The sequence below is a fragment of the Dermacentor andersoni genome, chromosome 4 (assembly GCF_023375885.2).
Source record: "Dermacentor andersoni chromosome 4, qqDerAnde1_hic_scaffold, whole genome shotgun sequence".
Classification (NCBI taxonomy): Eukaryota; Metazoa; Arthropoda; class Arachnida; order Ixodida; family Ixodidae; genus Dermacentor; species Dermacentor andersoni.
This window is the reverse complement of record NC_092817.1, coordinates 51,800,549-51,935,269: the sequence shown is the minus strand read 5'-3', so window position 1 is coordinate 51,935,269 and position 134,721 is coordinate 51,800,549. Positions and strand designations below refer to the sequence as shown.

Below are 134,721 nucleotides of genomic sequence, written 5' to 3'. Positions count from 1 at the left end.
CTCAGCATTGAACTTAAACTCGAAACAATATTAATGGGCGTTCTTACTATAGATGCTTACCCAGACAACCTAGAATGTACGCGTTTTGAGGAAACTTTTTAATCCTACGGGTGTTCAAATGTCATCAACGTGCCTACTCGCATTACACCTACAACCCAGACAACCCTTGACCTCTGTGTGACGAGTTTTTCTACTGAATATGTAAGAGCAGGAATCCTGATGTGCGATCTTAGTGATCCCTTCCCTATATACTGTCTGCTACCTCATAAACAGCCATCCAAAGTATGTCCTGAAAGCTTAAATACAGTTTATTCAGAACAAAATGTTAAGAAATTTGTTGAATTTATCTCTGGTTATCGGTGAGACGAAGTGACTGCGGAAACTGATGTAAACATTGCTTACAATGTTTTTATATCAACCTTCGCGTTCTTGTACAACGGACGTTTTCCACTTAAGAAGTTTAAAAAACACAAAAAGAAGCTATAAAGCCTTGGATATCTCGTGACCTCTATAACAGGATAAAATGTCGTAACAAGCTCTTCCAAATTTTTCTGAGGAGCAGAAGCGAAGATGACTTTTGGTTTCCCGATAAGATGAAGCCAGCGGGTGACTGTCATTCATAAAAGTGACCCAGTTAACGACATAAATAACTACAGGCTAACTACGTTCCTATCTAGAATACCTACGTTCTTTCTGTCTTCACGAAAATTGCTAAGCATGTAATTAATAGAAGACTTTGCGAGTTTCTAAACACGTATAAAATAATCACTCAGGAGCAATATGGTTTCTGCAAGACTAAATCTTCAGAAACCGCTTTACTTGAAATAAAAGAACAAATCCTTGACAACATAGAAAAGCGAACGCTAACTCTAGGTATCTTTCTCGATTTTAGGAAGGCCTTAGATTGCGTGCAACATGATGTCCTTTGAAAAAGCTACCTTTTTATGGAATTCGTGGTGTCGTATTATCCTTAATAAAAAGCTGTCTCCACATCTAGAACACAGTGTACAACAATAAATGGAACTAGTTCCAAAATGCAGCACATTAAGTACGGGATGCCGCAAGGATCCGTCTTAGGGACTGTTTTATTTTTACTGTATATTATAGATATTGTAAATATTCAAGGCTATTCCAATACTATATTATGCGTGGATGACACTAACGTGTTCTTTTCAGGAAGAGAAATAGGAAATCTTTTTGAGCAAGCTAACATCTGGTTACAGCGACCAAGCTTGTGGCAGAATGCAAATAAACTCCCTTAAACATAACTAAAACTAAGTATCTATAGTGTTTAAATCGAAAGGAACAATAATCCGCCCTCAGCTACAACTCCAATTTCAGAAGGTCAACATCGAACAGGCACCAACAGCCAGATTTTGAGGAATTATATTCCATGAAGATATGTCCTGGTCACCGCACGTAGATGTTCTCAGAAACAATATTGCTCGTGCTGTAGGTGTGCTAAACAGGTTGCGATATTTGCTACCGATAAATGTGAAGCACAATATTTACAACGCGCTTATACATTCTCGATTAACTCATTGTTTCCTGCTTTGGTCAACCACTACACAAACTAACTTAATTCAAAGACTCCAAAACCGCCCACTGCGCGCAATAGGTAACTTAGGACGTACTGATACCACTTAACCACACTATAACAAATATAAAATATTAACAGCATCAAAACTTCACACTTACAAATTATTCCTCGAAATTTCACGACAATTCTGGGAAGACAAATGTTCATTCCAAAGCAAATACCATGGCAGAACGACAAGGTATAAACTCAGTAAGAGTCTTATAGGAAAACCACGTTGTAGAACAAAATACGGAGATCAAGAACTAGCAGTCCAATTTCCTAACCTTCTAAACGACTAGCCTTTGGTATTGGACCTGCTAAATTCTGGAATTTGAAAGCAAAGCTTTAAGAAGACGGTGAAAGAATTGTTACTATCCGAAGACTAATAGAAATGTTCAACTACAAGTAAAAAAAAATTCCGTACATGTTTTTGTTTTTGTGCTTCTAGTGCTTAGAAAACTGTGTAAAATTTAACCTTTTCTCTTTCTTTTTACCTGAATTGTGTACACAAGTATTGGGAAATGTCTACTACTTTATTTCATGTGTGCTCTCCTGAAAGCCTGCCACTGCCATTTTGCTGCCAATGTACCGGTGGCATGGACTAGTCAGGCAAAGTTTTGCCTTTAACCGTGTCCCCTAAGACAACCTGTGCATTGTCTTTAATAAATGAATAAAGAAAGAAAGAAAGCAGTTCAGCAGGACGTAACTCAAGCATACGTAAAACATGCTCGTCGCTCAGTGGGAACCTGGGCGTGAAAGTGGATGAGGCCATTGAAATGTTGGCAAACCGCGAAGAGATTATAGCTAAGCCTGCTGATAAAGGAAGGGGCAGTGGCCGTGATGCATACATGTAAACATCTGAATTTCTGACGCTCGGGGTCATCATAATGACAACATTTTTCACAAGGCGCCTTAGCTAGGACGCGGTGAAATAGCATTGTTAAAGAGATTGGCAGGGCTCGCAGAAGAAAACAAAATCGCTGACTCTACATTGCCTACATTAATTCCACGTAGTCCTGATGGTAGGTTCTAGCATTTAAAAGCAATCATAAACGCAGTAATCCTGCTAGACCCCTCGTGTCAGTAATACGTGCATTGACGGAGAACCTCGAACGCCACGTCTATATCCTCGTATGTGCAATTTCTCCCATGTTTCCATCGCACCTTAAGGACACAAACCATGTTTTAAATAATATCATCAATCTGGACGTCCCTCATGTGTCTCTTCCGGCGACACTTGAGGTTTCCTGGCTTTATCGAATATTCCACGCCCTTATGGCATCCGGGCTGTCCTGCAGGCATATAATGAATGAGTTTGACAAAACAATTGATTTCATCACATTGGTCGTTAGGTTAGTCCTTGGACTGAACTGCTAAGTTCAAAGGCCAATGTTATGCTGAGTGGCAGTTCTATGGGCACTAGAATAAGCCTCAGCTAAGCAAATATTTTCGCGACTATTAGACAAGCTTCTTGTGAGCTGGTATCTGAAGCCCTCTTAGTGCAAACGTTTCACCAATATTTTTCTCATCCGTTGCCATGGTAAATCAGAGCTTCATTTTTTCATTGCGAATTTCATTGATGTCCATCCAACCACAACAATCCGGACGGGGAAAAGGAGTTAAAGTCTGTTGGACATTCGCTATCAGAAAGAGGGACTTAGTTATCCTCGTGTAACAAAACGCGGTTATTCTTTCGGCTAGGGCTTATTGTTTACCCGAACTTTGTAGGATTATTCTTGAGTAGCTGTGGGCTTTAAAAATTGTAAGGGTGTACACACCTAAGCGGTGCCGAGCGCACACTGGTGACCTTTGTGGTTGGCTTGCCGGGCTGCTGGACTGAGGCAGAAATGTGCGCACACTACCAACTGGAGAGTGTGATAACGCACAATCACTCTAGCCACGAGCACTCACTGGCACAATACAAGCGAAGCTTTGCACTGCTTTTGGTGGATGATCAGCACCTCGGAGCGGAAGAAAATAAATCCGGTTGTCTTGGGACACATAAATGTAGTTCGCGCAAATCTACATGAAGCAAGACGTTTTCCGCACGTAGCTCTTGCACTTCATATTGTCAGAGTACCGAGGTGCAGGGCCATCGACTGGATGATGAGACTGCTGAGATTTTGTATAAGGCGCACAACCTCCCTGAGTTGTGACGACATAGTCAATATAGTCGATATCTGATTGAAGCCGCGCTGCCGAAGGATCACGCTACCTCACGCACCGGACCCATTTGTAGCTGCTGGAGCCAGAGAACATCAAAAAAGTAGCTATTCAGACTGAATTCTCAAACCACAGCATTCACACTCTACGGGACAGCATGTCCCAGTCCCCTCAAACATCCGCACCTTACTCGCCATAGCGCCCATACCGCGAAATATGCATCCAGAGAATCATAATGGTCGCCGGGATGAAAGTGTTGGAAACCTTCGGAAACTCCTCAACGCCCAACCAGAGGGCACCATCTATTATAGCGGCGCTGCCCACTATGCTCTTGCGATCAGAAACAAAGACAGACAAGTGTCGGTGGTGGCGTACGATCAGGGTAATATCGTCACCTCGTGTAGCGCCCAAACCGAGGCTACGCTCACAGGGGAGACGTTGGTCATAGCACTCGCCATCAACCACATCGTCAGTCACATGAAAAGATCACCAAAACACGATCACATCATCATTACAGACTCCCAAGACGCATGTCGAGCCTACCTCAGGGGTCATATACCTCAGGAAGCCGATCGCGCTCTCACCAGCACGCGTAAGCTCCCCGCCATTCCAGATCCCTCAATACCACGCATCAGGCTGATTTGGACCACTGCTCATTCCTCACTGTCGGGCAATGACCGCGCTCGTGCGGCTGCCCGAGAGCTAACCTGCCGGGCACCTGGCAGTGAGGCGAGCAACCCATACCAAGCTTCCCAGAATTTTCCCAACACATACCGTGACGCTCTAGACTTTTACAGACTAGGGCGCTTGCGATATCACCCTTCACCCAAATCCTTCTCGCGGACTGAAGCCGTGTCCCTGAGACGGCTTCAAACCAACTCATATCCGAACCTGTTCCTTCTCAACAAGTTCTCCCCAACCTTATATCCCACCACCTGCCCAGACTGCGGTGCACCACCTACGACGCTCCACGTCACGATTGAGTGCCAACAACTACCAAAGGAATCCCCCCAACGCAGTGGGAGGCGATCCTGTGTCGCTCCGATCCTCAGGTCTGGCTGGCCCTGATACGACGAGCACGAGCGGTAGCGACAGCCATTGGGGCCCTGGACTGAGGGCACCAACCGCATAAATCCTTTCACTTGATAATAAAGTTTCTTCTCTCTCTCAAAACCCTAGCAGCGAAATTCAACTTTGCACAACGGGCAAGGTAGAAACTGGTGTCGGCCACGGATAGGCTAGCAGCAGCGCGCACACACACACACGCGTCCGCCTTGCTACGTATCTCGAAAAATTGACGCCGCATGGCGCTGCATTTCTTCAAGCGTGTAAAAGATAACTACGTCACAGTTAACGAGATGCACACTTTATGAAAGGATGTTTCTGAGCGCACTGTGACACTTTAGTCGAGCAGCCTTCTCTAATTGCAGTCATTCTTCTTGTGGGTGGGCAAGCGGGGCAACTGGTTGTTTACGTGGGCCGATCCCGGTTAAAGTGCACTCTAAAAATATGCCCCACAGAGTGACTGGATATATGTCAATGGGGCGCCTGGGGATGTGCACCGGTTATGTGCACTGGGTATGTGTAATGGCGTCACTGGGTATGCGCCACTGGGTACGTAGGGACTGGTTTTAGTTCACCTTCGATCTTATGACTTGCCTCTACAAATATTCTGTCTTATTTCTCATAAATGTAAACATTACAACATATAACATTTACATAACTGTTCGATGCGCAACATTTGCATTATGCACCGCATTTACATTATTTACATTGAATTACAGCCGTTTTATACAAATCAGGAAGCCTTCGCGTTACGCAGACGTCAACTACAGTTGAATCTGGCGAATTCTTTTGTAAATACAAGTTATGTCCGAGAAATGAATAATAAAAGCTACCGTATCCATACGTCTCAGCTACAATTGGCCGTATAAGCACAGTAATGGGAATTCTGGATTTCTAAAGACATATTTATGATAAGTCTACCTTGATACCCCCTCACAAATAAAATATATCCTTTCAAAAAGAATGGTTGAGATTACTTTTACAGGCCTGTTCAAGTAATGTTATGTGGAAACAGTTGACAACAAGACCCAGCACTTTAATTTTCAACTATTCCATTTTTCTTTTTTCAAATCTGAATTATCACGTTGAACGTTTAATTGAATCGTTCCACGTCTTCCCAATTACCAGTCCGCTCTAATATAAGATGACTCAAATTGCAGGTAAAAACGATTCAAATCACACAGGCATGCGTGTGTGTGTGTGTGTGGCAATAAAACTGCCGCCAGCAAGCATTCTACGCGGTACCTAACAAACGTACGTTCAATTGTTACGAAACCTTACTGGGGACCTATTCTGTAAGTACTAAGAATAAAGTGAATTCCATATTTGTGATATCTCAGCGCTACTTAAAGTATTACTTAGCGCTAAAGGCAGAGTGAAATACCTTTCTCTCTCTCTCGCCCTCTCTCTCATACTAGCGGGTTGTCATGAGCACTTAGAGCAATATAGACTGAGTCGACTCTATCCGAAGAGAAATACGCACTCAAAAGGCAAAGCGAATAAACTTACTGAGCCACGATGTGACAAAATAATACACATAACCAAAACATATTATTCAATGCCACTTAACGCATTGAAACAACCTCAACATCGCAAGCAATTCGGCCGGCTCGGCAGCACATCCATGATGAAGTGCAATCCTCCAAAAAGTCAGCGAATAAATAAATAAATAATAATAATAATAATAATAATAATCAAAGGTGTAAATATAACTTATTTACCGTGCCCAGGAACAACCCCGACCTCTAAGTGCTGGCGCATACATACATTTAGAAAAAATGGCAGGGGAGTATAAGTAAGAAAAGAACAATGAATAAAAATAACAAACTTGAACAAAAGAGTGCACATATAAAAGGCGCAAGGTGAATACAAAAGAAAAAAGAGGAGAAGGGCAGTTGAACGATATGTGAAACTATGACACAACAACGCAAAGCTCGGGAAAGAACAACGACAGCGAATTATGAAAAATATCATCATGAAAATAAGCGTTATAAAGACGTTGTATTCGGTGGACGGTTGAGTGTTGGGGATGACAGGCAGGAACACGAAGATGTCTATGTTCTGTATGTTCTTGAGCGGAATACGAAACATGATACTACTGAGGAGTTCCGGGCAGGTGAGAATACCGTGAAGGAGTGGGAAAAGAAACACAAGGTCAGCGAAATTACGTCGGTAGCGAAGTAAAGGCAATGTTACGTCTCGACACCACCAAGGCGTTAATTAGACGTTTTCCACGAGGCACCCATCCATCAACGCCTATCCAGACGTCGACGCAGCGCGGACACCGACAGTTGACGGGTCCACAAAAGGCCACTACCCCCACCACCACCTGAAAGCCTGAACTAATGATGAAGGGGGCCAACATAATATGCTACCGAAGAACGACGGCGACCCTGGATTCGCAGGTTGCTATCCTGCCACATATTCGTACCATTGGGCTTCGGAGGCAGGGTTACTGCGGAGCGTTGCGGTGGCATGGGCGTGGTATCGCAACAGATTCGACGATTATGATTTGCTACTAGACAGTCTTCAGATTCCCTAGTCGACTCGCCTATAGCGGATACTTTTCGTGCAGCAGGACAGAGGGTCCTGATGTGAGCGCGGATGTTAAACTTGCTCCCGCATGGAGTGGGCTTCAGTAACTGGAGCCATGTAAATAAACAAACAAACCCCTTTCCCTCCATTCCTACTGCTGGACGTACTCGTCGATGGGCATGGTGGATTCCTTGCCCTAACGCCACCCTAAGCCGCAACAGCAATCACAATAATCCAAAAGTGCTAGAACAAGCTCCATCGTCCATAGCAAAGCGGTGATGTATGTGCTTAGAAACTTTTTCTGGACCCGATCTATAATGTCACTGTAGACAGATGCGTTTCCAGTTGAGGAAGGCAGATTGTTGTGTACAACTCGCGGAGCGATGTATGAGAATTGAATTCCCTCGATAGTCTGCAAACAGAGCCAGGAGATCGCATACCCGGCATTGCAAAGCGTTTAGTGTGAGCTGAAAAGTGTAATGTTGTATCAAAAAAGTACAATGCGATCATTGATCTCACAGACGTTACACAATGGTACAGGATCTACAGAATAAGAAAAAAAGCCATGATTGCGGTTTTTCCTGTGGAAGTCATGATTTCGGTTTTAGCAGCATTCACGGCGAGGTTATTATCTCTGCACCATTTAGAAAAAGAAAGCAGGTCCGACTGCAGGGTGCGACAATCATCAACAGTATGAATTTCATTTAAAATCTTGATGTCATCGTCATATAGAAGTAATGAAGAATTCCGAATATCAGAAAGAGCGTCATTAATAAATTTTTTTAAAAAGGAGTGGTCCTCATACTGATCCTTGCGGGACGCCGCTAGTTGCCATGTAAAAAGAAGACGTTGGGCGATTGGCGTTAACATAACATGATCTATCAAGAAGATAACTGCGCTAGAGATTGACAACTGAAGAGTCAACACCAAAGTGCGTAAGCTTGATCAAAAGCAGTGAGTGGCTGACCAGATAAAAACCTTTGTTGAGGTCACAGTAAATGGTGTCACCTTGCCCCCTTTATAGCACCGGCGCGGAGATTTGCGTCATGAAACTTGCGAGATTTTAGATTGTGGAGCGGCCGATGAGAAATTCATGCTGATTCAGAATCAAGGAGTTTTTCGCAGTAAACGATACGTTGTGAACAGCAAGCTCAAGAATCTTAGACGTGGCACAGAGAATTGAAATGGGTTGATAAATGCAGACATCGGTTTTACAGCCAGACTTAAATACAGCAAAAACACGAGCAGTTTTCCAAATGCGAGGAAAAGGGGAAGTATTAAGAGAATTATTAAATACAGGTGTCAATACTGGGGCAAGTATACTGCCTTACGGTTTTAGTATTGCGGAGGAGATGCCGTCAGGGCCACATGATAGGGAAGGCTTCAAGCGCTGAAGGCATTCGATCGCTGATGAGCATTTCGTCAAGCAACACAGCACTAGATGTAGGAACCTTCGTGCGCTGCTGACTGACACGAGCGCTGAAACCTCAAGCCTTATATTAGGATGAGAAATGGGCAGCAAAAGAGTCCGCGACTACTTAGACTTCTGGTACTTAAGAGTCAAGCAGCCGAAAACACCACGTTTACTAGAGCGCTTGCCGATACACTTGCAAAATTCCGCCGACCGGTCGAAGGCGCTCTTTTCCAATCATGCAATATATGTGGCGTGATCCCGCTTATAAAAAAGCCGGAATGAAGAACAACCACAACAACAACAACAACAACAACAATAATAATAATAATAATAGTAGTAGTAATAATAATAATAATAATAATAATAATAATAATAATAATAATAATAATAGTTTTAGTGCAACATTTCTTTCAATTCACCATCTCCTATTTGCCGAAAAACAAGTCTCTCTAGAATTCGCCTCTGCGAATCTCCGAGGCGCAATTAAGTTCTTTAACCTCCGAAGGATGGCGACACCATGGCAGTGCACAACCGTGTTTTCTCTATTCAGCGAGATGTGGCGCTGCAGTTTCATCAGGATCTTGAACAATGCGCTCAATGAATCGGAGTGTATCCACACTTGAAACGCTGAATATAAAAAGTGACTGTTAACAGCCTAAAATTACGTATAGGAAATGAAATAATTGAAGAGTTCCATTTGTTTCACACAAGTCCCGTTTACAACAGCCAGGCCTGCGCATCTTATGAAATTTGAGTCCTCCGGTGCTTCGCGCATGTAATGCAACGGGGCGCGTTTGTATGCAAGCGTGCGTGCGTGTTGATTTAATATATTGTTAGAGCATTGCATTGCGTTCGTATTGGTATCAAAGGGCCGTATCTAAGCCTGACTCACACACACACAGATCAGCTCAGTACACGATCGTTCTTGCGTTAGCTGGGTTCGTACGCACTGAAATGCAACTTGCACGACCGCAGACCGAACCCGAGACGTCTCGCTCAGCAGCAAAAAACCATATCCACATCGTGGCAGCGGGCGCGTGCATGCGTGCGTGCGTGTGTGTGTGTGTTTGTATGTGTGTGACACAGCTAGGTTTCGTCCGATCATCATCATCCTATTAACGACCGCTGAAGTACGTTCGTAAGTGGCAGAATTTTAGCCCTTGCAGCACTTCCGCTGTCGTTTTGCACATCGTATGTATAAGTCGAGATTCTCTTAGAACACGCTCAAAGAACAATCGCAATAGTTGCAGAGGTTGTTGTAGCATACAGACGATCGATCCTGACACGTATATAAATTCGCGATCGAACCAACTCCGCGCCAACAGGATATCGATGAATTAAGAACGCTGAGAGCAGAAACGCAACACCAGACGGTAGTCAAGGTGGTGCTAAGTAGTGCTCGACGTAGTCTGGATGTGGCACCAGTGTAAAAGAAGTTTAGCAGAGACTGTAATGGCGAAGTGAAACGCAGCATAATTAATAGCAAACAAGACACCGTGTTTATCTACAAGGGAAGAAAACAGGTTGATTGCGTCAAAGCACAAATAATGAGATTCAAAATAAACCTGTCGCCCAGACGTGTAGCATAGCCTTTTCTTACAAGGTATCCACAGAACTCCAGCCAGGAGGAGGAGAAAATGAAAGGAAGGAAAGGTAGGGAGTTCTGGTTTGCAACCCTACACGGGGAAAGGTGTTTAAAGGATGAAAAGAAAGAAAAGAGAAGGGACGAAGGTATTATCAGTGCGAATACGTCCGGCTGGCCATCACTTCAGGCGCACAATCAGTCACTGCATGAGCCCAGTTGATTTCATGAACCCTAGCAACACCCGTTTCGCTTTGTAAGCCTGCAACGCGTGCGGCCATGGTCCAAGAATTTTAGTCTCTGAAAATGGTCTATAGGTTCGTGCATTTCTTGGCATGTGCTGCAAAACTGTTTTTCTGCATGCTTGAGTTGCGTGCCATGCCAAGGGCGTGTCGACCAACAGGTCGAGCGTTACGACCCAGCGAGTATCACGGGCCGGTTCATCGTTATATATAGAGATAGATATGAAGGGATAGGGTGCTATTTTTATGCTTCCCTACAGAGAGCACGGCTCAGTACCTCTGGGAGAAGGGCATAGGGGAAGAAAAGAGAGGAAGAGAGATGGTTGTGTACGTAAAGGCAGGTTGCACAAGGGCGCGAGCAAGCGTGTCAGAGCGACACTATAGCCCGGTCTCTTCAAGGTGCTCTATCAAGCACCAGAAGGCACGAGACTCATGATGTGCTGCGAATAGACGGCTCTGTGTGGAGTCTGATGGGAGGCTGAGGTGGCGAAGCGTCTTGCAAAGGCGGGAACGCTCAGCATTGAAGGCTGGGCAGGTGCAGAGTAGGTGGTCGAGAATGTAATCTTCATGGCACTTGCCATAAGCTGGAGAGAATCGAGGCCCGTTCCTTGCAGAAGAGGCGAGCAGCAGTCCACACGCTGCCGGTACGCAGATTTAGCAGAATGGTCCGCTCTTGACTTGAGAGTGGCTTTTCCAGCAGCAGGCAGGGGGTTTACCGATGGCTACTCATGGGTCTGGGTGAATTTAAACCATAATAAGCTTCAGCAGGGTATGTTTGGTGTAGTCTGATGCTACCATAGCAGGTGAAAGGGCGTCGCTGCACTGCGCGCCGCCTTCGCCAGTGTATATGCATCCTCGTTGCCGGCAATCCCTACTTGTGAAGGCAGCCAGTAGAGGTACACAGACAACCCACTGGCCCGATGAGCCAGGTGTTTCCTACGCAGCATGGCTGTGTTGAAGAAAGTTTTGTCCGGTCGGAGGAGTTAGAAACGGGCTACGAGTGAGAAACATGACGCCTGCGGGGCGTTAAGGAAGGTCTTTTTCAAGGGCATCTGCCACGAGATGAAGGCCCGCAAACTCGGCAACTGCGGAGGTCTCCGGGAATGGGAGTTGACATTGCAAGGAGCAGTGTAGGGATGGGGCTACATATTCTGCAGCCTTTGATGCGGATTCAGGTAGAACTGTGCCATCTTAATAGATGTGGACATGCACCCGGAGCTGCTTCTGGTGTTTCTGTGGTGTTTCTGCTTCTGGTGTTAGGCTGTGGCTAGCTGGAGGTCACAGACCGGAGACCACTCCTTAATCAGTCCTTCGAGAGAAATACTCAAATTCAGCGGCTTCTTGTGTGGTATTGGTTGTAGGACGGAACGAGATGGCTCATCTCTGATTATGTACGCATACAGCTTGCTCATACTGTCCATCCGCGAGGACAGACAACTTCGTAGGTGAACGACTAGGGCCTCTCCATCAGATGCATGGGGCAGTCTGTGGTTGAGCCCCCTCTGTAGGAGGTTGCGCCCCCTCTGTAGGAGAAAGGAAAGAAGGACGTGGGTATACCAAGGATCATCCTTGACTTTCCGATGTTGCAGCTCTAGCTGGTGAAGCCTCGTTCGTGACAGGCCCATTAGTGGAAGGATGTAACGGATCTGACGTGACCGCCGCGTTGTATAGTCGGCGGGCACACCTCGTTGCACATCTTTGGCCTCACAGAAGAAGCTTGCTTATCGCTCTTGAGACTTTGTTCACCTGGAAGAGGATAGGCGGGAACCAATGTGAGGCGATGGTCAATTCGAAGACCAAGGTACGTGGCCGTCTGCTGCCATGGAGGTCTCTAGTGGCTAAGGGATAACTGGCGGGTGGTCCTGCGTGCTGCCGCCCTCGGGGCTGATGGAGTTGAACAAAACCACCACTGAGTTTAGCGCGTTCTGCAGCAATTTTCTGACACCAGGGAAGCTTCTCAGGGCTCTAACAGTGCAACATTGTCAGCATACACAGAGCACTGTACGAGAAATCCTTTGGCGTAAGGGGTGACCATCGAGACCTGAGTCAGCGCCAGATTAAATAAGAATGGGCTCAGTGCCGAACCTTAAGGTACGCCGACTGTAACATCCGAGCCATACGCAGAGTTCGCTGTCGTTCAGGAAGCTGGACAAAAAACCTGCGTAGGCTGCCGGACACAACGAGGCGGTCCACGGCTGCCTTAATAATTGGGTTGGGCAGGCTGCCAAAAATTCCCAGAACGTCCAGCAGAGTGAGGACAGCCACCTCACCGTTGTGTCTAGCTTACTCCAGGATGGAAACGGACGTTAGCAATTGAATCAGCCGTGTAATGCCGCCATCGGGGTCTGGTCTGTCCATTCGTATGGAAAGTCAAGGCAGCAGAAATCCACTCAAGGTAGGTCAGTACAACGGCCTCCATTACCTTGAAGGCAGCAGATGTTAGGGATATCGGGCTTTAGGATGAGAGAACTTTTGCAGGGTCTCCAGGTTTCAGCATCGTGACGGCCATTGCCGTGAGTCAGGATTCTGAAAACTGGTCTCCCAAACCGTGTTCATAAACTCCAACATACGGTGCTTCTCCGGGTCCTCCAGATTGCGCAGCATTTAGAAGACGATCAGCGCAGCCGAAGCTACGGAGAACTGTGGAGGCACCTTCTGTGGTCCCGACGGGATTGTCTGCAGCTAACTCCTTGCCGCGCTCGAAGCGCTCCCACATTCCATGAGCCCGCCATTATGTCGTGCCGGCCGTCGACCTCGTAGATGACATGTGGGAGTATAGATACCCTGAAGTTAGAGTATGGCGTCCTAAGGGCAAAGGGTCGGTCTCACCCCCCCCCCCCCCCTATTGATGCGATATGTCAATGGCGGGTGGAGGCACCTCACGAAGGGAATTTCAAGCCATGAACCCTCTTGTTAGGGAGAACTTTGCACGGAGTCTAACCTGAAAGAAGCTCAGAGTCTCCACGCTACGATGCACATACTGGAAATGTACCCCTTTATATCTCTACTCTGCTATAGAGCTAAAATTCCGGCTAGTTGGTGATTCATATATAACCGTCAAAAGGAAGCGCGTAGCAAACAAAGGACGAAAGGAGAAGACACATACACAGCGCTTAGCTCTCCTGTTTCCCCAGCTTGGCCTGGTCTCCTCATTACTGAGGGGAACTTTGACCCTGACCCAGAACCACGATACCTTAGTGTATAGAAAGGAAGAGAACTTTCCGCATAAGTGCTGGGATATATATATATATATGCCAGCACTATGCATGTATAGATACATAAAGTCATATCATAAGAAGCCCACAAACAATGACACCAAGGACAGCATAGGAGAAATTATCTGCAGTTCTTTATTGAACTAAATGATAAATAAAATGGAAATGAATGTTGGGTTCGTATCCGCCACCTACGGCCAGTTGTTTTGTCATCCACTTTCAACTGAATTTGTTGTGCGTGTCGACGTGCATAACCCCCCCCACACAAACACACGCATATATATATATATATATATATATATATATATATATATATATATATATATTTAGAGAGCGAGAGAAAGAGGGGAAACATGGTGTGTCTATTATTGTTAGTAACGACCATATATTATATATATATATATATATATATATATATATATATATATATATATATATATATATATATATATTATTTTACATTGCGACCAATTTATGCGCCTTCCATTTGCATCTGTAGATATCGCCATCCCGCGTAACTCTTCGTCATTTGTTCAGATCGTGATCAGCGCATGTCGTGTCTTCCTCGCCGCCATAGCTCGAAGTCGGCGAGAATGAAGCGGTTTCTTGTGTGCTTTTGTTATGGTTTCGTAAAAGGCGTGTAAAAGCACCCCTTTCCCCTAATCAAGAGTGGTAGTTCTCATGTGCTATAGCAGCAAGCGTTAGAAATAACAGTGGTAACACTGTTAATAACAGTGTTACCACAGTGTTACAGGTAATAACTGGTAATAACACATCAAAAAAGAAAAACCAACAAGCAGCTTGCGAGATGAACCGGCCCTTAACTGGCAGTGCTTTTGTGCAGATACTACCAGTCAAATTTCTTCGAAGCTTGGGCTAAGCTACATTACTGTCTATTGTAGGCCTTAGCACTAGCATACACAACATAGCACATCAACTTTCTGAGAACTTTCTTTAGTGCAGCTTTAGCGGCAACAACGCTTTGTTCAAGCAGCGCGTTTACGCAAAGCAGATGTACACATTACGCGACGCCCGCTGGAGACTACACATATACTGAGAGCGACCGCGTGCTATACGGTGCTTCGCCGCGAATGACTTCGTTGTCCCCACTTGTATGGCCTCTCATTCGTCAACTGCGTTCGTCATTTATTTATTCCTGCAGATCTTCGAAGAAACGTTTTGCAAAAGCTAAATGAAGTTTAGAAGGCCAAACAATTGTGAAAAGACGGTAACTTATACGGAACCAGCAGACGAAACAGCGGGCACGGAACACCATCCGCGAATGTATAGTTTCCTCACCCTGCACGCGTTAAATATTGCTGTGAAGCCCACTTTAGGAAAGTGATGCAGTGTGGCAGAGCCGAATGCAATGGCGCCTACCACCAGCGATGGCAGCAGCGCCGCAATAGAGAAACCATATAGCATGCAGCACGTCCGTCGGGGTAAGTGCGTGGCGCGGTCGCCGGGAGGACGTGCAAGCTGCAGTTGCGGTGGCAAGAAGAGCAGGCCCAAGTAGGCGGTCATCGCGGCCATGCTGCTACAGGCAGGCAGGTAGCAGTAATGGCGGCGGTTCGCTGCCCTCGCCCGCTGCGCCGAGAAGGAAATCAGGATCGCGCGCGCGCGCGCCCGTCTTGCGGCGGCATTCAGGGAGGGGGGCACAGCGGTAGGGGGGGTGGCCGGATCGGCCTGATAGAAGAGTGCACGCCCATACTGGCGCTCCCATTGGCTGCCAAAGAAGCCGCTGCTGCAACTTAGACGCCTCGCGGCTGGTGTGTTGCCGGACCGCGCCCAGTGCACGCGCTGCTTGCTCCTCGCCCCCAGGAGCGCGACCGCCGCTGCCGCCTTGCCTCTCCAAAGCCAGCAGCGTCGCGTCGGCAACGACGACCACCGGCACTTTCCCCCCCATTCAACAGGAAAGAGCGCGCGCGGGCGCGCAACGTTACCGTCCTCGAGCGTAACGTCTCCGAGGCGTCGGTCAGCGGCTGAAACGCCGTCTGCTGCTGCCGCCCCCGTCGCCGCGGGATGGACGCCGCGCGTCCATGAGCACCAACGACACTCGCCGCGCGACGATCGCGGTGGACTTCTTTGCGCACGTGCTCCGCGTGATCAGCCTACTCCCCCTCTCCCTCCTCCTCTCGTGATTGTAACGCCGACATTTTCGTCACCTTCTCAACCAGCACTGCAAAGAACCTCACTACCGTCACGACCTTCCCTGTTGACAAAAGGCTGCCGTGCCTTCTAGCCTGTTGAACAGTGAAAGACCTGCTACCGTTTGTGCTGCGGAACTGCCGTTGTTGTCATTGAGTAAGAACGCACCTTGCGAAGGAGTGCTGCTGCTGCTTGTCACACAGGTGGCACCGTTTCGTGCTTGGGAAACTGGTGGCCCTGTCCATTTGCGGCTGCGGTGCTCTGCTCAAGTACAGCGATCAGCACAGTGACGTGACGTTGGATTTCGCGTGGCGAACGTGAAGGACTGTGTGCGTCGCGTTTCAAGGACGTCCACCAGCTATGCTGGACCGCTGTGGATTTCAGCTTGCACCAGGGATGAATAACTTCGTTGCTCCCGTGCTTCCAAGGGTGAGTGCCTCCATATTCTCTCCTTCGATGCCGTACTTAATGCCTAATGCTCAATGTCTTGCTTCTGTACTTAATGTTTCAGCAGCTGAGGTGAAATCAACATGTGATTTCAGTAATATGCCATTTATCGGTATGTATCTAACGACAAAGATACAAATTCAAAACAACGTTTTCCCGCGACGCTAAAGGAATAAAGAATTTATCCAAAGATGGTAAACCATTAGCAAACAACAACGACACTGATCGAGACATAATCAACAAAATACGAACATCATTCATTGGCAGCTGCGAGTTCCAGCGTCATATGTACGTCTCGGAGAACCCTAGAATATTAAAACTTGGTATTGAACTGACAGCTAATAAAACGTTTAGAACGTTTCCCGAAGCCAGTGACGCTGTACTGGTAACTCAAATCCCTTTGCACAGTAATATCCTGTCACTTTACTTGTAATCACAGAGAGAGCTAAATTTTCAAGGCACGCTTTGCAACCAAAATATGCTAGCTGTTTCCCGACATCGATCACCGTAAGATCAGGCACGCACTACTGCTTCCCAATTTCTTCTTCGTTGTCTGCGTTCGTCATCAGTGAGAGAAGCTAAAGATGGCCATTCAGATTGTCACTGAATATGTTTTCGCTATTTCCTCGTTGTTATGCTCGAGAACCGCAGCACAAGCTATCGAAGAAAAATGAGCTCTCATTTGCGATACTAACGTTGCACACTCGTTTCCGAATGATATTGTTGAGGATACACTGAAGCTCACGCCGCACCGTCAAGAATTTAGTTATATGAACAGAAATGAACTCAGCAACTTTTGATTGGATACCATCATGTCAAGCGCACTTTGAAGATGAATGCTTCCTTTAAATATAACAAAAAAGCATTCTTTTAAAATTTTCCAATGTAACCAACTGCTTCGCATCGATGCTTATTGAAATTCAACATTTCACTGACGCAGTCTTGCAATCCAGTATACAATTCTGCTTGCGTAGCGTCTGTACAAACACTTTTCACATGCAGCCAAGTTAACGTCCATGCGCTATGTTATCATGGCCTTGTGCGCAATAATGCACAGCGCACACTATCTGCTGCACTATTGTACAATACACTCACTGAAAAAGTATTTTAAGAGATTGGAGGACGGTGCATCAGCCTCATGAATATACTACTTGCACGTCCGAAAAAGTACATCGCGAGAACGAGCACCGATCTATATTAATTAAAAGCTGGCGCAGATACCTAAAATATAAACTGGAAATTCATATGCCAGCTTACTCGGTTCTCAATTTTAGTAGATCCTGAGAAAATAACTGAGTTCTCTAACACAACATATTTCCGTTAATATGTACGGGTTTCCTGAATAAGGCCTGAACGAACGTAAACAAATGACGTGATGCTTTTATGCAGCTTGCTGAAATGCGAGCTGTTTTTTTACGCGTTATTTCGTTGGTCTTAAGTTGTACTGTATGCTTATTCTCCGGGTGTGAACTGGGTGCTTGTCCCTCTGCTGACTCGCTCTGCCAATTGTCTCCAATATGCCACCGAATCCCAATGTCGTTACATTACGTGAAATTTGTGAGCAGGTCTCGGTTGTATGCATACCAAAGTCGCTAAATCTGCCCGTAGGTAAAATAATTTACTGCACCAGTGCTGGCACTCGAGAGATTCCTTCATGCATGTTGTACCAAGAAACACGTGAACACTTTTCGCAATTCACTGTGAGTCACTGTTACTTCCTCTGAAACGCGATCACCTTGAACTAAGCGAATTTCTGCACGGCGCATAAAATGGCCTTGATTGGAAAGCAAACTTGCAGAGACCTACTACTCCTTTCTTGGCGTAAAACATGTTTAAGCAGGTTTAAGTCTCAACCCCTTGTGGTTGGCTTAAGGGGCTTAAAGCTCCCATCACAAGGAACAAGCTTCCGACGGCTTTTCGGCGTCGCCGGCGCCGTCAAGAACAATGCGACACTGGGGGCCGTAGCGCCGGCGTCTGTATAGTTGTATAAAAAGTGACCGTTTTGGTGGTTGTTGGAAGAAGGAAAGGAAAGGGAGAATCTAATGGCCGCACCGGTACGTGAATGACATTTGGCGGTCAACAAAAGTTGGGAGCCTGCAAATTTCTAGAATTTCACTTCTAGCCGTTGTTCAGAGAGATAGAGAGGGGAGGGGGGGGGGGGGCACTGTATAGAGATGAAGAGATGGAGAACATAGCGCCTCTTTCTCTCTGAATAATCTCGGAACAATGGCTAGAAGTGAAATCCCAGAAATTTGTAGGCTCCCCACATTTGTTTACCTTCAAGTGTGGAGGCGTTTTTGATATGGACAAACCACTTGCCCTCGCCTCCATTAGTCTCCCAGGCGAGTACGCAGATATATAGTCCCTAGGTGGGTATACAGATCGGCAGAGGAGAGAGGAAAAACCTTTATTTACGAGGTGGCTCGGCTGCTGAAGCTTTTTTGCCCGGAAATGATAGAGAGCTTTATGCTAGGGTGCCCAAGCGTTGAACGACTCAAACCATTGGAAGAGGAAAAGAACGTAAAGCGAGCACGAAAGAGCGCAAATGACCCACAATGGGGTTGCCGCCCCCAACGGTTGTGTGTAGTTTTGGCACCCTATTCTAAAACACTAACAGTCGCCTTTCCTACAATCAGACGCTAGCTGACGGCGATACTAACGCGGCACACCAGGTTGTATTAACTGAGCCCTTCGCTACTACTCCGACCTCCACCCGGGCTTCACCGATGTGAGGCATCGCTTCTGAACCGGCTTTGGTTGGGAGTGGCTTTGACGAAGGCGTGCACTACTTTGATTGGAATGACCGACAGTTCTACATGCGACGTCTGCGGCGTGGAAGAGAACATCGAACGTTTATTGTGCCACTGTCATCGATTTCAGTCGAAAAGACAAATATTATCTATCGCATTGCGACGACTGGACGATCGGCCGTTGTCTGTGCCAGTGCTACTTGAAGACCGTCCCCATCGCTCGTCAACCCACAAACCTATGAAGGCACTTTTGTCTTTCTTGAGGGCGAATGGCCTATGTGAACGGCTTTGACTCGCTCAGGCCCTACGCGTGCGTGCGCGAGCTCACCGCGGCTTTCCTCCCCCTCCCCTCCCTCTCTCTATCTTATCTATCTATACCCTCTTTCCGTTCCCGCAGAGTAGGGTAGCAAACCAGACAAATTTCTGGTTAACATCCTTGCCTTCTCTCTTTATTTCCTCCTCCCTCTTCCTTCCTGCGCGGACAACTCATCAAAAGCTTGTTCCTCGTGGCTGACCTGTGAAAAGAGTGTTTGCTTACCAACTGCGACAAACTTTGAGGAGCGACGACTTTGGCACCGCTTGCCTGCATGCTTCGCGTGAGCTTCGCGAATTCCTTGTTTGGACACACCCATAGAATGAGCTGAAAATTTACTTTCAAGGACTTCAGAGGGACCTATTTATTCAAGCGACCCTCTCCACTCTGTATGTTGCATCCATATAGAAAGGTCTGCGGTGAGTTGAGGGTTTTAGCATTCGTATATACCCAGCATAGGTTTGTAAAGCTAGCCAGTTTTCGGGATTCCTGTGGTTGAAACGCTACCGAGCGCTTCTTGCGATACTCCCCATGTCTTACAAATACCGTCTCCGGTAATCGACATTTTTCCCGAGTGCATTCAGCACGAAATACATTGTTTTGGTTCGGCTACGCACCATCGTGAAGGTACACACGTAGCATTACTTTCTGCAACCAATGCCGGATCCCACCAGCTCCGACAAAGAGAGGCATCAAAAACGGCGGGACTAAAAATTTTAGTCTCATAAATACGAAAAGAAAAAAAAGGCAGGGAGCGAACACTTATACGACCAATAAGCTTTCCGCCACCTAGAACGTGCTGGGAAGTGGCGCACAGAAGCAAGCAAGCGCCGCCCACTGTGAGCGATGCAGGTGCGCGCCTCCTGGTTTACCTTGGGGCTTGGAACGCGCACCCAGCGGTTGATCGCCATGCTGCGAGTGTTTCAGCGGTCGCTTCAAGGATTAGTTTTGTGCGGGCACGAAAAGAACCAACAAGAGAGACGTCTGGGGCTTCTGGGCGTAAGGAATGACCGGCATGCCAGCCACCGTGTTACTCCTGCGCCGCTACCGCGCACTTCTCCCTCATCATTCGACGCCTTTGCAGGTGCACGCCATCCGTTCGGGCGTCGAAGACCGGGATTCCCCGTTTCTGAGGCAAAGGCAGTAGACAAAAAGAGCTCGAACAGAAAGAGATATGCCGCATACAAGCGTGTTTATGATATCGTTTACCGTCGGCGCTTACTGGGAGCAGTGGCAACAGAGCGTGGGGATGGCATGCGAACGGAAGGGCGGAATCGTTACGCATAACCGTTGCTCTTCTCTGGATGTCTGCTCTGGTAAAACCATTGGCATTAAAATGTACTAAACAGTATACCTAAAGTTTGCTTGTTAAGTTAACGATGTATTACGTCAGTCGCTCCAAACTACAGTAAATAGAATGATTAGCAACTAATTTCCCAGCACAACTATGAAGAATAATGTATATTGAGTATCTACATAAAGCATACCTCGGGACATTGGTTGCATACCGGAGCGCCAACCATGGACATTCACCATACAAACACTAACAGTACAACGTATATATCCGCTTGTTAGTTTCATTATGTGTTTATTCACTGACATCTTCAGTGTCACTTGATATAATTCAGCATGCTATTTGGTACCTTTTCATTGGCAAGTACGACAGAAGAAACAAACCAGTTGCCAGATGGTCGGTAACCTTGTTGCAGTGCAGAATTTACAACAACAAAAAAGTAGGCCGCGAAAATTTTTCAAAATGTGCACCTCATAGCTCTATGTCGATTTTTATAGGTTGTAAGCACTTAATGTGAAGTTTTCTAATGCCATGCCGTGCTAATTACTTTAATGTTGAAGCAGCGTTGAAGAGAGCCCACAACATTGAACACGTCAGACACGTCAACAAGGTGATCAGTGAAACAGACTTCAACGCTAGAGGTTCGGTAAAAGTTTATAACGAGGTCCAGGTTACGAAACACTACACGAAATCTCGATCGGAAAACCACGCTAAATAAGTTAATGCGCTGAACCGCGCGTCTGTCACCTCACATTTATCAACAAATCTGCTCGCTGTTTAATCTTGATGCTGCTTGTTGTGCACGAAACGATAACTATACACACTTGCAACGGAACGCGTAACGAGACACATTACAACAAGATTAAAATTAAGGCGATTAACCCGCAGCGAGCTGCCCTCTTAAACCACAATGCTTTGGATTCTCTAAGGGACGCTTCCGTGGACTCTAATCTCATTGTTGCAGCGAGAGCCATTTTGGCGTGCGATAAATATTTTATTGAATAACTGCCTAATTTCCCTCTGTGCATTTACGTTTCTACATCGTCTGTTACGGCAGGTGTACGGGCTGTAATTCCTAAGCCTCCAATTCGGATGCTCTAGATGTTTGTGCTTGTTACTTATATATGTTACTTATGCGTGTTTCTCATATGATGCATCCCCAATTTGCATCACTCCTTTCGTATGCCAGACTTAAGGCTGCGCGAGCAACTCCGTCATTCGCTAAAAAGAGTGCCTCTCTTTCTCTCTCTATCTAAATGTGTGCATTACGTCGCAGATTTTCTTTAATGTGCATCTGTCGAATTTTTCGGCCTCCGACACTGCAAGACTCCAAGTTTCGTGCTGCCATAGTATTGACAGAGCGCTATACATAAAGCGCAAGTTCCTATCTAGTGAATTTCATGATATTTCTGGTCACAAACGTCAGCTGCAGTTTGCTCTAGTAGAGTTTATAGTATACTGCTGATTTACTTCATTTCTTCCTTTCTTTATTTCTTCTTCTTGCGCGCTCGAGCGATTTATTATCGAGGAAAACGGCGATTCAAGGCTAAGCTTCGCTTTCCCAGTTTCTCTATAGCGCCAAAACTAATCAACTTCTCCACAAGTTTACGGCATCTACAATCTGCCCCTGCTGCGCACTTGCAACAAAAAAAGAAAGAGACAGAGTATAGGATAGAAAAGAATACATGATATACGTATAATGCATCTTCAGGACGACGTGCTGCGCGTTTATGCTGAACGCACAGTCACTGTGCTCTTTCGCAGCAAATAAGCTCGCGGTGTTGCAATGTACATTTGGCTCCTCGAAGACTTACCCAAGCACAGGCAAACGATTATTCACAGCGGGGTGTCGATGACAAGGCATGCATATGCATACTGTGTCGCGTATGCATATCGCGTCCGCAGTTTCTCCATACTCCCGATTGCAAAAGTTCCCGATGGGGAACCTGCTGATGCTACCACGTGCGTCCTTCAGAAGCCGTAAGCTATTCCAGCTGTTACCTCAATAAAGCGCACCGCCTGAAGAAAGAAGGTGTCGTATTTATCAATATCTGTCAGAAGGATTTCTCAATCAAGATTTCTTGTTTAAATCGCCTGTGGTAGATAGCACAGTTCTTCTGTAGTTTAGTTACCTGGAGAGGCAGGCATTATTTGTTCGAGAAGAAGTGGTAAGGCATAACGAGCTAGTTTGCAGATTTTCACTAATTAGCTTTGTAATTATTTCTGTTAGTGAATGTATCGTAATTTACGACTGCTAGCCGGTGAGTCCACAAATCGTACCCACTTAGAACGTATTCAGAGTGTCACACGGCAGCTTCAATATATGCGTTCTCAAGGCGTACGACTAAATGCATTGCTCTTTATTGCGATAGCAATTATACGGAATCTCCAGACAAACTTCGGCCGTCGCCGTGATGTTTCGCATATATCTATGTATATGTATGATATATGTTTGTCTATGCCGCATATGCAAGGTTGATGTTATACTGTTAAACCGCCAAAGTTGCTCGAACAAGGCCCTAAATTCTTGACTGAGTTATTCCTGAGAATTTCCGAGAATTTCAACGCGCGGCAAAAGGTAATGAAACATTTCATTGGTGACACATTCCTTTTATCTCCAATATTCTCAGATTATTAAGTGAGAGACAGATAAGAAAGGGGAAAGGCGGGGAGGTTCACCAGATGGGTAGATCCGGTATGCTACCCTACGCTGGAGAGAGGTGGGAGGGGGAGGTAAAGTGATCGCAAAGTAGAGATAAAGAAAGAAAGGAGCCTAGGCATACAATCACAGTCAAATACTGTCACCGCATACCGTCACCACATAGCACAGTAGCACTTGTAGCACTATAAGCATCTGTTCAGGCTATAGCCGCTTGTCCAATTCTGTTGCCAGATTATTAAAGTGCGCCAAACAATATTAGGGCTCACAATATTAAAGTTATGTATCTTCACTGGCACAGCTCTTTACGGGCAGAGCAGTGGCGCCTGTGCGATGTCATTACAGGCCCTACACGTGTCCACGCCAGAAATTTTCGCGCGCCCACTTGTGTCGCATCCACTTATAGTATGAACGCCGTCCGAAGACCGCAAGCGTAACGCTAAAACTTTCTCTCGCTGCCTTTTTGTTAATTTATTTTTTCGTCCTAGATTCACAACATGGCGTTCTGGATAAAAGGTAATAGAACTTCGATGTCACTTTGAAGTCAACTTCGTTGGCACGCAGCTAAAAACCAGCGCTTGTTTCGAAAGTCGTTCCAAGTGGGCCTACCTTGAGAACTTACTGGTTTAATTCCGCAAATTTAAATATTTGGCCTAAATTATTTAGCAACATATTGGAAATTATTATGCTTTTTAATTTCCTGGGTCAAGTAATGTTCGCTTCTTCGAGCATTCCAGCTCAAGGATTAGAACATTGCTATCTGCCACAGGTGATTTTCTTTTTAATTCAGTGAACTAAAAAAACAAGGACAGTCCGTATATATATATATATATATATATATATATATATAGAGAGAGAGAGAGAGAGAGAGATTTAAATACTAAGAAAGGCAGAGCGGTCGCCCTGAGGTACTTTCCTCTAGCCAGTTACTCTATTCTGCGGAAACATGGAAAAAAAAGAGGGAGACGATGCTTGGCGATGACGACAGAGCGAAGCTATACAGGTAAAACACATAAAGTGGAAGTCCAGCGTAGAGTACCCAGGCCAGTAAGATACGAAAGTTTTCACAATGACTTGCCCATGCTTGCACGGTTAAGAACTTGATACAATTTGGCTACTATATCATGCCACTGGTATCGAGTTGTCATTCTAAGAACTTCTTCATGTTTACATTAAAGCTCCTCCTGGTTGGTGGAGACGTGTGTATGCAGGGGCATTAGTTTATGCAAGCGACACCTGTAGCGCTCGCCCCCCCCCCCAACACACACACACACCATGGGTATTATTACAACGCCGTGTCCAGTTCTTATGCATTCCAAGCAAAACAGAAATCTACGGTGCATTATAAGCGAGAAATAGACCACTTGTAGATTACCTATTTCCTTCGCTTACATATTAACATAGATTGTGGCATAAATGAACTCTGCCAGCTGTCCATGTAAAACTTTTCAACTTTTTCTTTTTCTCAACTGAAGTAACACTGCAATTATTTGTCGTGGAAGGTTTATGTTTGCATACAAGTTCACGACGCAGCTGTACGTTCGTATGCTTTCACAAATGAAAGCCTGACTAAATACCAATTGCACTGTCTACGAGCAGGCATATATCACTTCGTATGACGGGACTCGCTTTCATTAGTAAGTACAAGTAATTTTCCGTGTGTTGTCCTTGGTGTCTTTGTTGGCTTCTAATGATATGATTAATAAATATCGGGCCCCTCCGTTAACCCCCTTTCTTCTCGTTCATTACATAACGAGAGTCTCGAATCCGGAACATTGATGCCTTCAGGTAGCACGTGTGGGTTTATTGACCAGTTGCCTTCACCCAAAAAGATCACGTACTCGTGACGCCTGCGGCAGAAAGGATGTTCCACATCCGCCGCCAAGGTTTGTCAGTGGTGGCGCTGGATAACACTCCCAGGGTTAGTTCTAGTAGTAAAACATAAATAACTCAGAAAATGAATGGGAAGACGGCGCCACGGTAGCTCCATTGGTAGAGCAACGCACGCGTAATGAGAGGACGTGGGATCGTTCCCCACCTGCGGCAAGTCTTTTTAGCCACTTTCAATTCCATTAGTTTATAATTTCCTTACTTCAATTAGATAGTAGAAGTAATTTCCCCTGTGTTGTCCTTGGTGTCTTTGTTGGCTTCTTATGATATGATTAATAAAAATCGGGCCCCTCGGTTAACCCCCTATCTTCTAGTTCGTGACCCGCTATGACATATGAGCATGCGCATGTTGCCATCATAATGGGCTCTACTTCTGGCCGCACCAACTTTCTGCCCTTTCTTCCCGCATAATGTGAACGCATGCGATTCGCGTTGATTATCTCTCACACGCTCACGTTTGGCTTCAGCTCTATGGGCCTGTAAAGCGCCACATCCGCAAGCAGGTTTACCAATCTGGTAGGAAGATACACCGGCATTTATTACAGGTTTTGCCTACATTAAATTTCTCCTGTGTGGTTACGTTGGATAAGCCATCACTTGATCCTTGAAGCTTTTGTTACGATTTCGTATAAGCGTTCAAGTTCAATACGCCCGCTTCACTCTCTCAATGTGTGATCGACACATATTAAAAGGCGTCACCGCGCCGCGCCTCCTGTGGTAGTTACCCGAAGGTGCTGTGACTCAACAGCTATACATGATTTTGCGTCTGCAAATGACACGTCTGGCAGAGTAGTATAATTACCGGTACATAATACCGGTTTATACTCGCCTGCAGACATATCACACGCACCCACAACCACCCGCATCGCCTTCTCACCCCCCCCCCCCTCGTGGACCCTTCTCCGCATTCTCCCTCCACATTATTAAATAAAGCAGCTGTAGGCTGCTTTATTTAATAAGTTTGATACGCCAGATTACAAACGCTAATCGCTGTACCACTTCAACTCAACCAGCAAAATTTTGATATACAAGCAACATGGCTTCCATAATATCCTTTTCGTAGCTATACGTAGCTTCGCTTCCCATTCTTTCTTTTTCATTTTTGAAGCCGCGTGCGCTCAAGCAGGCGGACATGGCCTATTGTTTGAAAAAAAGAGGTCCCGCACCTTTACACGCTGTCTGTTCCGTTGTTCCCACGTACAACCGCAAAAAGAAGTGTGCCTCCAGGCAACAGGCGGTGACCTTTTCATTTCCTTTCTGTTCACCTCGCGTGCAACGCGATAAGGCCGCCCGGTCTGCTGTGCCCGAAACCAAACAGCGCGAACACCCTATGTGGTTTCCCCGGAGTCTGAAGGAAAGACATTTCGACATCTGGCGCTGCCGTCGACAGCAGATGACGTTTGGCTTCTGGTTGCGCAGTTCAGCTCGCCAAGGAACATCGCATCATGAGAGCAGAGGGTCAGGAGCCCCCACAATGGCGCGTCCTCCGTGTGGGCTTCGAAAACAAGAACATGACGATGCAAATGCAGAGTACGTTCTCGCTCACTCTGCGGTCTTTACACTACTTTCTTTTTTCTTTTTCTATAAACGAGAGAGAGAGAGAGAGAGATAGAGACAGACAGACAGAGAGAGAGAGAGAGAGGAGAAAGAATAACATCGTGTGTGCAGTGGCAACGCGTATTCTAAGGTTCATTGACCTCAGATTTAGTCGAGGCAGTGAATGGAGCAGGCATTAATGGGCAAAATATATTCTGCAAAACACACCCACTAAACGCAACACACTGAACCGTCTTATTGCGACTCACCTTTTCCGCACGTCCTTTAATAATAATAACGTCAAGAATGATGACAATAATAATAAGATGGTAGTGTGTCTTGCACTGAGCGGTTATCGGGTGTGGAGGCCATAACGAACCGTTTACGTCATTCTACGTGATCTTTCCTGTTGTCGATGTTTTGAACTCGTGACGAGAGATTATGGAAGCTAGCCTTCTTAAAAAGAAAAGGCTACACACGTGTCAGCCAACCGTCGCTTGGTCTGAGAGATGGTGAATATAGCCCGCTGCAAAAATCTGGTGTCGTAACCCGACGAATTTCAGGCGTCTGCGCAAGTGCGCGCACATGTGTGCTAAACTAACGGTGGCTATACTTTTTTTCGTGGTTTCATAATAAATTTGAGATTGAAGTCAACGCTTGTCCTGTCTGTTCTTTTCGTCTGTCCTCGTTCTTCGGCGCACTGTAGTTATTTCATCATGTCTTACGAACTCGCTCAAGCTTCCGTGGTTTTACAGAAGCAATGACTTGGCGTTGAAATACGTGGCGGCGTGGGGTAACGTATGAATAGAAATAGAGAGATATGCTCTTTATTTAAATGCAGAGAGGTTTCCCGGCGTATCCACCTTCGTGACACTCGGCAAGGGGACCGCAGAGGGTAGAGAAGGACAACTGTTTGAACCATTAAGTGATAAAATCTTCTAGTGATCACTCCATATTAGCAGCGTACGTATACAAAGCCGCATTGTGTTTGTCACCGCCCGCCATGACCTCTGTTGGCAAAAGATTCCGGATCATGTAGCGAGCCTTCTGCGGCGCTCATGGCGCTCTGCGTAGCACTCAATTTCTCTTTTTACAAAGTGTTGTATACGAGCATGTACTTGCAAATATGTGTGAAACGAAGTGCAAATGCCCCTTGGCAACATTGAGACTCTCATATGCCATCAAGATCGTGGGGTTGTCAAATGTCTCGAAACCAGCAACGTGCACAAATCCTTCTAAATACTTTACCACACACACGCAGCTTGTACAAATCCCGGCTACACCGGTTCAATAACAAGCTGATAAGACGAAAATAAAGATTAGAAATAACAACAAAAACAAAACGAGAAACAGCAACGACGACGACGTTTCATGCCCCACATACCTTAATAAAAATGTTGACAGACATTTATAGAAAGTGCAAGAAAATCGTTTGCACGTAGTTGTATGTATATATACAAGTCGTAAATACGACATCCATAAGCGCAACGCAACTTCAAGTTCTATGTGTGGTGCAAACATACGCATAGTACATATAAAATAAAATTGTGAACGCGGTTCCGATAAAAGGTCACTGTATGGCGATAATGTTTGTGACCTCCGAATTGATACTCTATTTGATCTTCAAGAACACCATATCTCAAGTTCAACCTAAAATCCCTTTGACCTTGACGAAAAGTGACTAGAAAGAGCCAGATTACAGTGAAAATTGTACGACATTTGCATACAGAATCACGGCGACAATGTGAAACACTCGAAAATGCAGTTATCGCGACAACCATAACACATTCGCAATACAATCTACAATCAAACGACATTCGTAAGACACGCATACCATAATGACAACACATTTATAAAACACTTAAAGAGGCACTCATAACGACAAATACAAGACCATATCAGAAATCTCAAGTGAAACGACAATCACATCTGCTAGCACAGCGACAATTAATTGCGTGCCGTTTAACGAACGATTCGGTTAAACATAGATTCCGACTTCTGCTTTGGACTTCCACAAATTTTGTTTTGTTTTGTTTTGTTCTCGGGTTTTGGTTTTTAGGGCTGGCAGTGTTACCCTGTCCAGCAATAGTAGTTATACAATCACACGCCGGGCGCCCAGTGCAAAACGCACTACAGACGACGCCTCCCTGAGGTGAAAAACAAATCTGTTTCCTGGAAGTATTTCTGTGCCCCACAAAAATTATTTTCCGAGCTTTCATTATAATGATCTATACCTGATGCAACTCTACGTTTTTTTTTTAACACTAACCGCTGTCGCACACACTTACAGACGTCGCTGAATGGCATCCACACTGGCGACAAAGATAGACTTTGGTTTATCCCGAAGTAACGCCGCATATCTGAGCCAAGTTGGCAGTAAGGACCGCAAGTAATTATTGAACTGTGGTGGAGTATCCTAACCTTTACTCCAAAAAATTACAATTTCAGCATGATTTACGGCGCGAAAGCGTGTGCGAGAAGCACGGCGATGACATGCTTGATCGCTAGTTGGTGTGCACGTCAGCTAGCGAGAACATGGACAAAGACACAGTGAGGAAACAACTGCACGCCTTCCTGTTCGCGTTATACTAATCCACGGATCTCGCCCGTTTCATTATATTCTACAGTCCGCGGTTCTCTATAGATAAGGTTAACTAATAATGTCTAACTCAAGAGGATGAACGCAGCATGCATTGTGACCGTGGCTGTGACAGCGATTAACGGTATACGGTAATAGACACATTGGGTGCACAGGCCCTGGTAGCCGGCGAGAAGGCATAAGCAGCCGTTATCACGGTCGACTTTCTTTTCACCGCTCATCCTTCTCGCAGTGTGTGATACACTCAAAGTCAGTGTCGTTCTTACGTGGTCGCGCGAACTTTGATAATGAAGGGACCTGCGCTTCATGCTGGTCCCTTCTACAACAAACTCAGTGCAGCTTTGTATACGTACGTTGCTAATATGGAATGATCACTAGACGATTATCTTACGTGATGGTTCAAACAGCACTAAAATAAAGAAAGGGAGATTAAGTTTAATAGTTTTGATCACACGCATGTTCGCAATTTCACATCAGTACCTACATATTGTTTTATGCGTGTTCTGCGCATATATATCCCAGTCGGACCCTTGCCTTTATGAGTTATGATTTATAAATGAAATCAGCGCCAAAAACATCACTCATAGACCGCAAATGACACCAAAGAAAGAAACCATTGCATTTAAGCATCGCTAATAGGTGAAAAAAATTTAATAATTGTGAAGCGGGCGCAATTGTCAGGCATGCGCAGTGCCTTTGGCGAAGGGTATCCAGTGCTCATTTCAAGAACGTAAAACCAACGTTTCAAATCCCAATCCTTTTTTTTTTTTAAATCCCAATCTCGAAGGAACCTTTTGTCATTGATCATTTACAATTTTTACTAATATTACATCCGTTATCAGGGTCGGCCAGCGCCTCTTTCGACAAACTGTTCTTGCGGATACGAACTTGTTTGTGAACACGGATTCGGAACCAGATCGTCCGCGATGTGGCGACGAATCCCTGGAAAACAGTTGCTTCGCGTTGCGCGCCGCGAAAGAGTGAGAGATCAAGACCGGACACGGTGTCGGGTCAAGACGGCTTATAGCATCACGCACGCTCTCGTTGCACTATAGCGGCCCTCATTATAGGACCCATCTATCGGGCAACAGTGAAGCCACACGCTTCCTTCCCTTTTCTTTTTTTTAGCACAAGCCGATACATTGACGTGCCAGTGAACGATAAGACAGCGGAATCATGCTTAGCGAGGGGAGTTTCTCGCCGCACAAGGGGGCGTTTCTAATCCATCCATCCATCTCGGCGCGGCGCCGCGTACCTAATGATCCCGCGAATGCGCACTGTGACCGCAGGGTAAGACCGCGCGAGAAATCCTCATGGGTTCACCGCACGCGACAGCTCCGGGGCAAACCACGCCCCGAGTGTCCTTCTCTTCGCTGCTTCGCGTATATAATTGGCGGTCCGCATGCTCCCGATCGCAGCCTCCAACACTGAGGATCCGGGAGTCGGGGTGCATTCGTCAGTTTGCGGTATCGTTGACGCACCGCGCCGCAATGCGTCCGATTGCGGTGGATGAGACGGCTTTTCTTTTTTCTTCTTTTTCTTGAGCAATTAAGATTTTTCCCGATAACTGGGCCGTTCGCGTGAGCCAATGCGCAGCACGCGCCTTCCCCGCCTCGGCGCAATCTCGCAGAATTCCTACACGGCGTACACGCGGCCCGTGTAGAGGTGCATTCGTCGCATAACGTTGTGCTGTCGTTTGCGCACGGTGATCTAAAGCGGTTCTGCGCTCTACAAACTCTGTATATATGGTGACGGCATGCGAGGCAATGCTACAAACACTGCGACGCGTGTGACTCGAACAAGGTTGGTACACTTCATTCGCTAAGTGTAAGCAAGTGAAAGTATCCTTACTACGTATCTACTTACTATCTGCTTTATATATCCTCTCCCCGAGCCTCAATTCCCGTGTTTTGTACTCCTACTCCCCCACGTCCCTCAGCTGGCCGTCAGGGTTCAGGGTCCAGCCTTATATAAATTGTACATACACTTACTGAAGAAGGCCGTGCAAGCTTATATTGCGCTTTCTGCGATCTACCGGCCTTTGCGAAAGCCTTTAACTGGAACGCCTTTTGTGTGTGCGTGTTTTTTTAGCGTTTTCCTCTCTGTCATCTTTCTGCCCCTATCTCCCATCCCCAGTGTAGGGTAGCAAACCGGAGACTGATATCTGGTTAACCTCCCTGCCTTTCCTCATCTCTCTCTCTCTCTCTCTCTCTCTACTTGTCCGGAAGTTAACTCCATTTTCGAGTGTTCTCTGCCAGCCCAAAACGAGTGCACCTGAGCACACGGTAGCGTACTCCGTTGGCGGGCGTATACGTAAATCGAGTTAAGTATACCGGAGAAGTCACTATGCAGTCCAATGAGTTTCCTGTGTTTCCAGCCTATACGAACGCGCGTCTCCTTCTCTAACGCCGCCGTGGCTGCGCATGGCTGTTCGATCGGCCGATCGCACACGCAACCCGCTCACTGTGTCATGGTGGTAATCTGCGGTGGATGCAAAGTCTGCGCGAGCCAAGATGGCTCGCCGCTTCACGTGCGTAGTCTTCCCGCGCGCCTTGCGTTGAAGGTCGCGTAATCTCAAGTTTCGCATACGCGTTCTAGAAAGAGGCCACACAAGGCATCCACCCTCTGTTTGTGCACATCACGCCAGCGTTGTGATAGCGGACGTTCGTGGTCATCGAATGAGATCCCTTCATTCGTTCCTGTGTGCGCGTGACGCCATGCTTGTTAATTTAATTAGTCGAATATTTAGTGCAGTTTATGGGGCCGATAAAAACTACATACCTTACTTCGTGTAACTGTTCAATAATTTGCTGTCACTATCAATGCTTCGCCTTTAGGGCGAAACTGCAACTTTCTTTTTCCTTGTCGCATTTTCGCTGTAAAGAACACGAATTTTATCCAAAAGAAAAATATTATTTTCAGTTCAGTTTACTAACAAACAATAAAGAAAGAAAATGAAAAGAATTAAGTAAACGCAACTGCTGTGGCGTTTCTGGTGAGGCACCTAAATTAGGTGGATTGTTTCGCTCCACAACATGTAGAGCAGAAAGCTGTCGTATGTGGCTTTCTGGTGGAGACCCTGTATACAAATGATATATAACCAAATTTGTCAAGTTGGAACATAGCTGCAATTGGGCTTTTGTTTATGTTGGTAAAAAAATATGGGCTCACTACGCGGCTACTTTCATCAGGCTTTGTTAATATGATCAAAACACCTACTCAAGTAACGGTGTCCACTTGGTCTGCTCTAGACTTGCTAATTACAAACTGCGAAACTGCAATTCGTGACGCTGATACATTAGCATGGGAAATTAGCTACCATTGTCCGATCTTTATGTGTTATGATGCTCCGGGGAAAACTGGAAAACGTCAGTGCGACTCAGTTACTGTTCAGTGTATCTCAGATGATGCTTTAGAGGCTTTCAAATCTAATATCTCTTCGAAAGATTTGTCTTGCGTATATGAAAAAAGGAAATGTGGATGACACATATTTCAAATTTCTGTAGACATTTACGAACATCGACATGAACCATTTTCCTTTTAAAGCTTTTAGACCACTCAGAAAGATAAAAAAAACCGTGGGTAATATTTTCACACAAAAGCGAAATAAATCGCAAAAATTAGCTTTTTCACACTTTCTTAAAGACAAGATGCCCTAATGCGCTGAAGAAGTTTAAAGAAGTTAGAAATAAGCTCAATTCGGAACTACGGTGAGCTAAGCAGACTTATTACGAAAATATTTTTGGTAACATTTCGAACAGACTCCTCTGCAGCATGGAATGCAGTAAATAAAGTTTTAGGCCATGAAAGGAAAAAAGTGTCTCCCGAAGAAATAACGCACGAGAACAGAGTGTATACTGGGGATGCTCTGGCATAATTTTGAATGAGCGTTTCATTGGCAATAACACTACTGCTACAAGTCCCCATCTCGGCGATGACTTGGCCAATATCTGCTCCCAAAGTGTGTCCTTCATTTCACAGACGAAGTTGAAATTTATAGGCCTTCCATGTCTCTGAAGAATACGAGAGCACTAGATATCGACAACCTCCAAATTAGGCCAATCAAAATAATACTTGAATACATAGTACCGGTACTTGCATGCGTATCTGATTTGTCTATAGAATTAGGTGAATTCCCAGATGCAATGAAAAGATTAAGACTGTATGTTGTATATGAAGGCGGAGACAAAAACGTGCCTAAAAATTAACGACCGATATTGACCATACCTCTCTTTGCTATAAAGCCTTTGAACAAATTTTGCATTATCGGCTCAACTTTTTTCATAGGATACAGGTTTTTTTCAGAATCACAACATGGTTTTTGTAAGGGGCGATCAATGGAATCAGCATTATTAGAAGTTAAAGAGCACGTACTAATAAACATCCAAAAGAAACTATTATGACCTTATTCATAGACTTTAGCATTGCAAGGCGTTTGATTCACTTGACCATAAAATTTTAGCACATAAGTTATCGATCTTTGGAATGCGGGGTAAACCTTTATCTTTAATTAGATCTTACATTTCCAGCAGAAGTCAGTATCTATGTATCGACATGCACAAATCATCCTTACTAACAATAACAATAGGCGTACCGCAAGGAAGAGTACTGGGACCACTTCTGTTTAATGTTTAAATAAATAGCATAATTAACATTGATACCACAGTAAAGTTCATTATATATGCAGATGATTGCACCGTGCTTCTTTCTCGTCCTGACGCGACCAAACTGGCAGTTGACTGTAATCATATATACTTAACAAGCTTGTCAGCTGGTCTTCATCAAACTCGGTTAAAATGATTCCTTCAAAAACAAAAGTTACGGTTTTTCGGGTCAGAAACAAGGCTTTGGGGTTAGAGCTCGTCATTAGATGTGGAAATGATGACATTGAAATAGTTGAGGAACACACTTTACTCGACGTAACACTATCTTCGAACCTTACATGGGATTCACACATTTTAAATCTATGTAAAAATCTTGCGTCCGTCATTGGCACGATGTCGCGTTGTCGTGCGCTTCCTTTAAATATCAAAATAAAAATATATTATGCACTGTTTGGTTCTCAAATTAATTATTGTAGTTCGGTCCGGCTAACACAGGGCAGCGTATTATCGCCGCTATTGTTTAACGCGGTACTCGCCGCGCTTCCAAGTCGTTTGCCTCGAGACACTGACTTCCCTGTGAGCATAGCTGTCTACGCAGATGACATTGCTCTGTGGATAAGCGGCCCTTCGCACCTTGGTCCGCGGCTTCGTGCAAGCTTGCAAAGAGCTCTCAACGGTACTTCGGAGTACTTGGGTGAAGTTGGCCTGCTCATATCACCTGCTAAGTCGGCTGCAATAGCATATCACCCTAAACAACGCGCTCGTCGAACAATGAGCCGACTGTATCTTGGCGAAACGCCTATAAACTGGGTGCGTCAACACCGTTACTTGGGGTTAATTGTGGATGATCGCATCTCTTGGCGTCCTGCTGTTAAATCTGTACGACGCAAATCACACTCCCTTCTTAAGTATGTGGCCGCCTTGACTGCTCGTGGTGCTGGTTGCGACCAAACAACGGCTCTTCAGGTGTACCAGTCATCTGTACTTTCAGGCATGCTGTACGCATTACCAATTTTGAACATACCACCTAGTTTGATGGCCCAACTGGAGCGAGATCATCGCATTGCCCTTCGACTAATGCTTGGATTACCTCGTGAGGCGCAATCTATTGCATTACTTACTGAAGCGCATCAGTTACCTCTGAGGCTGCAAGCAGATCAGAGAGCTCTATATCATATTGAGCGTCTGCACCGCACATCGAATGGTCAATCGCTCCTTGATCGTCTGATTCACCGCCCATTATCTCGCATGGGAAAAATGGCGGCATTATTTATGGGTATCACTACCATTTCTGAACATGCTGCTTCAGATACGTCTCCGCCTCCAAAAGGTATCACGAAACACGTATTCCCCATTTTCCTCACAATCCCTGACATGCACAAAAAGTCTGATACGGCTGTTTCGGCAATATTCCAATTGGCTCAGTCTCACTTGTTCGAAAAGTTTCCAGATTATCTTCAAGTTTTCACAGATGCATCTGTACACAACGACGGTCAAGGCGCCTCTGCAGCTTTTTACTGCCCTTCAACTCAACTACGACGTATCTTTCAAATACCTCATCCAACTTCGTCAACAACTGCGGAACTAGCAGCGATTAATGTTGCACTGAAATACGTGCAAGAGGAGTTAATTACATCGAAGGTTGTCATCTTTACGGACTCCCGTGCTGCCCTTAGCAGGTTACAACACAGTGAGCTTGATTGTCCACTTGTGCGCAGCATTAATGACTCTGCGAGCAAAATTACATCACGTGGGGTATCTCTCGTTGCTCAATAGATACCTTCACACGTAGGAATCGCCGGAAATGAAGAGGCTGATCGGCTCGCTTCAAGTTGCGTTCATAACAACTGTGACTGCCCAGAAATTGTGTGCAAGCTTGATGACGCTCGTCTGCTGATTCGTCGCCACCTACTCAAGCAGCATCCAGAACAGCGCGTCGCAAATGGAACGTTCCCGCCCCGTGTTCGTGGTCGAGGCTTGCCTCGTCGCGCTAGAGCACAACTGCTCAAGCTGAGGGTTGGTTGCGTGAACGTGCACGAACGCTTATACAGACAAGGGCGTGCGGAAAGTCCATTGTGTACGTCTTGTGGCTGCTACGAGACACTTCAGCACCTTATATTTGAGTGTCCCGCTTTCAATGCGCAGCGCATGTCGCTAGTGAGAAACTATCATCTCCTTGGCCTGCGGTGTGCGACACTCGAGGAATGTTTATACCCCAGTGGCTGTGCATCTAAACGTGGTCAGGCCCATCGCGCCCTACTAACCTTTATAGAACTAACTAACTTAGGTTCACGTTTGTAGCACGAACATTCCAAGATTCTGTAGTAGCGTGACCTTCAGTGACCGACTCTACTGTTTGTGATCAGTACTGTACCCTAACGCTTCTTCCTGTTGCAGTGTTCTACTTTGGTCTTTAGATTTGTCCTGTTGCTCTCCTTTCCTCTTTCCTTTTTCCTGCCCTCCCTCCTATCTTCCATTTCTGTGTTGCTGTCACCTCCCTTCAGAGGAGTAGGCAGGCGTTGTGCCCCTTCCGGTGGCAGTTGCCAGCCTGCTCCTCGCTTTCCCTTTCCTGATACCTGTGTATATGTGTATATGTGTTCAAAACAAATAATAATAATAATAACAACAACTAAAACGAACATAAAGAAAGTTCAACTATTGCAAAAAAAAAAGTTATACGTCAGATTTCAAACCTTGAATATCGTGCATCTAGTGTGAGCGCTTTTCAAAACTTCATCAAAAATTAAATTATTGGGTTTTACGTGCCAAAGCCACTTTCTGATTATGAGGCACGCCGTAGTGGGGGACTCCTGAAATTTGGACTACCTGCATGGGGTTCTTTAACCTGCACCTAAATCTAAGTACACGGGTGTTTTCGCATTTCACCCCCGTCGATATGCGGCCGCCATGGCCGGGATTCGATCCCGCGACCTCGTGCTAAGCAGCCCAACACCATAGCCACTAAGTAACCACGGCGGGTAAAACTTCATCATAATTCGCATAAAAATCATGTATGACTATCGTGTACTGGCGTCTTTTTATCATTCAAATAAAATATTTAGGCAGTTCTTAGAAACAACGGCGACCTCATGTGTACACAGGCCTGTGTTAAATACACGCAGCACTGACATGCGGTTTGTCCCAAGCTATTGCACAGATTACAAACTACAAATGCTACAACACAATCTTCCTTTACTTCTGAACAAATACAAAGAAACTCAATACATGTCGGAATCTCAGTTGCGAGCTTTTTTGTTTTAAAGTGTACTTCGTTGCATCGATACATATACATATACATATATATTTAATCTTATTTCTGTTTCTTGTGCACGGATGTTGCATTATTATTATTATTCTCATATTTTCATTCCATATTTTTTTATTTGTTGGCTTTCTTTTATCAACATGTATTCTTAAATAAATTTCCACTTCAGGGATTCTTGTTAAGCATCTTGTTTTTGCCGTTTCACTGTGTCTGCCTTGTAACGACCACCTGGGCCTCTGTTGTCAAGCTGTCTACACCACTTTTAGCCCAGGTAGCCATCCAGTGCTATCGGGTAAATAAACTGAATTTGATTGATTGATTGATTGATTGATTGATTGATTGATTGATTGATTGATTGATTGATTGATTGATTGATTGATTGATTGATTGATTGATTGATTGATTGATTGATTGATTGATTGATTGATTGATTGATTGATTGACCATGATCCCTGCAAAATAATTCGAGCGACTGCAAATTACTAGGATACGTTTCGACAAGTAGCTGCTTGTGACAATATCGGTCGTAAATTGATCGAAAGGTAAGAGGCAGCCCGCGTTAGCGCGTGCTCATAAGCAGGCTGGCTATCTCCAATTGCTTCCTCCTTTCGGACGTACTGCTGAGTTCTTTCAAATAAATGTTTTACGCCGAATTTTTCCGCGCAACACTAGCCCTAATTATCTTTATCGCTGTTGCAATGACGCTTGAGTGTGGAATAATATCAGAATTTGTTTGTATAAAGGCAGAACGGTCGGACCAAGCTTGCGCGTTCTAGCCTGCTACTCTGCGCACGGGAAGAGGGGAACAAAATAGAGATGGAGGAAGATGATGACGGTGACAAGAATACGGGTGTGGGGATGCTAGTCGTCAACAAAGCAGCACTTAACGACTTGAAGCTATAGTCCTTGTGTCGTAGCATGACAATTGTAGCATGACCCATGTACAGTCATTGTAATATACCTCGGGCTTCATTCTGGTGAGTTCATTTGGGACATGGTCCCAAAATGATGTCCTCCGAGAATGACACGGGGTGGATGTTTGCCAGAGAAGACAACTGAAAAGGCGTTTTACCACTGAGGGAACTGAAGGCTCTTCAATTACGCGCCAAATAATGCGTTGTAGCGCAGTGCGGTGAAATGTCTGCCGTGCGTTGCAACCGTCGGGAAGAGGGCGAGAGAGAGGGAGACAGGGAAAGAAGAACCGGGAAATTCAGACTAGCCATATTGCTGGCATGTTTTTCCACATGTTCAGGGAGAAAGATGCAACAGCAGAAAACAAATAGTGAACACAGATGTAGAAGCGCTGGGCATATACTTAAAAACAATAAAACTTCTTCAGTGGATACAAAGGAATCAAGGACATTCGGAGGAGGTGGTTCACTCCTTAGACACAGATTGTTTTCCTTTAACGAATGCTGCCTTCTTATAGCATTATAGTCTGTTTACCTTATTGATGTATATTGCTCTAAATAACATTGCTCTGTTTACTATATAGGTGTACAAGGATATATGTTCGATATGCTTGTCCTTATTGGCTATGTTCTTTTTCTCCTACCTAACACCTTTATGGCAATGTAGGTATGCTGTAAATAAATAAATAAAATAAAATACATGAAATTATGCTCCATAAGAACATCTAGTTTAGGGATCCCTTACACACACCCCACGACAGTTTTGGAATCCCGGCCACTTTATCAATATACCCAATACAGTCGACTACCGTTAATTTGACTCTTGCAGCGGGCCTGCAAAATTCAGTCTATTTATCAGAAAGGTCGAATAAGCAAACGGCAACAAAATGGAGGAATACAAATATTATTTATTGCTTAAAGTAATCCGTGATCTATTTTTGTTTCTTTCTCTCGAAGCGGCGACTCGACCAGCATGAGTCCAAAAGAGCCGATATGTTTTAAACCTGCTTCAGCGTGACACATGAAACAAGCGGGTACGAATGACTTCACGGGCGGAACGAGCACCGGCCACTAAAAGATAAAAATAAATAAGGAAAGAAAACAGCTTCATGCCTAAGGAAGTAGTAGTATCGTATGGAGAAATTCTTGTGCTTTCAAGCTTTCGGTCACCGCTGCTGCGAATGACGGGGCACCTGTGATGGTCGAATTAACCGAAGTGGTACACTTTTGAGTTCGAACTAAACGAGTTTCTTATGGCAGCGTGTGAATTTTTTCCAAACTTTTTAGTTCATTCGAATTAAGCAAAAGATCGGATTAACCGAGGTTTAATTAACGGTAGTCGACTGTGTATTCAGTGCAGGATTCGAAATTTGTCATGGGCTTGCCTTTCTATAAAGTCATTGTCATTGCAGCGCATCTCCAGACACCAGGTTTCCTCAGAACTTATACTTTCTGATAAAGCCTGAAATTTCGCAAGTCGGCAGTGGTCTGAGCACCTACACGAAAGTTCCTGTGTCTGTCGCTTTTTTTTTTTATTTATTTGCTAGGTACAGGGCGTGTTGCAAGCAGACAGGATGCGAACCTTCTGAAAGGAAAACTGATTGTATGTGCCGTACTGAGGATGCGAGACAACAGAAAAAAACTGGTGAAAAGAAAGAAATCACCCCAATGCAGGCCTGCCGCTCAAGCGATAAGACGTCGGTTATATGATATCCTCTTTTCGAAGTCCCGCACACGGTCGGCACCCTATCGCCAAATACAGGATGACGCCTATACCACCTGGCAGTCGCATCTCCTTGTTGACGATTTCTTAAAACAGCAGCTCTGCATTTTTTTGGTTTTTCATTTTGCGCTGTCGACGCGTGGCAGCCTTTCGCGAACGCGCGTAATTCGCCACGCTTGGTTGGCCACCCGATTCCTGGCCAGGTGATCGCTGGTAGCTACGCTGCGCCGTTAATCGCGGTCCAACTGAACCTTATGAAACAGTTCCTGTACAGTCTAAAAAGATGTTGCACATCCCACGCACTGTGGGAGTCGACGTTATGCGAAGCATTTTGCAGGTAGTTGGTTATCACGCTCGTTTGGGCCTCTGCAAAGTGGACCTGTACTCATAAATAACTCGGCGCTCTTTTCGATATGATGTCCGTTTGTAGCCTCTTTCACGCCAACTTGTGCAACTGGCTATATGTGCCACTGGGTATGTTCCCGAATAGATAACTTGGGTCATTCAGTACGTGCACCTATAGGCATGTGACACTATAGGTGTGTGAACACTCTCGGCCGATCCTCCAGAATGGGCATGTGCCACTGCAGTGTACGCCCGGATAGAGAAACGCAGCAAGAGGTAATGAGCGAAGGAGTCGGCATGAAACGCATACGAATGTGGAGAAGGAAGGGAACTGAACAGAATGGGATCATAGCGTGCATTGAGCGAGAAGTGTTGGGCAGGTGAACACGATGTCGGTACCAGGAGACTGAAGAAGTCGGCTTCACAGAAGTGAAGAATTTGGCGATACGATGTATGCATGGGTACATTGTTTCAGTGCTAATCGCATTAAAGTCGATACTCGTCCTTAAAATTGATATTCAGCGGGCATATTTTATGTAGTTGTAGAAATGTCACTCCAACAAAGCTCGACCTAGCTTTCTCTTTGGTGTTTCTGTATATGCCATCTAAAGCAGCGCATAGCTGCCCCGGCCACAACGATGACAAGATGAATGAGAACGCGCGACGACGGCGATTGTGAGGACAAGTTCAACGACGAACAACCACGACGCCGGCACGACGTCTCGCGAGTCATCAGCTTGGGATCAAACACAGGGCGCGGAAACGTCCTTTATATTTGATGGTAAAACTGATGATGGTCGACATGATGACTGTCACAGATATACCACGAAAGTTGTAGCACAGAATTCACTGTTCGTAGGGCATACGAAGCAATCGTTAGAGCAGCCTGCATACAGTAAGTATATGGGTCTTCTCTGTTTTCTTTTTCCGGAGATCTCACTGCCTGAGCGCAGGTCATAAACACACCTCTCACGACAGCAAATCGCAGATCAGTTACATAAAACGCTGTCAAGTAAATCCCAGAGCAAGTTTCTTCAGTGTTATATATATAGCTTGTTTTCCGCGAGGAATTTCGCAGGTGACAGCGCTTCTCCTACGAGAACTACACACAAAAGAGCGAGGAGCCCAGGTGAGGGATGCAGCCACAATAAGGGGAGTTTCTTTCCCATTGTTCCCGTTCATGCACTGTTCGTCACCTGATATCGAAGTGGGCTTGATTCGATGGAAGCCCCGAAGCGCCAAAGTGAGCATCCCAACAGGGAGGCACGGCGCCTTCCCTGGAGGCCGTTGTTGGCGTCTCACCTTTTGTTCCCACCCGGCCGCAACATGGCATGCGCGCGCATGAACGGGGTTTAATTTTATATTTGAAAAAAAAAAAAGACAAGAAAAGAACGCAGGCGGGCCACCAATGCCTCGCGCGCGCGATCGACACAAAGACCCGCCAAGCGTGAAACTGCACCGCCTCTGTTCGAACCAAATGAAGCGTGAAAAAACACACGCCCCTCGACACCACCCGTGCCACCATGCAAGCCTGCCCACACTAGCCACCCTGCAAGCGTTCTCGGTATACAATGCTCGCCGCCAAAGGAGCAGCCAGCGTCAGAAGAGACAAAACTTTCTACTACTAGGTTTAGACTAGCACACGCGGAAACACAAGTGTATATAGCGCGCATTCTGAATATCCTAAGGCATTATTCTCTTCCTTCTTTGCTTCTATTTTTTTCTCGTCTCTTTCTCTCTCTCCCCCTCTTGTTCGTCTTTTTTCTTTACATTTTCTCAATCAATCGACACGCAGGCGCTGGTCGAATTTCTTTTATTTTGTGCCCATTCTCGCCTAGCCCTTCGATCTACCGACCGAGGGAAATGCTATCCCCATTTCCCCATTTTTCGCCTGGAGGGAGGAAACAATCGGGCACGGCGACAGACCTGTACGCCACAGAGTGGTTGTCAGACGCAACGCTATACATATAGGCAGCCCTTTCAACGAGCAAGGGGCGGTGTGTTAGGAGAATTGTATCGCCAATAGACTTCGCCCGGTCGGTCAAGTTTCCCGACTTTGCTGGCATCGACAATGGGCTTTGATCAATTTTCGTTGTTTTTTTTTCTCGACTCTTTCTTCCCTTTTTCTTTTCGTTCTAAATCGACTTACACTTCCCGAACTTCGCCGGTCTCGTGTCCACGCCACAAAAGAAGCATTAGCGGTCTTTTGTGATTAGGTCAGTTTTATTACCCGGCTGGTTGCTCATGCAGAATGTCACAATGAACGTGGAAAGAAGAGTAATGTCCGCAAGAATAGTAGACCATTCAGCGAACAGCTCTCGCATTCGATCTACTGTATTCCTGAAAAAAAGAAAAGAAGGAAGGAAGGCAGCGGAAACCCAATAAGGCTTAGCCGACCTCCATTATTAAAGTCTTAGCCGGCAATCGTTATTTAGGAGGAGGAAAATATATATATATATATATATACATATATTTTTATATACCCGGAGTTAGGCTCGGAAATTTGTCTATATCGCAACGGTCTGCAGTGTAAACAACGCTTGTGTTCCCATGTTGCCACTCGTCGCTTAAACCAAATTTAAACAAAGGTTTTTCTTCGTAAGTGTTCGTTTATTGGCCGTCTGCCTTTGTTGACAAAATGACCTACATCAAGATTTGCTCGGTATGTGCTATTTCTTAGCAATAGCTCTAGCATAAGAACATTTTTAGGGTAATGGGGCCAGGTTCGCAAACGATTTACAGTCACGTAGGTTTATCTACATGTACAGAAGAGTCACGGTCTTCCTGACGTTCCGGTGCTCGACTGATGACCAGTCTCGTGAAAACTTAATTATTAAGGAATCGATATTAAACACCAATGCCCCTATCCACAAAAAAAAAAAAATAGTTTTCTAACATAAGAGCAATCCGCCCTTGGCCATCACCGTGACGTCCGTCTCAACGTCATGCCTATCCTTATCATGAGCGGCGGTCTCCCGAGAGCCAGCCGATGAGGATATGGTCAGGAGTGGTCTTACGCAAGTGAGGTTTCGTTAACACATAGCAACCCAACCTTCTTAGATTTCGTGGTTATTGACTTTCTGTGGTTAGCGCAATGACAGCAGAACGAGGCATAAAGTTGACAGAACAATCATGAGCCAGCCTACCATTAAAAGGCTACAGAGCACATATAGTTGTCTAAATTATGAGTACTTACGCAAATATTATTGCATCGAGAAGTGGTCAAGATTACTCCTTGAGTACTGTGTTCGTGCGTGAATTGGGAGAAACCAAAATACGACAAATATAAGAAGCGGTCACGAGGGCGGCAACCAGAAATGGGAGCGTGTCCGTTTCCCACCTGTACAGTACCCTCTACTTTTTTTTTCCGCCTGTCCGCCGATATGACAGCAACCCAAAAATCACTGTCATCGCGCGTCTATTCAGTCACACCTCCGGCGACGAGAGGCATTGCGCAATATTGCGTAATGGACAGCGAGCGTCAAAGACACGCATTTTTGTAAATCTTTCTTTCCGTGATCTTATACTGCACGAGCCCTTATGCAACGTTCTAAGACGAGTCCGTTCACATGGAGGCCATCCATCGCCTTCATCTCTCAGAGTCAGAAGGACGTTAGTTGACTGCATGACATACCGCGCGACAGAAAAATCAGATTATCCATACCTGATGCGAGCGCTGATATCTGTTCTGCCTTTGAGAAGATCTTGAGATTTGAGAAGGTGGGAGTGGACAGGACCATTGGTCATCGGGTCCGGTAACGCAACACGAGTGAAGCGGTCGCCGCAGCAGCCATTCATTTCAAAAGACGTACCGGTGTCGCCCGAAGCACGCGCCTGGCGATGTTATCGACGCTGGTCACAAAGAGACGCTGAAGTCTGGACACTTCGTGAGTGCTTCTGGAAATGCCTATTCGCACTCGACGCAAATCGAACGCCGTCGTAACAGGCTGCTCCCATTGTGTCCCGCTGAATTGATGCAAAGCCAGCTGCGGATTGAAAGACGTTCGGAATAATGCACTGCTTCTTAAGGACTTTTGAAGTTTTCTCTCCATTTGGCGTCGTCTTCAAGAACGCTACTACGCCATTCGCCTGATGCGTTGCATACAATGACTGCTTTCGTCGAGCAGTTTGCTCGTCGAAGTATACTGTTAAGAGTTGTCCCCACATTGAACGCAACTCAGCGATGAAATTAATAGAAATGAACTCTTTCTTGGCCATAGGTTTCGCGAAAGTGTAAGAAGTGAAAGCCGTTTGAACTTCATTGAGAAAAATTTACATTACCTTTTCGCGTACGCATGATTATTGTCTGAGCCAACCGCGTTACATTTTTTGGAATCCTATAGATGTAGCCAATAGTGAGGTTGCTATCCAGTTCTGCATTCATTCATTCATTCATTCAAATAACTTTATTGAGTGCCCTGCGATTTGGTTGGGTGGGCCTGGACCCCAACTATGTTTCGGTCAAGCGTTGTTGGCCCTCGGCGGCTTCCCCCCTTCCCCGTGCAGTGCTGTTGAGGTGTCCTCCTGTGAGAGACAGTTACGGCGCTGCACTCATCCCTTCCGTTTCCTTTTCTAAAATCACTTCACACACGCTTCCTCGACTCGCTGGACGGCCCAGAGTTGGTGCTGCAGGTCCGAGCTGAGCAACGCATTGTTTTTCCGGTTTTGTTGTCACTATGGTACGTTTCACTGATGTTCCTGCGGGCGATCACATATTTTACCTTCCGCTGTCTTGTCAAACACCAGAAATAAAAGAAACAAAAGTGCAAAGCTGCTGTTTCATTTCAAATGTGTTCGCGTTGCGCCCTTCAGGACGTTATATGTCAGTGAGAACGTGGGCTGACTCCCTCTTCTTTCTCTCGCTCTCCTTTACTAAAACTTGAGTACAGAAAGCTTTAAGTCAGAGACATGGGCGAGGTCCGCACACAATGACTCCTCGCATTCTTCCCCAATTTCTTTCGCTTACATTTCCACGCTCCGCAAGGATGCGCACGTATGCGCAAGCTATACCTTTCCATTTCTTTTTCCTCTCTCATTCTCTATACCCAACCGGCAAGCTAGGAGCAACCGTCGGTTGCCTCTGTGAATCCCACTAAGAACTGTTCCACGAGCGCGCCAGGATGAACGCGCTACAGAAATTCTTCGCAAGAAAAAAATAATAAATCAAGAAACGGGCCAGTTCTCGAGGAGGCACTATAGATGGCAGTAGGCCGACCGTGCGTGAGGCCCAGAAAGAGAGCGTTGAAAAAGACTCCGGTCCGAGGAGCGAGCAAGAAAGGACGCGGACCCGTGGCGGCCGAGGGAAAGAAAGAAGCGTTGAAACGTTTATACGCCGGGAACAACGGGCGTCGGCTCCAAAACAAATCGACTATACTCCTCCTGCCCGGCAAAGAGTGCGCGCAGCTCATGGAGAGAGAGAGAGATTGAGTGAGCATCTTCCTCAGTAAACAACAAAGCATCAGCCGCCAGAGCCTTGGACTGGCAGCGCATGGCCTGCTGCTTCGCTTGCACAGATCTTCGCGAAGGGTCCGCAAGCCGCTGCCGGACTCCCTTCGGGGTTCTCCTATGCATGGCGAAGAGTGTCGCGTACAGCGGCAGGTATGACGGCGAGGAAAAGGAGAGGAGAAAGAGGAAGGGAGAAACAAGATTTAGATTTCCTTCCAGAGCCGGGGGTCCGTCCCGCGCCTCGGCGGCAAGCGCAACCTCGGGCGAGGCTTGCGTGTGGAACGGTTATTAGGGAAGACCGGGCCGCGCGCACGCGGGCACACAATGGCTAGCTGGCCAAACAATGCGCGGCTATATGGGTCCCTGGGAAACGGTGACGCGACTCTGAAAAGCGGGAAGAAAGGAGGGACTAAAGAAAGAAAGGGGGCTGGGAGAAATGTGGGGCCGTACAGGACGAAAGGAGAGTAGAGAGGAGATCAAAAGCACCAAACCGACAACGATGCAAATAAAAATAAACAAACAGCGAAATGCAGGGAAGAACGTGTGGGCAGCCTCCAACTCCTCTTTTGGGAGATAAAGGTCGAGAAAGAGGGACTCGCATCGTCGGCGTCCTCTCTTCCGGCGATAAATCCAGCGGGCCATCTTCGTATAGAGGCCCACGACCGTTCAGTTCTCATCATTTCTTTTCGTTCCTTCTGCTAAACTCTATCTAGAGACGTGGAGGACCACGCAGACCGGCTCATCTTCTTCTCGACGACGTCTGCGCGCAAAAAGCAGACGATTTCTTTGTCGGGAGATTAGGGCAGCGAGGAAAAAAAGGGAAGAAGGGCACCTTCCTTCTCACTCCCGCAGTCGCTCTCAGAATGGCTGGCGGGAGAGAAGATGGCACCGTTTCCTTCACCGCCTTCGCAGTCGGTGGAAAAGCACGCGCGCGCGAGGAGCGCGAAAAGTGAAACTCAAATATTGGCCCGACAACACAACTATAGCGCAGCAGCATGCAGAAGACCGAGACGGAGCAAGGTCACGATCAGCGCATTGCGTTTCGAAATTTATGACTGCCGCATGAAGCCCGAGCCGGGCGATGATCAGCCTTCAAGCGAGCCCATGCGGTTTTCTTTCAAGCCATGCCCCCGAAACGGAAGCTTTCGTTTGCTTTCGGCGCGTTAAGCGCGTTCCTCCCCACGGCGCCTGCCTTCACCCTGCGAGCTGAACCAAAAATCCTGAGCGGCGGTGGTAGACGGTTCTGGCGCGCACTGTTGACTGGATGCGTAGCACCCCGCCGGCACGGCGAACAATTTGTCAGCGCCAATGGACCGGACGGATCTGGGTTTACGACGGCGGAACCACCTTCGTCGCCGCCGCACGCACGGCGTCCCTCTTCAAACAGGGCACTTTGTGCGGGAAATAATGTTTAAAGCCGCAAGACCCGCGAGTGTTTGCCGCAGCGGTTCCTCTGAGCGCGTGAGATGGTATACACCGAAGGGGATGACAGGTATATGGGAACTCCTTCCTGGAGTCACCACGGTGGAGACACAGGGTCGCGTGTTTTCGCGGTTTGGCGAGACCCATTCGTTGCGCGCGGAGCGCGTGTTGGTCCCGTGACGGGGCATCTGCGCGTACTTTTAGGGAGACGGTAACTCACGCTTAGCGACGGTCAATTGCGCTCCTAAAGAGCGTGCGTATAAACGTCGTCTGTGCGCGGACTCCATCTGTTCAACGGGCATTGGCGAACTCCCGACGTGCGTATACACATGCGCTCCCGCAAGGCGACTGCGTTTCGTCGCCTTCCGCAAATTGACGACCGACCAAACGAACGCTTCCCCTGGAAGTCCTGGCCATTCGTATAGTATAGCGTAACGTTCAGTAGGCTGAAGGCGAGAAGCATGAGATTATACTTTAATCAGCATATGGTGAGAGCAACGATGGATGAGAAACGATATGAAAACGAAAAGCAATTTTGATGATAATCGAAGCCACTGGTGTCTGTTGATTCACTCTTATTTCTTCATCATCATCATCATCATTAGCCTGGTTACGTCCACTGCATGGCAAAGGCCTCTCCCATACTTCTCCAACTGCTCCGGTCATGTACTAATTGTGGCCATGTTGTCGCTGCAAACTTCTTAATCTCATCCACCCACCTAACTTTCTGCCGTCCCCTGCTACGCTTCCCTTCCCTTGGAATCCAGTCCGTAACCCTTAATGACCATCGGTTATCTTCCCTCCTCATTACATGTCCTGTCCATGCCCATTTCTTTTTCTTGATTTCAACTAAGATATCATTAACTCGCGTTTGTTCCCTCACCCAATCTGCTCTTTTCTTATCCCTTAACGTTACACCTATCATTCTTCTTTCCATAGCTCGTTGTGTCGTTCTCAATTTCTGTAGAACCCTTGTCGTAAGCCTCCAGGTTCCTGCCCCGTACGTGAGTACTGGTAAGACACAGCTGTTATATACTTTTCTCTTGAGGGATAATGGCAACCTACTGTTCATGACCTGAGAATACCTGCCAAACGCACCCCAGCCCATTTTTATTCTTCTGATTATTTCAGTCTCATGACCCGGATCCGCAGTCCCTACCTGTCCTAAGTAGATGTATTCCCTTACCACTTCCAGTGCCTCGCTACCTATCCTAAACTGCTGTTCTCTTCCGAGACTGTTAAACATTACTTTAGTTTTCTGCAGATTAAATTTAGACCCACCCTTCGGCTTTGCCTCTCCAGGTCAGCGAGCATGCATTACAATTGGTCCCCTGAGTTACTAAGCAAGGCAATATCATCAGCAAATCGCAAGTTACTAAGGTATTCTCCAGTAACTCTTATCCCCAATTCTTCCCAATCCAGGTCTCTGAATACCTCCTGTAAACACGCTGTGAGAGATTGTATTGAAGAGATTGTATTGCATTGGAGAGAATGTATCTCCCTGCATGACGCCTTTCTTTATTGGGATTTTGTTGCTTTCTTTATGGAAGACAACGGTGGCTGTGGAGCCGCCATAGATATCTTTCAGTATTTTTACATACGGCTCGTCTACACCATTATTCCGCAATGCCTCCATGATTGCTGAGGTTTCGACTGAATCAAACGCTTTCTCGTAATCAATGAAAGCTATATATAAGGGTTGGTTTAATTCTGCACCGTTCTCTATCACCTGATTGATAGTGTGAATATGGTCTGTTGTTGAGTAGCCTTTACGGAATCCTGCCTGGTCCTTTGGCTGACGGAAGTCTAAGGTGTTCCTGATTCTATTTGCAATTACCTTAGTAAATACTTTGTAGGCAACGGACAGTAAGCTGATCGGTCTATAATTTTTCAAGTCTTTGGCGTCCCCTTTCTTATGGATTAGGATTATGTTAGCGTTTTTCCAAGATTCCGGTACGCTCGAAGTCATGAGGCATTGCGTATACAGGGTGGCCAGTTTTTCTAGAAAAATCTTATTTCTTGTGTGGGGTTTAATATATCTGTTTTTTATATTATCATTATTTTCTAGGTAAGGAGGTGTAGGGCCTGCAGTGAGAGAGGGAAAGATATAGAGCGGGTCTTTAGTGAAAGCTGGAGGGATTTGCCTGGTGTCTCGCCTAGCGTACAACTCAGGTTGAAAGCCATGAAGTATAATATAACATGCAGAACACACCACACAATATATACAGCCTGGTCCATCTAAAGCCGTACAGTGTCTTTGACGTTATAGTGATGTCCAGGCAAGTGGAAAGTGTTTTCTTAATAAAGGGTGAGAGGTTCTGGAGGCGATGCTCAATGACCAAAGTTTTTCACACGGCTCAAAGCGTGATCCATCACATATGTGCAGTGTGGTTATTACGGAGGACCTGTGGAATCTGATGCGGCTGGCGAAAGCAAATTAGTCGATGCAATGTGCTTTGCAGTCGCGTTGCACCAAGATAACAGTGGCCACTCTGACCAGTGATATCTTATATAAGAACTTTGTGCTTGCAACGGTTGGACCACGCGCACGATCACTCTGGTCACCCAGGACCCCGACCTGCGGAATTCGCACATTGGGTCGGAAGTACGAAAAAGCCCGTACTGCTGCTTCGAGCCGGTCCGGATAGCATCACGACAGAACGAACAAAATCGGGCTCGTCAATCATAGAGAAAAATGCGGCTCCTTCAGAAATAGTTGCTGGATGCTTAACCAGGCAGTACATTCGGGGGAGACATTGCCCACTATGCCTCAGTGAGAGGAGAAGCCACTACAGTACAACATTGCGCAACATACCAAATTCATCAGTACGCAAACTATTTTTGTCGGCAATAGAAACGGCAGACTTCCGTTAGGAAATTTTATTATTTCTTTACATATACAGATTCTTGTTAGCACATGTAACGTGTAAGCAGTGGGGAAGGGGATATATAGACCGAAAGCTCAAACGCAAAGTGTTCTCAGCTCCCTGAAGGGTCTTTTTCGGGTTCCCTCTGAAGCAAAACAATAACAGTGCGGGGAAGAGTGCGAGCTTGACGCGGTCGGCACGTATTTCATTTTGGGCGTCACGCTGAGCGCAAGATGAACGTCTCCGGCCGTTCCAGAAGTCGAAGCCGTGTATGCGACGTGCTGCGAAGGCGTCGTTGCGTGTTGAATGCGCGCATGCCATGGGGCGCTCATCGCCGTCGTGGGTGGGCCACGAGCTCAGGCCGACGCGCTGCGCTGTTTTGTTCATCCGCCGTCTCAATTAGAGCCGCCTGACCGAGAAGTGTGTGTGTGCAACCGAGAGATAAACGCGAGGACGTCGACAAAGCGCGTCCTCCGTGCTCAGCGAATAACGTATCGGTTCGTCGAGCATATGTATGTTGCTTCTCGGCATATGTATATCCGTATGTTGAGACGCAACAGGGTGGCGGCTAAAAAATACTAATTTCGGAAGCGCGTCGGGATATAAATTTACGCGCGTGTGTGCTTTACCGCTCACAACATCGGACAAGTGGCCGATCGTGACGGCAACGTCATCGTTTCGCATGCTTCGGCACCGCCACATCTTGAAGTCGTATACTCTACGTATAACAAGAAGTAAGCGCACACCTCAGTGCGAATTGTCGTAACACGCTTTAGAAACTTTACTGTGCATAGTAAGAATAAAACGAGCGGGCAGTTCTAATTGGAAAACCCGTTTCTGTGCTGTCCTGCAAGGCACGACGTACCACGAGCGAATTTCGTATTAAAGACATTCGCAGCGTCCTATGTCCTATAAGGTTTTTCGTAGATCTCGTTCCCTACGAGCGTACATCGCCGAAGTGCGTATAAGTTCCTTGGCATCTAAACTTTGTCATTATACATATATCTACTTGAGCATTTTTTATCACCTTACACTATTTGATATTAAACCTTAGACCCCTAAGCCGCTCACCTGACTCGGAAATTTTGTTCCGGGCAGCAGAACCAGTATTCTAGACGACCTTGGTAAGCACCCCGATCGGAACTTCGGATCACCAACCAAAAATAAAACGAGACGAGAGCAGACATGTCGCAAGCGAGCAAAGTGAAAGCAAATGGTATGATGTGATCCCATAGATCTTTTCTCAGAACTCATACATACACCCCAACGCAAATAAATTTAGAAACAGAAAACTACTATACAACTGCTGCGATGAACAACTGCCGCGATGAGCGCGGCAACGGAGACCGACCAACTCGTGCGCGAAACAATCGCCGCAGTGGGACGTCCCGTATAGAGCGGCGGCTCTCTCGAGATTCCGGCCCCCGCAGGCGCTTGTCACACGGCGTTTGGTCAAATCGATCGTGGCACCGTTTCGCCGTGGAGCGTGGGATGCCACCACGCAGGCAGCGGTAGTGGCGAGCGACGGTAGAGTGGACGGTTTGGTTGGTTGGGTGCACGCAGCGACGCGAGCTGCGTGCCGATTGCCCCCGTGAGCCACCTCCGCCGAAGCATCGGCGGCACCAATGGCGAACCGCGTAGTCGGCGGCGGATTTCAGAAATGCGCATCGCATTATTACGCCAGGCCCGACGGTCGGTCGATCGTTCGCGTTGCGGCGGGCAGCCAGAGCCGAGCCGAGAGCGGTGCGTGTGTATACACACACGTGTATATATATGCGCGGCAGGTACATACGTACACGGGGCTCCTCCTGTCCGAGGAAGCCAGAGCTCTTCTCTCTCTCCTTCTCTTACACCTGCACGCACAGACGCACGCACCAAGCCGAGCGCGAGTAATCTCCCTTGTCAGGGCGACATGGGATCCATTTAGGACCTTCCCAATTAGCATAACGAGTCTGGCGGCGAGAGGCTTGCGTTCGTTCGGCCGTCCGGGTCTGGCTAGCCTGCTGCCATCGGACAGTCGCTGCTGCTGCTGCTGCTTGCTGCTGGCTCTTGTCGGCTGCAGCGCTGGAAACTTTGCGGGACTCCCGAAGGCAGGAGGTGGCATTACGCCTGTTGCCGCTGCCTGCCTCTGCTGCTTCTCGGCCAAACTGGTTCTTGCGTTGTCCCTAATTGCCGTCCTTTTTTGGGTGTCTTTTTGTTTGAGCAACAACCCCCCCCCCCACCTTCTCCTTCTCGCAGCGGGGCGTCTCGAACGAAAATTGAAAGCCCCAGCTCGCGGCTTAGCGATCGGTCTTGTGTGAAGCTGCTTATAAAGCTGCGCTTGTGGTCGCTGCTGCTGCTTCTGCTGTCGCCGTTGCCGTTGCTGCAGTTGGCGTTCGGGACCGTGAAGAAAAGACCCTGGCTCGACGGCTGGGCGGTCATTTTCCCCCTTTTTGAGCACGAACGGCTAGGTGCGTGCGCGTGTCGATTTCCTTTTATCTCCGGCGCTTATCTCCTCGAGTCCGTAACCTCTTTGCACTCGAAAGAATATACTTCGAACACGCGGTGCGTGAGTGTGCGCGCGCGCCCTCTCTGCTGTAGACTTCCCGGGGCGTTGGTCTTGTCGTGCGGTAAGTCGAGCGCGGCGCTCGAATGTATCACGCGAAGATCACGCAGTCAGTCATGTGTTTATAGAGCGCGAGGCCGTGGCCGCTTTCGGTGTTTGCCCCGTGCGCGTTTATCCTCATACTTGCTTTGCGTTTGTTTACTGGCAGCTACCCAGAACAAAGAGCGCGAAAGAAGTCCAGAAGTCATTTCGGACTAAGTAATGACCACCTGCTGCCAGTTCATGAGGAACCTCTGGCGTTGTTTAGCACTATATACCGGGATAACACTTATTGAACGAAATCCGTACATGGCTTTCGCTAGGAACGTAATCATCACATTTATCTGCGCCAATTCATCACATTTCGCCACAACAATGATCCCCTATATCTAAGCGGCTCGGTAAGACTAGGTGCCTTATTCTGTAATGATCTCATTTCATTTTCTATTCGTTTCGATTCTCGTTCTTGTTGACCTCCCTGCCTTTCCTATCCTTGCTTTTTTCTCTCTCTCTCGATTCTCGTTAATGGCTCTGACACAATAACATTTTATTCGCCTTTACCCTGTCGCGCCCTATAGTATGAATCCGCGTAAGCCAACCGACTTTCAAAAACTTGCAGGACGCTTAAGCTTCGCCTTTTAATAGTGCAACGCGATAGCATTCAAAGATTCCCGACTCCTCCTCACGCTTCTCAGTAACTGCAGCTTATGGGAGCGTAATGTTTACCGGTAAATGCCGGCGGCGAACGCTATGCACGAAGGAGATCCGATATTTCAGTCCGAGAAGATTCAACACAAAAGGCACGCGCAGTCGGTGCTTTGTTTCACGACATTTGTTTGTGGGCTCTCATTCTTAAAATTCCGAGGAATAACTTTGTCAAGAATATAAGTCAAGGTATGAGGAACTTTGGCGATAGTGTGGCGATAAATATCAACCAACTCGCGCCATTTCACGCCCCTTACTGCTACAGTAAGGGGCGTGATAATCATAATCATCATAATCACTCTTACCATAATAGCCACTCCTACCTCTGTCTTACAAGCTATCTATAGAAATCCCAAGCTAAGATGGAGGCTGGCAGATAGAAACACATTGTGGGATGAAGCTTCGTGATCAGATGTTCAAGATACCTCAGGCAGGCTGGCCGATATAGGTGAACCTATCCTTGCCAAAGGCGGCCACCGGAGATGACAAGCACCCGTTCTTCCAAATTTGTCGCATTATGCATTCCGTAATTCAAAGCATTATTACTAATCCTTTCCACGCTACCTCCTTTCCTTATATCATACCACACACTGCATCCCCTTATATACGACTATCACCAGCGTGTTTACCAGCATGCCCACCACAGTGGCCATGGCTTCCCCGTATTGACACCATAATTTTCACTACGCTCACAATGGTTTACATTACCCGTTATGATTTTCAGCAACCGCTCTGCTGTTTCTTTTTTCGTTAAAAAGGTTCAAGTTAAAATATTTTTTATTAGCTCCTTTTCTACCCGCACCAGCAACTTGCTGGCGGGATGTATATGAAGAATAGAGTGCTAGCGCACAAGCCACTCAAGAAAGTGCTGTGAAACTGTACAGCTAAGGCTATACTACACTGCTTGGACCTGAATCTGGTTCTTTGGGACACCTTATGCAAGGTCTACTGAAGTGCAGTTTGCAGCAGGAGCTGCTACTGAAATACGCGAGCGGCACCGATAGTCACCATATCACAGCGTTGGTGCACCCATCATTAAGTGCATTAAGTGTATATAACGAGCAGCACGCACTCATATTTTTCCTTGATTTCATTGCATATTTCGGACAATTATTATAGCAGCTCTTGGTGTATAAGGGTCACACTCGAAAATTTCAACCGAAAATGTCGCTGCGGCAAAAATGTCTGATGCCTGGTATCGGAGGAAGTGTTTCTTTCTTTCTTTTTTTTTTTTTTTTTTTCAACGAGGACGTGAAGTATTAGGAGTGCTCTGCAGATAAGTTGTCACGTGGAATCTCAGTGCGCGGCCGACCATGGATTATCACCTTATTGTCTGAATCCAGCTTTATTTGGGCTTTGGCGCCGTTTCTCTCTTAGTACGCTTGGTCGACAGCGGCATAATGTACGTGACTTCTTGACCATGGCACTTGCAGTGGGCGCAACAGATTTATTTCTGCACGAATTGGCAAGAACATCTAAATGCTAAAGGTGCCGTATATTGGATGCGAGCTTTTTGAGCACGAACATTTGTTCGTGCTCGAAAGAGCTCGAAAATACTCGAAAATCATACTGGGTATAGTGTAAACCACTGTGCACGTAGTGAAAATTGTGGTGTCGATGCTAACCTGGCTACAGGCTAGCTTCGCCAGAAGTTTAGATTTTGCGCTACGAGAAGATGAATGATTTATAGGACCTTTGTTAACAGTGACTGTTTCAACTCCGGCTGAGCAGCTCAATAGGCCTCTATCATAACATTACTCAGGTTGGGTAAGAAAATTATCCCAACTATACGTACTGAAATATCCGTATCAATTGTTCCCTGAAGGGTCATGCGGGCATTGCATAGGAGTGATCCAAAAATTCAGCAGATAGACTTGAGTCTGCTTACGTGTTGGAAGGCGAAAGCATTAAAATCGCTTAGGTGAAATGTTTTCGATTGATGTTTGGCCACAGGCTGGAAACATTCGGACCATTTTGCTGCAGAACGATGAATTTTATTTTATGCATAATGGTAGGTCTGTCATGACTTTGTCGTTCTCTTTTGTGTTCCCTTGCTTCGTCCTCTGAGGTGCGCTTCCGTGTGCGATCACATTTCGCTGTTGCCGCCCAGGTAGACGCTTCGGAGTGCATCGCAGTAGGCACATCACCGATGAAATTCGAAAAGCCAGTGACACGTGAGAGGCAGTGATGGAGGCAGTGACATGACGTGTGCGGTGAGGCAAGCACCAGGCGCAACCTTAATCGAGCATAACAATGGAGTTACCGTGGCGTCGGGGAAGCGCGTACTCGTATCGTACCCCGGAGGCCCGGGTTCCATTCCACCCAGACCTAAATTTACATATTTTGTCTTCGAAGGCATTAATTTATGCTGTTTACAGAAACCTACCTGACAAATTCGACGTCAATCAGAGCATGTTTGACATGTTTTTACTCCTCGTTCCGTCGGCCACTTACGGTACTGTCCTTCACTCACGCCGCCGCCGACAACGCCAGATTTTCGTGTAATGGGGCATATAATGCTTTCGCAATAATAACCCGGATGCACCGCATGTCATATAGCAAGGCGTGGCATATACATATACCTAAATATATACGGCGACTTGCGCTCACAGGACGCCAACACCGGCGCTGACGCCGACACAGGATTTTCTGCGGCATGGGGCCCTTAGCGCTATAGCGTTAATGTTGCTGGTACTGTGTCCGGCAAGGTGCAGCTTAAAAATGCGAAAACAGATAGAGAGAGATAACAAAAAGGGAGAGAGGTTAACCGGAGTAAGCCTACGACTGGCTACCTTACACTAGAGGAAGTGGACAGGTTAGAAAAGATGAGGAAGAAAAAGAAGATGCGAAAAGAATCCGCCCGCACAAACACTATGAAGGCAACGGATAACGATTGCGGTCTTCATACAGCCCCAATGCTTGTAAAAAAACACACTCACACACCGTTGTTCTTGAACCAACTCGGGCTGACATTGGTTAAGACCATGGGTCTAAGGATTCTACTTTCCGTAAGGAGACGGCCGTCAAGTTTGTCGAACGTGGCGCCCAGCGCTGTTCTTTGTGAGAGAAGAGACGAAAGAATCACAAGAAAAAAGCAGGGGGGTTAAACAGAACAAAAATCCGATTTGCTACCCTACTCAGGAAAGTGAGGAAGAGGACGTGTCCCGAACGGCACAGCTACAACCGCTGCAAGGGCGCCTACAGGAGCAGAAGCATCAGAGAGAGAGAGAGAAAATATTTAATGGCAGAGAGGTGGAGAGGTCGGCCTGAGTGAAGTGCCTCTAGCTTGTTACTCCACGCTGGGGATGGGGTGAATATGACGAGAACAGCACGACATACTGTTTCTCTGCAACGCGTACGTGTAGGCCTCACAGCACAGCACAGTCGCCGTCGCGGGCAGAATGGGAAGTTACTGCAGTATAGCTAGGAGAGTGTCTATAACTTCCATAATTTTTGCCGCTGTTAGCGCGACTAGCGCATTTAAACGAGACAGTAGCAGCTGCAGGGCCTCGATTATTTGTCGCAGCATAGCTTTGATGACAGAGTCCGATGGTGATATCTGAGTGCACAGTCCTTGCTCGCGCTGACAGGCCGTTTGTGCGGCGGCAAGCGTGGCCATGCACTCGATTCCACGTTTGCGCGGCTGTCTTGGAGTAACAGTCTGGAGAAATCTATTGATGCCGATTCAACAACCTTCTGATGGACATGCGGAATTGGAGCCAGGGAGCTCTGGTTCTGACCCACAACTTGTCCATGCCGACGACGCGATCGTCTCCTCGGGTGTTGCACTAACGCTGCCGCCTCCTTGTGGGACATAGTTGTCCTGCTCATTTGGTTTAGCATTTTTATATCTTTTTTCCGTTCAGGACAATCCTTGGAATTGGCTTCGTGGGGTCCATCCAAATTCGAGCACTTAATTTCTTTTACTGTGCATGAAGATACGTCATGGCTGCCGGCAAAGCGGAGGCATGCCGTCTGGCCTGTGCAGAAGGCGCTGGCATGGCCTAGCTTTAGGCACTTGTGACATTGCAGTGGTCCGGACACGTAAGGACACAACGGGTGTCACGTAGCCCACCTTGACATGATCAGGTAACGTGTCTCCCTCGAAAAGAAGCTTGACTCTCGCCGAGCGACCGAAGCGGTGAAAATCGATGACCTCCACTGTTGAAGACAGAAGCCTTTGTAGCTCTTCGTCGCAGGATGTTAATCACCACATTGGAAATAACACATGCCCTAGTGCGACCACTGTGCACGACAAACGACCGGACTTCTATGTGTCCTATAGTATGCGCACGGTTTTAAATTTTTCTAGAGCGGCCTGCGTCGCTCTTCCACTGTGACTACCTTTTTATTGGTGTTGAAACGCACTTCGTTAATTCCTTTCGGAGCAACATTACCAAAGTTTAGGTGCTAAGAATATGTCTGTGTACAGAATTTAAATTCCTACAGACGTCGAGAGGCACAAAATCAATCCTGTAAGTCGGCGTATAGGCGGTCCGCTGGGGCCCTGCTCACTCACGTCTTCGGTTGTCTTGCGGTATTTTCTCTTCAGTCGCTTGCCCTCCACGACGGTGTAGTCGTTGTCGGATTTCATTGGCTCGCTGTTGGAAAAACAGGAACCGGATATCTTCATGTCCCCTCCCCCTCCCCACCGTGGCAAGCCTTACACTATATCCCTGCGGGATGCACTGCGAGAGGCGTACTCGACACAAGTGATGGCACGCCTCTGACGACTTCTCCAAGAAACACAATTAAGCCTCCACTATAGCAAAACTATGGCAGAAAGGGAAGAAGTTATGCTTGCTCAGATCACTTTGTCTTCGTCTTCCTTTTTCAGGAGCTCCAGAAGTGCAGAGTATAGTATGGGGCTAAAACAAAGCTGACTGTGTTGACGAGCTTATCAACTGAAGACAATGCTTGTCGATTGAGGCTACCACTATTCGGAGTTATCCACAATATTTGCCGATAAAGACGTCTGACGCAGAAGCAAGTACATCACCATGCCCCGTGCCTACCATAATGTAATCTTGTAAAATATAAGTACCTGCATTCAATCTGTAAAACACAATATTAGGATACCTACGTGCTTCCTTTCTCCATTCTGAAAACCTTTCGTAACAATACACTAATGAAATAAAGAAATGTGAAATACAAAAATAAGTCTCGTACAGAAAGCCCACAAGTCTGACAGCTCTTTATCCTCTTTAGAACCCGCAATTAGAATATAGCCTTTCGGGTATTAACACCACGATCATTATTAGTTTGCAATAAGATTCTGTCAATGCACAACAGGTTTGGGTAAATGGAGAGAGAAACGGGGTAGTAGGGGTGCGCAACACCAGGGTTATGCTTCAGGGCTAAATCAGTCTTTAGAAGCTCGACATTTAACGAGCTTTTTCCCTTGCCCGTTTGCTGGCTCGTTCGTTCATTCATTCATTCATTCTTTCATTCATTCATTCATTCATTCATTCACTGAAATTCTGAAAGTTTAACATAAATAAGGTTTACAATTACAAAGTACACACTTTTAGGACCCAACAAATTTGTTAAAGGGCCCTACCGATTGTTATTAAGGAAAAAGCTTCTATGGCAACTGCCATCTTATACTGCGAAATCACATAAAACATAAATAGTTGAAATAAGCAAAACAACAAAATACAGTAGTAAGGAAAATTTCACACATGAGCTATAAATTTTTTCTAAGAATTTTCTTTTTACACCATCAAAAACATCTGCAAAGGAACAGAAAAGGTGAGGATGTGTGCAAGAATGCGCAGTGCTATGCATTGTCAATAAGTGAGTGCTTTAATTTTTCAAGAAATGTATACTATGTTCTTAGAGTGGTTAGGTCACTATCAAGCCTATTCCAAACTGAGGTGCCTGTAAACTGCAGTCTAGAACGACCGTAATTAGTATTTACCTTTGGCAATAAGAAACAACAGCGAGATGCATTCCCAACAATGCGAAGTGAGGGGCGAAGCGAGACTGTTGTCAAGGCTACTTTTTCATTAACTATCTGGTGCATGACGGAGGCGATGTTGTATGTTGTCAAATCTTAATTGTTGAGAATGTTCAGGGTTTTAAATAAATCTTCACTCATAATGTGCGTATTGCGGGTCGCTAAAACGCGATGACCTCTTTATCACTCACTCACTCACTCACCCACCCACCCACCCACTCACTCACTCACTCACTCACTCACTCACTCACTCACTCACTCACTCACCCACCCACCTACCCACTCACTCCCTCATAACGGCCTCACAACCATGATTGTCACCTTCGCGTGTGTTCATTGTGCTTTACGTCAAAGCAGGTGTCTGGATCTTGAATGAACGGTTGTGACTTATTCAGATCGTCTTGTTCAGAAACGACCGCGAGTCATGGATCACAGCACTGTCATGGTTTATCAGCAGTGGAGGTAACGGTACGTCGCTGTCAGATGAAACAAAGAACCTATTCAAGTGCTACATAAATGATTTTCTCAATAAGGGAAACTTTGCACACCTGATTATCACACGACATCTTCAGTTACTGTTTAATCATCTCCTAAATTCCTGCACATGAAAATTACTGAGCAATTTGGCGTCTCGAAGTGGTGGTAAGTGTTAAGCAGTCCTTCCAAAAGTATTCCTAGCGCAGTACTCATAAAGTTTACGTGGGAACTTCATTGGAACTTCATGCGAACTAAGTATTGGAGCATTCTGACGTTTTTTTCGTATTTGATTATATTATTTTATCTAATTGTGAGTTTAAGCTGGCCTTTACCTTTGCTATATGTACTGTTTGTCTAAGACAGACGGAGTGGCGGGCATCCCTTATGCGCTATGCTGACCTTTCCCACACGAATTCATATAGTTCTGAAAGAAGGCGCATGCATATATATATATATATATCGACCTCACGAGGGCCCAGCATTTAGAACATAGCATGTCCGTGTTACTTTTGAGGAAGATTTCCTATAGCAATTTATTGCATAAACACATTTTTCTCATGTTAAAATCACTGCCACAAGTAAGCAGTAATAATTGCTCGAGTTAGTAATTATTTTGCTCTCGTAGACTTAAATAACAGCGGCGCCTATTTTGATGATTCAAACCAAAAAATAAAGAATGCACAGATTAAAAGCCTACGAGAGGGGAGGGAAAAAAACCGGAGGAAACAGAACGGGCACATTGCATTTCCTCTGCCAACCACGCGGTGCGCCACGCGTTCTTCCTCTCGTAGTGCAGTTCCATTCAGTTTCACAGAGGAAGCACGCGTATCTGTCGCATCAAACGGACGCGAATCGAGCGGATGCGCATCGACCCTCTGACGCTTTTCCTCCTTGGTCGGGCAGCCGTTGCCCAAAGTGCGCACCCCATTGCGGGTGCGGCCTGAGCTATTGCCTGGCTGCGTAAGGTGTAGGCATATACCTTTAGTTAAACACTTGCATCCGCTCCGAAGCTCCTCTGTTAGTTTGGGCAACTCCTTCTCCGCCTCTAAATAAACACAGTGAAAGTATTGTCGGTTAGTGAATGCTCGCTGTAAGCATGCTCCAAGTTCGATTGCATGTAAGAACGTACGCATATCGCTGGTCACATTCTTTCTGAAACAAATGTCATGGCTGTAGTGGCAGTAAGCTTTCTGTATAGCGCTCAATTTTTACATGGAAAGTTTCTCTTCCACAATGCGCTTCTGAAGACACGAACTTCATAAGGATAGCTATAGCGCGAGTATGTTATCTCCGTTCTAAGTAGAAAGAAAGAAATATTTGCAGGGAGTTGAACTAGGTTGCTCCTGCTCTCTTCATAGTCACTATTTTGGACATTGCCGCTTCGGCTATCTCTCCAGCTTCACTCGATGCAGCGTAACTCGATGGGCAGTGTTTTGGTCAGGATGAAAATGTGGCTACAGTACAGGAAGGTAGTTAATATCAAGTGCCGTAAATACATGCGACTGAAAGTCGTTGAAATTCGGCCGACATTTTAAAAAGACTGCCTATTCAATTACTTTGATGCATTACGGTGAAGTTCGACACATGGCCGTAGGGTGAATGTCCAAACTTTCAGGACATGAACGTGCGCATGGCAGAGAAGGAACTGGGAAGAAATAAAAGAAAGAAACAAACAAGAAGCGGGAAAGTGTCGGCTCGATCTGAACTGCGCATTCAGGGGCGGTCGCTCACTCCTGCGTTCTGTAAAAAACGTGGCAAAGTTGAAGTAACCCTCTCTGAAGATGGCGATCCAAACCAAAGTCTTGATTTCTGATATGCGTAAACGCTGGGCTATGCATGAGCCTGCACAAATCAAGCTTAAATTGCGTTAATGGCCGTTTTGTAAAAAGCTAAGTTAGCTTTCCGCCAAGGCCTTACGCCCCTGAGAAGAACAAAACCGTACAATACAAAAAGTGCTAAAGGACGAGTTCGCACGAGTAGTCCACAAGTCGTGACACACAAGTCACATGTTTAAAAGCCAGAACACCCGCTCAATGCGGACTGCTCGCGTCTGCATAGGGCAACTATCATTTCTGGCCAATAACCGAGCCGCTTCGGGCAATAAAGTTCTTCTATCTCTATTCTGCACACGCGTTAAGAGAGCGGAGAGTGGCGCCCAGATCTGTACCAGCCAGATATCGGCGTGCTTACTTGGGAGAGTGGGGAGGCTACGGCAAGTTGTGTGCCCACTTCGAAAACGCCTCGACACTGGCTGGTGAACAAAAGTCGGGAGCCTTCAATTTTCTGTAATCTCACTCTATTCTCACAATTTGCTTTCCTTTCTTGGTTGCACCCTACTTCTGGGCGTTGTTCAGGTGTCAGACGTCGTGGGCACGACAGAACAACGCGGATGCAAAGGCGCTGTGCATAGGTTCAATGATTTGTTACCCAACGACATTTGCCATTAACGAAACGCGATTAAGCAAACTGCTTTCAATAAGCTTTATTGGAATTCGTGCAGAAATTACGCATGCACTGCCAGGGAGGTCCATTCCCATTTCCTTTAACGGAACACATAATTATTTTCTCGTAATTGTGTGTCACCTGCAAAACTGAAAACAGATACAGAAGCAGAGGGGCACGAGCCTTGTGGCGCCATCTCACGTCAAGAAACTGAAGTGCATTCAGCCATGAACTCGGTACGCAAACTGCTTTGGGTATCCAGAGGGACCCAAAGGTACCCAGAAGGACCCTACCTTTTCTTTGCGCACCTAAAGGGCCACTGCCTGCTTGCGTAACCATTTTGCTTTCTTTCGGACACCTTCTTGCATTCTTTCGTAGAACCAGCCATGTGCATCCGCACACTTTGTGTGCACAAAATTTAAAACTCCCTTACTCTTACCAGTGTTAACTAAAGGTAAACATGTCGCATAAAGAGTTCATTCATAAATGTCGCAATTTATTGGCAGCTGAAGGCAAAGTTTATTGCAGAAGAAAATTTCACGTCATCAACCAGCGCGACTAATGCGGTCTGTTTGGAAGGGTTCGATTTTGCTTGAAAGGGGGTACAAATAAGTAGGTAGTTTTTATTTTCGTTTTTCATTTGTCCTTGTGATATGCCTCTTGTGTGTCATATTCCCTTTAATAGTCGCGTAAAAGAAGAAATTGCCGTTTCGGGTGTCATAAGAAGCGCGCCTTCAGACTTGCGATACTAGTTTTATCGCGGGCACTTTATGTATCAGGTCGCGATCCCGGTGCAGCTTTCATTTGAGCAGCGACTTCGATTGCGCAATCCGCACTAAGACCTGATTGCATTCCTGCTCGGCTCACCAACGACGTATATGACTCAATACTCGTTCTTCAGACGTATACAGATAATTTTCGCGCAGAACCATGTTTGCTTCGAGAAATCAGTGCAAGACAACAAGACGAACCATAACATTTCGCTCGGTGGCTCCTATCCGTGCTATCATCTGAGCTTACAGCGCGCGCAGCGTTCGGCTCTCTTCAGACGCATCTCCCACAAGATAACGGGCTGATGCGCGAGCCTGACAACTGATTTCCTTGCAGTTCATTTCTTTCATTCTTGCCGGTGCAGGCAATGATGACGACTAGTCAGGTTTAGGGCAATGCTTGTTAAGTGTGTGCAAGGGAGAATCGCGTAGTAAAAGAAGATGGCTTATAATTGATCTCCCTCTCTCTCTTTTTATATATATATATATATATATATATATATATATATATATATATATATATATATATATATATATATATGGGGTTTCTTTAAAGTTCAACACGTTGGACCCGACGCAACATATGCAGAAAAGAGACGACGAACGTTTTGGAAGGTAAGACGTGTTTACTTAGCGTTTTCGGCTGGTGAACCATGCCATCGTCAGAGTACAGTAAAACACGAACAATTCATGCGTAGCTTTAAAAGCACCGTATACTGCACAACAGTCTGCGGAAGGACCCGCTTTCATGGTCTACATAGATAATGGCGAAATATGACGCCACTTTCTTCACAAACCACGCAATAAAAATCGCAGCGTCGCTTCGAAGGCGAGAGAGGCACCTCCACTCGCATGTGCGTGTGCGCGCGCGCGCTTTCTCAAGATACCTCGACGGGCGAACATCCGACGGAAGCGACGCGCGAATCGTGTGGCGATTGCTGCGTCGCGATTGCCGGCAACACGCGCTGGTGGCGCGACACAGCGTGTCCCAGCTAACGTTTGCCAAGCTGTTGAAAGGAAATTTGTTGTTAAAAAGAAAAGGTTAAAAAGTCGCGCTGCAAGATACGATTATAAGAACTACGCTGCTGGGTCGTCAGAGGTCTGACGATCGAATACCGTAGGTCTTGAAAGCTTATCTGGCACTGCGCTTTTCACGTTTTTTTTATTTGTTTAATTTTTTGAACAGCTTGGCTAACGCTTATCTGAGAGACACTGCATACAGTAGCATACACTTTGCCGCGCACTGCTGCCACCGCGCGGCTAGTGATTCCTGCGCTACCCGGTTGCTGTGACTCAGGAGACGCTCACACGGGAGAACGTACGAAGAGCTTGTGCAGAGAGAAGAGAGAGAGAGACACTGGCGCGACCTCCTCCACCAATCGGATGCAACCTGCGACACTAGTAAATGAGAGAGAAAAAGCGAGAGAGAGAAAGCGCGAGGAAGAGGAGGCGGAACATTCTCAGTCATCCGACGGGCTCACGGCGGTAGAGAGGAGGAGGAAACGGCTATAAAGAAAGAGGAAGACAGGCGGAAAGAGCGCCAGCGCTGCGAGGAGGCGAGAGAGAGACCGGAGAAGTCTCGGGACTCTCGCGAAGCAAACAAGAAAGGGCCATTCACGCGTCGCGGGACGCGCGGCTAACATCTTCGGCGCAGCGGTTCGCGTGCGTGTGCGTGCGCATGTGTGTGTGCCATGATTTCCTATCTGGAGGTCGCACCGGGCAGGAAAGAGCACCGTGGTTCGAACTCGGCGCGGAACTAGTGAAGAAAGAGAGACGGAGAGTCGATCGGCTGACAACTGTGAAATCGCGGCGGAGCGAACGAACGGAGTACCGCTACAACCGCGCGTAAAAAAAAAAGAACTCGGGAACGACGACGACGAGGGCCCGCCTTCGGCCACGACGACGTTCGCATGCCGGCCGCCAATGGAGACGGCGACAGCGGTGTTAACGGATTGCCGACCCTGTGCGGAGGAAGTTCTGTGCGATGACGCTGTCTTCGAGGAGGACCAGATTGTGCCCGACTGCAGCTCGCCCGTCAAGACCGTCTGTATGTTCAACCAAGACCTAGTGCCTACTCCGCCTGCAGCGGAGAATCGCTGGAAAGTTCAGGTACGTCGACGGCGGATCGCGCGATAATTAGTCGCGGCGAAACCGTTAATTATCGTCGCGAAAATTGGCGATGCGGTCGGCGGAGAATTGGGAGAGGGGTCGTGGTATGGCGGAATCGTGATCAGTAACGAGTTGCGTCGCAGCTACTGCTTTCCCACAGCGCAGCCGGTAAACGAACCCGATCGTAATCATGCAAAACACTGTAATTTTCGAAAGTGTATAATTCGGAAGACGTGTAAAAAAAATATATATATCCCGGCACTGAGAACGCCTCTTCAAAAGTGAAGAGCTTCTTGGAACAGAGAAAACGGCGTTTCTCGTGCTTTTGTGCATTTTCTTTCTTTGTTTTGCTTACATGTACATTTTTTTAGACTAATACTTTTCTGTGTGTCTGGCGCGTATGTGCGTACTTGTGGGCAAACTTGTAGTTAACATTTCTGAACTGCGCTCTGGGACAGCTGGCCCTAATGTAGCCTATATGTTCCTCTTTGTGCGCACTCAATAATAAAATCAAACTATAAAATCATGTTTAGCTCACTCGACAGCGACTGCACGGAGGATGACGTCGAGCAGTTGTGGGCTCTTTACGAGTATTACGCTCGTCACTAATCATACTAGACAACGTACGCAAGCGGAATTTGCATGATGGGCCGAGGTTTCGCGAGACGTTGCAAATGAGTCGGGTGGTGATTTTCTCAGGCAGCCGTGTGTAGGGAATAAGCGGACCACGTTTGGTGACAATGTGTGTACGTTGGCATACAGAATTGGGCGTGTGGCCTGCGTCCAAGAGCACAGCAAGTCCATTTTCTAATGCTCGAACGGGCCGTCCGCAATGCTAGGTTGCAGTGACGCTGCGTGATGACATACGGCCGACATAGTGTGGTCACTGCAGTGTGCAATAATGGGTCATTATATCAGTGCTGCGCTTCCAGGAGAAGGGAAGCGCAGCAGGGGGCGGCAGAAAGTTAGATGGGCGGATGAGATGAAATTTGCAGGGTCAACATGGCCACAATTAGCACATGACCAGGGTAGCTGGAGAAGTATGAGAGAGGCCTTTGCCCTACAGTGGGCGTAGCCAGGATGATGATGATGATGATGATGATTATATCAGTTTCGGGAGAGAGAAATTGCGCTAACGAATGATGTGAATTAGAACCGCACGCCATACCAATTCCGCAGCTTAAGTATGTACAACATATTGTGCAAGTATCTTAAACTGGCGCCAAAAAACTGCGCTTCGTCATACCGCACTATTGGGATACTGCGGCGGTTAAAAAATACGGGACGCGCCTGTTTTGAAAGCAACTTATATCGTAGATTTAAATATGGGGCCTTTCACTCTTGTTCGGTCATAAATTGTTGCCCTCTGTTATTTTGCAATGTTCTTTTATCCGCCTGATTTCTCTTTGTCCTCACGGGCTCAGCCGAGCACGGAGCTTACGCCGAGATTGGGTGGCGAGAGAATATTTAACTCCGTGCTTAACTTTACACGCGATTGATGGCGGCATGAAAAAGTTGCAGTTTCGCCCGAAAGCTGAAGCATTGATTGCGGTAGCAAATTGCTAGAAAGCTATACAAAATCAGGATGGCAGTTTTATTGGCCGTGTGTAAACTTTTAAACATTCGCTCACTAAGTAAATCAACAAGCGTGGTGTCACGCGCGCACATGCAAGCATGAATACATCTTCCTCGATGATCGCACGCACAATCGCTGTCAAAATGCTGCAGAGTGAGGAAGCGCGGCAGCAGCAGTGAGCGAATTGGCCTTCGTGCTACCTCTCGCTTCAATGCGAACTAAGCGGCGAGAACACAGAGCACACGAAGCTATCAGCACTCGGTGCATTCGGTCCCCATCGCAGCCCGCGTGGCAGCGCCATATATACGCAGCGGCCACCGGAGTAGGCCGCTACAATAATTTAATCGTATAATATATAATTGCTATGCCAATAAGACGTGTGTGAGGTGGTCTGGTTGCTTAGGCTGGGACTGCATACGTATCACATCTCAACGTTATAGTCTAGCCAAAAGCCCTTTCTTTTGATTTCGGACAAATAAATCATCTGACAAATCGGAGCCAATCAAAGGCTTATGTAGCACCATGCAAGGTGGCTTTAGCGGGTGGACTTAGCAGTATAGCTTGCACTATCACGTCGACAAAGCAGAACATTAGCCTTCACAAATCATTTGTAATCTAGGTGCTAACAAAAACGGTCACAAATGGCACGATTATCACGCGAGAAGAAAAAGAAAATAATAAAAAGTGATATGCGCGCTTACTCACAACAGCGTTCACTGTGCATTCAAAGGCGGTCGAAAAGGCGTGATGTCGTAATTACACTCATGAAAATCTCACATTGCTGAGGGTCTAGTGTGAATTCTCCCAACCGTGATGCTTCTCTATAATGAACAAAGTTTTCAAAGGGTATCTGTGTGGGATTTAGATTCTGAAGAACACTTTAGTGGGTGTAAATATATTTACGGTGCTCCTACTCCCCCGTCAGACCACAATACCCCAGCACAAAGGTTTAGGACACATTCAATGCCCTATTGCACTATTCTCTGTAATGTCTCATCGAATTCGAACAGCAAAAGCGCATTCCTAATATGAACGCTGCAGATCTTCAGTAATTTTATTTCGTTCCTTTCTTTCCGTATTATCTTCTTCTCTACGCGCACGAATCCTTAATGATCATATAAGTAGTATTTAGAAAGTCTCGAACTTGTTTCCTGCAATAAACGTATACTCTGAAAGCGAGCGCGCACGGAGCAGGCAGCCGACGGAGGAGGAGGTAGCAATAACCATCGACCTCTTTGCAGCAATTTGCTAAAACTCTTTAGTATATATCTTCGCAAACGCGATTAATATTCGTGTTGGATTTGACTTACTTGTACATCAATTTACGCTGATATTACGACGCATTCATAAGGCCCAGGCAAGCAAGCATTTTTTTTTTTCTATCGCGAAAAGTATTATTGTTCAGTGTGTGGTCTAAATAGTGCCGCATTTCGCGTCATTGCACCTAACAGCGTTACACAGGGTGCGTGTCTTCTGGACACTTAGACATGCTATTCTCCATGCTAATGAACGGGCTAACGCAGTAGTCCAGAAGGTCACTACCGGGCGCCGTTGGGAAAGCTGTCCAGCCTAGACGACACACCAACAGAACCCGTTAAGTTCACTGAAGCCCTACAACATCCTTCCCCCAGCGTAGGGTAGCCAACTGGACTCTTGACTGGTTAACATTCCTGCCTTCCTTGTATCCCTCTCTCTGTGCAGCATTACAGACATAACACTTTCTTCGACCGTACCATTCCCTGAATCGAGTAGAAGCTGTAGCCCATGGCGACAACCACAAACTAATTCATTCCCCTGTCTGTTTGCCCTTCACCTCGTTAACCCTACGCAACTGTCCCACCTTGGAACGCCCACAACCTCCTCTGACCAGTTCGCATAGATTTAACGTGAACTTATCACAAGCTTTGAGTGAGAGAAAGAATATATGTCATTTTTAATTTATGACTACACACCCGGACCACAGACTCGCCGAAAGAAACCGAATTTATCGTTATTGAGACGCTCAAACATTAATGCAAGTGCATTAGAAAGTTTGAACTGGTAAGGAACTTTGAATTACACTCCTACATTTCAAGTTACATTCATAGGTGGAGAAGAAGAATCCCCGATCCGCACACTCTTGCCCAGGGCAGTACGTTTATACAGAGCACTCGTAGTAATAACTTGGCGCATCCTTCTGTTCCGTTCACATAGCACACATTGGTTTAGTTCTGTCCCCACTAAATCACCCAATTAAAGCTAACTTCGGTGGTCTTAGCGCTAAAACCACGATATGCTTATAGGACACGCCGTATAGCACTCATGATTAATTTGACCAACTGGGATCTTTGACATGAGCGTCTTTTTTGCATTTCGCTGAAGTCGAAACGAGGTAGCCGCGGCCGAGATACAACCCGTGACCTCGAGCGCAGTGTGATAGTCACTGGGCTGCCGCAGTCGAGGGCATGAAGGGGAGCGTCTTTCGGAAATACAAAAAACAATGCCGTAAAGCGGCATCACCGTGCATAAGTCTTTGGCAGTTTAGGAAAGGGGAGGGGGTGGGAATATATCTTGCAATTGTCGCATGCAGCTGCTGGCTTGAGAGCCCTGGCGCACACAGCCCGAGTTCTCGCCTGAGCCGTTGGTCGCGTATAATAATTTTCAGCCGCCTTTGCTCGTAGGTAGAAGTTGGTCACTCGCTTGCGTTTTCGCGAACGCCCACGACGCTAAAAGGTCCCACTTCGAATGTGGGTCTGCCGGCGCCTGAGTGTGTGCGCACCATTTCTCATCTGTGTCGCTGATAAGGATGTTTATTTACTTAATCTAGCCTATCTGCATTTCATGTGCGCATCGCGCGTCGCGGCGGAAACACTTATCTATGCATAGAGTGGTCCACGGTCCCCCTCCGCCACCAGCGGTTTCTCTAAGAAGGGGTTTTGTTTGAACGTCGCTGATAACCGTCGCGACATTTGGGCACACAACGTACTCTTCGTTCGCTATTGCTCTGTTTTGGAGACGTTCTTGACGGACCTTCCCCACACTAACTCCTATAGCTTGTACATGCGAGATGAAGGTGTCCTTAAGGTACTATAGTGGACTTAATGCCGGACTTTGCCAATAGTACGTACTGCGTAGAAACTTCGTCAAACACACACACACACACAAACCTTCTACACGCACCCTGCTCTCGCCCGCCCTGTGCGCACAGCTAGAGTAGTTGTCATTATACAAGCTGTCTATTGGTTGCAGCACTACCTTATGCTAAGTCATTATGCTGATGCCATAATACGATAGCTTTTCATAAATTAATGCACCAGCCCAGTCAACCTGGCTCCGTTAATTTGCTCAATAGAAAGAGTATGCATTGTCCGACCTCTTTGGAATCGAAAAAGATGTAGACGTCGACAAACCTCGGAAAGCTACGACAATCTATCGAGAAACGTTTACGATTTACGATCGACTCGTGAAAACAAGAAACCCACTCAGTTAATCCGTCAGAACGGCGCAGGAAGCGAAGTTGAAGTCACAGAGTGAGCAACAGAAAAAAGCAGCATGGATTACGTGTGGAGGATCGTCCAGCTAAAGAACCGCCTTCAATCGTAATAACTGTTTCGATTCCGTGTAACTGTGTAACGTGCGCCACCCTAAGCAAACCACCCTGTCAGAAATTAATCTTGATTTTGTCATCGTGTCCATAGACGACATGCCAAGTGTACAATGCGCATGGCGCATTCAGTGAACGGATCTAAAAGCCTCTAGCGTCATGTGAAACGCAGTGTCAATTAGCAAATATCGCAACGGTTGAAGGACACTTTGCCGCACGCAATATACTCAGTAGCTAATCCTACGCCTCTTAGAAACAGACGCAACTCAGATGAACAATATTTTAGCAAAGCTGTAATGAAATTTCAGCACCTGATACTGTAATATATATATACAGCATCAGGCGTCATTAGAGTGCCCCACGACATGGTAGTTTTCTACTGAGCGCCGCATAAAAACAAATTACTGTCATGTTACTTTGACCTCGCTATGCACAACCGGCACCTGACGTTACTGCGCACAACTGTCACATTTATGCGCTTATGACGACAAGATTAGTAAGTTTGAACTAGGGTATATACAGAACTCGTTTAGCAGAATAAAGTTACATTTTTGCCATCATTCGCTGATTACGCGGGACTTGCCCGAACGGGACGCGGGCACCGATTTTGGCTGACCTCACCTAAGCTGCTCTCTAAACCGGTTCTTTCAACCCCTTTCTTTGAACGAAACCTTTCTCTTTGTGCGTGTAAGTGTGCGTGCGTACGTGTGTGCGTGTGTGGGCGTTTCTTTTTTTTTTTTTTTTTAAGGGAACCAACATATAGAGTATAAATGTGACCTGCGCTAGCTGATAAAATAGAGGAAAAAACAAGGAAACAGCAGTAGTACGAAATCTATGAGGGAATACAACGCTCAAGAGTTAAGGAAACGCATTCAATCAGACAGTTAATATGCTGTAACATCAGTAACTGCTCTTCATCATTCGTTTTGTTCGGATCATTAAGCGCGCAAAGCGCTTACGCTAACTGTGATAATGAATTCAATCAGATTGATTAATGACGCCGAAGTGGCAACAACTGAGAGCGGGAAGAATAGCAGGAGCCTTTCTCGTCACGGTGACCCAGCTAGCTCAGGCAGCTGAGGTTGGACGCTACCAGTACCTAACCCCCGCAAAGGCACTGGGTCAAAATTTTGCCCGGTTACTTACGAGGAGTGATCAGAATTCCTGTGCATATTTTGACTATAGTGCACACATTAGTGCAACATTTTCTGCGAGAATTGAAGCAGAGCATGATTTCCGCCTCACTAATGTTAACCATAGGCGCTTTGCATGCTCTTCGCTCAAGCTAGAATTCTGATAGGCCAACTACTTTCTTTTCTTTACTTGTAGAGGTTCATTTGAGCGCAATCCTACAAGGTCTCAACAGGCTTTTGCGCAAGGAACGTTTCCCGTGATCTATATACGAGGGAGAGGTAAGATGTTAAGATTGCAGCTTTTTCCTACACGTTCTCACAAGTTGTAAAATCGCCCCTTGCCCGCTGTCATCCCCTATTCTGCGGAGTACATTTCACGGCCGGGAGGCATTAGTCATGTGTGGCAAGCATGCGAAGAAAAGAAAGAGAGAGAAAAAAAAGAAAGGTGTCCTTGGAAGAGACTCGCGGAGGCAGCGGCCTCCGAGGTCAGAGCACGCCGACGGGAGACATCGCGCACGGCATGTGGGCCCTGCGCGTGCTACGGTGGTTCGTCATTTCCAGACCGTTCACACGGTTCTCGCCGTGTCGCCAGACAAATCTGGCATTGAAAGACACGCGTTGTGACAGATCGCGTGACGAGCGCGTCGACCTGCCCCGCAACGTCTATATGTGAAACAAAAGAGGCGCATGCCTTTCGGCACCGGCAATGTTTGCTACATACTGCTAGCCACGAAGAGTATTTGCACTAGACTGCAGCTTCCGCTCATAACTTGTCATACGGTAGCTAGCGAGAGAGAGAGAGAGAGAAAGAGAGAGAGGCGGACTGAGAAATACGTTTTCAAATGAAGCTGGAAATGTTAGCTTGGCCGCAGGCCTGCTTGACTTGCTACGCTCCAGAGATGAAAGAGTGTGGGCTTAGGCAGCTGCAGGGTCTTTCCCGTGACAAAACAGGCACTCAAGCTGTTCTGTTATTGTAACTTATTTGGTTGAAATTGGAATTGTTGCGAGCTCATTAAATCGCTGGCTTCTCCACAAAGAATAAATTGTTCTGTGATCAAAGCATGACAGCAAGAGGTAATCTGAAAAAAGTTCTGGCAATAAAGCATACATGACAAACGCGCTTTAACAGTCAACATAACAGAGAGAGAGAGAGAGAGAGATAAGCACCAGAATGGCACATTCTGCAGTTTCTGCAATTACGTAAGTTGGTCAATCAAAAAAGTCAACTATTACTAGAAAAATAAACATAAACATGCACACGGGAACACGCCAAGTGTTAATACACATATACACTATCGCATTCATTAAAGAAGGTTGTTATGGCTTCAAGAACACATTGCTGTACTAGCGAGTTACTCCTTGCCCTGAGCAGCTCTTGTACAGTGAAATTACGATCGTCAAGGTTAAATTCTTGTTCTGTAGGTTTTCCGCAGCTTTCAAGCGATAGTAAATATTCGCATTCTGCCGACGCCCACACCATCATATGACAAAGAACATGGTAAACGCTAATGCCAGGAGGCGACGACACGTATTTTGCACTCGCTTCTGCACGGCAGCCTTAAAGAATACAAAAAAAAAAGGGGGGGGGGGTAGGCGGGGGGAGAATAATGTGGCATTCATTGTCTCTCGTGCAGTGAGCCATGTTTATTCCGTATGTGAAGTTTCAGGGCATTTCACTGAGAAGGTCAGGTATCTACCAAACCCTAATTTATTTTCTCTCGTTGCCCGTCTCGTTGCACCGTCTCATTAGGGCCCATATAACGCCCTACCACAACACTTTCACTTTCTCTGTCGCGCGAAGAAAGTGAAAATGCCACAAAGGCAGTCATCCTCTCTTTGCGGCCTTCTTTCTCTAGTTATATAGTATAATGTAAAAAAACACATATAAAACAAAATGGAAAAGGAAATAGTACCTGAGCTACATCTTATCTTGCCTTGTAACGGAAAAGAGGAGAAGGAGGAGAAGAAAGAGCTCGAAGAGAAAGGTGCCGAGACCCCAAGTAATGCCCAAGAAGGGAGCCGTGGCCTCTTCAAGACAGCTCACGGGGCTCCCAACAGCGCCCGCCGAGATATTGTCAATTTCCGGGGAGCCGACGTAGTAGACCGCGTAGACCCTCGGCGCAAGACCGTTGCATCGGCGGGGAGTTCGAGCAACGGTCCGCCGATTCTCACGCTGCCGGGTTGGGCCGTCGAGGCCCGGGCGAAGTCGAAAAGGAGGAGGAGATAGGAACCTCAGAGGGAGACCTGTTGCCTGCCTCGAGCCGCTCGCCTGCATTACCCCGAGCCATCTTCGCCCGCAGCACGTGAGCAGGGGAAGATCGAGAGAAAAGAATATAAAAAGAAAAGGGAAACGAGAGAGGGAGAGCGCGAGATAGTGACCGCGCATAAATTTAAATCCCGACGCATATACGAGCTGTGTGTCGTACGTGCGTGTGTACACACACTCGCGTGTGGAATGGAAGGAGCCGTTCCTCTGCTTGCGGCTCTGTTTGCGCCAAGAACAATGCCCCCCTCCCCCCTTCCTCCCGCCGCTGCTTCAGCTATAGCCCCCGTTCCTACCGGCTTGCTGTGGTGCCCGTTGACGTGCGTCGTCTCTTTCTCCTTCTTTGACTTTTTTTTTTCTTCCTTTCTCCCTCTATGGGCGGCTTACCGCGCTCGCCGCGGTTTTATTATCCATCCTTTTTCTGCAAGTTTTACGGCTCGGATGAAACGCACCGACGCCGGAAGAAGCGGAGGCAACCGAGCTCACCTCGCGCTCCAAACGTCGAAGTAAAAGCGATAGAAACGGATTCGGCGGGCGTAGGTCGGGACCGGGTCGTGAGGTGGTTGTCTCGGCACTGGCGAAGGAAGCGGGAGGGCAGACACAGTCGGCGGCCGGGCGTTCGGCTACGACCCAGACCGAAGGGAAGACTGGAACTCGGGCACCGTGCGAAGCGGTGGAAGGTGAAAGTAAGGTCGAAGAGCAATGCTCCGGGCCTTTTTTTTTTTTTTTTTCGAGACAGGAAGGCGCGAACGCCAGGAGAAAACGTCACGGGGAACACCTGTCAGTTTATTTTTGTTTGCCCTTGCGTAGCTATTCGACTACTTGGAACGACTGTCTTCTTCAAGACTGCGACGAGTTGCAAAACGCCGGTGAAAGAAATGCAAATGTGTGCCACGCCTGCAGGTATGTCGAGCATGTTGACTATTGGTGACCAGTCAGAGATACTAGATGCTACTTGCGCGCGCTATTGTTAGTAGTTGTGTCAACCATGCACGTCGTGTCATGAACGCCTGAGACCCAATCATGTACCCACGCTGCAGTAACTGCTTGCTCTTCACCGTCGAAACGCCTACGCTCTAGCCCTTATAGTCCAAATGTGGCTTCTCCGTCGAAACACACGCGCTTTAATCCCTTCGTGTGTCAACTCTCTCCTCCATAAACTTTTCCTGGTGGATGAAGTCTCTCCAAAGACAATGAATGGGCAGGGGTGGACCTTACACATTCCCTGCACCTTGCGCGGGGAAGACTCCGTGAACGCCTTTAGACCCCGTGAGCACAATAAAGTGTTCTGATCTGGCATCTACAGCGGAGAAGGAAAAGGAAATAACTCTATTGAGAATTTAAAAAAAAATCATACACTGAGGCTTGTTTGATTTGCCGAAACCGTATATTATCAGAGTTGGAATTATTACCGCTATACTGTAACAAACTTTTATTTGAAATGATCAATGGGTTCCAATGAATATTCACGCATGGCTATCGCCGCCATTTCTGTATTTTCGTCGGTATTCTTTTGCACGCGTGAGCGGCATCCAATGTATACTCTTGCTTACCTGCTGGGTAAGACGTTTCAGTGTGCAGTGATAAAGCGAAAACCCTTGATTGACGGCTGAGGTCGTGTCCCTATTGCGCAGGAAAACCTTCGGCCTGGACCGAACAACATTGGCTGGCAAGTTACCAGGCACCGGGACCCTGCGTGGCAGAGCAGATATCGGGTGAGTCAGACTATATAACTTCTCATGTAATAACACCTTCGATTCGGACTAGATGCCCGCTCCACCGAACTGCTTTAGTGCTTATTGGCCCTGTAACCGTTACTTCAGATAATAGGTTCGAAAAAATATTTCGACATCTTTGTCAGAGGCCATTGGAATAATCGAAGATTTGTTCGGTTGCCGGGATGGTGCAATGCAGCTTACACTGAACGGCAGAGAGATTTCTGACAGGACGCTTATCGATATGCATGCAGCTTGTACTATACGTCACTTCACAGGGCACGTTATATCAGGGGTGGTATTCTTTAGGAGTCCACCTTGTGGACTGTCCATATCAGCCGCTGTTGATTGGCTGGGGCCGCTCGTCTCCTTCTCGCTCGTACAGCTGCATCCAATCAGCAGCGGTCGAAATGGACAGTCCACTAGCTGGACTCTTACAGCATACACCCCCCCCCCCCCCCCCCCCGGTCTCATTGTCATCGCAAGCGATAAACAAAGCCTACGCCATTAGAACGCGTTCGGCAACACCAACGGCGTTGTTTATCATCTCTCGCGATGTGAGACGCGACTGTGTGCAAGGCTAAGCGAACAAAAGGCCTATATCGCCGTGGCACTTGGGTTCGAAGAGGACGCGCGACAAGCACTCGATTCGGAGTTCCCGTTATATAACTTAGGCGCGACAACCGCTCCACACGAGCGCCGAGCGATAGGAGGGAAAAGGGATGAGATGGAAATGTTCGCGATTTCAGTGGAAATGGAACGCGCCGCGATGTAATATGTCGAACGCGTGTATAGGCGTACGGGGCCAACAAAGGCGCCGTCCCCGTTGTTGCGTAACCGAGTGTTCTTACGTACAGTACGGCGGGGTCGGTGGAAGGTTGGCGGCCGCCCGCGAACAGCTGCGAAGCCCCGTTTTCTCTTGTGCTTTGATCCCGCGGGGAGGTTGCGGCAGTGTGATGAAAAGAGAGAGAGAGAGAAATAAGGAAAGAGGACAGAAAAACTCTACTTGCAGCGTAGTCAGTGGAATCGCAGCGCGCTAGAAACTAGAAGAGAAATCGAACAGACCGTACATAGCATAGTGCTCCCGTTTGGTTCTTGGAACATAGTTTTCTCCACACCCGTCTCTCTCTTTCTTTCTCTCTCTCGTCTGGGTAAGAGAACCAATAAAAAAAGCTGCGCGCGCAGAAAAATTTCCGCTTAGCGCTCGCAGCATTCACTCTCCGTTTGTTTACGGCCTCTGGCTTTTTTGTGCCTCGACCCGCTTGCTTACGTTCTCTGCCCATTCATAAAAAAGAGGCTGCGACTACCATTTCTTTCTTTTCTTTTCACCTTCCATGCGCTAGCGATCGACGCTGCGTTGTTCAACTGTGCCTTGGGGGGGCCTCCTCTCGCTCTCTCTCTTTTTCTTGAACTCTAGCCTTCATGTTCCTCTTCTCCGCTGGGCGCCCTTTAAAGCTATGTCGTAACTTTTTCTTATCCGCTCGACCCTCAGCAATCCCCCGCCAGCTTGCGTTCTTTTTCGTTTTTTCCTCGTCCTTCTCACTTTCCATTGAACAAGCGGCATGTTGCTTCAGTCGACTTTTTTTTCTTCCTCCATATTTCCTCCTCTCTTTAGCACCACCTCGACGACTTCGCTGAAGAAAGCTACCTCAACTTAGAGCAGCCTTAGGGGTCACAGACCACAGCGTGGGTTTTCGTTTCTCTTTTTTTTTTTTATCTCCATTTTCTTTTCCTATCTCTCGCAATACGGCCGCCGTACCTGGCGGCAGTAACAGAAAAACAAAAATCTTGCAGAAGGACAGTAATAGCAGTATAAAATAAAAAAAGGGAGAAGAAGAAGCAGAACCGAGTCAAAACACAGCTCGCTGAGTTGCCCGCTGCCGTGCATTGAGACGCCGTCCGGCCTAGGAGCAGAGACCGCACGTTCAGGTCTGCTGCGGCGAAGCGGGAGAGAGACCCCGTGACCCCGGAGGAACACAACATGTCTAGCGAGGAGTAAAAAAAAGGTGCGGGGGGGGGGGGGGGGAGTGGGGTGGTTACCCGCGTTTGATATCGCGTCGCGGGAGCACGTTGAGCACGCAGGGTCTCGTCCTGCTTCTATATAAAAGAAGAGAGAAACGGGAGATGAAAAGGAGTCGCTTCGAGAGCGGGTGGTGCACCTCGCTCGTTGTGTCGGGGTTGGCGCGGAGTACGCGGCGTCAGATGGCAGGCAGCGCGCGCCCCGCACGCGCACCTGACACGTTGCACTATAAGGCCTCCCCCGCGATCCGCGCTGCTCGGGGTCAGAGTCCCGAGTTGACCTCCTAGGTCAGGAGCCAGGGCGGCGACAAAGGGGACCCGAAACGTGCTGCGCGTAACCTCCCTTCTCCCAACACACGCGCACACGTACCTCCGCCACCTCCTACACCGGTCGCGACTTGCGCAGTCCGAGCTGGGAAGCCCGTGTGGACTCTGCGATAGCCGCACGAAGGCTGCGGCCGCTGATGGAGACTTTTCTTCCGGTCAGCAAATTGTTTGTAGCCTTACGAAGTGAGGTTTCTGCGAACGCCAGGTAAACATTATAGTACAGCCCAAAGTAAGACAGGTCTTATCAGTCGCTAGAACTAGCAGATAACGCGATAACTCGTCTAAAAAGCCCATTTGCGTTGTCGCACATAAATATTCGAGTGTTAGTGCATTGAGCTTAGAAATTATGGCGACGTCGCTGCGATAAACACGTAGGTTTACGGTCTTTGTAATGATTGCTTGCTAGATTAGTTTCTCGATAGATTCTTTGATTGACTGACGGGATTTACGGGCACTCCGGACTGGGCTCCCAGGTCTCAACGCTGATGGATAATTGACAGAAATTCGTAGCGTTAATCATCCCTTCCAGCGGTCACTATAGCTGGAAACGCGCGCTGCAACGGCGTTTCTCGGATGTCTATAGTTACGGAAGTAACTGTTTGTAATGTATACAGTCGACGAAATTTATTGTGCGGGCACATCACGCATGCACCGGTACGATTATTCGCGTCATATTTTTTTTTAATGCGTGTCTGTGAGAACTAACAGCGGCATACGTGGTGGCTCACGTGCTTAAAGGAGTAGTTCTGTGATAAGACTAAGGTTCGTTCGCTTTATTAACCCCAGAAAGCCCGAGCGCCAGCCCACATCAAGGAAAATTAAAACGACTTGTTCGCCTTTATTTGTCGCCATGGAAAGTACGTTCGCACTAACATAAAAGAAAAAATGATATGCTATCTAGAAATACTTACTGTAGTAATGAATTCGTAATTGGGCTTCTGGACTATCAACAACTGACACTTTGCTCCAGCGTATCAAAAGCAGTTTCCCGCTCTTACATCAGTATGTTGTGGTATCAAGCTCAACGTATCAAAAATGATATGTTGGGCTCTGTGGTGTTAAATTCAACATTCGAGAGGGAAAGAGAGGCATTCTCAATGAATGCTAGAGATGTCTGCCTGGCTTAGCAGCTCTCCAGATGACAAGGCTGATACTCGCAATTTCCCATTCATATGCGCGTACACGCACGCAACACACACATGCAGACACTGTAACACCGTAACCGCATGCGTAACACACTGAATTTCTGACCTGCAATGGCACTGACCCGAAATCCACCATTCGGTCGAAAAACAGTCATTCATTTACGTCACCGTCTGTGACGTCACGTGTTATCTCGAATTTAAGAGTCCTAGATTAACGGCGCACGCTCTGCGAGTTAGTGGCGGAACGGTAAAAAAAGTAAACGTATCTGAAATGACTTGCTCGTTTGTTTATTAATGAATCAGCAAGTGGGAAAAAAGGGCATTTAAGGGTCGGCTGTTGCAATCAAAAATAAACTCCAGTGACTAAGGAATGTGTGGAATAAACAAAACAAAATAGAGAAATAAAGAAACAGAAATTAAGGAAAGAGAAATAGCGGGACAACAGAGTATCCCTGAATTCCGCGGCGTAGCTTCCTGTGCTACTACATACAATCGTCCAGTCACAGCGAGCATTACCAAAATAGTCTTGATTTGTACAGTCACGGCGTAAAAAGAAAGCAAAAGGAATAAACCAAGTGATGTTGATTTCTTCTTCCCTTAAATGTCTTTGTCATTTCCTTCCAATCAGATCAAATGCCTTTGTGTCATCGGTTTCACATCCTACTCTAGAACAGGATACGGGAAGTATACAAGTAAAGCCTAGTAGACACACTCCAGGACCATAAAATAAGAGAGAGGGAGCATTGTCCTCCCGTCTCCGCCGCTTCCCGGCGCCGAACGGCGCGGCTTCGCGAGATCCGCGTTTCCCATGGTCGCGAACCGCGCGATGCACACCGGCGACGAGGACGCATCCTCCTCGCGGACGCGGGCGCAAGTCTCCCGAGAAACACGTGCGTCACATTTTCGCGCGGTTTCGTCTTTCTCGCTAAGACGAGGCCAACCGCTGGGTCTTTCTCGCGCGTCGCCCCCCCCCCCCCCCCCCTCACTTGCCCTCTGCGTCGTCCGAGCGCAGAACTATAATACCAGGCTGACACACGAGAAGACACAGCTGCGAGTGTTGGGTTTCCGAGAGCTCCAATTGTTAGCGCCTGTACAAACTCTCTTCCTCGTTATTCTTTCGGCATCCCCCTTACCCTCCCTCCTCCTCTGCCCTTCACTCTGGTGCCATGCTTTTTAAGGTTTAGCTAGATTAGTGTGCTGCATTTTTGGAATAACGCAAGAGGACAAGAGTGATATTTGAAACGACGCTAGGAGCCGAGCGACGAACGACGGAACGGAAGATGATAGCGGCATGTTTAAAGAGGTGGGAGTACACGGCGGTGGGGGATGATGCACAGGAAACTCGGGAAGCTGATATATTACATACAGCTTAGGTTAATAGGAAGAAAGGAAGTTGGCGGCGCAATGCGAGGCGTCGAGCGTCTTGGCGGACTGGTTGGTTAACTTTAACGAATGTTTTGGTAATTTCGCAAGCCGGGGAAACGACAGCTCCGCAAGGAGACGCACAAAGAAAGTTCAAGCGCAGCTTGAACTTTCTTAGTGTGCCTTTCTGTGTGTTCGAGTTGGCGACTTGAGCATTTAGCAAACATTCGTTTTAGTGTAGCGCGTTAAAGAGATAGCCGCTGGTCTCTTAGAGCCGTTCCAAGCGAAGCGAAACGCGCAGCGTCTCAAGGAACAGAAAATGGCAGGGGCAAATTCCGAAAGATAGGAAGACGACTGTGCGAATATAGAGTAGAAAAAGCTGGAAGTCGATGTATTATAATATATTAATAGAAATGAATTGATGGAGGCCATATAATGCGTAGAACATTTAACGTACCTGAGATCTGTGAGAGTAATAATGCAAGCGCCAACAGAAGTGAAACACAGTAGTGGGCGGCAGGGCATTAGACGGAATGCTAAGATTAAGGCTTTTGCAAACATTACAGTAGGCGCCAGCTGACGTACACAGGAGAGAACTATAAGTGGAGATGCCTGGGAGCGAGACTCGGACATTATTTGTGGTGTCCCAGATTTGACAGCGTTCGCTCGGAGCTAAAAATGCTTGCCAGTGAAAACTGATGATAATACCTTCCACCGAACGTAAGCACAGATTATACCTGGAAATTGGTAGGAATGTTGCCTCCGGTCAAAAAGAAACATGTCCCTAATGCAGAAATCCGGCTCGAAATCAGTGGCGTAATACTGACGTCAACAAGAGTGGTTCATAAATAAAAGCAGTAGTTTGTTCATCGTTACTTCCACTAATAATGGAAATTCTTCCATCACAGGCGAGCAGATACAGTTTTGAAAGAATCTAGAATAGAGAGAGAGAGAGAGGGAGAGAAACTAGAAATATTCTAGACTGATTCTGTTTCCGTTCAGCGTCCATCTTGAGCGAATTCCGGCTAAGCAGGAAGGAACAGCTAGCTTCTTGCGGCGCAGCTCTTGCGCCCACAAGGGAAATCAGCCGTACTTATTCGCGTCCGGTTTTCCCCTTCACGTCGTATACGTGCGAAGGCTCCGTGACGAGTAAACAAAAACCACGTGCTTCTTGTCTCGCGCGGTCGTATCTTCCTCGCGGTGATAAGGTCTCTTCGCCCGCGACTCGCCGATATCTGCACCACGGGAGCACGTGAGACCGACGGGTGCCAACCTTGTTTGTGCGAGCCTTCTCGGCAGCGGCCAAATCGGCAATAAAAACCTTCTGGAGATTACTTATGCGTCCTTCACACGCATATGCTATCGATATGCAACTGCCCTCGCGCAGCGGTGACCGCTGCGCCGAAATGGCCGCCAGAAACGTAGAGAAATCAGTCACAGGACACTCGAGATGAGGTCGGACGTTTTCATTTCTGCCCTGTAACGAACTTCCAGGGACGGCTGACGAGCGTTAATTTGCTCCCGTCGACCCATGTGTACCATGTCTTTTGAGTGCGACCCTTTCGCCGGAAGGCAGGCAGGGAGGTATGCGGCGGCGAGGCTGAAGGAAGCGGCGATGATGTGCGCGGTGTTTCGTCTTGCGCACTTGCGCGCGGTCGACCACTGCCGCCGCCGCCACGGATCTTGCGTGTCGGCCTCGCTCGTCGCGGCGCGATGATTGCCGCCGCATCCCACCAACGTAGTCGAGAGACGTCGGCGGCTACCAGATGCAGGCTTCAGCGACTCGCCATATGGAGCGAGCAGCTGACGTCACCCGTCCGGCGCCGCGAGCTTCGATTCCGAGAGGAGAACGTCGCCGTTTGCTCGGCCTGCCGCGGGCGCGAAGTGAAAGACGGAACGTCGTTATGCAAGTGGAAAAACGAGCCAGAGGAGACCGGGGGGGGGGGGGGGGGGGGGAACGGGGAGGCACGAGGAAAACGGAACTACACTGACGCTTCCGGCTGAAAGGATTGTGAATGAAGAAGCCGCGGGCGGCTCGGCGCTCGCGCGCAGGGAGGAAAGTAAAAAAAAAAAAAAAGAAGCCTTCGTCGGGCTACATGCACGCACAGGGCGATGCGTGCAAGCGATAAAATCCGCGCAGCGAGGGACGCACGCGAGTCGCGGAAAGGAAAATGTCCCAGGAGACCGGAATGGCGCCGTTGGGTCCACCGACGGCCCTCGGAGTCCCTCCCGGAGCGAAAGCGTCAGGATGACGAAGTGCCACTATACCACCACCGCTGCTCGGAGACTCGTTGCGGCTCTGGTAAACTATACGGGGCTCGACCTCCTGCTGCTTTTTTTTTTTTTTCTGTGCCGCGCGCGTATACGCACTTCCTTCTTCCTGACGGTTCCGCAGCGGCCTGCAATTTCCCGACGTGCTTGGCCACGTGCGTGCGTAGAGTAATAAAGAAAGGGAGAAAAAGCGATAGCGTGTGTACGTGCAAAGTAGAGGAACGCACAAAAGGGAGGGAAGGGCTTGTGCTTAGGCTTCGTTACACAGAGGAAAGTCTCCAGCCCGGGGAGCTCCGGGTGGGCAACACGCGAAGCTATTCGTGCAGCCCCGGTACACTCTTGTTGACCGAACGTGCTTGCACGCGGGGCATACGGCATCGGCGTTGTCCAGCCCGAACCGTGCTCGCTTCCTCTCCGCCACCAAATACTCTCGCTGCCATTCACGAAACGGCGAACAGAAGAACGCGGTTCGTTTACGTGTCCCTTCTTTTACTATACTGCCCCGTTTCTCCCCTCGCTGTGGCATGCTAGTGAAGTTCTGTCGTACCGTAAAGAACCGCATGGCTTCCTGGAAAGCCATCCTCCAGTTTTATGTTTTCTTTTTTTTCTGAGCGGGGCAACCCACAAACACACTGACCCTTTTCCGTTCTTCGTCTTCCGCGCACAGCGGTATGCCCCCGCTGCCCGTCCGGGCAGAACGGACTGGGAGATCCATTGTCGCTTTCCGGTTCGTCTTTGCTTTCGCTCTCAGCGTTGCCATTGGCAGCAACGTGCAAGGTCAGCCGGGCCTGAAAGGGCTGCGCGCTGTGCGGACCCCGTGGCCGGCCGCTGCAGCGGCAGAGAGCCCTTTGTACCCGTGCCGCGGCCTTGAACGACGGACAGCCGAGTGTGCCCCCCCCCCCCCTTTTTTTTTTTCTTCACTGAATACTTTTATTTTCTTCCTCCTTTTCGGTCTTCGGCAGCCCCCAGCTGGCCGCTGGGCAGCGCGTTCTCCCTTTGTTCCGCCACCCGGCGAAACTGCCCCAGAATCTTTGGGCCAAACCGGACCCCGAGCCCGCAGCGCCAGGTTTTTCAGCCGAGTCCCGCGTCCATTTGGTCTCACCGAGATCACCCTTTTGGGGCAGTGGCGTGCCGCGTTTCGCTAGAGGAAGCCCACCACTCTCACCCACGCGTGATAAAGCGCGGAACGCGTGGTGGAGCCCGCTCAGTTGAGAACGACTGACGCATCATTGATGTGATTGTGAAGGGACGAGTGCGCAAAAGAGACCGATGAACATTCCCAACTGCGCACCCTTCTAAATGGCACAGTATACTCCCATCGCATGAACGCCTTCTGTTGGGACGCGATTTGCTTCCCGTAATTCGAGAATTCGCAGAGCTGCTTGTATGCGATTGCTGCAAAATCGCGCGCCTGGCCAGCGATCCAATTACCATTGGTCCTTGTACGGATAAGATTTGTTCGTAAGGGCTGCTTGTGGTTGCTCGGCCGTCCTTAGGTAATTACATGTTCAATATCGCGATTAGTCAGCTGCATTTTGTGTGAACCACTGTAGCGCACGAAACGCTTCGTGCATTCAGCAGAAGAAGCCTTGCGAATCCGTCTCAGTGTTTTCAACGGCAGATAGTTACAGGACACGCTTCTGAAGGCGGACGCACTGCTGTTTTTATTGGTGCATCTGCTGTCTATGAAATAGCTGAAGGAGGGAAAGGTAGACACTCTCTGGATCACGCGCATTGCCTAATTGTCTTTCCCAGAATGATTTCACTGCATAAGTTCTGTGGAACAGAAGAGTTTCGACAAACTCTACGCTGGCACCTTCCGCATAGAGGAACCGGTGCACGCTCTTGATGCAGGCGGAATCACGACGTACCTTTGGTCATTATTCATGCGCAGGCATGTTGGTAACATTGAGAAAGAAAGGAGAGGATGGAGTACGTAAGGAAAGACTACAAGCAGGTTGCCGCCAGGAAAGACCGCAGGTCAGCCAGCATCCGAAACTAACATTCGCTAACCTACACTTGTTTTGCGAAGAAATGACGGGCAAGAAAGATAACGCGACATAACGTATAAGAGTTCGTGAGCTTTGAGATAGCATACCAACTGGGCTGTTCAGCGCTGTGTCGTATATAAAAGTTTGTTCGATCAGTTCGGCAACTAAAAACACAGTAATCTTTTCCTCTTCATCTCTAATCTTTCCTCTTCGTCTGGGTATTTCAAACAACTATGTCATGACCCGTAGCCGATTACGTTTACCGCCCGAGTCTTTCTCTAGATTTCTGTGTTATCCTCCATCCTACGCAGTAAAAGCTAATGACTGCTACAGAACTGGTTCTCCATGTAGCCCGCGCCTCCTTACCTAAACTCAGCGCGACAGTTTGTTTGCGCACTGTGACCTGTCGTTGTTTCGCCAAGATACGCAGGATAGCGCGCTTCAAACTGCGTATCTCACGTTACGCGCGCTGCGTCAAATAACAACAAAAGAACGCAGAACGAGCGATCTGTCTCGTCTTGTCTGGCGTGCATTTCGGAAACGCGCACACCGGGGGTCCCTCTCTGCTCGTGTAACCCTCAAGGCACACACGCGGGACCGTGCTCTGGCCTTGACAGAAGCGCGGAGAACAAACCGCTTCAGAACCCTGAGAATAATAATGAGCCGAGGAAGGTTGCGATGGCACAAGAGCAAGAAAAGGGAAGAGAAAGATAGAAGGAACGAATGAATGCTCTCTCGCTATTTTCGCGGTAGCCTCATAGAGTGGGACGAACGGGTCAGCTCCGCGCGCGCAGCCACCTTGTCTCGCAGCCGACAAACACACGCGAGCACGCACTCTCGAGGAGGCCGGCCCCATGTAGGGCTGGTTGCGTGTCTCGAATGCGAAGTGCCTCTTCTCAAGCCGAGGTGCTCTGGATTCAGGGAACGCGGCGGCGGTGGCTAGCTAGGCGCCGAAACAACGAGATGATGTACGAGAAAAGAATAAAAAAAGAAAACGAGCTCGAATGAACACGGCGTAAGAGAAGAAAGAATTGCTTTCCGAAGATGTGTCGCCTCCTCGATCAGCACTCTCAACGCACCGTGTCGGGAGCTTGGGAGCTCTGCACCAATGCTTTGCGTTGAGCTGCCGTGTAAGCGATGGCGCGTTTCCGGTGTTTCGGCAATGGAAGGGGGGAAACGGAATGAAAGGAAGGGGGGGGGGGGGGTACGCGGGATGGAAGAGAACATCTTGCAAGGGCAGCGTTTAGAGGCGGCGGGTTTGTGGTGCTGAAGGCTGCACAAACGAATTGGCGAGCAGTTGGAAACTAAACGGAGAGCAAAAGCGAACTCAGAAGCGAGTGTGGAGGGAACTTGTATCGGAGGCAACGTTTCCCGCTGCGTCGAATTAATGGCTCGGCATTTTTCGTTGCTTTGCGGTGGCCTGTCCTTTCTGTTCATTTCTTCCTCTCTCTGGAAGCGTCATCCAAGAAAGAGCCGCGTTGCGACATCGGCTAATGTCTGCGGCTTTGGCTTCGGAAGCAGGCCCCTCGGGAGGCGCGAGAAGTAAGTGCCGGCGCTGAGATGAAGTGTGGAACGCGTGCCAAACACTGTCACGCCGCGGACTTCGCCGCTCGGCTATCAAATGCGGAAACGGAAAAGAAAAAAACGCGAAAGACATTTTTCTGCCCGCGAATAAAGTATTGGCGTTAGCGCCAGCGCTAAAGTAATATCGCCAGTCGATGCCATTTGCGGCCCTAACTTCGTATAGCGCAAGAGGGACGAAAGCCGAACAAATGCATTGTAGAATCCTTTACGGCTCCCTTTGTTTCGTTTATATTCGCGCCATAGCTTCGAATTTAAACACCTTATCAGTGGCGCGTTCGTGCTGACGATGCCGTGAGGCTGCCGAGCGTTCTTGGCTCGAAGGTGACACCCCACGTGTGGCTGCTTGGGACTGAGAAAGTTGCCTGTACAGCCCCGCAAATCGCAAGATGGACACATGAGACTCCAAAATGCAGTTCTGGTTGCAGGTGCATACCGGTGACACCCGCTTCTGCCAGTGCTTGTCTGCGCTAAGCTTGTACATCGCGTCATCATTCATTCATCATTGGAAGCGGTATGAGAGGCCAGGGCCCATATAACCTAGCCATTCACTTCGTTCTATTCCATGCTATAAGCTTATTTATCGCCCACCGCTGGCGACAAGCCGAACCTAATCGTACCGTAGGCGGTGCTCGGACCACTGACGCGCCGGAAAGGAAACCCACATTTGCTCTCGGTGCAAGAAAGATCTTCAGGACAGCGACATATGACGTGGGCATTGAATGACTCATTAGACGTGATCAGGCGCTCATAGCTGCTTCTCGACGTTTTATTACCGGCCGCTGATTCATACCTCCCAATTATGAATGTACGAAGGCCAAGGACGTGTGCCGCCAGCTTCGCCTGCTGAATTCAATATTCGCGCTTGCCACTCGAACAACCTCAGCTGTAGCCACGGTCATAATTTTTTAAAAAACATATTGCTTAATTCTGGGGAATAGAAGCGTGCAGCTGTTCCCACTGTCGGCCCACTAAGCGTTATATACCGAGTATTCTTTTTTTCTTTCTTTCAGATTATAAAGAACATTTAAGTATCGCTTGTGTGAGATAGAAAATTGATCTGTATTACTCGAATTGAGATGTGCATTTACATGCACCAGAAATCTAAATTCCTATTCGTTTAATTAACAAACTTTAATTAAGCAAGAAGTAACTGATTACCTTGCGGCACGTATTGCAATAGATGAATTTGAGTTAGTGGGTTATAGTAGGCTCGAATGAGAATTCGTTCCACTTGGAACGAATCTCAGGATGACACTAGTTACTACATATTCATTCCCCAAGCGGGCGGCCGAGGACATTGGCGTTGCAATTGCTTTTGTGCTTGAATGCATACACCGGCATTTAAAAAGAAAAGGAAGAAAAAGGAAGTAGCTGGAGGAACAGTGCAGACTCACTGCAAGTTTGGTGGCTCATACCTCGAAGACAGGTGTACTTATCAAATTTCGTTCCAAATGCATATGCCTTGTTAACTCCCCGGCTACAATTTGTTACTCGCGACACGTGTCGTAAAATGACTAAATAAGAAATTATTACATATTTCATTAGTCAAATATGCATTTTGGTTTATTCAAATGATCTCTGCCTCTTCGGTCAGCCTAATTCAAGAAATATATAATTGTGCTATCTACCACAAACAATCAAAAGAAACAATTCCGCATAGCCCATAAAAATTTATCTGCTGCTTTATATGCCGCAGTATTATTAAAGCTACTTTATGCACGTGACATACATGCCGAAGGGCCAGTATTGTTACGCTGTTGTATCTATCCTCCGCGATATACGTTGTAGCCTTATGGATGTTTTGGGGGTTTAGTGGGTTAACAAGTTGAATGCGAAGAAAACGCGCTCTGCAGGTCAACTTGATATACCTAGGAGTAAGCGGAGTGCCGTTTTGCATACACGTTTAAATGTCGTAGCATTAGATAGGCTATGATCGCGTGTCTGTCTCTTGTCTCTCTCTCTCTCGCTGTCTACTTTAACTTGCTATCCCGTCAGTTCCGCAGCGTAGGCTAGCGAACCGCATATCCTGTTATGGTTAGGCTCCCTTCCTTTCTTCTTCCTTTTGTCACTCTCTCCTAGGTCGAAGATGGTTCCAGAGCGCCTGCCATTGGTGACAATACACTGACGTCAAGCACCATGGCAGAGGCCGTAAGCATACCTAATAGTGAAAGTTAAGTATCATATACGACATATCAGGGAAAATGTATAATTTGGCAGTTCTGATTGGTCTGCATAAAGTCTATAACAACTGCCCTCGTATTTCACGTTCAAAAACAGTCACCACAGTAGTCAGCTTATAACTCCAGCCGCAGGGCAAATGCATCTCCCCAAATGTCTCGGGCTACCATTGCTTGTTCGACGCCAGCCGAGATCATAAGAGTGAAAATTTCTTTATCTCATCAATCCCGCCATTTCTACCGCCCTCATCTGGTTTTCCTTTCCCTTCGATCCACACGTTAAATCAATCAACTACCGGTTACCTGTTCTGTGTATTGCTTCCTCTTGTGTCAGCTATGATTGCCACTTTTGATTCCTAGCCTGTACTACATGCCTTAACATTACGCCTATTTTCTTCCATACCATCGATCGTTATGCTAAAGTTTAGCTTCAGCTTCTTCGTTAGCCTCCTAATTTTTGTCTATAGGTTATGCCACAGGTTACTGCTGATAGAGTACTACGAAATACATACAGCGAAGCACTAACCGTGGTCGTCATAATAAATCATCGCCGGCTTAAGACCACTGCAAGATTAAGAAGACGCCCTCCAGTGACCTCTTTTGACCCCTTTCCTACGTCAGCCGTCTGAATTGAGCTTGCAAAATTTTCCAATGTCATCGTTCATCTAATCGTTTGCCATCTTCGAGCGCGTTTGAGCGAAACACGGCCGATTGGAAAACGGAAGCAGCGAAAGGGCCGAGCTGTGTACGAAGGCGAAGCAGGATGTGGCAACGCCACAACACGCAGACTCGCGCGTAAGCGCGATCATACAGTGCGCAGCCTTTTCTTGTTTAGCCTAAACGCGGCGGCCCATCTTGCGGTCGTCCACGCGTCGTCCAATGCAGGAAACGGCAGATGGGCCTGAGTACCCACGCGTGTCGCCATTTCTTGGAAGCTCGCGGTCGCGAAGCGGCGTTCCATGCGGTACAGGTCACCCAGGCCTCCCCTTTCGAAGCCTGTTATGAGTAGCCCTTCGAGGTCGTGTCCCCCGCCGTGTTGAACAAGCACGACCGCCCACGCGACTGAACCGTAACGTTTGTTTGGCGTGCGCCTGCGGCCGCTTAGCAATCCTGCCTGCCGCTTTCTCAACGATCAACTCGTTCACTTCTTCCGGTCTTCGCCGGCGTTGCCTCGGAGAAGCGCCGCGAGCAGCCAGGTGTGTTATTTGACTCAGTCGACGTGAGTCAGGGTGCACTTATATATTGGCGCAGCAGAAGGCGCGGTCTCGTCGCTCGAAGCTCACTTTAGCTTCAGGCTATCTCGGGTGTATGTGAGTCACTGATAGGAGGAGGAAGTTTGAAGGTCTGCCGTGTTTGCCGCGGTCAGATAACGTCTTCTCGCTGAGGTGGCTCTGCCATTCCAGGACACGCGTTTAGAATTGTTCGTGATTCGGTTGCGTGCAGCAAATGACAAAGTTGTACACTGGCTGCAGAGGTTAGTGTGTGGCAATCTTGATTGGCCTTGCAAATAAACAACGGAAGCTTAAAGCACAAACTCGGAATTCCTAAAAGCGAGGTGTAAGACCTTGTTACCTCTTGGTCATTACTGCAACGACACAGCGAAGTGCTCTGACCTAGAAGCGCTACACCACTTGTGTGCTCTTTCCCGTTCGGGCTGGGTAACGATTGCGCACGCACCACTTGTCTGGCCTTTAGAACAATAATACTAGATATTGCAGATTTTCTGTACAGACTTATTGACTGCACTGCCTGCTCACAGATTGTTCTCCATTTGGCTATTTTAAATGAAAGAGATCGATAACGATAAATGGGACAGAGAAGTTAACCAGAGGATATAACCAGTTGGATACCCTGTGTTGGGTGAGGATAAAAGTGGGCACGACAGATGATAAAAAAAAAAAAAGACTGAAACGACTCGGATTCGTGGAAGTGTTCGTTAGCAGCCAATCACTAGCACGGAAAAGTGCAACACGAACGAAATAAGTTGACGACTATTAAATAAGCTTAATGTGAACTCCGAAACATGCATGCACAAAGCTAAACATTTACTTATCGAAAAAACTAGTATCCTGACGAAAAGCGCTCAAATACTATCGCAGGCCCCGACGGGGTGAACGCTCCACACACTTTCCACAACAGCCCGTATGAAAGGGAAAGTGTGAAAAAAAAAAGCAATTACATGAAGCGATCCGCAGCAGCCTGTCCCTTGAGCAGTTCCGTTGCATCCTTATGATGCCATGACAGCCGACCTTTGTAGCTGCCTCATATATAACTTGAGGCGTCCTTTTCAGACACTGCAGCCGCTGGACTGCGCATGCCCGTAGGCTTAGTTTGCATCGCTGCCATCGCCGCATACAGCGGCGGCTGCGGTGTGATCATTTCGGTATGCACCTCACGTGATCTCCCCAATACTCACGAGGCTAAAGAAGGATGGCGGTCAGTGTCGTAGGCTCTCTCGGATTGATATAAGCCGTCAGAATTATCGTGAAGAAACCGGACACAAAGTTCCCAGAATTGGGGAGATTCTAGAGCGGTTGTTAGCAGTAGCGCGATACATGATGCTACCGATAGACTGCGACGACCTATACTATACTTCGCGCATGCCTTCACAAACGCACGTACACATGCAAAGCTATTTAATACCCCTTCACGAATTCTGTGAAGCTGTAAGGAAGTTCAGAGGCACGATCGTTCAACGTTAAAAAAGAAGGCCTACAGGCCTTCTTGAGCGGAATTGAGGTGCATCGATACGAACACAGGTGACAGAAAGAACACGGACAAGCGCAGGTTTCTGTCGTCTGTGTTTTTAATACTGCGCCACAATTCCTTTCAAGAAGCCACCAATTAGTAAAACGACGTTCTTTATTAAACAAGGCAGAGCTCTCTACGGCTACAAATGAGAACGACCCGCTACGAGGAGATAACGAAAGAAGCCCTGCTGCGAATATTTTATCAAATATTTTAGCGAGCGTCCTGTTGTGCGAGGCTGTAACGTGACATAATACACGTGCGCCGTACGTGTTCCTTGCCACAGGGTTCCGTCAAGCCAGACCTGGACCCGTACCTGGAGCGCGACTGGGCGCCGGTGCGGCTCTCCGACGCGGCAAGCGCCCAGCAAAAGGCTCGCCGCGAGAGCGCCTCGCAAGTGGACGAGTTCTTCGAGGTCCACCAGGTCGAGCCCGCGGAAGACGGCGGCATGACGGCGTCGTTCGCCACCATGTGCACTTCCCCGTACCCGCCCTACATGGGCCGGTACACTCACGCGCCGCCTCACATGCGGGCCGAGTACCGGCTCTACCATATGGCTGTGTCCAAGTCCGAGGACAACGTTTTCGCTAAACCCAACCCTCCCCAGCCGCAGCAGCCGCAGCAGCAGCAACCGCTGAGGCAGCAGCAGCAGCAACAACAACAACAACAGCAACAACAGCAACAACATCTTCACCACCAGCCGCCTTCCGCGCCGCCGATGGCCGACTCCTTTAACATAATCTGGGAAGACATCACGGCGAGCATGAACGCCCGCGAGCCGGACACCTCGGCAACGGCTCCGCCGCCTCAGTCGAGCTCGGTGGACATGGTGCCCGTCGTGAAGAGCGAGGGACCCGTGCTCGCGCCCTGCCAGTACGGACCCGTCATCAAGCAAGAGCTCGAGGCGTCGTGCTACCCTGGCGGTGGCTACTCGCCGCAGGCCGGTGCCGCGGCACCCCCGACCAACTTCAAGTTCATGGTCGGGGGACCGCACTTCTCGATGGCGCGAGTGTCGTACATGCCTCCGACGCCTCCGAACTCTGAGCCCGGAAGCCCGGCCACCGACGGGGGTCCGTTGAACGGGTCGGCGTCGACGCGGAGGACGCCGCCGCCGCCGTACCCGGCCGAGAGCCAACCGTCGATGCCCTCCGGACAGAGACCCACGCCCTCCGGCACCAGGTACAACAAGCGAAACAACCCCGAGCTGGAGAAGCGACGGATCCACCACTGCGAGTACGAAGGTGAGTCGAGGGGCCGCAGTTTGAGCTAGTTCGACTCTTTATTGGGCGAACTTGTACCCAGCAAAACAAGTAACCCTCAAGCACAATAGCGGCGAGCAAAGCCGGCGATCGTCGAAAATCTGATCAGCGGGTCAAGCGGGTCAGCTTTTATACATGACTCGTCGAACTGGTTCCGGTGTAGACGCTGGTGCCCGCGGTTCTCCCATGAAGTACTGCACAATTCGCGTCGCGCGTACTATCAGATTTCACAAGGTTTGGTGACAAGAACGGATAGAACCGTCAATATCATTCGTGAAATGTTAAATGCATGCAGTCGCGTGCTAGCTGAGCGATAATGTTTAACATTCGTTAGCCGGTGAAAAGCACTCACCCGAGAGAGATAAACAAGTGCACGTGTCAATATTGTGTAACCTGTGGCGCCAGACTGACGCCATCGATAACAAATCGACCACGATATATATCAAGAAAAGTTTAGCGTTTGTTTCTTTTTTTTTAATGATACCTTTATCATCTAAGAAAAATGTAGAGTTCCGAAAAAGTAATCTTCTTGACTCAGCACGAAAAAAAGGAAACGTCGTACTTTCTTTTTATTAAAATGAGAATAAAAGAAAGAGATAATGGCTTATAATGTTGACGGCTACTACTTTTCTCATAGCGGAAACAACAATATAAAGATATGTAGGAAAATGAAATCACTTCATACGGTCAGGAATTCGCAGCACAGTCCTATACCCCCATGAACATAACAGCATGAAAGTCAAATGCGAGTTGCACCACAATGAGTTCGTAAACAAAGTCACAAACACACACAAACGGCCGTGATGTAGACTCTGGTGATTAGGGCATAGCCCTTCCCTATGAGAGCAAGCGAATAAGCGAATCCTATTGCTTCTCTTGAGAGCTCTACATTACCGGAACAGCTGCTGATACAACGTGAGCCATTTGCATATGCTTCGCTGTACGGTCGGCCATCTCTCGTTGAATATGTCACCACGGGAGATAAAACGTCGCGATACGTTTCCAGTGCCAAGATGCGCAGCAGCAACCTTTTTGCATTGACGTCACTCGTAATCGCAGGAGTGCCCCGGTATCGCACGTACGGCCTTTCGGACTCTCGACACGCCAGCGCTGAACGCTGAACTGAAGATAACGGTCGAAGAGACACACGAGGCCGACTCAGATAGAAGAAAACTATACGCTAGGCGTCGCGAGGTGCTGAGGTATTCTGCGCGCCGTTGACGGCGCTGAGTCGGACGTGAGAACGGTGAGACGCGGGGTTGAGATGGCATTGGGCTTCTCTGCCAGTGTTACGACACCGGACTGCAGAAAAGGAGCAAAATCCTAGTGAATCTTCCCGATTTGCTGTAGTATCGTCCGTAAAATGATAGCTGCTACTCCCAATGAGCTGAAAGTTTAGTTTTTCCTTTCCTTTTTATTTTGTGTGTGTGTGTGTGTGTGTGTATCCCATTTGACCCGCCGCAGTGGCTTAGCGACTATGGTATTGCGCTGCTAAGCACGAGGTCGCGGGATCAAATCCTGGCCGTGGCTACCGCATTTCGATGCAACAACGCCCGTGTGCCGTGCCAATTGGGAGCACGTTAAAGATCCCCTGGTGGTCAAAATAAGCCCAGAGTCCCCACTACGGCGTGCCTCGTAATCAAATCGTGTTTTTTTTTTTGGCACACGTAAAGCCACGGAATTCAGTTCATTTCTATATATCACAATCGTCAACTGTGCTCATCGAAACGTAAAATTACAGCGAGTATACCGTGAATTCAATCCCCGCAGCCCCATTGTAGGCATAAAACATGACATGTTGCGTAGTGGAGCAGGCTACATATCAAAGAGCAGCGTAGTAGGCTACGTTTCAGGGAGCCAGAGTTTACCGGCTAAACCGCGATAATTCGCACGCTCTGAATAGTTCCCGCTATGCAGACGAACTAGATATTTTCATAACTTGCAATGTAATGACAGAAACTTGTTGGATGTGAACATTGTTTTATAATAATGGGTGAAAAAAAAAGCTTTTATAAAATTATTCGAAAAGTATTCGTTGTTCGATTTTATTAGCTTTTGGTACTGTTCGACTCGATCGTATTCGAACCGATCTCAGAAATCACTATTCGCACCCCTACGGAAACGTAACGTGAAAAAGGACAGCAGCTGCGCTTCCTGAGGGTTTCGAAACGGGAACCTTGAGCAACGAGTGACGCCTATTTTACCTGCACAACACTAAATTAGGTGTACTCATTGTGGCTTTTACCTTTTCTTACGTATTAAAAGGAAGTTACTTCTGTTATCTGCTGTTACCAATTATTTGCAACAGTTTTCGTTTAACTAAGAAAAACAATAAAAAATGAAGGGATGACGCAGATGGAAAGAAACGCAGCTGATGTGTACCTGAGACTACACCTTCGTTGTCCGAGAGCAAACCTATAACCCTGACCTCCGCTTATATGAATGGCGCATGTATCTATGTTTCTGATGTTGTTATGTATTTGTACGAAATTTTTGCGTAATTCTGATTATCTTTCGGGTGGGAGTGAAGTGTACTTTGCGTGTAAGTGCGTGAAGACGAACGTTATCACGTTCATCTCGAGTAGGTTTCAAGGCGGCCTACAGGGTCGTGCCACCCCAGCTATCGCTCAGAAAAAGAGAGATATCTTGAAATGCTTTTGCTTCTTCTGTGGCCGACCGATATATATGCTAAACCGTGGGAGGAGCGGTGCCATGAAACGACAAACTTACGGTAGTAAACTTGGACTACATTTTAGGGCGCGAACACGCGAACCGTCTCTTTGACGATCGCGTCCGCCGACAAGGTCATGAAGCGGCACCCACGAAGCTCCTATTACAGGAGAGAGGGAAGAGAGCAGATCGGTAGCCCGGTGGGACAGTTCGAAGCCGACGAAGAATAAAAGCGATAGTACAGTGCATTCCGACGGTCGCGGTCCAGCCGTTGCCCTCCGCCCCGTCTTCGTTGGCGGCGGGCGAAGTGATCGGTCGTACTCGCGCGCGCCGTTCATTCCTCGCATATCTTGCGCCACCAGTAACCGCCACCAACACAACCTTGCTCCCTACACCCAGCTAAAAACAAAACCGCCTCTATAAAGACAAGCCGGCCACCTCGGGGAGCGCGACGTAATACAGAGCGTCGCAGCCTGCACCAAAGAGAACGCAAGATGCGGATGGAGGCGAACGAGCGGGAAGGAAGAAAGCAAAGACAGCTTTCGGACCTGCTATACGCAACGCCGATGGCAGGGATGAAGGGAGGGTAGAGCTAGACTCGGAACCCCCCTCCCACCCCGCGACAGGACTGCAATTTGAACGTCGCAAATTGAGCTGGTCGCCGATAAGCATCAGCGTCATCGTCTTCTCTCACCCTCCGGGCCCCCCAATGCAGAGACAAAGCGGACACACGCGCGCGCACTAGCCGGCCGAGCCGACACCGCGGCGTTCCGGAGGCGTCGCGGGGAACGTCGTCCCCGCCGACGGCCGGCCCCCGCTTCGTTCGCGGTCCGCCCAGACCGCGCGGCGAGCCCGCGCGACAAGCAAACAGCCAAAACATGGCCTCGGGTGAAACATCTGCGCCGTCAGAGGCCTCTCTTCAAGCCTCCCTCACCCCCCCCCCCCCCCTCCGATCGTATACGTTCGAGAGGCTGCTTACCTTTTTACTACCTGCCTTGCACCCGCGCGCAGGGAAAGCGCGATGCGTGTGTAAGCGTTGCGCAGCGACTACGCAAGGGGCGACGTCGCGCCCCCCCCCCCCCCTCCTAACCCCACTTTCCCAGGCGTATACTATACACATCAGCAGCACAAGCGAGGTGCCCCTTCGTTATTTCTCGATGCAAAGACAGCGTAACACCCCCCTCTCTCCTGCCCCCCGAAAGAATATTCTCTGCCCTCGCATTCCAGAGGGCTCGGGGACTGAGATCGATTCGGGCTGCTGCGGCACCGACGGTCCTGAGCTGCACTGCATCGAAGACAGGCTGCTGGAGAAGCAGGCAGGGATGGTGAGGGGGGGATCACGTAAGGTGGGGGGGGGGGGCGGATGTTACGGGGGGGGGATGGTAGGATGCGATGTCTACACGCGCATTCTTAGCAACCAGTTTTTCTCAATGAACATTTTTCTCTCTGCTCACCGCGGCTTGTTCTCCCCCCCCCCCCCTCACCTTCTGCTTCGAGCGTGTACGCGCCAGCGAAGCCGACGATGAAATGAAATTGCCCCACGGGGGCTGTGACCGCGGCAGCACTCGCTCTCTCTTTCGTCGTTGATTTTGTTTTATGTACGAAAGGGCCAATGTTCTTGGACGTGACTTTGTGTGTTTGCTAGCACCGGTCGCGAAAGTTAGAGTACCTGCCGTTTCGCCGGAGAAAATGAGACACGTAGGAGGTTGCATACTGAAAGACGGTTCACTAATTTTACTTTGTTGCTTCTCTCCTTTCTTTTCTTTTTTTTCCTCTTTAAGGTTGCTCCAAGGTGTACACCAAAAGCTCCCACCTAAAGGCCCATCAAAGGATACACACTGGTAAGCGCCCTTTCCTGCCACATGGGTTGGGGTTGCAGCAGCTTGGTCCCGGTACCCCGAACCAACACTATACATGTGGTTGGTTGGGTCGTGTACTTAAGAGAGTATCAAGGCTTGCTGCTGAGCTAGTTGGTTCATGGCATATGGTAAAATTAAAAGAGCGTAATAAAGGAGACGGACAAGGCTGAACAAAAGCGCTTTTGTTGTTCAGTCTTGTCCGTGTCCTTTTTTTGCGCTCCTTTATTTTACTGTATACAAGAGTATGGCACCAGCATTACCTGGCCTCATTGATCGAGTAAGAAATACACCGCGAGTTTTGCTTTTTTCTTGTTATCAGTGCAGTTTATTACGCCACGGTGAATTCCACAGAGGTGTTCAAAACATGGCGCCATTGTACGCACTAACCCCGCCAAGTCTGGATTCACCGGGACTTCCATTCTGACCCACAATTATTGGTATACGTGAGTACACCAATAACGGTAGATATAAGTGACGCTCAGCACTTTCGTGAGCTAATCTAGACGTCCGGCCCGCTTGAAGAAAGACGGAAGTGATAAAGTAGCGTCGCGGTGGTATATACTGGTGCTTTTCTGCGTCTCCGCTCGCCCTCCTCGTCGTCACTCTAGCCGGTTCTGCACTATAGTTATTTAAGCCGCCTGCTCACAGACGTAATATGTAACGTTATACCTCGGCAGCCAAAACGGCGCCATGAAATCCTTCACAATGGTCTAAAGAGATCCTTTTGTCCAGCGGTCGTTGTTCTCGTTGATCGATCCCCGGCGCGGACAGTCGAGCCATGGCTGGCCGACCCCTCTGTGTATACCAGTGGCGGATCGCCTTGACCGGCAGCCGTAAACGTTGCCCCCCCATTGATGGCGCTCCGGAAGTCATCGCGTCCATCTTCTTTCTCTCTCGTAGCTTTTGAGACGACCAGATTGCGCGTGCTGTGGGCCCTCGCGCAGGCTCCAATGGCCAACTCGGCCACAGTGACAGGCGCGAGAGAGGAGCTTGTTGTTCCTGTGTGCCGCCCCATTTCACAATCTTACGGCTTATGATCATCCGCGCCGAGTTGACGTGCCACGGGCCGGTCAGCCGGAAAGTGGCCCTAATCTCCAGCAGGGTGCCCGTTTAGAGTTTCTTTTATCGTTCTTGCTCTGACGCTTCCTTCGGCCACGCTCATAGAAAAGCATTACGCGTGCTTTGCAAGCGGGCAGTCTTACTCTCTTGTTACTTAAGCCGATGACGCGGCGTGGGCTAACACGGTGCAAAATGCAAAGGACAAGAATAAACGCTTCCTCCGCGTTTTCAGCACCGCTACTCCGCGGCTTGGCTGGAGTGACAAGCTTGGGCGACATATTTTGCAGTCACAATGTTATGTTAGAAGCCTCTCCCCTCGCTTTCAAAAAGAAAAAAGAAGGCAGGCAACTTTCGCGGGTCGCAGACGTACTTCGGGCAATGTTCTTAACAATGAGTCTTAACACCATCCAATGCCTTGCGTCGCTGCGCTCAAAGTATCTTGACGAGTTCGTTGGAGATCTTTCATAATGTGAAGAATCAAATCGCGAAAGAAAGACGAAAGACACGCCAGGACAAGTCCTGGTATTTCCGGTCTTCATTGCGCGTTTCGACTCTACACTCATTATGCAACATCAGCTATAGCCCGCTCCCAAGCCTTGTTTGCGGTATTATTTGTGGGGCTGGCCGAACGTGTAGCCATTAACTGCTGGCATCACTTGCGGAAAGTCCTGTTCGCTAAGATACTTAGATGAGCTCTTCTCTTGGCTTCTTGCGAGTCCCGCTTTCTCACGGGAGCAGTAATCCGTCATGCACCATCCGGTGCCGATAGGAATTAGAGGACTCTTCCTTTCCAAAACTATGGAGTCTCGATAGAGAAGCTGTCCCGGATTATGTGAGCTAGCATTAATATAAGGGAAAGCAAAAGACAAAAGGCGAGAAAAACGGGGACGATGGGAAAGGAAACTGTGCATCGGGTACAACCGTATCGACTTCGTGAAAATCTTCGACTCAGCGTGACTAACCGTTTCCTCAATTCGTGCTTCGAGAAAAGCGCTGCTATCTCCTGTTCCTCTGAGTAAGCTGGTAATGACCGGATGGATTTGACTGGCGTGGACCTCCTGCCATTGCTGCGAGCCACCGATCTAAGAAGGGAGACCGCGCTGTTTCTTTTTCTCGGTTTCTTCTTTCTTTTGGGAAGCTTAGCTTACGTAAGAAAGGCGACCGGAGACCGTAAAGATACTGTGACCTTGACGGTCACGTTGTGGCAGCATCGGCGGGGAACGCCGTGGGAGTTCCCCATGAGCGGTTCTAAGGGGGAGTGCACTTCCCTTTCGATTTTCTGCCGTCCGTGCGCCGTAATTCTTCCTCGCTTTACGCGCGGTTACGCACAATTCGCGCACGCCTTCGCCGGGGTCTTTCTCTCGGCCGGCGTCGCACTCGAAGAAAGGAAAGAGGGAGGAACTTGTTATTTCTCCCAATCTCGCCGACAAAGATCGGGGAGGGAAATAGCGATTGGGTGTTCATTGAGGGAGCAGCATCAAAGAAGGAACGGGGAGAAATCGCGGACACAAATTAAAGAAAGAAACGCACGAGCACCAAGGAATCGCGCGGAGGCGAGTCGTCACGCCAGAGAAAGTCTCCAATCGGGCGTAAAACGGGGAGAGGGGAAGGAAAGTGCGCGTGGAGGGGGGGGTTGACGTAGAGATAGATACAGACCTAAGCGCACCGCATGTATGCCCGATAGAAACCACATTATTCCATTAGGGTTCTATTCTGCGTAGATGTCGTCGGGTCCAGTGCCTTCTGAGGTTGCGTTGCCAACTTTCGAGGGTATCGCGCGCGTCCGTTCGTTCGTCCGTCCGTTCTTTGAAAGAAACCTCCAGCTTCTCTTCTCGCTTTATTTTCTTATACGCGCTGCGTGAAAGAGGCGCGCACTTTTCGTCCGGATCACTTTGCGGTTGACACAGGAGTAAGATATACGATGCGCCTCGTTCTATGGGAGGGAATGCGAGAGGAAAAAGGTAGAAAGTGCGAGACGGTAGCGATTGAATGGACCAGTGAAATCTCGGGCGTGAGGCCCGCTGAGAATGGAAGGTACACGCCTCGTCCTTTCGGAGTTGTAGGAAATGCGCGCGAGATAGCGCTGATATAGCCGGCTACAACGCGGGCTTGTAATGTACGGACAGGTGGCCAGCCGCTCGCTCGACCATGCACGATCCCTCGTTTGGAGTCTCAAATCTCACCGCATCTTACTCTGCGGCATCTGCTTCGCGAACGGCCGAAAACTGCTTCTCCTTGTACATGCAGTCCTCTTTCTCTCTCTATTGAAAATAGTATCAATATTGACAATGCGGGCGTACACTTTCCATTTGAAATAAAATAACCTCGTCTGCTCCGAAGTTGGTTCAGAGGCGGCAACATCTGTCTGCGAATGAACGTAGCGTTACGTGTGCGCTAAAGAACAGTTTTTTTTTTCTGTCCAATTCAGTATTGTTCAGTCACCGGCACTGCTGGAAATGCACGTCGCAACTTTTCTAAGTAATGACAACAATTCTTAGGCTATAGAAGCCGTATAGGTGTTTTGCTTGCTTGCTTCAGCGTCGCAGAAGGACGCTCATCTATCGGATCAAGATTGTGTGAGATCACAACACGGTCAGCAAGTTCCGAACGACGTAACCAGCAAACTGGTCGAACGGAGTACGTGTAATCAATGAGCTACCGAGCTCAAGTCGTGTTCTTGCTTTTTTTTTTGTGCTTCTTTTCGTATTTCGTACATTCTAGTCGATGTACTACTTGGTAGGGCATACGTTCGTTATTTTGGCGTCGTTAGAAGTGTGTGCATGCGTGTGTTTGTGTAGCACGTATCAACAATTAACTTGAACCCGTTATTGGCAACCCCCTTATTTCTCATTCCTTCTTCAACAGTGGCGTTACCGTCTACACCCTGACGCTGTTTTCTTCTATTCTCTACCGCAGACTATGCGGAAAGTTCCATATTTTTATGTTTCACTGTGCCGTTCTTTTGTACGCCAGTGAGTGCTGCGCACTTCATATTGCGGAGCCATTTAACAGATATAAAAAAATTCACTACATATTGCACCATTCCTTCACTCAGATAGCGATTCAACGTTGCGCAAATGGCGGTAACAGTTTTCCGAAGTCGTAATAAGTAAATCCAATGCCAAAGACGGCATTTTTTCTGTCCAGCTCACGTTCAAACACGTCCGTCATTCAAAACCTACTATGTGCTAACGGACAACTTTCTGCGCCAACGAAGGGAAAGCAAGGAGGTTCGGAGCTTCTGCACGTGCCACTGCGCCAAGGATTCCTCAGCATTTGACAATGGTTCTGGTTTCCGATAATGGATACTCAATCAGCGCATATCCTGTACGCTCAATATAGAAGCAGAAAGTGAAATGTAACACTCAGCGAGCATTCCCCCCCCCCCCCCTCTGTATTTTGCTGTTACGAATAAGACGTTACTGCTTTCTATTCACAGGCTTATACTAATGTGGGTGAAAATGTGGGACTTTTTTTTTTCAGGAGCGCTCTTACTGGGGGGCGCCTTGCCATTTTATCGCCACAGAAAGATGTCCGCGAGTTTCGAGTTTAATTCAAAATTCATGTTGGAACTACATGTTTAGGAAACATTACAACAGGAGGTCCCACCAGAGTTTAGGGGGAAAAAAAACTGACTTGGGTATATAGATAGCCTGACTTGGTCATCTCCGGACAAAGCTAAAAGTGTCGCTCTCTGTTTTTTTTTTTTTTTCGTCGTTCTTTCTCGATTGCAGGAGAGAAGCCCTACCACTGCCACTGGCACGGCTGCGACTGGCGCTTCGCGCGCTCCGACGAGCTGACTCGCCATTACCGGAAGCACACGGGCTGCAAGCCGTTCAAGTGCCGCATCTGCGAGCGCACCTTCGCCCGATCTGACCACTTGGCGCTGCACATGAAGAGGCACCAGCCCAAGGTCAAGTGACCTTGAACTAGGTCAAATGACCTCGGTGCGCGCGCGCACCCCCAAGAACTTGGTGTCGACTGCATAGCCGGCAGAAAAAACAAGTGAAACTGTGCTACGCCGCCCGGACGCGCGGTTTGGTCCGGCGTGCCCGGCGCCTGCTTGCGGAGCCTCACGTTCAGAGTCGCGCGCCAAAGCCGCCACGAGCCCTTTTGTGAACTCTTGACACGTGCCTTTCCTGATGGACCTGTTGACAATCAGTGCTGCGTTCGATACACCAGAACACTTCGCGTTTGCTCGGATGTGGTCGAGCGTCTGCCTCTCGGACGACACTGGTGGTGGTGGTGATTGTGCCGCCTCGCGGAACGGACAAAGAGGAACTGTACTCCATTATGTACATAGCAAGCAACGCTGTGCAACCAACGCAACTACGCGCGGTTATCGAAGTCTTACTCCGCGCGTTTCGCAGTGAAGTTGTCTTTGATGTGCTTCCTTCTTACGGGGGCGTAAAAAAGAAAAAGAAAGAAAAAAAAGAACACCTCGCACAGTATTACGACCACAACTTGCAGAGGAGAGTTTAAGCCAAAGTGCGTATTATTCGTGCGCTTTCGCGCTTCCAGTACATGCCACCCAGAGGCTATGGCGTTGCGCTGTTGAGATTTCCAGTTCGCGGGTTCAATCCCGGCATTGATTGACGGCCGCATTTCCCTGCCGGCGGAATGGCTGAACGCTCATGCACCGTGTATCGAACGCGCGTTAAAAAAGCCCGAGGTGATCAAAATCAATCCGCAGTCTTCCACCCCCTACGCCGTGCCTCATTTACCCGATTCGTGGTTTTGACTCCTAGAACCCCGGAATTCTCTCCCCCCCCCCCCAAAAAAAAAAATAAAAAAAAATATGTGGAGTACTATGTTGTGGTCGCGAGCTCGAAAGATTGGCTGCTGGTTGCACAAGCCTGTCGCTCCGCTCATTTTGCTCTAAATCAGTTCGGATCTCCGAGGCATACTATGTATTAAATACGTCATATTTTTATCCGCAAAAGTATGACTTAGCTTTTAACTCTTTTTATCTCTATTTCTTACTCAACGCACAATTTTTTTTTTTTGGTCGCGGATGGAAACAGGGAAGTCTATCTCTAGGCGCCGTAGCGTTGCTTGCTATGTACGAAACGCAGTATGAAGCTCGTCAGTTGGAGAAAAGTTGTTCCTGCCGTGGTTGCCCCCCCCCCCCCCCCACCGCGCCCTGGGCGTCAGCCTTTCCTGAGAATTCATCAAGTGCCATTACGTCGGTTGTTTCGTCGCACCGCGCGAGTTGCGTTTCGAGAAGAGCGCAGCGTTGCGGTTGTACCACGCGAGATGACGGACGTGCGTTAAACCTACCCCCCCCCCCCCAAACCCCCTTCGTGGTTGTAATCAGTGTTTCGCGTCCTTTTAATCTATGTTGCTCTTTATTGTTGGTTTTTTGTTGTTGAAATAAGTCGCTTAATGCGTTCGATACGAATCACCCCCCTCCCTCCTTTTTTTTTCTTCTCATTCGCGTGCGAATGGTCGTTCGAGGCTAATCACACGTTCAAGGAAGAAGATGAAGAAGCACGCTTCAGACACTGCTTGTGAGAATCTGTAATATTTTTAGGCGTGCAGAATCCTTGCAGCTTCGGTGATGAGCCTCCACTAAAGTTTTCGAAGAAAGTGGACCAAGATCTGAGGAGTTCATTAACGATGGCGAATTTCTAGTTCGCCTGAGGGAAATACAGTGGAATAAAGTAAACAAAAAAGCGGCCCAAAATGTTCCGAGCGCGCCTGATAGCGTGTTTTTCTATAATTCTATAGATGGTGATGTTGAGCAAGTGTCCGTAAATGTTGTATGTTTTGACTCCTATGAATTTACAGCCGCGGCTCTCTTACCCGCTTTTACAAACAAGTGATCTATTTATGAATTTTTTTATTCGTGCCATACAGGGCAAAGTTGTTTGCCAGCCTGATATTAATTTATTCCTTGCTTGACATTGCAATGTGCGAAAAAAAAAAGTTTTTTTTTGTCTGCATCTGTCACCGAAGATAATCGAAAGTCATCGAGAGAAGAGTCATGTTTTTACCTGTGACGTACGTCTCCATAGCATGGTAACAGTCGTCCTGCCTTTCCACCAATCGAGATCGATTTATCTGCCGGTATTGGAAGCGTTAGCGACTTTCGTAGCCGACTTTTCGACAGCATTCAGTCGCCTAATGAATAGACAGAATCAACATGAGTAATTGAACAAATAAAGGCACACACGTACATGCATGCAAGGTAGACCACTTAGCGTCGACAGCTTCGAATTCGATTAACAATGTAGCAGGTCCGATGGGAAACTAAGTACAATGTGCACCTGAGTTTTCTGGCAATGAAACCAAGCTATCGAAGGAAAAAATGAAATACCAACCCTTAATTTGGCTGTATAATGCTATGGAGAAGTCAAAATCTACCCTGTATCCTTTCTATATTGTATTCGTCGACAAGTGGGAAATCTTCATTTTATTTGGCGTGGTCTTTACGGCTGTCAAAAAAAAAAAAAAAAGACATAGAGCCAGAGAATACATTTTCAACCTTTATCGAAACTGGTGCCTTTTTTAAACGTGGCACAAGCTGCCTTACAAAAAGACAAAAAAAAAAAACGTACCCGTTTAGTCGTGGCCTTTCTTACCCCGCGCACGGCAAGTAAGGAGCACGCAGTAGATCTATGAAGTGACCTGCGAAACTTGTCATGCGGTGACGCAAATTACTAACGCTGTACTTTCCTGTTATCCACCATCGTGCCTGAATGTTCTTTTATCATTGTAATTTAATTCTCATCTCTCGTTAAACGCGCTTAAAAGAGGAGGAAACGACAAGAACACCACAACTGGTCTGTTCCGCTGAGCACGTCATTCCTGGACACGCCGTACACACCCGTGGCATGCTGGGAAGCGGCGCGGACCGTTTCCTCGAAAGTGCTCGAAGCGACCGGTGGTCGGAAGGTCTCCCCATTTGTTCCTGATGCTCAATTTGTTCTTTTGTGCCATACGTCTTATACTGTACATAGGTTCGCAGATTAGAGCAGAGACCATTGCGCACAAGGCTGGGACGGTCAGCGAAGGCAGTGATGCGCGACCACGAAGAAAAATGTGGGCACCATTGCGTTGGCCACACTAACTCCGCTCTTGGCGACAAGTGTCATGTTCGAATATTTGTTCGCCTCTCGAGGCGCATATTGTCGCGAGTGCTGTAAAATATGGCTTTACCCTGCGAGTGAAATAAACCAAAAGTGCCATTTTTTTTCAAACATCTTGGTAGTCATTATGATTCTTCCTGCCGTTTTTGTTTGTTTGTTTTGCTGTTCGAATTATTGTGCGGTAAAAAAAAAATAGCAACGAAATGGGAAAACCTCACCGCGAGAAAAAAAAATTTGTGGTGATTTAGCGGTAAACATGATAGAAATGCCTTAGGTGCGCACCTTTCTGAGATCCCGGTTCCACGATTTAATCAGCGTTCACACCATTGCAAAGTGTTGTTAAGGAGCGCACTCGACACACGTCCTGCTTCGAGGAGCGAAGTCCAACTGACGATGGATACGGAGCACACCCACATTAGTATCACTAATATATATATACATAAAACATACACACGCTCTTCTCCCTTGCCATCTCTATCACGTGACCTACCACACACACACGCACACGCACTTTTTGCCACACTGACACTTCTAATGCTCACGCATTGAAAAAACGATTCCACCGCAATGTTTCGGTGGCTTTGGCGTTCTGCTGCTGAGGAATGACGTCGTGGGTTTGATGGCCGGCCGCATTCCGATGTTATGGGAATGCAATACCGCTCGTGTGCTTAGATTCGAGCGGATGTCAAGAAAAACGCCGGATGACCAAAATTACTCCCAAGTCCTTCCCCACTGTGTGTCTCATAGCCGGAGTGTTACCCCATCCCGTTGAACCCAACGAAACAATACCCTCCGTGGTTGCTTAGTGGCTTTGCATGGTGTTGCGCTGCTAAGCACGAGATCGCGGGATCAAGTCCCGGGTACAGCGGCCGTATTTCGATGGGGGCGAAATGCAAAGAACACCAGTGTGCTTAGATTTAGGTGCACGTTAGAGAACCCTGGGTGCCCAAAATTAATCCAGAGTCCCCCCCCTACGGCGTGCCTCATAATCAGATCGTGGTTTTGGCACGTAAAACCCCATAATTAGATTTTTTTAGCGAACCAATAAAAAAAAATAACGTTTAGCAACAGGCACAATTTCTAAATGCGATCTTAACTCAAGTACACCTGCCCCACCTTTGTGTTCGGGTTTACTCCCGATATGATATTTGGTTGGTCGAACGCATCAACGATATTGCGGGACTTTCGCGTTTATTGGTAGTCATTTGCTCCAACTCAGAAGGTCGCAGATGGGTACTTGCAGTTGACTGACAAGTTCTGGAAGTACGAACGTGGTGGTAGCTACACTACTGATAAAACATCCCTATTTAGGAGTACGAACGTCGTAAAATTACGTATGCTTAAGTTGGCTATTAAATCACTCTGTACCACGTGTTTCAACAGTTTACTATAAAATTACCTCTCCAATAAAGCGGAAGTAGCGAGGAACCAAGACCTCGAGGAGCACAATGCACGAGATTGACGTAGTGGCCGCGTCGCGGTAAAAGCTTGTCCTCCCTGCGTGGAGGGAGCCTAACCGACTCTGCAGGCATTTTCGCTAAAGTTGTTCTCTCTCTCTCTCTCCAATAAAGCTGCCAGAGCTGTTCTTATAATCAAGCCTGCGCAGTTTGCGTCAGGCTAAGGACCCAAGACAAACGTAGTAAACTTGTTTATATGCACCTCCTCCTCCTGTCGTCATCAACACAACACCCGAGTAGACCTTGTTGGGCTAGTTTTCAGGAGTTATCACTCCTTTTCTTCCAGATCCCCCTTCCTCAGTTCAAAGAAGCATGGCCAACTTCTCTCTGCCTTACTGTATATATATATATATATATATATATATATATATATATATATGTATATATATATATATCACATCACCTCACTTTATTTTCCTTAAAGACCCCTTTTGGGGTGTTACATAAGGGGTGGGGTTTACAAGATGCAGGCGTTTACAGAAGTCGAAAATGTGGATGGACAGGTTATGGCAGGGACATGGTGGGGAAGGCCGTTCCAGTCAGTTGCCGTTCGTGAAAAAAATGAGTTCATGAAGGTAGTAGTACGGGCTCGTGGACGTAAAACTTGAAGAGGGTGACCGATGCGATTGGATCTGCGTGGTGGGGGTGTGCAGATGTATGGTTCTTGTCTTAGGGGCGAATAAAAGAACTTGTGATACAAAATATGACTGGCAATGCGACGGCGAGCAGAAAGATCACACAAACCTGATTGCAATTTCAGAGATGATATGCTAACGTCGTATGAGTATGAAGAGTGAATAAATCTGGTAGCCCGGCTTTGTACAGCTTCGATGGCGTTTGTTAAATATGCTTGATGAGGGTTCCAGATGGGCGATGCGTATTCCAGTTTAGTTCTGATAAGTGAAATGTATGCTTGAAGTCTGACGTGTTGAGGGGTTTACCGCAGGTTACGTTTTAAGAAACCTAATGTTTTATTAGCTGGTGATATTAGGTCAGTTACGTGCAGTTGCCAAGATAAATCATCAGAAATGGTGATATCTAAATATTTGTAAGACTGGACGAGGTCAACAGGGGAGTTAGAAACGGTATATTCAACAACAAAAGGGTTGCGACGGCGGTGAAAAGACATTTACTTACGTTTGTTAGGGTTCAGTGTCATCATCCACTGCGAAAAACAGTTTAGCACGTGGTTTAGGTTTGCCTGAAGGGATTCTTGGTCAGAAGGGTTAGTTACCGAACGACAAATAACGCAATCATCAGAGAACAAGCGGATATGACAAGATACGGGGTGGGGTAAGTCGTTAATGGAAATGAGGAATAACAAGGGACCGAGGACGGAACCCTGCGGGACGCCGGAGGTGACTGGGAGTGGGTTGGAGGATTGGTTATTAATGAAGACAGACTGAGAGCGATGCGTGAAGAATTCGTTAATCCACGCGATAATGTTTGGATGTAGGTTCAACTGGGAAAGATTAAGAAGCAAGCGTTGGTGAGGTACTTTATCGAACGCCTTAGCGAAGTCTAAGAAGATGGCGTCAGTTTGTAGATTAATATCAAGGTTGGCGTGAATGTCATGAAGAAAAATGGCTAGTTGAGTATCGCACGAAAAACCCTTACGAAAACCATGCTGTGACGGATGGAAGAAGTTATTGGAATCTAAGAATTGCATGATTTGGGAGTAAATGACGTGTTCCATGATGTTGCAGGCAATACTTGATAATGAAATGGGCCGATAATTAAGAGGTGAATCAGTATTGCTTGTTTTGCGCACGGGAACGACCTTCCCTACTTTCCAGTCGTCTGGAATGGTTCCTTCGGAGAGTGATTGTGAAAACAATAAACAGAAAATACTGGAACCGGCTAGGTTAGCGTACTTCTCCAATAACAAGCACTTGCACTTTCCTTCAATTTTGTTCTATGTCATAAATTCAGTCAACAATTCAAAACATTTTGTTTAGCAACCCTGGAACCACAGACATTGTGAGGCTTATAGCGCGTGAAAAGACAAGGACAAAAGGAAGACGGGACACACACAGGCGCTACACACACGCATAGCGCCTGTGTGTGTCACGTCTTCCTTTTGTGCTTGTCTTTTCATGCGCTATAAGCCTCACGATGTCTTACCAACAAGCCCGCATCACTACATTGCGGAACCACAGAGCTTACAAGTGACAGCTGCCTGTGACAGCAACGCAACATGAGATGCAAGATTTTCGAACAGCATGCAAGGTGAGCGGCAGAATTATAATAGTAATAGAAATATTCATCGACAGCAGGAGCACATTTGTGCACGTGCACAGTTAAGTGGCATTGTGAATTGTAGTCCGGCACGATCTTCAGAAGTGTAAGAAAACCTTTCATCGCTTATAGCAAATCCCCAGGCTCTCGTTAACTGCTTTGGACTCATTTGAGATTTGGGCGAGTCATAGTGTGTGGAGGGTGTCTGAATAACCAATCTCTGTCTTGTTCCGCATATCCCGAGTACTTTTGCACTATTGCTGCAGTGAACATAAACAGTGACATGCATGGCAATGTCTTAAACTAAGCTCCAGTGCGCCCATTGGTCTGTTGTCGCTGTACATGGCTTGCGATCTCAAGCTTGGAACTACTGGGGTGCGATCTTGTACGCGTTCCAAAATCGAACGGAGGCGGTCAGTTCTATAAGTCTCGAAATTGGCGGTCCGTTCCGTTGCGTTCGTCCGATAGCAGACGACAAGGAATGATTGACAGCACATATCACATCACAATTGACGTCATGGCATTCGTCACGGTTCAAATTGACCAATCGTGTGCGGCTCGGTGGAACGGAACGCCTCCGTTCTATTTTGGAACGCGTACAAGATCGCACCCCGTCTATTAATAAACTGACAGAAATACATGGCAGCATTCAAGTTCATCAGGACATGTACAACCGTGTCAAGCTGTGGACAATTTTTGTTATTGCGACAGGAACTGTATGGACACTCCAAGTGAATTTTTGCCGTCGTCGCCGCCGTCGGTGTCGCCGTGACGTTCCGTACATATATATGTATACTGCTATACGCCATGCCATCCTTTATGACATGCGGTATATGCGGGTTATATTGTCACACCATTCTATTTCTAAAGTTACTCGTACCAGGCCTTACATTCTTTACAAAATGATTCCTCAGAATTTTGAGAATGGCAGCCCACAAACAAATGTCATGAAACAAAACAGCGGCAGCCATGCATTTTATCTTAAATCTTCTCATACTTAAACATTAAAAGTTCGAAACAATAACACAGCTCAAACCTGAAATTTATGTAACTTTATTGGCGCGGCTGTGCACTACCTCCGGCACCAGCCCAGGAAAGAAGTTTGAAACATAGGTACCCAATACAAAAAAGTGATGGTAATGTCGCTATCAAAAAAAAAAAAATTGTGGGGTTATACGCGCCAAAACAACGATCTGATTATGAGGCACGTCGTATTGAGGGACTTCGGAAATCCATCCAGGGCTCTTTAACGTGCACCTTAATCTGAATACACGGATGTTTTAGCATTTCGCTCCCATCGAAATGCAGCCGCCGTAGCAGGGTTTGATGCCGCGACCTCGTGCTTAACAGCCCATCACAAAGTCGCTAATATAGACGCTGGCTTTAATGAACATACATAAATTTGTCCGATGGCAGGATTCAGACAGGGGACACCTAACACAACAGCTCTTTTTACTTGGTCAGCTTGCGTTTACTTCAATTCATATTGCCACAACAGGTACGAGTCTTACACTACGTGTAATATTCTAACATGTTGCTATCGCATTCGCTGCTATGCCCTTATGGCGAAACTGCGATATATTTTATAAAGTCACCAGGTCATGATTTTTAGCGAAAAGTCGTTGAATGGTGATGATGATGATGACTTGCTCAAAATTTTGTTTTTATAATGTAATGTCATCATCATCATCAGTAGCATCAGCAGCTTTCGTCCACTATGTACAAGACGAAGACTTCTCCCAGCAATCTCCAATTACCCCTGTTTTGTGCTAGATGATTCCAACTTGAGCCTTCAAATTTCCTGATTTCGTCACCCCCCCTAATTTACCGCCGTCCTCCACTGCGCTTCCCTTCTATTGGCACCCATTCCGTAACTTACGTGGTCTACCAGTATCAGGCATAGAGGCGAAAAAATTTCTGCAGTAATCGCAGCTGTTTGATGTCTATGTTGTGTATACCTTGTGAAGTTTGCAGAAACTTCTCCAAATTTGCTTCTTATTTTTTTTTTCGCCGGGGAGGAGAACTTGACACCAGCGAAGCTTGCCTGCAAGACTTGCAAATTTCCACACAAGCGTCTGACCGCATACTAGGAGACATTTTTTTTCGTCTTCTCTTCGCCAACGACATAAGCCAACCATCGACATGCCCCGTGCGCAAGCAATATAGGAACCACTACTGCCCGATAAAAAAATATTGTGGTGATTTAGCGGTAAATACGAGAGAAATGTCTTAGCATTACGTCGCACCTCTTTGAGGTCCCGGATCCATGTGTTCAGTTCATTCATTTGATTTATTCATACTGTCAGCTCTTACGGGCTATTACAGGGGCGGATAGCGTACATAAACAAAAGTACGTTTGCAATGAAAGGAGAAAAAAAAAACGTAGATATGATATTAACCCTGAGGTAAGCTTTAGTTCCCCGAAAAGCATGCGAAAAGTCATGTTGCCCGTCTCATGATAGCAAAATCGCTTAAGAACTACCTACATGATAAGTGGTCACACCGTCCGTTTATGTTTGTCTTTTGTTGAAGCCTAACAATCTTTTTCATAGTTACAAACTGCAAGCCGTTCCCCCCAAAAAGCAAAGTATTCACCATCTTGCTGTATATTGTTGTTTTGGCGCGTAGTTTAGTAAGTGGAAAAAGAAGCGGGGAGAGAGAGCGAAGCGCGCTTCACTGTCTCTCTGTGTCCTTGCTGCAAGTACTAAACCACGCCCCAAAACAAGAATGCACAACAATCCTAAGCATTTAACTTGCCCACGGAGAAGTTTTTTTAAATTCACGTACACGTGAACTTTACCCTATAGCCTTCTTGTTCCCAAGAAGAGGCTAATAATGGGACTTTTGTTCGAAGTCTTCAGCTGCAACCGTCGAGAGTGTCATAAGTTACACGCACGCACACACGCACGCACGCAAGCACACACGCACACATACACGTAGGGGCGTGTCTACAAGCACATACTACGCCTATCGCTTCATCACACCATGCACCTATGAGCAAAAAATGGTCTATAAGTGATAATTGCATAGAAGTGTTCAGCAGAATTTCAGCGCGAAACATATATATTTATGGTAATTTTGACATACTCAAAATAAAAATACCGAACTTTTTTTTTCCTCGTCGAAGCATAATGCTTGCGGTTGTCTGTACGGTGTATCGCTACGATGCGAAGGTCGCACACCATGCGGACGTTAAAAAGATAAAAAAAGAAATGAAGACGGGCCTTGCAACACAACCTACCGCAAGGCTCTCGTTCGTTTATTTCTTTTTCGTGTTAATGTTCGTGTGTGCGCCACCCTTGAAGCGCAACGATACACCATACAGTCATACCATACCAACTGGTTCCAGTCGATCCACTACTGAGCTGTTATCTCGTGCAAAATACTTTGACGCATATCTGCGGTTCACCGTTTATTTCTTGTCATTCTGGGCCAAGCATTAGGTAAATATTTCCAGGTGCATCAACGCTTGGCGCCCCTAAGAAACAACAACCCTTCTTGCGCGGTCGTGTACGGCAAGTCACAACGCCCGCACCGCAGCTCCGTCTCGACTTCGTAGCCGTTCGGAGGGCGGTCATTACATCCCAGGCAGCCGAAAATTAAGAAATGCGCCCCCGTCTTGAGACGCCGGTGCATCTGATCTGCCAGCGAACCCAACCATCAGCTTCCCAGTTTCTCCTCAACGCAACACAGCAACAGGCAACTGTTTAACTTACGTTTTCATTTCTTTCGCTTCACGTCGAGCCTCACCTTGACATTTCATTCTCACATACGCTCGAACCTTACGCTTCGCTTTCGAGTCCGCAAGCACAATGGACGGCTGGAAGTGATCGTTCCCTTGGTCCGCACGCCCACGTGCAAGACCCCGCTGCCAGCAACGCGAATCACGATTTTGATTTCTTTTTATTCATCCCCCCCCCCTTTTTTTTTCTTCAACGGCGCGTTCCCAATCTGCAGCTCTGAGAGACAACCAGACATACCGCGGCGTCTCGCGAGCTCCTCCTCCAAGTATTGCTTCATCACACTACACGCGAGCGCTCGATGGTGCGCATGTCGACCAGTGACGCCAGCTCTCGTCATAGGAAAACGGATATCAGTGTTGCTGCGGAGAGGTTGCACGATCGTTTTCACGTAGCCGCTGCCAACTGCAGCTACACGTACTACGTGGCGAGGAAGACCGGTTTAGGTACCATCCAGCACGACCCAGCCTCTTTTGACCCATCAAGCTACCGAAAGTATACATATTATACGTATTATAAGTACATGCTAAAGCATGTACTTATAAGTACATGCTTTAGCAACGAGTAGCTGAATTCGATAGTTTGGCAAGATGTTATTAGGAAACTAGCTACGTTGTAATAAGCATGGCGATTCTCCTGACACTTTCAGAACTTGATATGCTTTCACTTGGCTAAGCTTTCCGGGACGCCTTAAGATAGAAAAGTGCGCAGCTTTGTAGCGCTATAGACAAGAGATATGTAATTGCGAGAGAGCCGCATTGGCAGCAAACTGCAACGGATAGCAAAACGCATGTCTTCCAGATTCTGAAATTGTTGGCCTCCAATGAAATCGCAGGTGGAGGCAGATGGAAAATATCACAAAGGAAGGATCTGAGGTATCATCTGGACAGCTCCGATTCCTCATTTCTACTTCTAACTGACCATTTTAGCCATCGTCTATGCACCTTTTGGGATAAGTCTCGCAACACTATCGTATCACTTCCAACAGCAGTTGTGACCTAGGATTGTAAGTTCGCGAAAATCAGCACGTGTGCCTCCGACCATACAGGCTATTCCTAAAGCTCGCGACGCTCGACTGATAGCTGCACGTCCCCAACGTAGAGCTGCACTGCGTCTTCGCTGCATCACAGCACAATATGCGGTGAAGACGTAAACACAAGCAAAGTAAGGGTAGAAGGATCGACATTTTGGGCGAGTTGGTACTAGTTGAACATCTTGAAAGGACAGCGCAATAGGACGAAGACATAAGACAGGATCACACAGGACAGCGCTGTCCTGTGTGCTCCTGCCTTCTGTCTTCGTCATATGGCGCTGCCCCTTCAAGATGCTCAAGCAAAGTAAGGGACCTAAGTGTATATGTAGGCAGTGAACAGCTATCACGATCTAAGAAATGCAGGCCGAGCGTGGGCGTTCGTTCGTCCATTGGAGCAATTATCCGCTACGCCGATGCTCGTGTTAACCGGGGCGCGCTGCTCGAGCCAAGAGGGGACGCCTCGAGCTGCGCAGAGCCATGCGCAGTCGCCGAAGGAGAATAGAGCCTCCAGCATGGGGGGCGTGAGCCTCGGCTTTAGAGATCGGCGTGCTCACTCACGAGTACACTGACTAAGACTCATTCTACTCTGATTTCACGGACGAGAATGGAGCGCGAATGCGGATTCAAAGATGTGACTGGGCGTGGGTATGCGAACGGGAATGAGTGTCGGTGAGCGTGAGTGGTCGTGTAAATAGGAAGGACTGGCGGTAAACGCGAGTATCAACGAAAGTCAATGAGAGTGAGTTTGAGTGGACGGGAGAAGGAACGTGAGTGCCGGCGTGAGTGACTGGATGCGGGTAGATAGGAGATTTTGCGGGTGCCGATAAGTGCGAATGAAAGCGAATATGGACTCGAACGAGAAGGGGCATGATGCATGAGCGACTGCCGATGAGTGGGAGCCCCTATAGACATGAGTGAGTCTATATGACCCTGAAAAACGTTGGTAAGTAAGCAGGAGTGAGTATCCAATTATTGCACCCACATAGAAGAACGGGAGCGGATGGCTCTTCGGAAACGACAGTCGCGAAAGTGGAAATTACGAGCCATAGAATTGGTTGGACACCTCCGTCTCCACAGCTTGGCAAGCCGGACCCGAACTGTCGCAGGGTGGCAATCAGGCATAGAACAACTGCGACGTATTGATTAATTGGTTGATCGATCAATTGATTGATTGATTCTACAGATGCAAATTTTCTCATTGCTTACTCGACCGTTACTGTTGTAAAATCCGGAACATCTTGATTGATTGATTGATTGATTGATTGAAATCCTATTTTCTCTTATAACTGCTGCATACAAACAAAGTAGAACATGCCGTTTTGCTTGTGTCCTTCGAGCTTTTGTTTACATGTGCTCGCAGCAGGACATCTCCCATGATATCGCGCTGCGAGTGCTCGTTCTTGGAAAAACATATAACTGCCCTGTGACGCATTTTGTGAGGGTCTACGGAGGATGAGTCTCCCAATGTATTTTGACCACCCGGTGACCTTCAACCGCCAACTTGGACTCAGCAGCCTGAAGGTCTAAGTCTTTGCCAAATCAACCACGGCCGGTGTAACAGGAGTCGTGAACGGGACGTTACGCGCTGGCTCTACCGATCACGCTTAGCGTCACGCGTCCCACACAGACAGTGCGACTGCCTTTCCAGTCGCAAGCGCCGGAACGTGGTCCGTCCGCGTACCGCTCGGTCCATAGGCAGCGGTGAAGTCACAAGGGGACAAGGAGGGAAGCCCCGTGGCGAGGAACGAGTTGCGCGGCGCCGCAAACGTGACAGCGACCATGTCGGAGCTTACGTGTTTTTGTGTCTCGTGACGCGATCGAACAGCGCGACGCGCGCCGGCAGGCCGGCCGCGACGGTTCGAAAGATCACGCGCTTCACGTCCGCCGAGCACGCCGCTCGGATGCTCTGACCTCTCTCTCTCTCTCTCTCTCTCTCTCTCTCTCTCTACGTCTTTTATTTAGCGATGATTCGCTTTCGATTCCGAGGCCCGCAAGAGACGGCATCGAGCACCGGCGCTCACCCTGACAACTCAATTAAATCGAGGCACCCGCGGCGTCGGTGACATCGGCGGCCCGCTGCCCACGCAGCACGTCACAAATCGGGTCATTACCGGGTCGGTCCCGCCTCCCAGGGGCGAAAGGCGTGACTGCCGACGGCCGCAACAGCTGCCCCTTGAGGTTGACTGCGTGCCGAGACCCCGCCGACCGTAACCGCTAGTGGCCACGCGCGTGAGCTGCAGGGTCGCGCCTAATCAAACGTCCTGCCTCACGGGACGACGGGAAAAGGCGGGCTGCGCTGTGAGTGGCTGCTTGGTTGCACGGTCGTCTGCTGCAAAAAGAATGAATGCCAGCGAAGAAGCGAACAAAAAAAAAAGAATGCCTCTTGGCATGCATTTTCGAGCTTTCTCGCAAGAACGTCAGGAAGGAGAAGGGTTCTTTCGCCACCAACAAGTGTCTTCGCGCCCACTTCGCGTCCATGGTGTACACCATGGACGCACACTGAGGAAGTGTGTACGGAGAGACAGTTTTGGATCAGTTGCCGTTCAGAATGCTGTAGGAGTGTCTGTCGGCGGTCTCCTTGAATTGTTGGCCTGTTTAAAAGTTTACCGTTTACCTCGTGGAATGAGTGAACTAATATTCAAAGGAATGATGTTTGTGTAGGTTCATCCCTGGCACCGGTACTAAGTGGTATTTATCTAGCTCATCACGACCGCAATATTCAAGGTCACCTGGACGCGTCTCTGTTGTCAGTGTGTAAGTTTGTGGATGACTTCTTAGTGTCTATTGGTTGTACTGATCACGCTTTCGAGCCTGCTATTCCTGCTTTTTTAGTGACATCTAAGAAAGAGCTGCAGTCTCTTAGACTGACGCACGAGCATCCCATCAATAATTCTTCACGTTTTCTGGATCTCAGGCTGTGCCTTTCGAGGAAACATGCGTGCTGGTTCTTCTAACCGAGGAGTAGAAACCCCCGCTTGCCCTTTAACTCGGCACACTCAAAGCTTGTCAAGCGAGGTACTATAAATTTATGCCTCGTTAATGGCCTCAAAACATCATGCCCGCATGCGATGCGACACAGCTATACAGCACAGGTTCGTCGGCTCTCTGGCGCTGAATACCCAATGGCCATAATTTCCGTCATAGCAGAACAGCTTCTTAAGCGCGCCAAACGTGATGCGCCCGCTCAGTCACGGTGCCAGCCTGATGAAAGGCACCAGTTTACAGTGCTCCCGTGTGTTCCTGTTTCCCATCCGACAGCGCGCATGCGAGCATCACTGTGGTTTTCTCAGCTCCGCAAAAGCTGTAAAACTCTGTAAACATGAGAATGCGTCCGCATCGCTTCGGAGCTTTTGCGCTGTTAAGCACAAAAAGCCGTGCTTCACCACCAGATTCCCATGCACAAGCCGTGGCTAGCAGATTCACAACGCTGTACAAGGTAATCTGGGCATCCGCTGCCATGATTTCGGCTGCGTGCCTGTCTTTGAACGTGCTGAAGTATATATATATATATATGACCTTAGTCCTCGTCGTTCGCGTTGTGCATGGTTTTAAATACTTATGGCAACGCCGACTGGCTGTTTAAGATAATCGCCACGTGTGTCACATGTTGCGGGGGGGCGTGAGAGCTCATACGCGCAGGCCAGTTTCCTTTAAGCTAAAGACGGCGGACTGAAATGGACAAATTTATAACGTTTTATTACCCGTTTCACGAAGGCTTCGCTTCAAATAGATTCCAATGCGTGCGCTGGATCTGCATAAGTTCGTCTGTTAAAAGAAACGCATGCGGCAAACTATGCTACCGCTTGTCCCCCTAACACCCGCATAAGCCTCGCCTGCTCTATGGATATTATACACAGGAATCAGCTTATTAACATGAACTATAACGGGCTTTTTTTCTCTTCCTCATTTTCTTTCTTTCTTTCTTTCTTTCTTTCTTTCTTTCTTTCTTGCTCCCACTTTCTTATTTTGAGTGAGGAAGGCTGCTCGCAAACATGAAAACTATCTTTAAAAAAGAACTATAAAGGTGAATAACACAGCGGAAGCAGTGATACAGAAGAAAAGTGGAGAGGAAGCAACAAGATGGAGAAGTCCACGACGTGCATGTTGCTGAACGGCGTGTCCGAAAGTTGGGTGACCCCAATCCCACGTCAGCACCAGTATCACATGTCGCGGTCGTAGCCGGGTGCATTTACGCGACCGAAATCTGTAAAGCGCTGACAGCGAAGACGCAATGGGCTGCAAGGAGACATTGAGCCAGCCGATGATAAAAGCAAGGGGAAGTGGTGGCGAGTAGGTCGGTGGGGAACGCGGTACGCCTGGGTGAGCGATCCGTCCGCACCAGCGTGTCGGAGAGGGTGCCCCCGGCTTATACCGTATTCGAAGACGCGCTCGGACCGTCTCCAATGGCCCGCATCTAGTGAGCGATGGGACCGCGCCGCGGTGCAACGCATGGGCGTCGAAAGGCACCTTCCCGTGAAAGAGGAAGGTACGCCTCAGCAAAGCCGATTAACCGATCGATCAGCTTCCAATTAGCAGTACCCGTGTGGGCCGCGCAGGGAGCTCGAACAGGCCCGTCCGGCCCCTCACTGAGCGCGATAAAGCACTGTTTCTATAAGCGTTTCTATAAGCACTGTTTCTCTGCCCTCCTCCTTTTCTTGCGTTTATTATTATTTTGTCGCACGCCGAGTGAACAAACGCGAAGGCCGTCTGGCAACATTGAGTTCTGCAGAAAGGCGAGTCGGCCAATGAATAGCAACGCAACGCGCGCAGCTATAGATAGCTGAAGGCGGCGGGGACGACGCGGCTGACAGAGACGCCGCGGAAGAACCGGAAGAGCAATCCGAGATCGGCTCGCATTAAATCCGTTCGATCACGCGCCCTGACAGCGGCCGCGTCCCTCACAATGGGAGATGTGCCCCCGGCTGAAGCCGCCGCCTCGTGTCTTCGTACGACGTGCGGGCCCTGGAACCGTTCGCGGAGGGGCGGCGCCGAGTACAAAGGAGGCTCTCCTGAAAAACGCGTGTAAGTCGGATCGCCTCGGCATCCGCAACAACCGCGTCGCGTACACAGTGTACACACACATCTCGGCAAACGAAGCCGCCGCCGCCGCCGCCACTTATGCGGCGACGGCGAGCGGCTATCGCGTCTTGGCCGAGGCCTGTACCGGCACGACGCGCTGCGGGCTTCAATCGCCCGCGTTGAAGACGCATGCGCCGCGGCGCGGGACTGTCCCCGAGGTGCGCGCGACAGGTTTTTTGGTGACGCGCCGCCGACTTCCCCGCCTGATGGATCACTTCCTCGCGGGGAAGTACGGTATTCGGCACTACACTTACTTGCTGCCACAACAAGATTTTTTACGCTCGAGCATACCGCGATACTCGCGCACTTTCCTTAATATATATATTTTTTTTGTGACGAAGATGACGACGACCCGAGGATGGATCGAGGGCGACGTGAAAGAACTTACTCACTGCCAGTCATCACATTTTTGCTTTTTTTGTCTCGCGTGAAAACGCGTATACGACAACTATGGGCTGTTTCGTGGCGTTGTGACACATTTCTGTCCTCAGTGTATGCCGCGCGCTTTTCTTTGGTTCGGGGAGGTTTATGAGGCAAAAGCACCGATCCAGTGATGCACGACGCGGGACGTGAATGGTTTATTCATGACTATTCATCTATAGTAACATATTCCTCAACGAGACCGTCGAAGACGAAAACGCTGCCCACCACTGCGAAAATGACGACGAACCGAGACTTCAACCGACCTCCATTGCGGCTATCATCGTAAGCGGGTAATGTGCAAATAGTTTCGTGCAGTTGCTTATCTTCGTGTAAGCGAACCCGCGTGAACGACCAACATGCTTTCTGGCAGCATCGTTATAGCCCTATATACATCTATATATACAACACCGATAGTGCTCACGTTACTGGTGAACACCGTTCTTTCCTGCGAGGATCACGTACACCTCTCTCTGTGCTTCTTTAAGTCTCTTTGGCAGTAGACAATTTGCAGAAGATCTCAGGACCTTGGCCGCGGAGGCACTTGTAAGGATAAACCTGAGAGAATGGGTGTTACTGCATTTCCTGTAGCATGTAGGACTTTTAAGTCCCGTGAATCCATATAACTTTGCTGCGAACGCATGCGCATATGCGGCTTTCTCCTTTCTTCATAGATATGCTTTCTTCACCTACAGTCTCCATTCCGAGCGTATTGGGTCGGCAGTGCGGCAGGCATTCCTGGTTTCCTTCTACACCACCAGTTATCTCTTTCTTTATCCCAAACCGAATTAACGGCACAAGCTATACGAGAGCAACAGTAGGAGCAGCAGACTTTCATTTTCCTTACAATGCAGAGAGAGCCTCTACAGTACGTGAATTGGTACGTCAGGCGAGTAGCACATCAGTATCCCATGACGCACGCGCAACGTACGTCAATCTTCAATGGAGCATTTGCATTTGAGTGGCAGCAAGTACTGGTAGAAAGCAAGCGTCTCGCGTGTAAAACTAAAAATACACGCCGACCGTTGCAATTTCGCATGATCAAGAGTAAGAGATTGTCTACTTTGTTTCTCGTCGTTCGCGTTTCTTTCCTGCGTGATGCCACACTGAATGAGTGAGACACGATTCAATTTACTTTTCGTTCTCGTCTTGATGGTTTTACCGGCAGCCTTGTTGCCGCCTAGTGAACCGTCCGTGTGGTACATATACGTTCCCGTAGCTATGAATCCGCTGGCCTCGCGCCAATGGACAAGCACGTCGCAGCGACAGCGCAGCACGCGGTCGCATCGGAACAGCGAGACGCGACGCCGACTCGCATTGCGTCGCGCTTGCTATATAGTCGTGGCGGAGGAGTGGGGGACTGAGGGGGCCAGTCCCGCACCTTGGGCTTTCTTTGGGACAATGTGGCCCTGCGAAAAAAAAAAAAAAAGAGCGGAGGAGGCCGAGCTGTCGAGAATGTCCCGAATCGAGGATGGCCTCGCGTGTACGCCTCATCTGCATTTCAGATTCGCCCATCCGATGAAGACGGATGGACGGCGGCGCGACGCTTGCAACCCGCTTGCGGCAGCGGCGTCTCTATTCGCAACGCTGCCGCGCCGTATGTATACGTCGCCGCCACGCGTCCGTTTCTGGACTCGCACGGGTGTGTGCGCAACGCCGTTCCTTAAGTCCACGTGCGGCGGTCGCGTTGCGCACTTCGAATGTTAGGTTGTGGGACACAAAGTGTAACTGTTGCCACACCTGCTTTCGAGCACGGGGAGTTAATGAAAGTTGCTTTTCTTGGAACTCTGCCGGCGGTCGTGTCATAGCAGCCATATTAAGGCGTTCCTCTTGTCACAGAGTAGCGTCGCGTTTTGACTCTGGTTTCACGGTAGTTTTGATGACTACTCACAATCGTTACACTGACCATTCGTTATTACGTTGAGTCATGTTTACTCCATCGCGATAACTGCTGTAATGAAATATGTCAACTACACTCATTACTATTTTAGCTCGAATAATTATTAAGCGGGAAGCCTTATATGTCTCATTAGTCAGTCGACCCTGAGCGAAAACACGTCGACGACACGAAAGGTACAATAAGGCTACAAACCCTCTACCTTCGGTGTTAATTAAGACTACGAACCCTCGACCTTTGGTGGGAGTCGAACCACGACAATTTGTGGAATCGAACCCATCATCTTTGGTGTTAATGAAAGCGAAGGTAATTAAGATAGAGTTAAGTCACTCAAACTCACGACTTCTGGTGGGAGTCGAACCATCGACCTTTGGAATTAAGAAGGATGACTAAGCGAAGTACACTAAGCTAGTTAAGGGGGATGACTAAGCGAATTAAGAGGATGAGTAAGCGAAATAAGAGGGATGACTAAGCGAATTAAAGGGGTTTTGTACGTCATGTGTCCGTTTTTAATGCATCGGCACTTGGGCATTCGCCTTCAAGTCGTTTTATATATAACATGAGACCTTCTGAATTTTTCTTTTGCTCAACACCAATGTTGTTTACATACAACAGACATGAACGGCTAAGCGCTAATGCTGAGAAGAAAGACGTATGAAAGTTGTCTAATCGAAGCTTCGGCGTGTGATTTAAGTTATTACATTTGTTTACACATATGTTAGTTATATAAAGAAAAGTCTTGCTTAGGCCTTTAGGATAATTAATAATGGCAATATTGTGACATATTGTTAAATATAGTAAAAGAAAGAAAGAAAGAAAGAAAGAAAGAAAAGTGAGGAATCTAGCAATAAATGATTGTGTAGAACTGCCGCGGCTTTTAAGGCGTTCCAGATGCGCAGTACGCCATAAAATAAATTTCTTTTACTGAAGTTGAGAAACACAAGCCTTCAGTAGCACGACTATTTGTTTCCGGGATATACAATATCGTGCAGCATGGCGTACAGACAAACAAACAAAACAAAACAATCAAACAAACAGGAACGCCTCTTTCTGCAGCTGCACCAGATACAAATAGCCTCAGCGACAAGCGCACAATTTCGCGCACCTGGATAAGACGCCACCATGATCCGGCTCGCTCGCAATACACGAAACGCATATAATACACTGCGTGATGAAGCGTGCCGAGAGAGTGCTGCCCGCACCTGACGATCTTCAGCAGAGCTGTCAATGAGGCGCCTATGACAAACTACTTCGCGGAGATGGGGCTGATTACCGATCGGAAACGCAAGCTGCCGCACCAGTCACAACTCACCCGTGTTTGTCGCCATATAACCCGCAAGGTCGCTATAGCTTCCACTGGCACAACTCCGCGTGCACGCGTCTCTTGCTTGTGTGATAGCAGGAAGTAAGAATTTTGAGACGACTGCACGGCCGTTCTTATGGGACGAAAGCCCTGCATGAACGTTTATACTCTATTTGCGAGTGAATAACGAGCGAAAAACAACAGCACGCGTGCTTTTCGCGTCTTGCTACATTGGAAGCTCAAGAAGAAGAAGAAGAAGAAGAAGAAGAAGAAGAAGGAGAAGAAGAAGAAGAAGAAGAACTTTATTCAAAGTTCCGGCGAGTTATTCGGGGATTGGGCGAACATCCCCGCCTAGGCGTCGGCCACGAGCCCTTGAGCTCTGGTGGCTTCCTCGGCCCGCTGGACGACCCAAAGTTGGTTTTCAAGAAGTGCAATTAAAGAAAAATTGTTTTTGAAGATGCGGCCTTTCGCGGGTTGCGTGAACTCGAGTTGAGCAACACGGACACTGTGATATATACAACTGATTATGGCAAACAAGTTCTGCGGAAGCCCGTAAGGTGGAGAAAGGTTCGTGAAAGTGGAATATTGATCCATGCTACTCTAACGAAGATGCAGAGGAAATACGCGGGTTTCCTTTGTAGCTTCGTGCTATAGTCGGCTGAATGACAATTTTCCCTTTCATGTGCAATACACGTTAGCAGTTCTATCCGCTATACAAAGTTTGAGACACAGTTCTACAGGCTCTTTAGTCTGTAAATATATCGAGTCATAAGAAACCAGGAAATAAAGAAAGTGCGGTCTCATTACATAATTTCATGCAAACTTGCCTTTGTGATAACTATTTGGTAAACCGGTGTTTCTATGTGCGGGATCAAGAAACAAACTGCATGTTTCCTCATAACGGCATAAACGGGAATTTTTTTTAAAATTAAGAATGACGCGTATATGTCAGGAGCAAAAATAAATGCTCATTGCCTTTCTCTTCGTCCAAGAAGAGACAGTCCAAGAACGAAAGGAGTTCTGACTGCCAGTTTTGTGGGACCAGCTCATCTCAGGGAGTAACTTAGGCGGAAGGGCTCTGCTCGCGCCACATTTAACTCCCCTTTCCAACAGTTCTACTCCCCAACAGAGTCCATCAACTATTCCGAATTAGTACGTTCGCGCCACCTATATGCTCAAGCAGAGTAAGCGTATGCTTCGCCGGGCAGGTCGAGAACTCTTGAACATTCCCGCAAAGATAGATTACCGCAAAGGTAGATACCCGCAAAGGTAGTAACTGTTCTGAGAACAAAGAGAGCACACCCTTTGTTCTAAATGTGCTCGAATATGTATCGACATGCAGGCGCAGGTCACCGTCACATCACGCACGGTATTTACTAGAGTTTCCGATGTGACAGAAATAGGCAGCGACTTCGACAATGCACAATGCGATCCACTGTTAAGGAGAACACCAAATTAGGATGTCGGAATTGATTACAACTCGGTTTCGAGAGGGAAGCTTCAGAAATCAACTTATTTGTCAGAGGTCTACCTAACGTGTCACATGAAGCCTATTTTTCCTGTGAAGTCGATAATACGTGCCATTTGTGTTGGATGCCGCATATTCAAATACATTTAACATGCCGTAACGCTTTCCTGAGATAACCACTAGGCTAATATTAACAAAATTTGTTGCATTTGAAAGATAACGTTAAGTTAGTCACTTCTGGAAACGAAATTTCGACTTTGGGCCTGAACTTTTCGAGTAAATTTTCTAAAATTGGTAGGTTTGGTATTACGAAGTTAGTACGAATTGGTAGTACGAAGTTTACAAATCCGTAGCTCCACACCAAGAACAGATATCACAGTTCTGTAAACTGCATCCACTAGAGCACCCAAGGCGGACAAATTTTGTATGCCAATCTATATCTTATCTGAATTTGTTACATTGTTTACAAGGGTCTTGCAAAAGTTTTACTCACATATTCGTGGTTTATTTGAGAGCCATGCATAATATATAAATTTTGTCCGCTTTAGATGTACTATTAGGTGCAGTTCACAGAATTGTTATATCCTTTTATGTTGCGTAATTACAGAGTTCTAAACGTGATAGTTTCGTGTCAGAAGATTTGTGATTTCTGCCAATTTTTATGAAAAAATGGACCGCATAAATAAAAAATTCGCAACCAACAGTCACTAGATTTTACAAAACGCGCATCTGCGCTTGTCTTATGTTCAACTTCCCAAGTTTTCCTGTCTTGCATTTTTGACTGAGCTAACGCCTACGTTGTGTCGTTTGTGGCTAGGGTATGTTTCAGCCAGCATGCTTAGTGTTGCGCTTCTGCTTGCGCCCAGGAGTGAAATGAAGAGGACAAAGCTGATTGTTTCGAAGCTTTGCACCCGATATCGCAGATATAACCCTGCCCCTTGCGGCTAACCGTGAAGGACATGCACGTGGCAGTCCTTGAAAAGGTTGATACTATGAATACACTAATTAATGAATGCCTCACACACATCAATAGGTGAATAGAAACGCGAGCGAGAGAGATAAAACTTTATTATGTCCTTGATGGGGTTCAGGGGTGGCGGGGGTCGGGAGACTAACCCCCAATCCCCCCGCTTCCTCAGACGGCGGCCAGTCCTTGCTTTCTGGCGGCGTCTTCGGCCATCCGGACGGCCCAGAGCTGCTCCTCTGGGTCCAAGCTGAGCAGCAATGTCTCCCACTGCTCGGCCGTAGTTATGATGCGTGTGTATTAAACTGTTTGGCTTAACGCACTTTTTATAAAGCCTGGTTGGGCACAGATCGTTCGTGTTTGCCAACGAGTATAGACAACTAAGGTACCGCTAGGTGCTGAGAGCACTTGGATCTGCAGCATCAGGCATGCAGGAAACCAAGTAGCTATAGTGGTCAAACGCGGAAAGGCGAAAACACGAACGTGTTAAGCGTCGCATGCTCCGCGCTTCAGTCAGTCGACCCGTACGATGTCACTATTGACAGAGCGAATGGCTCGACTTACCTGGACCCATTGTTTTGTCAATAGGCGTCCGCGTTCCACTACCTCAACGTAATAGTGACATCATAAGCCCGTGTGGAGCGAGAAGAATCGTTAGAGCACGCACGAAATATAAGAAATTGGGAACGGTTATCTAGGAGTCATCGAACATGATTGTCAAGGCCAGCGATAGGCTGTGTGATTTTAAATATGTACGAAAGTAATCGTTAATGCGCATTCCACTGCATGCCTACACGGCTAGCTTAAATCAAGCACATTAATATGCAGAAGTTTAGTCAAGCACAATGTTTCCGCTTCTGTGATCTGATCCGACATTTCGTAAAGATTACTTTCTCTTTACACCTGTATTATTTTCTCTTCCCTCCTTGGCTGAAACGCTGTTGCGTCTGTTATCACTGGTATATCGGCAACTAAACGCGTCGCGTGGTACTATAAAAGAAAAGAAGCACGAGAACCAAGCGAAATAACTGCTACAAACCAGCGCCCCAGATATAAATTTCCGCTTTCAGATTTCATTTTCCCTAGACATGGTATATCGACACCTATTGCCATCGTCATTAATTGCCAAACGCGCATTCTCCGCTGTCCTACTGCGTCGCATACTATATGGTAGTCCTCCATAGATTGAGCAAAGCATTTGTCGGGTACTTCGAAAAAAAAAAAGAAAGAACGACGCTTAGCGACACGGTAGTAAAGGAGAAAACACGGTAGACGTCGTGTAGCACAAGACGGTGCCTCGGTCTCCACCGTCCGCGGTTCGAAGCGTCCGGTATTCGCATACGGTGCAACCGCTTTCTCCAGAGGTAACAAATTACAGCCCTCGTTGTAAATACCGGCACACGCGTGTTTCACCTGTCCGCCACAGGTCTCGGATGCACGTCGCGCACGTATCTTTTTTTATTTATTTTCGTTTTCTTTACTCCCTAAACGCTCGTCCGCGGTCGGGTCAATTGCGCAGCCCTCCGAACCTATCGGTGCATTCTGGCCCGCACGCTCAAAACCTCACAGTCGCGAATATACGGGCTATCGTTATTCATAGGGGAATCGCCTCACAAAACGGTTCCTATATCTCGAGGGTCATTTGCTCTCGTCAAGAGGCAGCGTGCCTGGCGTTTCCGCCGGTTTCCGCTCGCTTAATATTTTCTGTTCTGTTTTTTTTTTTCTTTCTTTCTTTATCCATATGCCAAATGTAGAGGCACTTGCGTTATAATGAGAACGAACGGTGAGCCGCTCTTTATCGCACTGGCCCGCTTACCGACCGAGCAATGTCACAAGTGTTACAGTATAGCTCCTTGGCTTGCAGAGCGCATGCCATTCACGTTGCTCAGGTTGAGTGACGACTATTGTTACTACTGAGAAGAATGGTCGTTTGTACAAGGAGCACGCAGTCCCTCCTTGTCCGAAGTCACGTGGGTGAAACGAGACAGAATCAGAAATCCTTGTTTTTCCCCCTTCCTAACTTGGAGGCCAGTCCCATTAGCTCCGAAAATCAGTGCTCAGGACAGAAGACGAAACCGTTTATGGTGATTGTAGCCTGGTTTAATGCTTTATCACATGTCTAGAGTTTTCCATCGCAGGAGGTTAAATAGACGTCCAATAATCTGAGACACACGGGAATGAGACTGCAGGTTGTGTTATAAGAACTTGTGCAATATCGCGCAATATAAAGATTTGTTCTAAGGTTTCCGTGTCCCTGATTCAGCACATGCTAAATATTGACGCCTTGATGCAAAACAAGCTTTTTTAACCCCATTATGACCACTGTATTTCTCACATTTTCTGTCTCGCCTGTAATCATAGTCTGCAATTGTCTCATCTGAAATTGTAAGCGTTCCGTAATGTCCACGATTGTTAGAACTGAAAGATAAGATAGCACAAGAACCAAGGGAAAGCCCATTTTTCTCGTAACTAGGTAGTAAAAGGTGGAACCGGCCGATGCATTGCATTGGTCCGACATGCGTACTGATACTAATTGGTTTAATGCTGCATGCGCGCTCCGGGTGCACAAGAAGCTTTCCTTAGTTTACGCGATACTGTGCTACCAAAGTTATTGTTTGTTGTCGACATGCAGATCCCGCAACTAAAACGGCTTGCCCCAGCCATAATCATAGTATGATTATTCTTCTAATATACAATAGGCGGCGTGCTCGCCTTTTCCACTATGCGGAGTGGAGTTCCAGTATAGCATGACTGCCAATGCAGAACAACGCATGCAGCATCGACAAGCCCTGCGCCGAGCCCGAAAGCCGAACAAGCGACGCGGTTTGACTTTGATTCATGGTCTTTTGCCAGTCCCGGATTTCGAGCGAAAAAGAGAAAGGCCCCACCGCAACGGGTCATTACAAAAGCCTTTCCGCAAGTTGCACGGGGCGCGCACGCGCGCAAATCGTATCGAGCGCCACCTCGCGGCATTCGTAGGTACTTAGGGCCATTAGAGGCGCACAAAAGACCCCTCATTACGACTAAAGAGGCTGGCGCGGCCGCTTAAAAAGAGCGGCTTGTGCCCCCGAGTCTTACTCAGCGACGGAAAACCGCGGCGTCGGCGCGAGTCTGTGCATGCAGCGGCCGGCCATCGAGTGTGCGGGTGAGTGAGTGAGCTCGTGGAGGGGAGAGTCAGGCATGAATAACGCTCGACGGGCCGGCATCCATCGGTCCAGCACCAGCGGTCAGCTCGGGGGCCGCCCGCCCACCGAAAAGATCGGTGTCTGTCTCGTGCTCTGGCATTAAACATTGATGCCCGTGTTTTTCAAATGTGGGGGTGTAAGCTGCGCCGGGTCTTTTTGTCTGCAGCCAGCCTCGGTAGCGGGGGACTGTGTGTAGTCGCCCGGCCTGTCTGACATGTGTAGCGGCACTGTTTGAAGGGAGCCCGCGCGTGGCGTTCTCGTCTTTGCACTTATATTTGTTTCTTCTTTACTTCATCTTGTATCCCATGTAGCGAAGCGAGTCGGAACGGGAGATCCGGTACACGCAAGTAAGGCGCAGTGCAGAGGTCACGTCAAACACGGAGGGACGCGATCTGTGAAACGTCCGGCGATGAACAGAATAATAATCGCACTTTACAACGCAGTTTGGATAAGTGCCGCTAGCACTTTTCTTCCGTCGCGGGATCACCTTTATCCGTTGCCTTTCTTCGCTGTTCCAACGTGAAGCTCCAAAGGCGGGTCTGTTACACGGAGATATGCGCAATCACCAATTGAGGGCGTTCGGCTGAAGTTGTGACGCCTTCGTACTCCCAAGAACGTGCCTGGGCGCTCGGCAAGCTGTGTTTCGGAACCGCTTGAGCGCTCGCTGACAAGCGCAAGGAAAGAATGACGTTGCCAAGTGGTTGTTAGCGTGACATTGCGCCATAAGCACCTGCTTCACACTGTGCATTTAGCTGTGGGCCGAAGTGCGCTGCAGCACCGTTGTTCCTACGAGTTTCGACTCCAGCGTGACCTATGCTTGTTCGCGCCGCCTCGCGGTTGAAAGATCAACTTGTCCGGCTAAGCTTCATTCGTAAACGACTGAAAATGTACTGAGCCCTTTCTTGAAGGCTTCTACTTCGAAATGATATACAGCTAAGCTTGGTCTCATCTCTAAACGGAATGACGCTGAACGGCACGGTTATGATGATGATGATGATGGTTATGATGATGATGATGCCTCGATTAATGGCGCAAAACCACTATGGGGGATAGGCCACGAATCGGGTGGTAATATGATTGAAAAAAATGAAATAAATTAGTTAATAAATAAATAAAAAATATATATATAATCCAAGATGAAAAATACACTGTCAATACATGAGATAAAGTAGTGATCAATATTATAATAAGCATTGCGTTGATGGGAATACTAAACAAAAGAAAAGGAAAAAAAGTTACTGAAATACATAATATAAATGATATACTTAAACATGAGTAAGTGAAATATTAGATAACAATACTAGTAAGATTTAAACTGTATTTGTGCTTTTACTTTTCTAATTTTCTAAATTGAAGTAGAAGTAAATCAATTGTGAAAACTAAGAACTATTGACAACGCATTCTTTTTGTGCGATATAGAAAATTATAAATGGCTAGGCAAACGTTCCTGTGGCTGTATCCCAATACTGATGCGCCAAGAGAGAGTATAACAGTATTGCTTAAAGGCAATCCTAAATGTTGAAGCGGAATTTCTAGACATGGTTTTCGGTGAGTAGAAAACCGCCGACACGATAATAAAGATGATCTATAGATTCCGGTTCATTGCAGAGGTAGCATAGAGGGGATACCGCCAGACCACATCTGTGCAAGTAAAAATTAGGTGTTGGAATTCGGCAACGCAGCCTAGCAAATGAAACTTCGAATTTCCGGTTAGGACACCATTGCCGGTTCCAAGAATAATTTAGATGCCAAAAATCTGTAGATTTTGCTAATGACAGGGTTTTTTTGTCTTCGCTCAAAGAAAATTGCCTACTATCTGGCTGTAGTAATGTGCGCAGTTGCCGGCAGCACAGACATCACAGGACCTGTTAAAGAAGCTCGTGCTAAGGAATCGGATAATTCATTAATATGAATGTCACGGTGGCCTGGGACCCATACCATATGAACTAAACTTAAGTAAGGCGGAGCTAATGAATAAAACGTGTTCAATGCTGTCGACTGCATACAGATAGAGAATCTGTGACGATAACTTTTGTAGCATGAACGGCACGGTCTCTGCGTAATGGCAGTCATTCCTCATCTTTTCTTCCCTTTGTAACAGGAGATATGCTAGAGGTATTTCTCTTTCGTGATTTTTATTGCCAGATACGTTGGCATTGGCGTCGTGCGCTTATTTCTTATTTCCCTTCTTATTTCCCTTTCCCGGTGCATTTTTTTTTTGCCTTTGTTTAGTTTTTTTCACTGCTACCTAAACCTGCGAGAGTATTGTTCTTTTTTTTTAGCATTCATCTGTGTTCGGGTTTTCTTATTCCCTGTTACTCCGATAAACAAATGTAAGAGGATACTAAAGTTATCAATCTCACACGTTTGGACAGGAGTGAAAGCTTGAAAGAAAGCATATATCCGCGTCACCTAACTGAGTATTAAAAGTATCGTCGCTGTAACGTGTTGAATGACAAATTTTATAGCACTTCCTTTCGCTAACACGAAATCTAGGGAGGGAATGCCTACACGACGACCATCTTGACCGCTTGACGACCACTCATGTAACTGCAGCAACACACTCTACGCACGGGATCGGACAATATTACGAGAGCACCGTAAGCCATATTTCAGCATCCAGTTTCCAGCTTTAATGAACCTCTCCTTCGTCGACGCAGCCATCTGCGCCGCATTACTTCTTTTCCGTCGGCTCAACTTTCATCAACTTGTTCATCGATGGGTCGAGGGGAAAAAAGAAGTAAACATGGGAGGGGCCGCACCCCTTTCTCTCTTAACAAGTTCGTTCGAGTTACGCAAGGAAAGAAATTCAGTGGGCCACTAAAATGAAAACGGTGATAACCGCCCAAGTAATGATATCGGTCCCAACAAGGTGAACGACGGCGATAAGCATGGCGACAACAGCGACAACGTCGGCGCAGTGGCTCATCGGTCGCGAACCAGCGGTCAAGCCCTGAGTTCACGCTGCCGAAAGGATTTATTTTCTGGCGACTTCTTCCTCCACAGAACAAACACGATGATAAACGTGATGAAGTTGATTGCGACAGACGCCACAGACTTTTGTGGTACGCCAAACAACCGCGCATGCAAAAAAAAAAAAAAAAGGAACAGAACAGTCGTTCAATAGTGGCACAAATTACGCCCGCTACCGCAGGTTTTGCGGTGTAACGGCGACGCATTGCAAGTGTAACTGTCAGGGCTGCGCACAAAGACGAAGGAAGACCGTTCCTCTTCCTCCTCTCCTCTGCGACCCCCCCCCCTCCCCGGGCGCAAGATGATCTGCGTGGAGGAGGGGAAGAGTGCACCGCGATCGAGCATATCCCTCGCCCACCGGTGCGACACGTGCTGGAACATTCCGAGAAGCTGACGTCTGCGGCGACCCGTTGCGCTGCCTGAGCTACGCGGCGCAATCCACGCGACACAGCGGCGCGACCTTGAGCAACGTCCGGCGTCGACGCTCGATGCGCGCGCGCCCCGCACCACGCGACTGGAGCCGCGCCGCCAGAATCGCCGTCCCATAGCGCGTGGGACGACGTCTCGCCGTCCTGCTCGCGAGACGAAAAAAGGTTATGCGAGCATGAGCCCAACTGGAGCATGTGGACGTACTTCTGAGAGACTGCCTCTTCGAATGCCTTTAATAAGGACAAGCTAATCAATGTTATTCCCGCCTCATTCGGCCAGAATAGCTTCCTCGGCTTGCGCTAATTCAAAAAAGAAAGAAAAAACATACGTGTGGAAGAATGAGAATGCAGTGTCCTGTTGAAACCTATCACCTCTGTATCCCTCGAATGACACATGATACGTAAAATGATGAATTTCTCGGGAGAGTATAGACGTCCTTTAGTAACAAAAACCTCCTAATCCGTGCTTATGCTAATAAGTTAAGCTCGCTCTGTAATTCTATTGATTATATTTTCCCGCGCGAAAATTTGTTGAATGACCGGTCGCGTTCAAAACTATTCGGTTTGTTCCTTGTACATATTATATTAGTACATTACTGCATATTAGCGCATTTCATACCCTGTATTCTTTGTATATGTATTCACATAAGTATTCTAATTACTCTATGTTATAATCCTTGAGTGCACTTTCTACCTTACACAATGCCTCTAGGGGCCTGTAAGGTATCTTTAAATAAATAAATAAATAAATAAATAGATAGATCGGGCACTCGAAGGCGTCGACACAAATAAGTAAGCGAAATATAAGTTACCTTAAATAAAAATAAAATAGGCAAGGATAAATGTATATTTAAAGAAAGAATCAAAGAAAGGAAAGAAAAAAACATAGTTTAAATTCTTCATAGAATGCGCAAAAACATTGGGTCATAAATTTTCTCAAACGAGCCCATCCATACTGGGCTCGTAAAAAGGTCCTACAGCCTCTGGCGCGAGCAGATTTGAGTGTTTCAGGGTTCTTCGTTCGCCAAGACTTCACAACCATCAAACGCACTGAAAATAAATGAGCGCAATGTCCGAGCCTTACCAGAAGTCGCCCTGCTAAACAAGGGACTTCGCACGAAGTGCGACCAACAATACGCGTGCGCATGCGTGCTGCGTGACGCAGTCTCCGCTCCGGACGCTCGCATGCTGCAGCAGCCAGAGGAAAACGCCTCGTGCTGCTGCGCATTTTATCGGGCCGAGGGGTTTCCGCGATGCGAATCCGACCCCGGTTCCGTTTCCGACGAGTTTGGCAATCTGGCTTCCGTTATCACGTTCCACGTGAGCCACAGGTGTTCGCTTTGCACACGCCAGCGGCGGTGCGCACCGCTTCTTCGCAGATAAACGGCGTCCCCGATAACGTGCGCCGGCCGGAAGCGCCACACTGCATGTCCGGTGTCATCTTCCGAGCCACGACAAAGCGTCTGCACGTCCTGCTACTCTTAAAAGCACTTCTTGTTGGGCTAGTTGGTAGCTGTTCATTATAAAATATGAAGACGCCAAATAAACAGACACACACAAGAGAGGCGCCCTGTCCCGTTCTCTTCTCTTGTGTGTGTCTGTTTATTTGGCGTCTTCATATTTTATAATGTCCCGCTACTCGTTTCCAGCTACGCGAACGTTGCATTAGAAAATGTGAGGCTTTCCATCTACACCCGCCCGTGGAGGCCGCGCAGCTTCCCGTTTGGACTTCGGCAAGGACGGCAAGGGCTCGCAGCATTAAAGGAATGAAATGCGGGCAAGACAGATGACGAGTATTGTTGTGGAACAAAATAATCTCCAAAGGGTGCGAACTTTTTTGAGAGCGTAGGGACGAAAGTTATGTGCACGAGTACGACGCTGAGATGAAGCAACAGTCGTCGCAGTGGAAAAGCCCAACGTCTCCACGACCGAAAAGAAAGAAAGAAAGAAAAAAGAAAGAAAGAAAGAAAGAAAGAAAGAAAGAAAGAAAGAACCTTTAGATAGTGCATTAGGGGCTCGCATGTGCCGTTGAGGGGGTCGACCTACAGCGCAATACGTTTACTTCTCCCTGCAGCTCGTTATGTCCTGCAAGAAGGCTGACCCGTCCGATCGGATAACTTAATGCATTACCACATGTGCAGCAGACTTTCACCTTCACGTGTTACAGGAATGCAAGATGTTGCCGATTATTATTATTTGGAAGTGGAAACTAGGGCAACCTTGAACTCCTTAGTAGTGGCTTAAGCGAAAAAAGAACCAGCGAAAACCAAGACGCATGACCAGGAAGAGGCACGCACGCACGCACGCACGCACACACACACACGCACACGCACACACGCGCACACACACACACGCGCACACGCGCACACGCACACACGCGCACACGCACACACGCGCACACGCGCACACGCACACACGCACACACGCACACACGCGCACACGCGCACACGCGCACACGCACACACGCACACACGCACACACGCACACACGCACACACGCGCACACACACACACACACACACACAGTCGCCGAGGAAAGCCCAAGCACGTGGGCGAGTTGCTTGAAGCGTTTCATATCGATAAGAACGAGCGGATTTGCATGAGTGACCTATCTGTGCTTATCACAGAGAAAAAGTGGTGGTTTTCACCGGGGTTTGATGGACATCTTCCACGTGTTTGATTGGTTTCTTTCTTTTAGATGTGCGCTTGCGCAGGAAAAGTGGTGCTTTAAAAACAAAAAGCAGGCCTCTCTGTGTGTGTGCCTCCCTCTGGTCCTACGTCTTGGTTTTATTGCCCGGCTATTTTACGTCGTTGCTCTGGCGGGCTAGTGGTACGAGCTGAGTGAAATCTATTGCACCCCTCCGAGCAAGAAACCGACGTCCCCTTCTAGGGAAGCTTGACATGAGTCGAGATACAGCGATAACAGACACTCTTATGACGCATCGCGCGTACGCTGCTAATCTTGGCACACCATCCTCTACGCGGCCCATATCACCGTTATACCGCTTGCTCAATTGGCTCATAGACCTTCAGAGAGAATACGAGAATACGGTTAGCCTACTTTGCGCTTTTGATAACGATCGTGCGAACGCATTAGATTGCCTTGCCTATATGTAACATCTGGAGGGATAACTTATCACTTGACCCCATAAAATTGATATCAAGTCTGTAATTTTAGACCTTGGAACTTATCTGTGTTACGTGTGCTCTTTCCGCCTTTGTTAATTTCAAGCCATTGCATTTGATGCGTGTAATTTTGTAACGGACGATAACAACCACAGGACTATGTTTCGCTAGGCATGCCAACTTTGAAAAGAGAAAAGGGACGTAACGCGCATTATGATTGGGCGAATAAGTGAATAACTGACATCACACCGGACACAGCCGGTAAGTGACAATACTGTTTTGTCTCGTAGATTATAGTTCTTTTTTAGGGAGCTGATATTACGATGGTGCTGTTTTTATGTGCATATGAAGATACCTGTGTGGAACCCCCTTCACTTCTGCGTAGTGAGCGATCATCCTGAAGTTACTGGGCTGTGTACTACACTCTAAGCCAAAAAGGACTAAAACGGGTATGGCTGTTAGTCTCTTGAGGGACTAAATGACCTGCCACAGATTTTGAACCAATTTTGGACTAACTGCG

At 47.6% G+C, this 134,721-nt stretch overlaps 1 protein-coding gene across 2 annotated transcripts; it reads left to right on the top strand.

Moving 5' to 3' along the window:
• The first annotated feature begins 15,850 nt into the window (after nucleotides 1-15,850).
• LOC126537156 (uncharacterized) lies at nucleotides 15,851-104,998 on the top strand. 2 transcript variants are annotated; one of them, XM_050184324.3, is made up of 5 exons: nucleotides 15,851-16,372; nucleotides 75,249-75,329; nucleotides 91,240-92,194; nucleotides 96,664-96,723; nucleotides 101,535-104,998. In XM_050184324.3, exons 1-5 carry the CDS (start codon nucleotides 16,304-16,306, stop codon nucleotides 101,720-101,722), a joined length of 1,353 nt encoding a protein of 450 aa, XP_050040281.1. In that variant the 5' UTR covers nucleotides 15,851-16,303; the 3' UTR covers nucleotides 101,723-104,998. The 2 variants fall into 2 exon arrangements, with proteins under 2 accessions (XP_050040281.1, XP_050040280.1); XM_050184323.3 differs by lacking the exon at nucleotides 15,851-16,372 and adding an exon at nucleotides 64,491-65,059.
• The last annotated feature ends 29,723 nt before the right edge of the window (nucleotides 104,999-134,721 follow it).

Coding starts and splice junctions, on each gene's coding strand:
- LOC126537156 (XM_050184323.3), top strand. CDS start 64,874: ATGGAGACGGCGACAGCGGTGTTAACGGATTGCCGACCCTGTGCGGAG. Junction 75,330..91,239: donor CGTGGCAGAGCAGATATCGG/GTGAGTCAGACT, acceptor TCCTTGCCACAG/GGTTCCGTCAAGCCAGACCT. Junction 96,724..101,534: donor CCATCAAAGGATACACACTG/GTAAGCGCCCTT, acceptor TCTCGATTGCAG/GAGAGAAGCCCTACCACTGC.